We start from the raw sequence: 143,766 nt of genomic DNA on the forward strand, positions 1-143,766 counted from the left end.
AGCTCAGTCATCTGTGAGAGACATGGAGTGGTGCCACGTTCTTTTTCAGAGGGTGCTTGTGGAGTGTTTGAAACCAGGGTCATGTTGAAGATAAATCTCAAACATGATCCTTAACTTCCTCGCGGTGGAAGACAGCATCCTCCTCTGTTTCCCACATGAAGACGCCCAGCCATAATTAGCATTTAAAGAGTCAAAAGAAAGGCCTGATGACGACCAACCATTCCAACTCGACTGAGATTAGATTCCCTCCGGAGCCTTAGCCTGTCACTGAGCCGACAGCTTCTCTACGAGAGGATACTCTCCACTGCTCTCCTCTCCAGCTCTGTGCTGTGGGTGGGCAGCCGCACCTCAGATCTACTCCTCTGTTATAATTAGGATTATTAATTACAGACAAGACAGGCTTATCACTGAAGGTGAGGAAACACTTGTGCAGAGTGAGGGGAAGTGTTTTCACCTTCCAAGACGGAGTGCGTCCTGATATTTTGATTCAGTTCCCGGAGAAATGAATTCCTCTGAGTTTTGAACCTTTTAAGAAAGTCATTTTGTGACAGCGAGGGGGAAGTATCACAATACACATCGCTATGCTTGGGCAATAAAGCATCACGCCATCACAATGTTATTATGATATTCAACACAGTTATAAATAACAGTCAAAATTGAAAGAAAAAAACAAGTTGAAATGACTTTCTTTTGTGCTGAAAGTCAAACGCAGTGATATATACATGCACTTAACTACAACATATTTTAAATCCTATTTGACAAGAGTTTGAATTTTAGTTTAACAAAAATAATGATAAATGATGATGAAAAAAATCTGAAGCTGGAAGCTGAGCTGAAAACCGTTTTATTTTATATTTTAAATAAAAACCATGAGCTTCTGCCATCAACTGATAGTGATGTGCCATAGATCTCAGCCCCAGTATGAGCCGACTTGGGTGTCATCATGACACCTGTGTCGGTGGTTAGAAGTATTGTTACTCAGTACAGTCTTTATTTCAATATGTCTACTCTGAACATACTCAGGGCCAGACCTGCATTTTGTAATCTGTTGTTGCACAACAAGTTACAACAGTAGCCGTTCCCATTGTGTCATAAGAAGTCATGGCCCGGGCAATGTTTTGCATTCAAAGACCAACCTTGTATGAGCTAAAGAACATAGATAATTTCAATAGTTGACCATATACTTTCAGATTCTGAAGTGAATTAGTTTTGTAAGGTTTGTGCAGGAGACCGGGAGGGGTCGGAAGATATGTCCATCACAGGAATAGGTCGCCCATCAATATGGCATCTCTACATAATGCTCTGCACGTCTTGTAACTGGGTTCTAGAATGGAGCTGGTTCTGACCAGTTGACATGTCTCAGGAGTGTTTCTCTCCATTAATCCACTACTTCCCAACTGAACTGATCATGTGCGTCATTCTCAGAGTGAAGGAAACTGGGAAGGTTTCAAACCTTCAATTGGTTGCTCTAAATAGTTGCTATGGTTACCAGCCCGGGTGAGTCAGTCTGACTGATGCTAAGGGAGGAGGAGGCCAGCAAGACTCCGGGGAAACAGATGATCGATTGTATTCCTAATCGATGAGTGTTTTCTTTTGTGTGGCCATTATTTGTAAACTCAATCAAATGTGTCTTTTCCTACGTTCGCTATGGAAAACATCGGCTCGGTCCTTGACTTCTAATATTTTGGGCTACTGTAGCATGCTCTGGTTTAACCTGTGTATTTACCGCCTTTTGAAACACTGAACTAAACTATAGAATTCATGCATATATATATATATATATATATATATATATATATATATATATATATATATATATAGTGCTAAGAAAAGAAAACATAATAAGAAAACAATGGGTGTTCATTTGAACTATGTTTTATTATATATAATAGCTCAGCCAGGTCGTGTTCTGCATTCAAGCCTTGCAAACCTATATTTCCATGGAAGCACTAGAGCTTATTAGCACGTTGCCTCCCGTAGCACATGAGCAAACGGACTCCTGTGAGGCTGAAGATGGATGCTTATGAATTAGATCAGAGGTTTGACACCTCTTCAGATGGGAGGGCCAATCTTGACCTTTCGCTCATGAGCTGGATTAATCCAGCACATATTATCGACCACAAAGTAGTTTCACTCATCGCCTGCATTCTATCCACAATATTGATGTAAAAAAAAAAAAAAGGTAATATGCTTCATTATTCAAACAAAGAGTTTTCCATAAAGCATGTCACTCCCCAAGAAAATTAAAACAACACAGAATATATCTGTAGTCTGTATTAATTATTAATTATTATGTTGTCTTCAGAAATGTAAGCAAAAGTACAATTAAGTGCTGCAAAGTGCTGTCTATATATACATCCACAGTAAGATCAATAAACTAATTCATCAAGAAGCCACATGCAATTTTCCAGAAATAAAAATATATTTGTTCATCCAGCGAATATTTATGCCATCCATTCTTCTATTTTCTTCATCTTATCTCACACAATATGGTGTCAGGTGAGCTCTTGCAAATCCCAAACATGACAGTAATTAAAACATAAATAAAATAATGTATTTTCACGCCACTATTAAAGACAAAAAATAAATAAATGAAACAAGTTAATTAAATAAAGTCAACTTCTGGATTAGAAAAGAAATGGCTAACATTAACCAGGACTCTGACCAATTCTAATGACCCAGTTATTTTTGAAGTGTTCATCCTCAAATTGAGTCTTAGCTTTGTGGGGGTCCAACAAAAGGGCTCCACAAATGGGAGGTTTTCCACACAATCGGTCGTCACGAGGATAGATATGCTTAACGCGCACATACATATACTTGTATCTTTTGCCATGTTGTTTAAGAGGTGCCTCTCACCCTTAACTCAAGCATCTAAAACGTATGGCTAACCTTAACCAGGACTCTGAACTAAGCTTAAACCCAGTTACAATGACCCAATTTATAATGACATTTTCCCCCTCATAACTCTATGTGGACCAGCCAAAATGCCGTCCTCATAAAATCAGTGTCCTGTCAAAGACTGGTCCACACAAGAATAGTACTACATGTACAGACACAGTCATCTAAGTGAATGTCATAGCTCACAGCTTGTGTGACATCCTGTCATCAGCTGGAAGGTCCTTTTATTGATTTTTACCTCTGGTTCATTGCATCGATCTGTCGGGCGTGTGATGATCTTTCTAGCCCTTTCATGATTTTGATAAGTGAGATCTGATGTGAGATTCTTGTCAAAGATGTTTTGGGTCTGTTTTTTAATCACAGCTCTTTTTGTTGCTATCTGTGTTTCCATGAATTTATTTTTATGAAAACTGATAAGACAACAACGCAGGTGTAGCATACTAGGTACAAACCGTGTCAACGCAAATGTATTATACAGTATTAATATCACAATAATGATACTTCACGTATATACTTCAGCTCAAATGTTTGAGAGAAAAGGTTCATCAAATGCCTGTACTAAGAAACAAAATGGTTCCAAAAACCAGAAAAGTTGTATTTATGGCCAGTCAATTGTTAATATTGCTCACATAATTTGTTGTTTGTAGAAGGCTTTTGAAAGAAAAAAAAGTGTGTGCACTATGTTGAATGCAGTTTTTTCATCTAATACTATTCTTGAAGAATTTTGGAAATTGCCAAAGTGAAGAAATGGGTTAGGTTAGATATCTTAGTCTCTCTTAATAAATAAGTAAATAAAAGAAAAAAGAAAGGAAAAAAACGTAAACAACCGTGTATTAAAACAACATTACAGTATATACTTCAAATTGAATTGAATTTGGGAGAAAATAAGGGGAGAAAATTTATGCTACCCTTTCAAAAGTGACGGTGAATATATCAGAATGCACCAGTAGGCTTTACAAATAATGACTTTTAAAATCCCATTTGGCATCATGAATATGATTTATTTAAACCACTAAGTTCAGGGAAGCGTTTCCTCGGGAGATTGGTGGACGATGATGAGTTGGTCTCGGCTGTAATTCGCCCATGAAAAAAGAGGAGGCTTGAGCGGACACTGCACTGACCTCCATGGAGATGTGACCGTCGGAGAAGACACTGGCCGCTCGGACAGAATTTTAAATACAGAGGTTCCTCATGAGACCATCCTGCAAACTTGGATACCATTTTCAAGGCAGCTTATTTCTTTATTAATATACATTCCTGCTGAACAATCACCATTCTTGTAAGTCCCGACTCAGGTTTTTATAAAGAGACTGAGAATGTTTAAGTCTCCTTTTTTTTTTTTGCTCCAGAACCACCTCACGTAGAAAGTCAGTTGTGCACTCATCATTGAGCTCCATACAGAATAGGCAGCAGAATATCTCTCCTCCCTGGATATCACTGCAAAATCCAGCCCGACCCCAGTGATTTTGGAGGCCCATGAGGTTGTGGATAAAGATAAATAATTCAAGTCACGACTTTTGAGATGTTTCTCAAACCTATAAAAGAATCGTGGAATCTATTTTACATGAGCTTAAGCAGGGACCTTAAAACTGTAATTGCTGATTCCTTCTGGCCTGAGTCAGCACTCAGGGTCACTGCAGAAAGTCGAATTAGGCAGAACATTTTGGAAATAAAAAGCAGAACAAGAGCTGTTATTCTTCCAGCACAGGTTTGTCTGTTCCCCCTCAGTGGTGGTGACTGACCGGGTAGTTTAATAGGGAAGTTACAAGTTACTGGTTATTAGTAACTAGTCAACCCCACACTTAAACACGTCCACAACTTATAATATCTTGTAGCTCAGGTGCGCTGTGTGATTTCATCCTCTTGATGATGCAAGAGAGCGTGTTGAATATCAGCCGTTTATATGGTGAGATGAAGCTTCATTACTGAGCCAAGGCTTGTATTTATCATGATAAATGTCATGATATTTAATGTGTTGTTATTCTAATAAAAGCATACTTAAACATCAAAAAGTGTTTAAAGTGGTGTCAAAATTAGCCTTTATGTCATTAAAGCGAGAGATACGCAGCAGACTTGGATGTGGCAAAGGAGGACAAGTGTCAAGGGAGTGACTTGAAAGAAGATGATCATGTTGGACAAAGACTCCTGACTTGTGTTCTCCAGACTTTTTTTTATTGTTGAATTGACTGCAACCTTTTTTAAGTACGTATTTAATAAAAAATGATGATAAAATAAGTACATCTTTTGAATTGTGGTGTTCGTTCAGTAGCTTCACGCACTTGTTTTGTTAGGGAGGTCCTCACAAGGCTGGAGGCTGATGCACGTTTTGGATGGGCGGCGTCTGAGAGGCTGAGAATGTTCTTGTGTGTGTGACCGGACTAGTTCAGTGACTCATTAATGCAGCAAATTAAAACAGTAAAACAGGTTCGGGCCGTAGAGTGTCTGAAATAGCGTGGAGATGGCTCTCGCAGTCAGTAATGTGACGGGTGACGGCGAGATGCACCAGTGAATGGTTAGTTACCGCTGTCTATTCTGCATTTCAATCATGGGAGTTCAGACATTTATGAATGGATTCAGAACCGTTCACATTGGAATCGCGACCCTTGGCGTCACACGTGACAACAAGAGAATATGATGACAGACATGCTGTGCAGCGGGATGGGTGAAACGACAGTCGCTATTAGCAGGAAAATAGCAGCGGCACACAGAACTCCCAGGGATTGATTGAAGTTACATTAGCAGTTGTGATCACGACGCCTTTTCTGACACTGAAGAATGTTTGAAATGGCTAGCAGGACTAGGGAGGATGATAAATTCAGATGGAGGGGGCTGACTTGCAGCGGCAACCTCTTATGGGAAATATCAAAAGATTGAGGTATAAATGCCACCGAAAAAAAATAGATCTTGATATTTAACCTTTATTATTTTAAAAAATAATCATAAATAGTAATACCTTGGGGTGAATGTATAATTTTAAATTCCATCAAGAACATTTCGTCACAGCATCAAAAGAGCATGAAATATCAAAAATCAGAGGTTGCGTTTGCACCAAGTTCAAAGAGTTTTGATGGCATTCAAATCTGAAGGTTACTGTGCCATCTCCTCTGAAAAAATTCAAGAGCAAGGGTTTGAATAACATGTGTTCGGAATTCAAATGTCCTTTTTTCATGCCGTTTTTACTCATCTGTGACTTACCTTCACTGATAACAAGTGGAATTAGATGTAACCTTCTACACCAAAACATCAATCTCTGAGTGTCCGCTGGCATCTTGCCGCTCTAACGGAGACTCATATATCACAGACGGCGCGCTCGATTCTATGGTGCGCACACTGTCAACAAAACAGATAGCAGCAAACTTAAAAGCCTCAGTTTCAATCTTTATTCTGCCTTTAAAAAAACTGTCCTATAAATCTCCACAAAAGCTGTTGTAGAAAACTGTTTCATGTCATGATTCCAATATCATCTTCCTCATTGTCATGCTTCACCAGTAACAAGTTTTGTTAGTTTGAGTGTTTGTTGACTTCTTTCCGGTTTTATTTTAGAGGTTAGTCTGCTCTTCTTGTGTGCACCTCATCTGTCTGCGTCCCCCTCTGATCCCTTCATTGACTGTACCTGGTGTCTTGATATGTTTCCCCTTCATTTACACCCACCGTCACGTCTGCGTGATGGCAGCCAGTGTCTTCTCATTAAGTTGAGTCAAGTCTAAATGTCAATTCAAGAAACTGTTTGTCTCATCCTGTCAAGCCATTTTCTCGTCTTGCCCTGTCAAGTCTCGTCAAGTGTAGTCAAGTCATCGTCTCCTCTTGCCCTGTCAAGTCAAGTCTGCTAATCAAGTCAGGTAATAGTCTGGTCCAGTCCCATTTAATCTAGTCTTACCCTCTCACGTCACCAAGTCAAGTCATCGTCACACCAAGTTAGGACAAGTCTTGTCTCGTCATCCTCCAAGTCATCTTGTGTCAAGTCCTTTGCAGAACTAGTTCTGTTCTCATGTTGTCTAGTTTTGTCCTCACCCTCCTTTTGTGTTGTCCTTTAAGGTTTGGATTGAATACCATAATTAAAGTCAGATACTACCCTGTCTCCTACATCTAGGTCCAAAACCTTGACAGACCTCATGACATACATCATCATCTGTTGTGGGTAACCTGTTGAAAACGCTCATTTTGTATGGTCATGTATAGTTTTTGGCTGAATTTCGATCAGGACTGGGACTTGAACGTGGAATTGGTCTGCAAGACATCATTATATCAAAGGCCTTTTGTTGGTTGGCCTCCAAAGTCTGCCACAGTATAAGTTGAAATATTCTGAGGAGTGGAACAACTGCAATTTCCTACTGTAAAACAAGTATTAAAGGTAAGTATTGCAGAAAATTGTTTTTCATATTGCACATCGCTGACGTCAGCAGGTCTGGATTGCATCACTCCCTCGTCGGCACTATTCGATTGTTTAAGACCCCTTATTCAGCAGTTCTTGTGTAGAATCGAAAAGCTTAATATGCCGACAAGAAATGTATTTTTCACAGCCGAGCAGTGGACTGGTGGCTGTTGATTCAACTGAGATTATCTCTCCTCTGTCATGCCCCTGCACATCCGTCAAAGTGGAAAATGGCGACCAGGTGTATTACAGACGAGAGCCTCCGTGTGAGAGATAGGGAGAGAGGAGGCCCTGCTATCTGAAATTACAATCTCGATCCATTTCTTGACAATCTTCGTGAGGTTAAGATGTAAAAATGGTGGGCGGCAAATGTATATGGACAGAAGGTGAGTAACATGTTCATCGTGTTCTAGAAGATTTAAATGGTTACCAAAACGCGTCCATTTAAATTCATATCTAAATAATGAAAGAGTCCAAACCTCTGACACAAGGATCCTGCAAACTTTTGCTGCTGATCTCACTCTGAATCTCCTCATGTCATTTTTTTTCCACTTCCCCACCTCCTGTCTTGTGCCTCAGAACATTTTTAGTTTCTGTCAGGTCAATGTTTTGGATTTCGACTTTCCTCTTTTTTGTCAAGTGGACTACGTTTTGGATTTACCTTGCCTTTTGGATTGTTACTCATTAAAGACGGAGGTATTATTTCCAGACCAACAGGTCCATCTGTAATCTAGAATTAAACACCAAACTATCCTTACAAATACTTGAAGATTTATTGATTCATTTTTTCCCACTGTTTTAAGCAAGTATGCATCAAATTCACTACCTGCTTTAAAAATTCTAATTTCCATTTTTTGCTGATGGAACACACACTCTTTCACATGTTTCATCTTTCTTCTACTGTAATTACAAACATCTTCTCACTAGATTTGTGACCTTGTTTTACTGCAGCACTACAAAATTAAAGGAATGATGGCCAGTGGGTGTGGGTCAACATATCAGACGAAGTCTGGAGTAAATACCTTTTGTCAATATAGGCTTCCTCTATTAATAGTAAACAGAATGTGGAAATTCTCAGATGCTCAAAACAATCTCTACAGTTCGCCACATCGATCCAAAATGCCTTGACACACGGATTGAGTGTTGACAAAAACCCTGATTATGATGGAATGGAAGTCGTCTTCTGGCTGACTGAAATGGCAGCTGACAAGTGGCTGGAAAAATATGACTCACTAAGTCTCATCTGCTTCTCGACATTGAGTGGTGACCTTTTCTTTTGCCTCCCCCTCCAATAACAACTTGAGGAATAAAATCTAATCATTGTGCAACATCGTATCTGTCATTAGGTTGGCAGCCATATTGTTAATTTTTTTTTTTTTTAATGATAATTTTTGCAGGTTATTCATTTTTGCTTGTTTTTTTTCTCTTTTTTTTTGCAGTTTCTTTTGCCTTCTTTGGTGGTTATGTTTGCACGATCTCTTTTGTGAAAACAATGAATAAAGTCAGTGTTTCTATAAATGAAAAAATAAATGAAAGCTACCACACTGTGGAAGAACCTTTATTATTATTATTATTATTATTATTATTATTATTATTATTATAAAACACAGGCCTGTACTGTTTCCTAGTTCGCTCTCTGACAAACTTCATTACATGCACACATGTAAAGAGCAGCTGTAGGAAGAAAAGGAGAAAAAGAATGGAGTGGACTGATCACAGAGCGATCAGGGAGGCAGAGTCAGTGTTTACAGGGACAAGACACATGTTGGAAAATCAATGTCTCGCAGAGCTCTGTGCCGATGTGTGGGCAAATGACACTCAGATGTGCAACAGACGAAAAACTAGATCAGGTTAACTTCGGCAATACAGCAGAGTGGTTATGTATTTATGTTTCTTTGTGCTGAGTTTTATGTCCATAAATGATACAAGATTCAATGCTTGACATTAGGTGCATGTTTCTCCTCTGTGATTTTTCTGACCTTTTCACATGCAGACTACTTTCATTTTCTCAGTCGTTGAAGACAACAGGAGTTGATCCATGTCGCATTAGATGCCTATTAATGAGCCAATGTTCTGTCGTGACTCCCAGGTGACCTTTTCAATATCCGTCTTCAGGAGGAGCGTAGTCACTTGTGTGGTTGCACCATCGAGTCAGGTTGGAGCACCTCATTTTGTCTTTGTTGACTCCTCTACTTGACCCTTGAAAAGCTGAATCACAACAATGACATCATGAAATGCATTTGTTAACCATATATCCATAGGATCCTTATTTTTATAGGGTGAGTGGGGTGAAGGTTGATGCGGGTTAATAAAAGCCTGACACACCCAGGGATATTCAAGCTTTCACTCTATTAGTGCATATACATTTCTGAACTTTACCTGTGGACAGAAGGTGGTTGGCACTCTGAAGGGTCGGTGCTTTTGGTGGCAGTGTTCATGACTGTTGAGTCATGCCTCTTGATTCCTGGCTGATGTGCCTCCCTCCATACTTCATCTGTGGGACCAGGATCTGGTTTCTGATAATGGCAGAGCTTTATTTATTTTGTGTTTTGCATAATTAATCTAGCTATTTATATTTAATTAACCTGGGTAAATGCAGCAATAAACAAAAAAACAAACAAAATATCTCACTTTTTTTTTTCTTGTTTTACCTTTTGTCAAATCTTGGTTGGACCACACCATCCTTTGATGAGCCATCACTGTATTCAACAATTCCAACATATTTGTTGCAGAATGGAATTTAAAAAAAATGCATACGTGGATTTTTTTTGGGCGGAAATGTTTAGACTTTGTTTTTGATTTCACAAATCATATGTCTTGCTGGTTTCTTTTTCTTATTGCTGAGCGTTCTTTTAAATGCAGATTGTGCTTCTGTCCTCTCAGATCTATAATATTCTATATATTAGATGTAAGCACAGCCCACTGAAGCAGCTGTGTGGGACTTCTTGGCTGGCGATGTCAAGATGTAAATGACTGCATTTGGGGCTGCTCTATCAGCAGTTGATATCTTCCGCAAGGTTATGGGGTGTTGATGGATGCACGTGCTCGTCTTCTTGAGAAATTAATGTCAATTTAATGAAGTGGGTGTGTGAGAGAGAGTGAAGGCGCACGGACGGGAGGGGGCATAAGAGAGAGCAGAGTTTTAGTGCCCTCTTGTGTTTACTGAGGGAAGTCATGGCACCATTTCTGCCTCTTATGAGGCTTGTGTGAAGGAATTTTCAATACTGCAAAAATATTTTCAAGCAGGTTTATGATGCACTGGAGGGTGCTGCATCAAGTATTAGTGGTAGTAGTGATAATAGTTGTAGTAGAAGTGGTAGTAGTATTGCATATAAGTTTTTCTATTTGTGTCCTGCATAATAATCTGTCTCAGTGGAGAAGTATTCTTCGTCATATAATGTTGTCAACTGCAACTGGAAACTTTTTGAAGTTCATCCAAGACGCCAAGCTGACGTCATGATATACATCACTCTTACATGAAGGGTTTGTCAATTTAATGGTGAGATGAAAGGAGCTTTATGAAACAGACAGAGCGCCTATAATTCGCTTGTCGACCCTGACACGTTCGTTTGAAATGTAAGACTGAACGTATCCTGTCCACTTGCAGGCTGTTTTCATGAAGGACAGCTGTGAGTTATGAGTGCGGGGTGTCCGGCGCATCTTCTCAGTGGCCACTGCAGCCCCCGAGCATCGCTGGCACCGCGCCTGCGCAGTGCATCCCGGGGCTCGGCGGCGTTCGGTGCTGAAGTGGGGCGGATGGAAGAAAAACGGCGGCGATGGACTTTACACCGCTGGATGCCCATTCACGATGTCATTAATTAAACACCTGGACATTGCATTGTGACGCCCACCACCCCAGGACGCTGACAACCCGACACAAAGGGGTAAGATGGAGATTATTCCCCGGTGCCGTGACTGGTTAGCTGATGTTAGCACGATGCTAATAGCTGTGTGCCACCGCCTCCTTTTGCTGCTGCGATATAGCGGTACTCTCGGCTCAAAAAAGGCCAGCAGGAATAACGGCAGTTTTGTGTTATCATTCTAAGCCACGCGGGTTCATCTGTTATGTCTCTTTGGAGCTGCAACGACTTCACTGGTTAGCAGTACCGGAGCAAGCCAGTAACCAGCCCCGCAGCTAGCAGCAGAGCTAGTGCATGCTGTGTTCGAGCGACTTCTTATCTAAAAAATATGAGCAGGCCTTGACTTAAACACACTGCGACGGGTGTGCACCGTGTTAATCATTCAGTTCCAGTTCATACATAGTAGGCTTTTTGCCCCGTTAGTGACGGTTGGTGTGAGAGCATGCTACAGCACAGCTGAGGAAGCTCCCACAGGTTCCCATGGGCGTGTGAGTCACACTCGCCAGGTTATGTTGTCCACACACATCATGGAGGAAACACCGATTCTCTTGGCTTTAGATGCAAAACTTCCCGTCCCTTCATAAGTATACGACTCCATCAGCTTGTATCACATACAAGGTGATGTTAGTAGTGCAGTTATTTTGTGGAGTAATAGTACGCGTTTTGATGACTATCCCCCCAAAATTTGTACTGAGTTTGAATACACAAGTCAGCTCCAGATGTGACGTCATGCATGATGAATGCTGAATGAATCAGTATTTTATGAGGTTCGGCAAGTGCAGTTTTCGTTTTAAAGCGTATATGTTTATTTTTAATAACCGGTAGAATACACTTTTAGTGTTTCAAATTTTGTCATATTGAAAAACGGTATCCTACAGAAGATTTTTACAAATCAGAGAAGTGAAATAGTAAAATGTAAACTTGAATTAAATTGCAACAACTAAGGGAAGGAAACTGCATCTGCCAATAAAGTGGTGTGCCTTTTTGATTTGCTTGCATTGCAGAATGAATATAATAATAATAAATACCGAAATACAGAAACTGCTCCTGTTTCATTGTTAAACTACAATAGCGCTTAGTTAATGCAAACCGTAATAGTTAATCCGTTCAAGCACGTATATCAGACTAAAAGTGACTGCCAAAACCTGATCCTGACTTTTTATCTGTTGTGCCACTGGCCCACTGGTGGTGGAGGTTTTGCTATCATAGCAGAGTTTTGTGCTCATTGTGCCATTCTATTAAAAAAAAAAATCTTAGATCCAGTCGGTAGACCGTATCACTCCCAAAATTTAATCATTTGTTTCACACATGGGGGTTTTGATAATGGTGCGAGACCAAGACCAAACTTGGCACAGACCAAACCGTTTGTCCAAGTGAAGCATTTCTGTTCTCCATCTATTTTTGAAAACACCACTCTTTGAAAACGTCACTCTTTTTGCAATTCAGTATGAAACTAAATACAGAAGCATAAACCTGTTAGTCATGTCAGTGCAGACATTTATTTCTAATGGAAACGAAACTTTTTTTTTTAAACCGATAACGAACCCCCCCTCGCTTGGCCTTAGTGTCGACTCGATGTTGGGTGAGGTGGTTTCGACTACAACCCTTAAGTATTCATGATGCATGTGTTGGTGATTGATGTGTCCTGTCTCAAGCTCTACAAAGCTGTCAATTCTGATTGGTGCCTTCAAATGTTTAGTCAACCATAAAAATAATCTTAAGCCTGTGGTGTAGCCTCTGATCTGTGTTGGTGTCATTGTGTTCATGATGAATGTTATGTTTGTAAAGTTGAAAATAACATACGGCTCATTTTCTTAAAAATCAGTCTAATGAATAGTAACTGGTTCAGCTAACCCTTCGAGGTTCACTCCAGTGAACACGAGATACATCGAGAAGTATCAGGGACGAGTGTAAATCCTCCTTCAGCTATTAAGGTCTGCTGTCTTGCTTAAAGGCACATAAAAAGCACACAGAAGGGAAACTCAAACTGCAACCTTGCCTTCTGAAGCAACAAGTTTCTGAACATAATAACATATTTCCTTTGTTAATTAAACTTAACTTTGTGTGCTGCCACTGTTCCAAACTTGTCTAGCGCTAACATACCTTATGTATGAACTGCTGATTCCAATATAGTAATATCATATAATTATTTTTGCACATTTCAAAATACTCCAATGTCAAATGATCTCCAAGCCCAGTGAACTAGAATAAGTGTACGTATTAGATTAGAGGTAGGTTTAAGTTATATTAGATAGACAAGTCAGTACAAATGTGGAGGAGTATGAGGAAGCAGAGTCAGTATTCTGGTGTTTAAAATTTCGCTCTTCCTGACTCTGAGCCACTTTCATATACATCATTTTTAGATGTTGGTTGAAGTTGCTTCGGGCCAGACACAGAAATAATAACCCCTCTTCAACACGAGAACATGTCCCAGCGCCGCCATAAGCACAAGCAACAAGTTTGTGGGGACGCACTGACAGGCATGAAATGGCAAAGGAGCTTTCAGATTCTAATGATGCTCTGCTAGTGACAGTGATCAGATGTTTCCTAGAGGTTCTGATTGCAGACTGCATGATAGTAACAAAATAATAAAGTGCTTGTGAGTATGAATCCCAAACCCAGTGCAAAGACTAGGTGCACAATATTATAATTTTTGGTCAGTTAACCACCACTTAGTCTTGTACAGGTTTGGAGGGAGATCTGGAGCCTATCCCAGCAGTCATTGGGCGAGAGGCAGGAATACACCCTAGACAGGTGGCCAGTCCATCGCAGGACACACAACACATACACACACGCACACCTAGGGCCAATTTTAGAGTGTCCAACTAACAACCTACTTGGCATGCTTTTGGACTGTGGGAGGAAACCGATGTTGTGAAATTGTGATTACTTACACATTGTTTAGTGTGGCTTTAGTGTTTAGTGTTCACTGTTGTTGCTGTCCATTTTTTTCCACTGTGGAACTAATAAAGGATTTCTAATCTAATTTAATTAAAGGTGTTCATGTGTACTCAATAGGGTCTGTTCACCACCCTGAGATGTCCATTTTGCATCGTTGCAGTGGCCATACTAGTGGAATGAAATTGAAAATAGGAGCTGTAACACTATGTGAGATTATGAAAATGCAAAAATGAGCAGTAGAGCTACTGACACCACAAATTCTGATGGTTCATGTCTGTCATTCCTTCATCTTCTCATTTGTGCAAATGTCTTGAAATCATTTGTAAATACCCATCTAGACTGTTCACATGCTGAATACAGCTTGTTGTAGTCGACACTATGGCACTATGCTGCCAAAATAGCAGTGTAAATCAAGACTAAAAATATTTTTCAGCTGAACTGGGTTCGATGTGTTTTCATCGTTTAGTGTCAAGTGTTAAAAAAATGCGTTATATATCCCAGCATCCAGCCGATATTTCAAGAACTCCTTAGTCAAACAGCTCACATGGTACTACTGTACATCCTGCATCGGCAAGATGTCAGGTGGGCACATTATCGCAACCTATAATAAATCTTTATGACAAACACAATGAATGATTTACCCAGCTGCTATGGGACAAAACGGCAGTGATGCCTTACAGCAAATATGTTATTGTTTTGATATGGATCAGTTCAACGGTGACATTAGGTTTGCAAATCATTTTTACATTTTTTACTTCCTGGGGTTTCTTGATGATGGATCAGTTTGTTATCATACTTTCTCGATAGCCACCAGAAAATCAATTGCTTGTTAAGATCATTCGTCACTAATTTTACACAATGTTACTATTACTTCTCTGAAATACCTTTTTTGTCTCCTGCTTATCCTCAGATGCTGTACTCTCAAGTCACCCATTTCTGCTGACATCCGTGGAAGCCTCGAAGGGACTGAAGAGCAAGAAAAGTAATCGATTAAGCCAACTTCGAGGAGGTGGTTACGATTATCACTTCATTTTTTGAGTCCTCATTCCATGCCACTGGGTCAGGGATGGTGAAACCAGCAACTTCTCTTATCCTTGCTGAAAACAAGCTCCCTGCCTTGCTCCACCTCTCCAGCCAGCCAAACAGCCTGTCTCTCAACCAAACAGACGCTCAGACAGTGGCACCGTTTACCAGCCTGCTATCGCCCAGCAACCTATTACCTCACGCCATGACTGCTCTGTCTGACCTGTTTTTAGGAAATCACTAATTCATGGTAAGTATCTTTCATGATGTTGTCTCTGGCTTACATGGCTAGAGTCTTGTTACATGCTTTTTTTCTTGTCAGTACTGAAATCCTGGTAAAAGCCTGCAGTTCACATACACTGTGTTTTTTTCCCCCAATTTTCTCAATTAGAATTACCAAGATAATTTTGCATTACTTTCTTGAAAGTCACAAGCTGACCTACAGTAAGATGTGTCTACAAACAATTTGGTAAAGCACAGATAATGATTTCACATCATTGAAGTGCCTGATAGGTTCACAGAGTTGATTGGGTCGCCCATGGGGCCACTCTCTAGGAGCCAAGAGGTGCAATGTTCATGTGTTCAAACAATGTGCTCCAGTAGAAAACAAGTACAGCCATACTGCAGAAGAATGAGACAGATGAGCGTGTTTTGGTGACACTAAGACAGATTATAGTTCATTATTTTTGGAGACGTATCTTAGAATCTGATGAAACCAAAAAGTGTTGTCAAGTTAAAATAAAACCGTGTGAATCTCATCTCAAGCCATCAGCCAGCAGGTTGTAACTTGGGTGCAAGTTGGTCTTCCAGATGCACGACAGCCCACAACAAACCACAAAGCTGGCTACAATGTCATTTTACGATGACACATGATGCAGTGTTTTTAAATGATTGTCACAAAGCCCTGATCTGACTGAATATTTATGATCAAAAATGAGTTGGTCGCCTATGTGTGCTGTTTAGGTCCCTTTCTGGATTTTCCATCAGTAGCCATCCACTTCTATATACAGAGATAGTAGGGGATGACTTGATCAAGATAATGGACTTGAGAAAATATTTGTTGAAAACCACCCTTGCATTGCATGTGAATATGTTTTTAAAGCAAAGACATGGGACTTGAGATGAGCTCACAACAGCAAAAGCCTCAGATCTCGACACTCAAGATGCTTTTCAGTGTTTGTTGGACTATTTTGAATGCATTTTAAAATATCCGTGTAGAAAATTTTCATTAGTTGGTGTCAACATTTCACCGTCCATAAGTGCTATCTACATCATTTCGACTTTCATCATGTGTGTCACGGAATGAAGACATATGCTGTGTTTTGTAGCCCCGAAGTGTGAGTGGAGTGGAGATGAGAAAAAGGCAGGCGGCACACATCGAGCCCCCACCCCAGGTCCCTGGACAACCCCGACCCAACACCTGCTGCCTCTGTTGGTGTGGCTGCTGCAAATGTCTCTGGTAGGATGATATGAATATGTGTCGCTGTTGGATCCCTGATTATTGGTTCTTTAATTCCAAAGCACTGTATGCTTTGAATGGGACACAAGCAACACTTTCATCTATGTCATCGCTGTTTAACAGACTATAAATATTGTGTTCATTTCCTGTTAAACAAGAGTGTTCCCAGTCACACATGATGGTTGCATTATTGAGTTAGGCTCAGCTCTGATAATTTCATCCCCTGCCCTGAGATTTTCTGTTGTTTCTGTCAGTACGTAGTCAAGTGTGACTCGCAAGTACATTGCTACGTTGTCGTCAGGTATCCTTGTGTTCATGCGACATTCCTCAGCCATGTAAGCATCAAAGCTGACATGAACAATCCAAAATTCTGTACTGGGGGTCGAAGAAAAACATGTCTTTGGGTTAGTCATCTCTGTGGTATATTTTGGTGGGTTGCTCCGCAAATATTGCTTGAAAGGGCAGCATAAAATTCCTGCTCCTTTCCATGGTAAAAATGATGTGCTAACCTCAAAATAATTTTCAACAGACTACTGCTCAAGTTTCCACTCTTATCTGTATACCTGAGCAAGGCATCGGATGGAGAAATTAGTGCTGCCTGCTGCCTGGCTTTGGCCGTAACTCCTGCAGGAAAGAGGAGTGAATGAAACATTGTTCCACGGCAGTGAATGTGCCGCTTCAGTCACACCACTTCATCTCAAGTGGTGGCAGCTTGCAGTCTGGGCCAGTTCTGAGTGGCTCGCTGTGATTTACTAACACCGGGGACTCCTCTGCGGAGGAAACCCGAGACATGTCTTTACTGGTGCTTTCCATTGACTGGTGTTTATGGATTCAGTTGTGCAGTTTTGTCTCAGTCTCTGGCATGTTGTAACACTTTGAATTTCAAAGCGAAAGCATGCAAGCAGTCTCTTTAATATTCTGTAGATGTACTACAAGAGTGCCATGCTGCGGTGCAGGTTCCTGTCTTTTAAACTGGGAAGCCAGGGGTAGGTGCCAATTACCAGGGCTTCAAAGTCTGACGGGGAACTCTGTTCCGTAAAACTGAGCGGAGGATCAGACAGAGAGTTGTGCCCAATAATTGATCCTATTGCTTGCCTCTTTCAACTGGATTTCATGGCCCAGTTGAGGGCTTGTGCCACACTGACAAAGACCTTCTCCCAAAGCTTTTTTTTTCTCCTTTAGAATGAGGCTGGCACACAGTTCCTCTTCATAGCCACAAGTAGGGATGGGCAATATGGACAAAAAAAAGTTATCATGATAAATGATGTCATTTCGGCTATGACGATAATTATCACGATAAATACATTTTCATTGTACTCCCATGTGATGGACACACTACTGTCTCTCTTGAAACTGTTTTATAATGAAACTTATTAGTGGAATTTGTCTCCAACGTCATTACTTAGTCATGTTCATGTGTAATAAGTGTAGAGATGAGAAATTCAATGTTTCACCTCTCTGGTAGAACCCGCTCGTGTCTGACAGACAGCTCTTCCAGCTTTATTTTGGGGTTAAATTCAGTCATCTGTCTGCTGTTTCTCATGTCTCTTAACAGTTTACTTTAACAATGGACCAGTCTGGACACATTTCCTAGATGAATATTAGAAATAATGTGAATAAATGAGCATTGAGTCATGTTCTACTCTCGAAATCATTATACAAACTGTCAGTCCTTTGTCTCGTGTGATGAAAAACCTTCACAATTCTCTCTCCTAAAACGGTTGTTTTCCATTGCCTTATTGAAGATTTCACTAATACTTTGACCGCTTTAGAATTTGCTGATGGTCCCTAACTGATTCCGCGTCGTAGCATTAGCGCATCATGAGAGAGTGTGTCCACGATTAGTGAACCCTAATCGGGCATGCGGAAGAGGACGCCTCCGCCAATACCGGAGTGGAGCTCCGTCCAATAACCAACTATTTTCACCACGTTGTTTCGCGAGGCGCCAGACCGCGTCAGAGACCCTATTCGGACCACTCCATCTAATACAATAAACACCGATCCAGAAACTCAGAGTCGGCCAATGTCATAATCAAAGGTTCCCTGTATTAAAAATACGTTTAAAACTACGATCATGAACCAAAGTCCACCACACTCTCCCCAACAACTGTCACACGCCCGTGTCGGCTGTCAAACACCGCGGAACTGGTCATGTTCATGTGTGCAAGTCCAATGCAGCGAGTGAGCCGCATGTTTATCGAACTTATCGTGAGATGCAGAATCGTCATCGTGGAGATTGTGTTTGGGGGTATATCGCGTAAGATAAGTTATCGCCCATCTCTAGCCACAAGTGTCCTCATCTTTCATGTTGGAGCCTCAGAATTCCTTCAGTGCATCTCAATCCTTAGGTTGTCAGACTGGACATGCTTTGGTCATCAAGTCAGTATGTGTCGCCCTGGCAGTAGATCACCATTAGGACTCCAATTACTGCTATGATGATGTCACTAGTGTCAAATGGAACATCCAATTAAGTGTGGATTCTATGCGAAAAATATTTTGATGAGCAAAACCTTTTACATTCATCCTTCCTCCCTTGACATTCTTTTATCTATGAAACACATCCCACAATACATCATCTATTTTCATTCTCGCATCACATGCAGAGCAGCTGTGAAGAACAGCTTGTGCTTTTAGCAGTATTGTGAGGGCGCCCAGGGGCTGTGGCTAGCTTAGCCCATTACCGCAGCACAATGGACACTTTGAGGAGACACGGCAAGCGGAAGGAAAGATCCTCCGTGGTCAGGACCGAAATAGACCTTGCAGTGTGTGTGTGTAGCATTGTGGAGCCAGCAAGTGTGACCGGGCAACAATAGACAGAGGCTGTTGTGTGTATACAGTGTTGCTGTGAAGCTTAAACTGAAGCGCTTATGTTAATTGACTCGAGTATGTGGCGGTGTTTACTGTAGATTATTTTTGTCATGCTGCGCTCACTGGAGTTCTCCTGGCGCCAGTTCCAATTAATTTCCCCTCGAACTAAACAATATTTACATTACAGTGTAGATGTATGTGTAGAGCTGCAAGGGGATGAATCATTGTGTCATTGTTTCAGTTGTAAAGCTGCGGAATTTGTGACCTACAAATCATGTTTTTGGATAATTATTGATTCTGTTTACATTAAAACAGAATGCAATCTATCGTAAAACACATTTACATGATGGTTCAGTTTGCATCACTCTGTATTTGATGAGTCAAAACGAGTACCGATGTCCTACCAATAGGATATTATTTATTTTATTTATTTATTATTTTCAATGTGAAGGATTATTGTAAAACGATTGCCATTTGTGTCACTACTTCAGGAATGAAGACAGAATGGAGAGAAGTGAACGACAGTCTTGCAAGATGGACAGTATTGAAGCTGTCGACGAACAGTAAGTATTTCTTCCTACTTATATTACCTTACTAACATCTACCTTCTACCTCGGAGTTTATTAGGCAAGTCAAAGTTGCCACATCCAGCTTGTAATAATAATAATAATAATAGAGTACAATGCAATAAAATGGTTTCTTGCCCCTTAATTTGACACTTTGTCCACGTCACTTACTCATGTACTTGTGCACGTCTCACCACAGACACCCAAGCCTGGATGAGGTCCTGTCGTGGGCACGGAGTTTTGAAATGATGCTGCGCTCACTGGAGGGCAGGGAGATCTTCCGGGAGTTCCTGCGGTCAGAGTACAGTGAAGACAACCTGCTTTTCTGGATGGCTTGTGAAGAGCTGAAGAAGGAGACAGATCCCTCTGTGGTGGATGAGAAAGCCAGGATAATATACGAGGACTACGTCTCCATATTGTCTCCAAAAGAGGTAAGAAGCTTCAAATCACAGTGGAACACTAGAATATGGACAGAAGAAAAACCTTCAGTTTAAGGTTCATCCTGAAAGTTTAGAAAGGAATGTCTTCTTTTCTAAAATTCTTCTGAAAGTGTTCACATTTAAACATACAGCTGGCAAAGGTATTTATGGTCTGACTGTGGTTGTTTGAACTTGTTAGGATACTAATGACTGAAACCTCCAAGCCCTTTCTTCCTTCAGGGTAGAGAATGGCTTGCAGCACAAGGCGTAGTATTTCTTTTCTTATGTGATATTCAATATTTTTACCTGCCTTATTTTCATTACTTGCAACATACCCATATCAACTCACTATTCCCTGTGTTTGTGTTGTCAATAAAAAACCTGAAAAATAAATGTCTTTGGTAGTTTTTCTGAGGGTCATGTTACATGAAAAGCAAGTAGATTTTTAATTCTTATAATTTTATTATTGGTCATTAATCTTACAGTTTTGTTGTGAAGTTTAGCTCACTTGTTTTCGTCCTGTGTACAAGTGTCCCGATCTAACCAACCTTCATGCTAACAGCTTCTCCTTCCCTTCCCAGGTAAGTTTAGACTCTCGGGTCAGAGAAGGAATCAACCAGAGCTTGGCAGAGCCCTGTAACCTGATGTACGAGGAGGCACAGCTCCAGATCTACACGCTGATGCACCGCGACTCCTTCCCTCGATTCCTGAACTCCTCCGTTTACAGAGACCTCCTTGCCAACAGGAGGCGCACCTGCCTCGAAACCTAAAACTCTACCATCAGTCTTCACCATCCTCGCCAACAAAAATACTACTTAACACGACAACAGTGGTGCCAGAAGTCGGGTTTGGAAAACAAATTCTCCCTCTTTCTTGATTGAAAAGACTGAATGACATATGAGATTGCTGGTTGCATTTATTTATATTTTTAAAAGAAATTCTACCCAGTTGTTGGCTGGGGTCTGGCCGGCCTTTGCTTGTCAGCGATTGGGCCGTGCCCGCGGTTGATTCCGGCCAGTGATTGTGTTGTGCCATCGGCTCGGTCTGACTGATGTGTCTGTGAAACTGACAGTTGTTGAACCGTTTACTTGAGTCAGTACGAGGAGAGAGAGAGAATTACAACTGTACTGTAATGTTTCAGGCTACTCTTCTTCTGTTTCTGTACTCCTCTCTCTCTCATACCTCCTCAGCCCAAGTCGCTCTCCATATTATGGTACTGCATGAGGCTCTTTCTCTCTCTCTCTCTCTCTCTCTCTCTCTCTCTCTCTCTCTCTCTCTCTCTCTCTCTCTCTCTCTCTCTCTCTCTCACTCACTGTCTCTCTCTCTCACTGTCTCTCTGGTAGCGTGACGATGTTAGCCATCGACTGCAGCCTTCACGTGTTCCACGACTGGAAGCCTGTCTCTCTGTCTGGATGTTTACATCCAGAGAAGGGAAAACTTCTGCCAATTTTTTGATAGTTGTACTTATATCAGCAGCACCCATTCATCCTTGCGCCTGTTCCATCTGTCCGAGCACTTTTTTAGGATTCAGAAACTGGGAGCGGAAAGGGCTAGAATCGTGGTTGGGCAGCTACACGTTCATTTACTCATGAACTAGAAAAAAAAAAAAACATCACAAGGCCTTTACTTGTACAAGAAGGCAGCAGAGTTGTCTGAAAGGTAACTTGTTTGGCTTTGCCCCCTCTTCGACTTAGGCTGCGTGCACACTACTTTGTTTTTCTTTAAAAGCAAACAAAAATGATTAAAGACTATTATTTCTTCAAACAGAGATAAAATAGAATTAGATTTTGTTTGCTTCCTGATTGAATTTTTTTTGGCCAATCTCCGGACATAAGAAAAGCCAGGGATACAAGTCCTTAGACCAACTGCAGAGGGAACAAAAGAATAAAAAAATATCCTCCACTTATTTTGTGGCATGTGGCATCTCAGCATGGCGCCACTGTGTCGCCTCCTTCAGATCTCCTCCCAGAGCTGGGATGAAAGTTTGAGCAGATTGATTCACTAAAGCATGGAATTGTGTCGCTGTCTCTCAGTTAAATGGGTTTGATTCCATTTGTCTTAGAATGGGTACAAAGCCCAGTACATATTAGGAATGACTTCTTTCCCCTTGCAGAGTAGTTTAGTCGTCTCTGGATTCATTCTGCTGTGAACGTATTGTCGCCTGCTGACATGCAGAAGCTGGGACCGTTGGGAAATTGAGCTAAGCTAAATGGGAAATCCTTAATTAACCTGTTGGTCCCTGCTCCCACTGAGCACTAAATTAGTAGACATTGGGAAAAGGAGTCAATTTTTGGATGCAGCCTTGTCAGACTGAGACAATCAATGGAATGTAATCATTTTAAATGGTAAGGAATTGACCAAAGGAAACCTCAGAGTCATGTGGAAAAGCACAGGAAATCCCACACCAGTGGATTCAGTTTTTTGTTTTTTTTATTGGCTATGTACTTAGTCATTCAGATGGCTGAGATTGGTTTAAAAGGGTGTATTGTGACTTCAATGTACCTATAATGTTATGATCTAGATTCCATTAGGTTAGTCTAAAAGTTGGCTGTAACTTCATCTGGGAAGCAATCTGAGTCAAAAAGGTTCAGTAATATGAAATTAAAGTGCAATATTTGTCACTGTTGGGAAACAACAGCAGTCTTGATTTAGTAACAGGGAGCTTTTTAAAGAGAAGCCCAGTAGTGTGAACGCCTCCTGTCCAATGCGCTGTGGGGTCTTTGCTGCCTAAAATAACAACAACCCACGCCGGCATCTAGTTTTGGTATTTCTGGATGGAACGTCTCGGTTGATTATTATGGAAGTACAGCAAACCTTTGTGGGATCTGTTTTTGCCCTTCACAGCTTTAGAGGCTGTAGGCGGGAGGAGGGTCCCTTGTCTTGCTGATGTTTATTGACATGCTGTAGGTTGGAGAACCGGGTGCCAAACATGATGTCAAATAATGCTGTGAAGAGATATTTGGTGAGATTTTGGTCACCACTGCATGTCTGACAAGGTACTGTAGTCCTTCAGTTAGCTACTGCCCATTGACGTTTTCTTATCGGAGCCAGTGAGGACGGCTAGTGCCGTGGTTCGAACATGCTTTTCTAATGGTTCCAGCTTAATGTTAGCATGTTCACCAAGGACCCCACTGCCAGGACTCACAACCTCCGGTTTGTTTTTCTAATCTGACAGCATGCGATGATAATATGTCTGTATGGTACCGTAACAACATTTTTAGAAAAAAAAATGCTTTGGTCGGAGGAGTCTTGCCAAATGTCCCATTAACAATTTTAGTATATAGGAAGGACATTTTCGATGATAATGTGAACATTTCAACATGTTCTGGTCTGTGGATATTCACTAGGACGTGCATGAGTGCAGTATATTTGCTGATTTTTCTTTATGACCGGGCCTCCGATCGATGGTGTCACGTGATGATGCCCTCAATTTTTTTTTTAACGAATCGACATCACCGTTGCCTCCTATAGTTAATGTGCCAAGTTTGAACGTATGTAGTGAAAAAAAAAGTGATAACAGATTGACGTCTCGATAGAGTTGATTTTAATGCTCTTAGCTTTTCTAATTAACATAACCATTTACCATGGTAATATGTTGACGGAAGTAAGACAGAGTATTGTTGACAATGTTTAAGTCTTCACAATGACCTTGGTCAGATTAGTGTGCGACTTCAGTTTTTACATGAGTGTGTTAATGGTTTCAGACTTCACCAAAATAATCTTTTATTTATTTATTTTTTTTGATGAGTTGGTGTTAAACAGAAAGCAGTATTGTAAACACTCCAGGCCAAAAACGCCTCAGATTTAGTGCCACACAAAAGCAACAAGTATTAACTTGCTTGGGAAGTTTGATCCTGTCAAAAGGAATGAGACACGTTTCTTTATAAAGGATGGGGAACTGAACTAATCCTTTCTAGTCATTAAATCTTATCTTTTCCAGGCGTGGGGATTTAATTGACACGCGTGTTTGCAACATTGAACTAGCCATGCTGCTTTTAATACTGTCGAACTCTACTACATTCCGATTCTGTTTCCTCCTGCCTGATTATTTGGGGCGACATTAGGGATGATTCATCAGCAATTACTTGGTTTCACAGAACTAAAACAAAGTTATGCCACCATGATCACACTCCCGACACCTTCTAAGATAAATATGAGCCTGTCATTTGGTGCAAAAAAATCTCATGTGGTGTTGCTTCAAACGGCTTTTGAGTTTGACATATTTTTAGTAGCATCATCCACTTCTTTCGTTTTCATCCGTAGCATGCTAGAAGTGGAGCAGCTGCGTGTCTGTACTCCAGAGGTGAAGTTAGAATTCACACTTCACTGTCCCATCAGGCAGGAGGTCCTCCTTGTTTTTTTTTTTTTTAGCTTTTTCCTTCTAGACAAAGATGTGAATAAGCTTCACCTCAGCATCTGGTGTGCTAGTTTCTTTTTCCTGTGCTAATAGCTGGGCAGCGTTATAGTTGCCCCGTAGCAAGGAGAAGGTAACAAACGCGATTCAAGTCCATGAGCTGAATGAGACTTTGGACGTAAGTCGCATCAACGAAAATCATGTAAACACTGAAGGAACATGGGCAAAGGTTATTGTTGTTGACTTTTTTTATTTTTCCAATTTGATACTGAAAGGCAACATTTGCAATACAGTTCTCAAACTACATTAATATCCATAAAGGGCTTGATCGATATTTACTGAGCTGCTCCGCGTGCGCCCAGTCGGTCCGAAGCATTCTTCACTCAGAATAGTTGCGTTTGAACATTTGACACATTTTGTGATGAAAAACAAAATGTTTCCTCGAAGCAAGCGACCCAGTTGTCGTAATCTACACAAGAATGTTTCCCGATCATGACATAATGGTGCAATTATACCGAGTTTACATTTATAAATATTGAGATGTGTGGGGGTTTTTTTCTTCCTTTTTTTTCTTCTTTGTTAAGGGTCTAGAGTTAGGGGGCGCTATCCATGCCCGCTGTGACCAGCCAAGCCGGGGGGTGGGGGGTTTTACAAAGAGGAGCTGATGGGGTTTTTAAAACTCGCATCTTTTCCCTCTTAATTTATTGTGAGAGCGTTTTTTTTTAACTACCACATTTCAAATGTCATAAGCAATGAGGTGCTGTGATGTCATGGCTTGGTTTCAATTTTTATCGTGGTTTTATTAACATGTGCGACAGGGTGAGGGTGTGTCCTGGCGGGATGGCGGAGGTTTGCGAAGCTTTGGCCTTACTGACATGTTCTTTTGTTTCCTTACGACGAAAAACAAGAAGAAACGTCTCTGTAGGCTTTCCACTACCTCTCATGTTGGTTAATTTATTTCACATCTAGTTGTCTAAATGTACCAGTTGTTTTTTAGATCTACTTGAAGCCTAACACTGTAAACGAAAACTCATGTGCACAGATAAACGACGATGTAAATGAGCAGAGGGGTTCATGAGCGCCCGGCCTAATCCACATAACGTTTTTGTATGTATGTTTGTTTTGTTGAGCTGAACTAGATTTTGCATCTCTATAAATAATTCAGGAATCCACTGTCTAAAGGGCTAATCCCATTTTTGCCTATGCAAATCTGTTACTGTGGGGGAGTCAGGGCAAGCGAGCAGCGCCGGATTAGATGGACCATGGTTTACATTGCCCTTTGATGATATTCTTCAATCTTATTCAGCAGAAATGTACGCTTATTTTTGTTTCTACATAAAAAATTTAATATACGTATATACACACATATATATATATATATGAACTAAGTAATATAACAGAGGAAATAGTACATGCCTTCGTAATGATTTCAAAAAATACTTGCTGAAAAACAAATAAATGTGTTGTTGTCTGACATTTCGTGGCTGTGTGCTCGATGCGAGGAAGCAACTACAAACACCGGTAGCTGTGCGGGATTTTCTCCCAAACTTTATTTATTTAAGAATCGGACACATTTGCGACTTCAGCGTGTTATTCTTGACGGCGGCGTGTGGGCAGCCTGCGGGGGGCGGACCATCAGAGCTGTGAATGTAACGACCAGCGAGGATAATAACCATCAACCATACTTGGTCAGCATCGGTTCATCGGACCATTATTTTCTATTATGTGAATGCAGCAGTGACGTGGAGTATTTCCTACTTCATCTTTTATTCTTACATGTCCTCATATTGTCCCAAGACTTTAAATTCAAGATTCCGGATTAGATCAAACAAGCACTAGTGGTGTTGTCATCTGTCACATGGGAACGAAAGGTACATCTAAGATCAGTGACTCCCCAGTGACTCCTCAGCAATTGTATCAGGAATGTATCACTGCTCTCTTCGCCTTTTCCTTTGGCCAATGAAATTGAATGAGTCAGTCTACCAGAGTTTGTGTGGCATTGCTGAATGTATTTTCTAAGTAGGATATGCTATTGTCATTCTGGCAAAACAACACATCATACGGGTTAGTGAGTAAACCCCCTCTTTTGACCGATGTTCTTCAGTCGACAGGTCGGACAGTGTCCTGCACAGGACGCAAATAGGGCTGCTACAACTGGAGGATGCGGGACCATCGCGACAGCAAACTATTCAAACCACATTTGGGGCAATTCAAATTTGGAACAATTGTTTCGTATTTACAACACTACAGTAAGCTCCGAGTGAAACCAAGCTAGTTTCAATGGCCAAAGTGACTGCCATGAAAATACACTCTGCAAGCTCACACACACTTTACTACCTAGTTCCATCTTTCCCCCTCCCCCAAGTCATTTCGAGTCACGCTATTTCCGCCATGTCTTTGTTGTTTTTGATTTGTGCCTCTACAAATAGACCTCAAAATCCTCCTCCATTTCTTTCACCGCCTCGCGTGCTAAACGCCGTAGAAATCGCCTCATGTTTTATCAAAGAAGAGTCCGCCTCATATTGTCGATTTACTTGAGGTGTTTGTGATATTTTTAGGGGAACGATTGTGGCATTTTGACAAAACAGATTTAGGCGATCAGCTCACTATTTATTGATTTCGATGCCTAAGCCTCATGGCTGTCTGTTGTAGATAGATGTCACAGTCGAGGGGGAAACGCGGGAAGAGAAAACATTTAGTGTCGTGCCAGCGACTGAAAGTGACATTGTTTTTCTATTCAAGCATGCTTTTGCTAAGTAAATGAAATAATTCAGTTATTTGCTATTTGCAACGATACTGTATGAGTATGTATACAAGTACTGCAGTATGCAGACAATTTAGAGGCTGGTCTGAGAGGTTTGTCCAATAAGCCGGCAGTTCTGGGTTCTAATTCTTGGTTCGAGCATCTCATGAACGACTCAATGAGCCTCTTTGTGTTGACGGATGAAGACGGCTGCGGTTATTTCCACACACGTGTTTCGGTCAGTCGAGTTGCTCTTCAGAAAACATCTTGTGTTGAGTGTCGACATGTTGACATGAACTTGAAAGGATCAGACCCAAAAATGTCTTCACCCACTCACAACTTTGAATTTTATCAAAGTAAACTGATTGTCCTGAATTTCTACGCCCAGAGATCCGTCCACTGTAGCACTCAACTCTATTTTCATCTGTCAGCCAAGGTCTTGTTCTGTCCGTGGTACATAAACAGTATGTGAATTATTGCTTACATACCAGGTTTGATTTTGAAGTCCAGCTGATGCAACTTGTTTGTCTTGTGTCAAAGGTTAAATACATATACGCCCCCAAAATAATTGCTGTATTGCAGAAGAGGGTTTGGTGAACAAATTTCACTCACAAAATTCTAACATGTCAGGTGGACTTCAGCGGATTTTGTTTAAGATTTCATCGATAAGGGCTCGCACCACTCCTCTTTAGCTCAGTGGCTAACTAGCTTAGCATGAATGGCATCCGGTCAAAATTAAAGTTCTGTAATTGTTCAAAAAGATCTCAGAATTCATTTAGATGGGTCTTGAACTAGACAACTTTCTCTTGAAGTGGAGTGCAGCTTCTCCTTATCTGCGTTGCCCGTGCTATGCTAAGCTAAGGAGCTACACAAACAAGAGTGGTGGATGTTTCTTTCTTTCCTCTGAAGTCACATGACTGATTAAGAGTCCAAACACTGAAAGCAATACAACCTCTCAGATTCCGTTGAAAACATTTTGGGATGGCAAAAAACAATGTAGCTGAAGATTTGGTGAATAGAATGTGCCAAACTGTATAACCTAGTTTTCAAGTTCCAGTTTTTTCCTCAAACATATGTATATGTTTTTGCATCCATGTATCTATCACGGTGTAAAGCGACATGTTTTGAGTTCTCAGTGTACTGACTTGATTTGTAACAGTTTTGTTTTATTTTTCCGGTGTGTCATTCTCCTCGTGGATCTGCCTTTAACCTGGTACCGTCAGCGGGTGTACAAATGTGCTACGTTACAGTTCACTCCATCTTTGTTTACACAACATCTCGCATTACAAGGAAAACTCGGATGTTTGGTGAACTGCCCTGGAATCTGTCTGTCATTGAACTAGTGCTGCTAGAGAAAGAAATCAACATGTAACAACTTACAATAAATACTTAATAGATTTTTTGCCGAACGTGTTTGTGTCTTTATTTCACTGCTTCAACATTGAATTGCTAATACAGTGTGTTGTCTAAATTTCTCAAACCCATGTAGCGCCACTGCTAAAACCGACAGCTGAGGCTGAAGCCAATACCAAAAATTATTGAATATTCAAATGTGGTTACGTTTTTTTTACTACTTTTTAAAATTATTTTGTAATGTTCCATGAATAGTCGAGAATATACAGTCGTACCTCGGTTTTCAAACGTCCCGGACTTCGAACAAATCGGAGTTTGAACAAACATTTCGAGATTTTTTTGCTTCTGATTTTCGAACGAAAATCCAGAACTCGAACGCCCCCAAAAAAAGCCAGCAAAACATAACGTGCGCGGACCAATCAGCTGACCCACGACGCGCTTTGTTATTGTGTATAACGCAGCCTCTGTATGCAGACGTGTCCCGTTAGCTACATTTACTGACTGTTTGTTCTTCATATTGAGGTGTAAAACCTTTCCTGTCTCTGCACTGGACCGTGGTAGAGTGTCACAGGGGAGGTGCTCGCTCTCCACACCTCCGAGGCTGGAGCTCCACTCCAGGGTTTGATGTCCTGTTGTGGGCTGGAGCTGGGACAGGGATGAGGCGAGTCTGGGACAGAGCGTGACTTGGTTTATGACTTTGTCACAGCCAAACTGCACAGAAGCGCACATTCAGAGCTGGACACGCACCGGGCACCTCTTCACTTCTGGAGAGACGTCACTCACTCGGCAACCCCTCCCACATGCAGCGGCCACACACATAGAGGAACAGCGCACCTGCAGCAGACACTCTACATTCACTCCTACAAAAGCCTCTTTTAAGGCCTGGAACGCATTATTTCTTTTTCCATTCATTGTAGTGGGAAAAATCGATTCAGATTTCGAACAATTCGCTTCTGGGACGGATTGTGGTCGAGAACCGAGGTACCGCTGTATTTTGTTTGTCAAAGAAAGTTAATGTTTAGATGGTCTAATTTTTCTATTTTTTTTTATGTTTCAGACTGCGTTTCATATAATTTTAAAAACAACACAACATAGCATCCCACTATATAACAGGCTGATAATGTAAACAGAAGGCTCCAGATAGTATGGTTGAACACTCATTGCAAACTAAAATTCTATTTTCGCTTTCCAACACTCGGTGTATGCAGACTTTAGATCACACCTGAAGTGTCACCATGATGACAGTCGGCGTTTAATACTTGACGCCTTGGACAACAGAGAAATGTGCAAATAGATAGAGAGTGTGTGATAAATGGGTCGGGAAGTCAAAATCATTCCCACAAGTTGAACCGCTCGTGTTCAGTCACCAGCCGACCGGGCAAAGTTGAGCTGCCTTTGGACACCGTCATTTAAAAACATCATTTATTTCAACAACCAAATCCAGGGTCGTGTTGTAACACTTGTTTACATTCAGACAACAAGGGGAGAGCACATGCAGAGGTGGTTCATGTGCGCGCCGCTCCGTCGCGTTGTGGCACTCTGCATCTGTTTCTCATCATTCCGTCTTCTGATCTCCTGACAGCGCCGAGGGGGAGTCGTCTTCCTCTTGCGTCTTGTCCAGTCCCTGACTGCAGCCGCGGTCACATGTCTGCGTGCCGTCTTTCGCTGCGTACGACGCGTCGATGCTTTCATAGGCTTCTGACGTCCACTGTGAGGGCACAAAAAAGAAGACCAAATGCTGTTGGAGTTCATCTCTGCAGCCGATAAACCGAAAGATGCCAGTGAATTTAATAATCATCTGTGTCCACTATCACGAGTCAAATTACTTCCTGAGGTCACTTCCTGCTAAAAACGGCACCTCATGTTCCTCGTGTATTCCTCTCCGCGGGTTGAGTCATCACCATTACCAGCAGTGACGCCAGAGATGCCTTTTTACCAGAAACTCCTCAATCATCAGAGGAAATGTTCCTTAAAAGGGCCTTGACATTAAAAAAAACGTGAAATGCCTGAAGCTTGTTGGTTGCTTTTGTTCAACCACGTGTGTGAGGATTGCAGGCTTCTCCACTGCCACAAGTCATGAACTAAGCAGAAGAATTTCGTGACTCATTTATTTGTAACTGAACTGATTTGGAAAACTTCATGGGTGAGGTATTGAGATGTTTAGCGACTATGACTGGTCAGATGTAGACTGCCGCTTTCATCTCGAAAAAGGCTCTGGTACCTGCGTGGCCCTGCTGGCGGAGCGGTGCGACGGCCCCATGACGATGTTGACGCTGGACGAGGACTGCGTGTCGGTGGTGTTGCCTCCTTCGGCGGCTGACAGGCCGGAGATGACCAGCCCGCTGGAGAAGCTTCTCTTGCCGAAGAGCAGGCTGAGAGTGGAGGAGGAGGAGGAGACCTGGAGGGGCACCCGGGGCAGGGAGAGTCATCAGTTCCTGCTGCTCATAATGAAACCTTTCATCGATGGACCGTTATCACACGCTTCAGTCATCAGCCAGGAACTGTTTTCCTGGTAGAGTTTACAATGGAAAATTACTTAAGTTACATCCTGATACTTACAAGTATTTGTGATTATCATTCATAATAATCATTAAGAATCCATGTGAAGGAGAAAGCTTTTCCAGTAAGGACCGACATGCTGTAAACAAATTAGTCATGGAGCTAAATAAAGAGTCGAAACATCGGACCTCAGAGAGAGCGATTGAGAAAAGTGTCTCTGAAACGACTGTATAGAGCTGCTGGTGCCGCAGGTCATGCTGCAGTGGAATGCCATCATGTGACATGGAACTGTATCTGAGAGGAAAGTCTAAACGACTGTGACCTCTCATTTCCATTCACAGGGATTTTGTTGCCCGACATCACCGTCCTTGGCGTTTTTTCTTCCGACATAATTCGTGTTCATGCTTGTGACAGCAGGTGGCAGTAGCGTCGCGGACATTCAATATCACACAGATCACAGACACAAAGAAGAGGCCACTGGTTCAAGAGTAACTGAGCAAAACGTCAAAACTTTGGTACGTCCACATTGAAAAAAGATTACATTGAATGAACCAAACGTTTTATTAAGTTAAAACATTTGGTTTATTCAGAGCCAGTCGGTTTGTTTTAGCTAGTGCTCTTGGCTCATTAACAAACAATGGGGAAACTTTAGCTAGAATCTTCAATGTGATCTATTTTTCCCCTCTAATATAGCGTCAAATGATGGTGATTTTCCTCACTATTTATGAAGGCTTTTAGACTTTATCACTGTTCTAGTGCTTGGTCATTACCACTGCCTTTATTAGTCCATAATATATTGACTTCATCTTCGAAGAATCTCAGAAAGCAGTGCTCCACAAGCTTCTCTTGTGAAGGACTTTCTCTAGTAGGACGGTCCAGCTTTGCACCCTTTGTCTACAGGGACACCTGCTGAGGTGCTGTTGAGCAAGTCTTTTTGTCATCATCTATTAACAGCTGTGTGTTACAGTGTGTTCTAACTTCATCCTTTGACTGAACGGGAGTGTTACCTGGCTGGACCTTGGCTGGTGCTGAGCTGCCTGGAGCTGAGAACTGATTCCGCCGGCACCAGACAGTCGAGGAACCTGAGAAGAGACGGACGTTATTTTCTTCTGAATGACATCCATGTTTGTGTGTGTGTGTGTATGTGTGGTTACCTGTGAGAAAATGGAGGCGATGGACGTGTTAAAGGACAGCTGACTATTGGACAATCGCTGGACCAGACCGTGATTGGAACCCGAGTCCAGGATGGGTCCTGATTGGCTGCTGACTGGAGGTCGCTGACCCTGCGGCTGCACTGACCTGCTCCGGTACTCCCTCCTTGCTACACACACACACACACATTTGCACTCTGAATGAACTGCTTGAATCACAACTGAATATTGTGGTATTTCTATTGACATCAATAGTGTGCTTAGCTTGAACCAATGTGTGTGTACCTGAGTTGTGGTGTCTGTGGCTGCGTGTGGTTCTGGTTCTGTGCTGGTAAAGACTCAAGCTGTTGGAGGTGACAGAGGAGGGGCGGTTGTGGCTCAGCGAGGACGAGCCGCCGGCGCCGCAGTCCACATCCTCCATGTTCACTCCACTGTTGCAGGTGGTCAGGTTGTCCTTCCGCACCCTGCTGAACACACACACACACACACACACATGAGTCGTCCGTCCTAATGTGGTTAAACGTGGTCAGCTGTAGCGGCTCGCTCCATCGAGGCTACTTACTCAAATGAAACACCTTAAACTCCAGGCCTACCAAACAGGATTAGCAATCTAATCTAATGGGAAAGCGAAACTCAGATCTTGGAGCGCTTTAGAGCGCGGCAGCAGTGGACCGGGCGGTGTGACCTCAGAGCTCGGAGGAGGTGCAGCGCCACAGATGAGATTTACAGGCAGCAAGATGCTGCTGTGCTGCAGAATCTAACAAGGCTTGGCAGAGCTCCCACACCACACTCCTGCGTAATCTGACAGGGTCAAAACCATTTCATCCACAGACACTATTTTTTTATTCTGTGGATCAACGACTCTCATCAGTACCTGCTTCTTCTCTGTCACGACTGCACCACATGCATTATCCTACCAATGTACTACCACTATTACTACTAGCTTATAGCTTTTCCTATATCCTACAGTATCTTCCACTGCAACTATTACTGCTGCTCCGTATACTGATAGTACTAGTCATGCTGCTGCCACTACTACTGTCTTTTCAAGTAGTTCTAGTTTCTAGTACAACTACTTTGACTTTTTCAACTACAACTTCTCCTTCTACTGCTAATTGGCAACAACTGCTACTGCATTGCATTTTTTCAAGTACTACTGTTTTGCTACTACTCTCACTCACTTCATCATTCCTACTGCAACAACCTTAACTTTGTCATTTCTACTTCTACAACTACTTTGGATTCTTCATTTGAACTATTATTACAGTTCTACTTATTCATTTCCACTAACTAAATCTAGTTTTATTTCCAACTCTTCAACTAGTACTTTTTCATTGATACGACAATAAATACTTCTTCACTACTACTTCATCTATAACTTTTTGTTTTTGCTATCCGATACTCTTCTTCTTTTACTACTGCTATTACGCCTCCCATGCAACACCCACTGCCAGCATGCTTCCACCTTTACAGGCGGCGCTACATCTACTACTACTTCTGATACTACTGGTGTGACCTTTGAATGAAATGCAATGACTGCAGTTCATTTTAAAACTCTCATCAAAACTACTTCTTCCCCTGCTGCTATGACTTCTAGTGTACTAGCCCTGTAGTTTTAGTCCCACTGATACTGAAGATATTGGATGAGTAGTGTAGCGTCTGTGTGACCTTGACCTCTGTGTCATCTTTAATTAAAAGCTGTATTTCTCATTCAAAGCCTCAAGGATCCTCGGAGGACCGCGCCTGCTGGACGGTGTCTATGGAAACATTTCATTGAATCTGACCGTAGCCATTTGGAGCAGAGCCATGAGCGAATGGCGTCCAGACTCAGGGCTCCTCCTCCGATGCTGCGCAGCGTCCGGTGAGTTCCTGCATACGACGTCGTCAGCGGTGACACATACCTGGAAAACAACAGTGCGCACACGTCGGGTAAGCGGCGGCCATGTTCTTTGAACAGCCGTGAGTGAGTCAGCCTGCACGCACATGGGGTACCCCAGAGGCTGGTCGCAGGATGAGTTCACCATGTTCCGCAACGCTTGCTTGGAGTTCTGGATGCTGCCACGCTCTGGGTTTCGGTTGCGTAAGAAGACCAGTTCTTGCTGCTGACCGGCCCACAGACCACGAACACACTCCTTATTGATCTGTGTGGAGGTGGGTGCATTTGTTTACATTAAAATTCACTGTCTTTTAATGGTGTGACTGTCCACAATTCTACATCTAAAAGCGTAACAACCATTGTATAATATTAACAATATAGAAAGGGTTCGACCAGTGAAGTAGCAGGTACCTTGATAACTTTGAAGCTCAAGTGTCTCTTGTACAGCATGATGATCTTGTACTCGTCCGTGCCGTCGTCGATCATGTGTCTGAGCGTCAGCAGCGTGTCCCGGCTGGACAGAACCGCCTTCCTCCAAGCCGGGTCGCTCTCGTGGCAGATGACCAGGCTGCTCCGGTAGTTGGTGATGGCTTCATACAAGATGGATGCCTCCTCCGTCTCCTCCAGACACGTGAAATGATCCTGTTACGGTCAGGAGACATGTGATTGATGAGTGGAGAGGCTCGGTAAATGTCATGAGGAAACCAAATATTAGACTGAGCTGAGAGGGTCTCTGTCGATGAAGGACAACAAAGCATAATGGAGTAATTCATCTCAGGCCTTTGAAAAAGCCAGGATCTGCTTCTATTGGTTCAGTCAGATCTTGTATTACTCATTTTGTTGTCATTGGTGAATTGGTACTGGAAACTTCTCTGGACTTGAGTGGGAATTACTCGGCTATTGTCACACTTGAGGGCGAAGATGGTGTCCCAAAGATGTGCTGGTGGCCACACCGGTTCTCATAAGTGGTTCCGATGAGTCTTGCACAGGACACATAGGAATGGTGCACATGCTGTGGACTGATTTTAAAGCTAATTATTTGAATAGTAATTGGTTAAGACTCCCAGCTATCCAGGGCGAGAGACAGGGGATGTAGAGGAAGGGGGCAGGTCCATCACGGGAGACTTGGAGCCAGCCACACACACACAAAGACCCTCCAAACCTTCACGCTTGATCTCTTCAGTTCATAAATAAAACACACACAGTGGATCCTCTTAGAAATCCCGACCACATTTACCTGATGTAATTTGAGGCTCATCCTGACAGCAGGAGCCACCACCTTCTGTAGCAGATCCAGATCCGCGAACACCCACTCGTCTTTAGTGGCAATCCGGAAGTCCCCTTTAAACAGGGTGTTGAAGCCATACAGGAAGGACTCCAGGCTTCACAGAGGAGAGACGACAGAGTGGAATCAAACAGAAGTCTGTCTTCTTCTGCTCTCTAGTGGATCATCCACATAACTGCAGGTATATGTCTAATATCGATAGATACTGTAACAGCGCTTAGTCCTGTCCAGAGTCGCGGGAGCCTGTCCCAGCGGCCAATAGGCGAGAGGCAGGAATACACCCAACTTAGTATGTCTTAGGCAGCAGATCCCGAACATGCAAACTCCATGCTGAAATGCCACTGGTCCGACCCGGGAATCGAACCGGCGAGAGAGTGCTAACCACTCGGCCGCTGTGTGGTCTTGCAATATATTGATGCTGTATCAAACTTTTTTTTAGGATTCTACATGGATGACTATTTTTATTATAATAATAGTCTAAGTTATTCGCACCTGTTGGACATGTTGTGTGACGCAGTGCCAAGTGATCTCCTCCCCAACACAGAGAGAGCGTAGGAGAGCGTGACCAGCTGAGAGTCTTCATCACAGTCCACAGGCTGGGAGGAGACACGACAAACAGCAAAGTTAGTTTTGTTCTCCATCAGGTGGAAACCAGTGTGCAGAACATAGGAAAAGCATTCGTTTTAAGTTATATTTTCTCTCTCTCTTTCTTCTTTATCTCTTTATTGTTACCGTCTCCATCTTGCCAGCACAATACTGGATCCACTCCAGGTAAACATTGCAGAAGCTGGCCCGGGTCACGCCCTGCAGGCAGTGGACATAGTCTTCATCGATCTTCACGCTGAAGACCTGGGGGTCTCGCTCGATGTGGTGCCACTTGGTGTAGGACTGAAGCGCCTCCTGGACGGACTCGTCCTTCAGCCACGTGGTGAGTTTCGGGGAGTGGACCAGGTAGTAGATGATACTCTGAAGAGAAAGTGAGTCTTAGAAATGTAGGCTTCAATAATATAGCAGCAATGTGGAACCTTTTGGACACCTTCAGGTAGTAGGTGATGAGCAGCTTTCGCAGGTCATAGACCTGCAGCATGGTTGCAGCGTTGTTCTCGCTGATGCTGTAGCCCTCCAGCAGGTACTTGGTGGCCATCACCTCCCAGGCCAGCCAGCGGAGGTTGAAGGCAGCGTTACAGGACAGCATGTGGGGAAGGTGGCCGGGCTCACAGCAGCAGCATCCGTCGTCCTCCTCCACGCCCTCCGTGATGGCCTCCACCTCTCGCTGCTGGCAGTAGGTTCCTGAAAGACCAGCTCATGAAGCTCCGAGGACAGAAACACTTGATGAATGACGAGTGCCAAACCTCTGAACTCCAGTCCCCTCAGCTGGAAAGTCACCAGCCCGTTCCCGATCTCGATGAGGTGCACCAGAGCGTTGAGGTAGTCGGAGGCCAGGATGAAGCAGTCGCCGGCGCTGTAGTTTCCCCAGCGACCCAACATCAGGTCGCCGCAGAGAGAGTCCTGCAGCGAGCGCGTCAGGTACTCGTAGAAGATGGAGTTCAGATTGTTATCATCACATCCTGCAGACGATAGTCACAGGGAAAGCATTCACTATGACATGTGTTAAAATGCATTTTTGTCATTTATAAGCCATTGGAGTATTTATCATAGTACAGTACATGTTCACAATGTGTGGCAATATGTGAGAAAGTACCGTGGAATTATGGCAACACTCCGTCACGGATGCCACGCTGCCACATGCGATACACGCGCGTCACTCTCAGCAAAAGATTCAGTTCACACCCACCTGTCTCCTTGTCCACCTGAGACACCAGTCTGCTGTTGGAGTTGTCAATGCGCTTGGTGCTGCAGGAAACAACATGGAGACAATGAAAAACCGGCACTGAGAAACAAAAACACATCCAGAAAGTAAGGCATGAACCAAATAATGGCGTGGTCCAGTTAAAACATAGATGTAAAAACGTTAATAAAAAATCTTTTTTTTGGAGAATAAACACATTTTTCTGGTGTTGCAGAAACAGCAAGATAAACTATCATTTTACCTACACACTGTGATTTTTTTTACCCACTATCACTGTTCTAAATGACATCTTCTAAACTATTCTACTTTTTAAAATACATTTCGTGTCAAATATTCTTAGTGCAATCAGTCAGCAGCGACACGGAGTTCAGTTCAGTACAGTGATTAGATTGTATTTTATAACTAATATAATCGACATGTCTGCTCACCTGTCCGGATGTGCCGCTTGGCCCATTACAAATCAATGGGTGGGCACTTTTTACACATTTAAGTGAACTCCTTTCCTGCCATCCCTTACAGTTTTACTGGGATATATTGGTCCATTTAGGAGACTTTCTGTTCGCAAACAAATACATAAAAATACATAACTTCTGCTGCAGAACACAGTTAAGTTATTCTTTACTTTTGTCACGGTTTATATTTATAAGTGAATTAATTTATTGAAAAAAACTGCTTTGAAAGATGTAGATGTCCCCCAGTTGACATCAGGAAGTGTAATTTTAGCACAGAAAACGTCCAAAAATAACATACCGTTTTGACATTCATGAAGTTATTTTTGGCTCCCATCATTGATTTTTCTGAGCAACAAAGTGAGGACAGGTGTCACCGGGCGACACCACTGGTATGAACAATCACACCTCCAGAACGGTTTTAAATTAACCAATACTTTTTACACTGCGAGAGCAAACCTGCGGCACCAACCACAGTGTTGCAAGTGCGTTGTGTTCTGCACCACCACTGCTTCTTACTTGTAGTTTCTCTCCCAGAACTTGATGGGTCGCGGATACGAGGAGATGAAGATGGCACTGCCAAGAAACGGTGCTAGCGGCGTGTAGAAGACGGTGGTGAGGAGAGTCTGGAGCAGCAGCATGGCCGAGTCTGGACACAAACCGGTCAGGAGAACGACGGTGACACTTGCTACACACACCGCGCACTGCAGTGAAAGGATACGAGGGACGGCGAACGGCTGAGCGAAGGCATGGAATGCGCTTCCCCAGGCGATCTGCCAGGGTGCAATGTAGACCAGGATGAAGTGGAGCTTCAGCAGCAGCTCACGCATCTGGGTGGAGAGGTGGAGTTAAGTCACACACACGACCATGCATGGAAAAACTACCATAATATTTCTCCCACCATTTCTGGAAAGATACAACATTAAGCTTAATATTTGTTTAACTAGATCTACTAGATCATCTGGTTTTACTAGATTAACAAACAATTAGTTTGATTGAAGAACCACTGCTTAATTCTGAATACAAAATAGTCAGAATTCACCTGAAACGCCTTTTCTTATGGAAAAAAAATTAAGCGATGTGAATGTTCTTGTTAATACGGAGCATTCATATTGTTCACCAGAAGGATCATTTTGGGGAGAATGGTGAACTTGTAATATTACATCATTAGAGAGCCACAACTACAACGTCCATCCAACGAATTGGATTGTCGCGAACTGAATTCTTATTTTTGTTAGATTGCTACATTATTTATTACTGTAACATACTCAAAATGTCAGCTTCAAGCAGAATCTTGCGTGGCATTTGATTTTGCGTTCATTAGTAAGCACAAATATAAATAAATAAAAAATAAAAGATGCCTAACAACAATCTAAATATCCGATATTATTATTAGTGTAATAATAATAATAATAATAATAATAATAATGTTATTATTCTTGTTCTTGTTCTTGTTCTTGTTCTTGTTCTTATTCTTAACTAGCATGTCCATTATAAAGCAGCTCATCCAGAGATGGTTCCTAACACACAAAGGTAGTTTTCTGATGGCCACAATAAGAACACAGCAGTCAGCACAAGAAAAATGCTGCCCTCCAGCGGACATTATACCGTAATATTTCTCACGGTCTTCGTTCATACTTTTTTGCCAAAGCCTTTGTGAAATTTAATACAGTTGAAAAACACAATTTAGGACAAGATGACGCAACAAGTGTAATAGATTCAAAAGAAGGTGATTATGGTCTCAGAAATAAGTCAAAAACCAGGGAAGGTTTTAAACACAGATCAAGCAGAAGCTGGAAATCTGGACCAGCTCCACCCAGGCCATTAAAGTCAATCCGCTGATGAGCTGATGATCTCATAATGTTGAGACCAAGCATGTCTAGTTGAATGTTTTCCGACCTTGTGGAAGAGGATGGACATGACGAAGAAGTCCAGCAGGAAGCTTTCGGAGGCGCGGGGGCAGTCGAAGTGGAAAAACACCAGCGTGAAGAGCAGCGTGAGGAACTGGAAGCTCGGGTCACAGAAGGAGGAGCGCAGGAGTTTTAAACCGGCCACCGTGGTGAGAAGGACGTCACAGCTGGGGGAAGAACGGACAGTGGGCTCAGAAACAGGTCGAGCGTCGTTCTGAGGGTGTGTTCAGGACGCTTACTGGATTCCCAGCTTCTTGCGGTGGCTGAGGGCGAAGGCGTCGTTGGTGAGCGCGCTCAGAACAATGGCTGGATAAACCACGTACTTCTCAAAGCACAGAAGCCCCACATACAGCCGCTCAAACCACATCAGCACCGCATCCTCTGCAGCAAGATGACATGTTAGCCAACAGTCAGAGATGCTGAAGTCAATTCCGTCTGTTGCTGACCTCTGGGTTCAAACTGGTAGTACTCTTTAGTCTTGAGGACAGGGTGGGAGATCCACAGCCAGGGATGGTGCTTCCTCAGCTGGGGGATCAGGTAGTGGGTGACGAACCCAACCGTCCCCGCCAGCGCGTACAAGACGATGGTCACAAACGGCTGAAATGAGGGGAGTGCCATAAATGCTTCCACATTTGAAGGGAGACCGATGCACAAGGGATAAGAGTCTCACCTTCAGGGACAGAAAGACGGTGCTGGCCGTGATGGCAAAGGTCAGGATGTAGGCGACAGAACACACGATCACATCTGACAGCAGAATCTCCTTCTGTGGGAGGACGAGAGGGAAATTCCACTCAAAGACAATCTTACTGTAAATATTAAATAAATATGCTGTATTTTTATCTCAGAATAACTTGGTTATTAGAAAATGTCTGGAACCACCTCCAGACCCGGTCTTGTATGTTCTTGACCCCTTTCACCCCAAAGATCTCGGTATAACCTTATAACTTGATTTTACATCCTTTAAAATCCAAAATTATAGTGTTTAAAAACAGATGTTTTCCCACGTAAACTATTGAAAAAGGGTCACCAACGAAACATTCATATTCACCATTGAGTTCTGCAGCTTCTTGGGCAGGGGATCTTTAATATCTGCGTCTTCTTCCTCCTCTTCATCACTATCGACCAAAGCAGGCATGACCTTTGATTTGATCAGGGATCTATAAAAATAAATAAACAAATCATGTTTCACCCAAATGCAACTGTACGGACACGGGCGTCACTTCACTAAATAATATTAATTTTACAAGCTCTAAATAATGAATTAATTCTGAAAGAGTTTAAAAATAACTGATAATTTAGCACCATTATTTACTGATTTATTTCTTCTTCCTTCCAAACGGGATAACTCAAGTCTCAATTTTATTTATTTCGTTTTTTTTGTTGAATAGTAATTTAAAAAAATAAATAATTTTAAAATATAGTATACATGCAGCAAAGTTGAATTATAAAATAAGAAATAAACCTTTATAGCTCAATGCATTTTATGCAACTGAATAAGTAAAAGCCAATTCATGCAAGGCTTTACAATGAATATGAGAATGAATTTCAGGCTCAGCTCAGGGGTCTTTCCTCTCGGTACCTACAGCAGCACGGAGGGATCACTGCTCTGTCGGCTCAGGTGGTACGAGAAGACCACCAGCAGTCCACAGAAACCAGAGAACAAGGCCGGCGTGTGCTGCTCATCCCAGGGCTCCTGTCGAAAACACAACCACAAGTATTGAGTTTAACATGATACGCTGCTTAGCCTTCATTTCTTCCCCCCGAGGAGCAATATTTTGTATTTTCCTTATCGTCCTGTCCACTGTCAGGCTGAGGGATATCTTTAACTCAGGCAGATGCTTAAATATATCTCGCTGATGGAGACTATTTTTAAACCCCTTATCTACAGCACTTGGTGTGAGGCTTTGTTAGTGTGTAGTTGTTACCTTCAGAGCTCCAAAACAAAAACCGTACAGCAGAGACAGAGCGATCACACTGCGGAGGATGCTGTAGACCGCAGAGAGCAGGCTGGTAGCCGCTGGGACACAGAAAAATACAATGTCAGAACAGCGTTTTGGCAAAAAAAATCTCTGGCTTGTTTTCAAAAACAAACACATTCACAAGCAAACACAGAAATGCTTCTCTTGAGAAGACAGTGTTGACAGATGCTGTGAGTGATTTTAGTGGTAGTTTTTACTGCTTGAATATTTTTGGGACAGAACCAGAAAAGCAGAGCACAGGCTTCCAGCAACTTGTTTTCTCAATTAATTGTTAATATTTGCCAAAGAATCCACTTTTTTCAATTTCAATGAATGTGGTATGTTCGTGAAACTAATGATGGACCCATACAAACACTTAAACAGCAAAATATTGTTTATTTTGCATCAGTTTGACAATCGCACAATAAATCACCATGGTGGTTATATTCATGTTTTTATATCACCTTATTTAAACCAAAGCTCTTTTAATGTCTTGAAAATATTAGCATAAGAATTTCAATTTTATAAGAATTTCAAGTCCATTCAGAGTAGTGGAAACCCTGGCGATTGTGTAGTGAAAAACCTCCCTGAACAAAAGCAAACGGACACTTTTGTTTGCTTTTGTTCAGGGATTCCTCCATGTTTGTTGTTGTTGTTATCATCCTAGCTGCCACGTGTCTTGTGCATCAGTGTGATCAGTGGACCAGGAACTCCTGCACTTACAAAGGTTCCCTGTTGTCTGGAGAGCAAACTGTGAAATTAAATTAAATTAAATACACATGTTAAACATGTTAAAGTCCCACCACTCGTAATTAGATACCTTTTTAAGCATTTAAAATATCACCGATATCATGCTGAATTGAGCAGCAGGTGGCAGTAGTGTTCTGGAACACACTTGAGCAAGTACAGGATCTGATCAAAATTGTCCCTGCCAATTCAAAATTCTCTTTTCTGTATAAGTGGAACTTTTATGACAGGAAATAACGGTCTTAACAAAGTCACACAACACAACAAACATCTCTGTGTTTGTTCCTGGGTGCATGAATGGTCAACTCAGACGAGACTCTCACTCGACGCACCACGTCTATCAGGCTGTCTTCCATCTGCACCAGTTTTCATCCTAGTTCTTGCTGACTAATTTTTTAGGAACTAATTGTGTTTAAGCTCAATATTTAAAACACAATAGTGAACGGTAAATGTCGGTGTCATAACTCTTGATCAGAAATGAAGAAAATATTCTAGGGAAATTGCGATGCTCTGGAATGACAGAGAACAAAGCGACTGCTCACAGCTGTGGGAGAAGTGAGAAGTCACTGAGGAAGGTTCATGAAATCAAATTCTGGGACAGTTAAAATTGTGGGGCAACAACAACCTCACCTGTCCCGCCAAAAAAGTGCATGTCAATCTGCTCCAGCAGGTAGATGGTGAAGGTGTTGATTTGCGGGAAAAGGCCCACGAGGAACGTGATGGGGAAGCAGTGGGTGAAACCTGCAGCATAAAATGAATAAATAAATAAACAATGAATGATGTGCAGACCATGCTTTGGCACGGACAGACATAGTTCCTCACCGACGAGCAGGTTCCGTAAGAAGCTGAGTGCATCGTGGCAAACGATGGTGACCCCATACAAACTGGACACGGGCAGGTCCTTCCTCCTCAGCAGCTGCTCCAGCATCCAGATCAACGTGCAGAAGATGCAGAAGTACGCTGCCCGGCTGTAAGCTACCAGCTGGTTGTGGCCCTGTTGGGACACGCAACATGGCTTCATCGAGATGGTTCAAGGAAACACATTTGGGGACTAACAAGCGTCTCCATCATGAGAGTTTTTGAGAGGAATACTCGTAACGGTGTTAAGATTCTATGAAGCTTATGAACACTAGTGAGCACAGTGCATTGTTGTGTCAACAACTCACGTGTGTCGGTGAAGCCGCGTCGGGTTGAACGCTCTGAAAAACAAACACAACAAATAAAGACAAATATATGTATAAACACGTGACACCTGTAACATGAAGTTACACCAGAAGAGGAACTCCAGTTGGAAGTGAAACCTGTGAAGCTACTTCTACTCTACTGAGGTTATTAGAGTTTATTACCTTTAATAAAGAGTACTGACAACTGGCGATGACAAGGCAGAACTGAAACACCCAGAAGTCCTTGAAGCATCCATCGTTGAGAAGTACGAAGCCCAAAAAGGACACCAGGACGGCCATGAAGATGGCAACAAGGTTCTCAAGAACATCTTGGTTTCTGTGTGGAAAAATAAGTTCATTGAACGGAAATCCAGATATTTTGAGGCGTCACTCAGCTCACAGTTACCTGTCCAGTAAGGCCAGCAGAGTGAGTCGGTCGTATAAAAGGTTGATCCATTTCCCAGGAAAGAGTTTCAGTTTGTAGTAAATCTTTCTTTTTGGTTTCTCTTGAGTTGAGGTTTCTGATGACTCATCTAAGGAGTCTTCCTCCTGGGAAAGTAATGTAAAGACACAGATGTAGCTTCACTATCATCTGCCTTGAAGCAAAGACAATGTACCGTATAATTATTGCCAATATTCATTATTGATACTCGAACCTCACTGAATTTCAAACACACATTTTCGTGATATGGCATGCACTGGAACCTCTAGTGGGCCACGTAAATTGACCTGGCGGCCCAGATTTTGCTCCGGAACCATCAGTTTGGCACATGACCACTTGAAAAGTCCATGTCCAGCAGCAAATGTGTTTTTAAGTTTCCGTCATGTGACTCACCTGGAAGATCTCTGGGTGTGTCCGCCGAGGCCGGAGCCTGTGTGAGGGAATGATGCGGCGTTGGAAGGGGCAGTCGGAGTGACCTCCCACCAGGCCGTCCTGGCACTCCGAGTTAGACGAGGTCGACAACAAGTCACTGAATACACACCATAGAGTTCACATGTAAAACTAGCCTCCATGGGCGCAGCAACAGTGAAATAGCATGTAGGGAGGAAAGAAAATACCACATGTTTCCGGTGATGAGTTCGGCTCCCAGGGGTAGATTCAAGGCTCTTTCTGCGTACAGTTTCCGAGGACGATCTCCTAGTCAGTACACATTAAACAGATCAGAGGGCAGACGGGAAATATTGGATGTAAAATATACATGTAAATAAGGGACAAAACCTAAGTACAATCCTTGAATGTGGAATTTAAGTTGAGGATTCTGGCCCTGTTGTTGCTACAGTAAGACAAATTGTGCACCTGGACGACGAGACTGACTCCTCGGATGATGTTGTGATCTGAGCTTGCTGTCTGTATAGGAAAAGGCAGTTGAACCTCCTCTAAAAAAACACGAAGAGAAACTATTTCGATGCACACTAGGACTGGGCTACAAGGCCGGTTGTGATCCCTGGTCCTATTGCTTCGGATAATTTGTCCTCCACACAACAACTTTTATTATGCTCATCACAAGTCTTTCTAAAACTCAGATCACTGTCTTTCAAGTGTATTTTTAGATGAGGGATCCATCTTTGATGTGTCAAAGGACTCAGTTGAGGTGTTTTGGGCGTCAATCGTATTCCGTTTTTTTATTTTTAAAGCGTCTTCTACACGTTTAAAGTTAGAATTTGCCAACGGAAGGGAAGCAGCTTACTGTGCACAGTGTGAAACGTGTAGGCTTCTTCTTTGTTGGTGGCTTCCGGTCTGCAAATGACCTGCAGCATGGAGCTCTCCGACTGGGAGGTCTGAGAGGGTAGCGAGTCATAGTCCGGATCCTTTTCTCTGTCGGTCTGAGGGCTGTCGGACACAAACACACTTGACAGATTTTTATTGACCTCCATAGATGGATGAGTGTTTAGGCTGCTCACCTGTCAGGGGAGACGATGGGGATGTGTGTCGGTGGAATGGCCTGCAGCGTGTCAGGAACCAGGCTGGTGGGCGGTTTGGGTCTCTCTGCTTTGTGGTCAGGGTTGCACTCTGCTCTCGTCTCCTCTGGTTTGGGAGTTAGATTTTCGGCAGCTGAGGCGATCACAGACACGATTCAGATTTAGAAAGTGACAGCTGGTGCAAAACAGCTTCCCTGAGTGTGACCATGTGATGCACCTAGAACTTGAGGATGAAGATGAATAGACTTATCAGTTTTGTTATTACCAACTGGTATTAGCTATTCACATAAGGTGTGTTGCCTTCTATCTTGTTTAGTTGAGATCACGTTCACAATATCTGGTCGTCCTCACAAGTGAAAGGTGAATCAATCGGTGTGAGTCATGAAATGATTTGGAATTTTAAAAAAAGTATGTGAAATGCGAATGCATTGAACCTTTAGGGGAGCATTCAGCGTCCTCACAAGCGTTGGTCTCTGGTTCCTCCTCGTCCTGGGAAGTGGCCCCTCCCCCTCTGGCACTGAGGGACCCCAACAAGGAGACAAACTCCAAGAAGTTGGATTCGTTTGGAATCTGTCCCTCCTTCGCCTCCAGATCAGACTTGGAGCTGGTCATGGTGGCCTGATAGACACAGAGGAAGTCCACAATAAAAAAAATGGCTTTGATTTATTCATGGCGTATTACTTGTTTGCATTTTTATTGTGAATATCATCATGATTATGAAATAAATGAATAATAATAATAATAACTAACATGATTAAATGTCATGTTAAATTCTACAATGTTTTTTTTCCATCGAAATGTGAATCACTTGTGTTAGAATGAGCATATAATAAGCATAATATGGATCATAATACTGTCAATATTTGAGTCGTGACTGCAAAGGCACTGAGCACTCCTTCACCACAGAGATGACTGGCTCACACTCCCGATATTACTGCCCCGGACACGTTATCGGTCTAATTCGTGTTCATAACACCGAGTTCAGTTAGACAGCAGGTGCCAGTCGTGTCACCACGCTCACAGAAGATGCTTACGTTGGCAGGAAATAGGAGAGCTGAGACTTACCGTGCAATTGGAGCGACTGGACAGCAGCACAGCATCCTTCCCGCTGTCCATGCTCAGACCGCGGATGTGCGTCCTCCCTCCTGGGCCATAGCGACCAAGCGTCGGAGGCAGACGCAGGAAGCCTTGCGGGTCCACGTTCGAGTCGAGAGGGTCCGAGTCGTCTGGGTGGGAGTGGACGTCGATCCCAGACGAGCTGTTGTCGTTGGTGGCCTGCGGGCTCGGTGTGCTGTCGTTGGTCAGCATGTGTCCAGTGTTCTCCTGCTCTGTCTCCGGACACTCCAGCGTGGTGGACTCGGAGCTCACCGACTCTCTACACAGGTGGAACTCTTCGCTCGGACTGGTGGTCGGATGTTGTTTCGGGGTGAGTTCCTCCTCTGAGCGGGCCACTCCTTCTTCCTCCTCCTGTTTCTCCTCCTCAGGCGAGTCGAAGGTGATGACAGGGATTTTGATGTGGCATTCTCCTGCTTCCTTTTGGGCCTTTAATACAAATAAAAACCTCATGAACAGCCTGCTTTTAGAGTGATATATAAATATTAATGCTCCTGCCTGTGCGTTCTTCAGCAGACTCTGCTTGACACTCTCCTCCAGCTGAGCGGCCGTCTGAGCATCACAGCTCATGGTGATGACGATCTTCACTGTGTCACTGTCGTCCAGGTGAGTGGCCGAAGACGCTGGTCCAGAGTTGTCCACCAGAACCACCTCAATTTCATCCGAACAATAATCCTCCTCCTGTTCTTCGTCATCCTCATGAGCAGAAGAGAAAAGGTATTCAAGAGAAGTGTTTTTAAAAAGAGAAAGTGAAGTTGAAAAGGGTTGTTTTGAGGTGAAGGAAGACAGAAAAAGACAGAAAAAAACTGAAACAGAGTTATTTTTGAAGCAGGAATGAAAGAAGAAACATGATGGAAACATGATAACTAAAGACAAAAACAAATGTGCATATTGAGAAAAAGGACTTCAATGCTGAAGAACACTCATTTTAATATGGGAATTAAGGGAAGAAAACATTCCCATAAAAGAAAATGTTTTATTATGTCTGGAAAAAAAAATCTTAAAAAAACTACAGTTCTGAAAATAAAAATATGTACAGAAATAGACATGTATAGTATAGAGATGAAGACAGCCGAATGTGATTGTATAGTTTAGAAATATATGAAATTAGTAAAAAAAAAAACAGAACAAGTATGAAATATTTGGAAGATATTATGATACATTAATGGCCTTTCTCAGGGAACATTTTTCACTGCACCAATTCCAGGTGCACCACATCATACAATGTATTGTCATAACCAAGACATCCATGATGAATGAGTATGAGAGTGCACTACATAAAAGGACAATTCTGAAACAGTACAGGGGAAATCACTCCCAAAGTGATGGCAGAAAACTAACATGGACTGACCTCTGCAGTAGGTTCTGGGATGTCGTCCAGGTCCTCCACCGGGTCCTCCGGGGTCTCCAACGAGTTGTTATTTGCATCCGACGGCTCTTTCCGGCTCTCACTACCTTCCTCACTTTCCTCCTCACTTCCTCTGGAGGGAGGAAGGCCTTCGTCAGCAGCTTCTTTATCAGACGCCTCCTTGTCCAGATGCAGTTCGGTCCCCGCACCCTCTGTCCTCTCCAGCTCTGATTCCTCCTCTGCTATTGAGAGCTGAACGTCCCCGTGTTCCACCTTAGAGCCGATGACCTCTGCATCCGTTTTCACAGTCTCTCCAGAACATCCTGCTTGAGTCTCCTCTGGCTCTGCTCGGGACGGGGGCCTCTGCTGGGCCTGCAGCAGAGGGGCCGCCTGGTCGGGATTGGGGCTCGTGAGGTCATCGGGAGAGGGTTCTGGGCTCGGGTCAACACCTCCCTCGAGTGGCCTCTCCACCGCTCCACCCGCACTCTGACCTAGAGCCGGAGTAAACCAGAAACACATCAGGCACAGAAACACGCTGGAGGACCACAGCCTTAGATTTATGGTTCCTGACCGTCATGCTGCGTTATCACTAGATTTCATAGTTACTGCTTGTGTTCATTTTTCTATGTTTTCTGTTTTATTGTTTTGTCTTCAGAGTCAGCTACATTTTCTGTTCCTCTCCAAACATCTAAGCTTCTTTTATTGATATTTTTCTACTTATATTTTTTTTTTACTAAAGCCATGATTTATTATTATTATTATTATTATTATTATTATTGTAATGTAAGTAACTTTTATCCATATATTTATTTGGCTTAATCTGAAATTAAATTCTTGCATCACATTAGAGTTTAGAGCATTTCTTAACTGTTATTTTTTACTTTCTTCCATTGTTCATTCTCATTATATAGTTTTCATTTGCTTTACAAAATGTACTTTTTGAAACTTCATCTTAAATGCTGAAAAACATTATCTTAAACTGAGTCTTATTCAAAGTGAATGACCCTTTTTTAACTAAAAAAATATTTTTCTCATACAAGACAGAGTAAAAGAAATGTTACTCTGTGAAAAGTGCAATTCATTCTCGACATCTGATGTGTGGTGACGTTTGACCATACACATCAGCTTTATCTAGACCAGCCCCTGTTGCTGCTGTTGAGCTCACACATCAGCGACGTATTCATTCATATTAGACAGAGAACTACATCACCTTCCACTGCCTTCATCTGGTCAGATTTGGAACACTCCTGCAGCAAAAGAGTCACATTAGGAAGCATCATCAATGTAATGGACTTCTGTGGCTGGGTCCGGTTACTCACCACCCCGATCAGTCCTGGGTCCGTTTCCGTTTGTTTCACCGTCACCTGAATCACAGAACTGGGGCGCTTGCGTGCCAACATCGTCATGGCAACACTGTCTGGGACCGTGCTGCTCTTCCTGGGAGACAAGGAGACGGAACAAAGGTCAGAATGAATGATCTCCTGGAAGAGACAGGAATGGAGGAGCCTGAGTCAGCGTCTCTGTGGAGAAGGATCGCTGTCACACCAGGTGAGCAGGTTGGCGCTTGGCATGTTTTTGGGAATTTAAAAATGAGAACATCTGGCTGGAGATGACTGATCACAACTGGAGGGGGCGCGCGCAGAAACACTGTAGTGATGCAGGAGCTGCAGTTGTGTGTCAACTCAATTTTTTTTTTCACCGCTCTCACTGAAAACAGTTTTCAGAGGCAGGTGTTGATTGAAATTAAGGAGCATGAACAATGAATCAGCATCAGAGACAAAAGCTGTGATAAAAAAAAAAGTTCTTCAATATGCTATGCTTCACTTATGTGTATGTAATGTTGATACAAATTTCTGTCAACATACAAGTTCAAGTTCAGATTGTAGTAAGTAAATCTTTTCCCTAAAATCACTGGTCATTTTAGGTAAATTGTTAAATCACTAAGAGAAAAATGACGTTTTCTTCACAGAGAAATGGGTCAGAATAGATCCCTCTTTCACGTTCACTTTGCAGAACCCGAGTGTTTGAGAGAGAGCACGAGTGACTTCCAGTCATCAGCTCACTTGCTGGCTAAGTCTTTCAAATGAGTCAGACCAAATCTCTGCGCCACTCTGAGCCAGACACTTTATCATGAAGCATCTGAGAGGCTCGGCAGCGCAGAAAAGACAAACTAAGAATAGCAGACGTGACTGTGCTTCTTACGCATCTTCACTGATAATTTTCCTCACGCTTGCTGGCAGAGTTCAGAAGAGGGATGGAGCCCTGCACGTCCCTCTCTCTCTCGACAATAAACTCCTCATGAGCTGTTTCAACTTCCTCCACTACTGAACCATCTAGCGTCCCAGTCCTCGCGGCATGATCGGTCCCTGCTACCACCACCACTCTCTCTCACACTTTAACTCCGAGGAGCCACATTCTTTCCTGTGACCAACGTCAGCGGCCTTCAAGTAGAATAAAATAGTATAAAATAGGGACAAGTGTAACAACACATCTGCATTTTTTGTTTCCACTCTGCGTAAAGAACTCAATATGAATTAGAAATCATGAAGGATCTTTTTAAGTGGTGGATATCTTGCTTACAAAATGGAAGTATGAACAGATATTTACATTGTTTTCAATTTTTGAATTTGTATTTTCCAGTATTTTCCTTCATAATTTGATTTCTTCACCAGAAATAGTGTTGAAAAGAGCATTAGTCTTTCATTCAGACGGAAAAATGCATTAAATAATATCATGATTTTGCTTTTGCTCTGACCTCATGAGGGGCGCATGAATACAGGCAAAGGGCCCACCTCACATTTAGCAGCTAATTTTTCATCCCTTTCCCTCTATTTTCTCTCTTTCCCCTCCTTCCTTTCTCCTTGGATCATATTATTGTTTCCCATCAGGCCTCTCCACTATCCTCCCAAGTCTCTCTCCTCATCGCCTCACTGCTTGTCCTTGTCTCTGCTGCCTCCATCTTCCAACATCCAGCCTACCTCTCAGTGTGACTCCCTCCTCTTGATTCTAGAAGTAGATCTTGAACTACATTTTGGTTTTCCGTGTGAATAATTCATTGGTGATCATCTGGGATGTGGCCCTCTGGCCTAGATATTAATAATAATCAGGTTGGGAGCCGTTTGGGGGCAACAGACTGTCAAGTGTGTATATATATAATACTGTATATACAGAGATCATTGTGAAAAGTGAACTGTCTTTCTGAGAGTTACTGAGGGACCTCAGTGATCCACAACTTGGGTTGGTGAGATCTCAGTGTTGGCCAACAGGATGGCCAGTTTATAAAACCAAAACCAACAAGGGAAGTCGCGGGCAAAACCCACCTCGCTTGTGTTCACATCTGAGACGAAAGAGCTTTGTCTCGAGACAGAACCCCTAGTGTGAAAGCACCACGAAAGCCTTGAAGTAGCATCAAGTTTTTCCTCCTCAACAGAATCTCAGCCACTCTTCCCTCCCTGACTGTGTACTAGCCTAGGAGAACCATACACAGGTGAATAAATGACTCATGTTCCTCACGATTCATTAGCTTTGAATAATCCCTTCTAAGTCAGACTTAGTGATGACACAGCAAATGTTGGGTCGACTGTGATGTGGCGTGTCTCAGCTGTGTCACGTTCCACCTGATGTTTGCAGGTAAGCAGGAGTCGGAGGCGTTGCTCTTCTTATCCGGAGCCTTGCTGAGGTCAGACAGGCTGCTGCGGACCACCGCCTCGCCCTCGTCAAACATCAGGTGCAGCCGGTAGTTGGCCAACTTGATGAGGACGAAGAAGACGGTGATGGAGGAGCAGTAGATGCTCAGAGCCATGGCGGTCGGTGGGAGAGCCTGAGGAGGAGGGAACGGATCTCAGCATCAGGATTTCATGTGGAAGATTTGAAAAACTTTTTATCCTATTTTTTACATTTTTGTCTAGAACAGGAACCAATATTGATGATTGAACATGGGATATAAATAAAGATAAGATCGCTTTTGTTTCGATCGTCACAGCAGCTGTGTCGAACACGACCTTCAGAAAACGGCCAGTACACTTGAAATTTGAACTCTGTCTGTGTCTGCCAGCAGGAGCTTGTTGTTATCGGAGAAGGTGTTTTCAAACAGAAGTGGTTAACATTCTCATTGTGGCAAAGTGTGAATGTCTGTATCCTAGTGTTCCCTGTCTGGTTTATTGAACATTAGACAGTCACATGATTATCTTTTATTAGGTGGGGTCCCAAAACAAACTATTGTTTTAAGAAATAAATGAGATGGGATTGTTTATTTTTGTGGAAAAATGGCCTTCATTGGTGTTTTTTTTTTCTGCTCTTGTTTCGTCCCATCACTAGCAAACAAAAATAAGAATAATTGTCACTTCTAAAGATTCCAAAATGAAAGATGACATTTGAGTTATGTAGAATTTCAGGCACAGGAAGTCCAGAGACATATTTTCAATCAGTGGCAAGGTACTGACAGAGAGAAATTTGGAATTGACAGTGACATTTGCCTCATTTGCCTATCGAAGTGTTTTCTTGGTAAGGGATGGAGCTCAGGGTGCATTTATCCTCACAGGCCATGACAATGCTCTTATCACAGTGTCACCCCTCATGTTGCCTGCTGCCTCTTCCAGAAGCAGCCATGCGTTCAGTCCTGCATGCAGAGGAGAAACACTGCGACAGTCATGTTTTCTCCATCCTACACTTTCTCCCTGCGCACCCAGAAGACAATGACTGATACCTGCAGACGTAGAATGCTGAGGACGGCAGACAGACAGGGCTGTGATCACGTCACGTTCGGCGGCCTTGGACGTCATGTTCCAAAATAATCTTGAAAGAGGACTCACCAGATGGAGCGACAGTGGCAGCATCAGGAGGAAGAGCCACAGATAGAGGTGGCAGGAGTTGTTGAATTTGCTCTGGTCCGGGTCGTGGTACCAGCCCCCCGTCAGGGATGCCCAGACTCCCTGACGCAGGGTCTGCACGACCTGGGAGCCCATCTCCCCGTCTCTGTCCTCCTCGTCGCTCAGGTTGGACGGGAGAATGATGCTGCTGCTAGGCTACAATGAGAGGATGGATCATGCTACGCCTCCATGTTGGCGCGACCGAGGCGCGTCTCTCTCATGCCGTCTCCGCGCTTCTCTCGCCTGTCGTCTCCCATCCCGATGTGGATTCGTTCATTTGCGCTGTTGTCGTCCTCATCATGTCCTGTCCTCCTTCCTCCGTCTCCCTCTCCTTTCTGAGTGTACAGATGCGCAGCTCTGACCCCTCCCCTCCCCTCCACTCTCCCTTTCTGCCCCTCCACCCATCCATCCCTCTCATAACAGGCTTCCCACCTCCAGCGTTATTCCAACCTGATCCTCTATTCCCTTCTGTTTCACGCGCATTTCATGTGTTGCCGTTACCATGCATTCAGCCATTGTTTACACGGTGGCAGTGAACGCTATCCTTTTCGAACGCCATTCAAAATACGTGTTTTTTTCCACGTGGTTTTGCGACATGCCAAATGACAATCCTAAATTCTATTCCTATGAATATGGGGTGGGCGCCCCCATGCAACTGTCTGAAACACATGTGTAAAACCCAAGGCTCAGGGGCCAATTCTGGCCCCGGGAAGTCAGTTCAAGTATATTCATATCACATACTTCCTATTTTGTAACATTGTTTTATGTGTTTTCTTGTCAATTTATAGTCAGTATTTATATTTTGGGGGTGCAAGGTAGGGCCGCACTATACCCACCATGTTAACTAGATTTATTTAAATTACCACTGAGTTATATAAAGATTATTTTTAATAGTATATTTTGTAATCCTACGACTCGATCTGAAATCAATGATGTACTTCCTGGTGTAAAAAAAATACATATATGTGCGCGTGATGTCATGGCCCACTATTCCCATAATTTCCCTGAAGACGCGCTCCCCGCACGCATTCCTGCAGCGGCTCCTCCTTCCTCCCCCTGCTGTTGTCGTGGTCACGTGTCGGACAACGAGCCAATCAGATTTCACGATGGCCAGCAGCGAGAGCAGCTCGGTCCAAGTATTCACTCCGTCTCACAGACGCGGTGGAGTCTGAGTGGCGACGCGGATGCGGGAGTTGTTTTGATCCAGCCGGACGGATTCCCCCTCTCTCCGTCGAGTCTACGCGTCGCTGAGGCGCATTCAAACATGCGCCGTGTTATGTTTCCAGCTTGTGTCCGACGGTCATCGCCTCTCCGCAGAAGGAAAGTCACCATGGAGTAACCGGAGGAACTTTTACTAGTTAAAGAATGACCAATGCTAGGCTAACGCGTTAGCAGCAAAAAGTTTTGAAGTGCCACACTAACTGCGTTTGACTCTTTTCCGGGTTCCAGATATTTGCTTTTTGAAAAGGTTTAGCGCGGAGGAAGTGAACGGCTGACTTGTGTCCGAGTAGCCGGTGCAGGTGCACCTCCCGCGGCACCTGCGGTGGAGCTAAGTTAGCCCGTTAGCATCCCTTCGAGACTGTGACTATGTTTTGGGAAAACATAACCATTTATACTTGTTATTGTGCCGCCTGAGCTTTCCTGTCTCGTTTTAACGCGAGTGGGGAAGCTTTAATGTAACTTCTCGTGGGTGATATTGACCTAGAAAACTGGACGAGGATAAAGTTTCCACGGCAGGACATCGGACACGGTTGTCTCGGGCTACGCTGGGAATTCCCCCGTTTCTTGCCAGCGTGTCTCTCCACTGCACGAACATGAGGATTTCAAGAAGTGGTTGCTGGTTGAAAGTTTTCCGTATGCTCTAAACGCCGTGCAGCCTATGGTGCCGCTACGACCACCGAGAAATGGATGTCTCGCAGGCCGCTTTCCCAAACGGTGAAGGGCGGCCGGGCGGTGAAGGGACCGGGGAGCATGCTTGGACGGAGTCTCCCTCGGGGCGGGCGTGGGCGCACTCGGCCCCGTTGTGCCCGACTCGGTCTCTGTGGACCGCCGCGTATGATTACGAGGCTTGCGGGGAGGACGAGCTCAGTCTCAGGAGAGGCGAAGTGGTCGAGGTTCTCTCGAAGGACGCTGCCATCTCCGGGGACGAAGGGTGGTGGACCGGCAAGATCAACCACCGTGTCGGGATTTTCCCTTCCAACTATGTCACCTACCAGCCTGCTATTTACCGTCTCCCCGCCACTAGCGTGGCGACTGGAGTACGAGAGCGAGTCCCGAGGGACCCCATTCAGATCCCCTTTAGTGAACTGGTAATAGAAGAGATCATTGGCGTGGGTGGATTTGGCAAAGTTTACCGGGGCACATGGAAGGACCAGGAGGTTGCAGTGAAGGCGGCTCGACAGGACCCGGACGAAGACATCGCTGCGACTTCCTGCAGTGTCCAGCAAGAGGCCAAACTTTTCTCCATGCTGCAGCACCCCAACATCATCAAACTGGAGGGAGTGTGTCTGGATGAGCCCAACCTGTGTCTGGTCATGGAGTACGCTCGTGGCGGGACCCTGAACCGTGTTTTGACCGGAAGGCGCATCCCTCCTCACATCCTGGTCAACTGGGCCGTGCAGATCGCACGAGGGATGCAGTACCTTCACGAGGAGGCCGGGGTGCCCATCATCCACCGGGACCTGAAGTCAAGCAACAGTAAGTAGCACGTCAGCATGTATGAGTGAAGCCTGTTCTCAAGAAAAAATACAGTATTTAGTCCCTGACATTAACTGTAAATTACTGTAAACACACCCAAGTACACAACATACACACTTGGAGTTTGTTCTTTGTATTTTGCATCAAGCGGTGTTGCAGATTTTCATATATCTTACAAGAAGTGGACATATGAGAACTTAACATTAAAATGTCAATCTAAAGGAACAAAGCACAGTTGCATGTGACTTCTATAAACGGACTTCACTTGCCACCACACTGACTACAATGCAGCCGGACAGCTAGTCTACAACATTAGACCAACTGGTTTTGCGGTTGATCAGATATAATGGGCATGTGCATCTAGTTAAGACAAACTTTATTTAACAAATCTGTTGTGAAGTTCACACTTGTGATATTGTCAGATCCAACAACAGGGCCATTTATCAACCTTTTCAATCTGTTATTGTCGCCCAGCTGGTCATGTCTGGACGCTTCTGTGCTGTTGTTTCTCCGCTCAGTCCAATAGTGATTTAAAAGCCAAAGTGACTCCCGATTAGGTTTTTTTTTTTTTTTTTTTTTTTTTTTTTACCTCATCCAATTTGGGAAAAATAATTGGATCATCACATTCTGGCCTTTCTGACTCATTAGTATGGTTTAGAGAAGAGGACCAGAGGATACCTTCCAACATGCCTTTTGATAGAATTTCTTTGCCATTTGTAGCAAATAAATTCAGTTTGTGTTCATTTTGAAGATTTACAGACTGACTCATCTTTGAGATGGTTTATCAGGATAAAGTGCAATACTATACTATAGTATAATACAACCTTTTCGTTATTTGACGTTGTCCATGTGGCTAAAAGTGATAAATGCCAACATACATTATTGCACAGTATTGTACTACATACATGTGGTGTGATTAAAGTTGAATTATTGCATACTCCATTCAATAATTAAAATTTTGACTTCATGTGAAAACTTTCTGGAAAAACAAATAGTTCATGGAATAATTTGCCTGCGTAATATTTCTATTTATTCATAGCTGAGTTTTGTTGTTAAAATTACTTAAAATGGCATAACCAGTCACTTTTAATGAACTTCCTTTATCATTGTTGGTTGTTCATTTCTGAATCAGCGTAAATGCTGCATTTGTAACCGATAATAATACAAATGTATACCTGCCTCATTTTTCTCCAATGTTAGTTTTAATCTTGTCAAGTGCCCATAAGCTAACAGCATATTCAGCTTTAAATTCACCTGGCACATTGTGTTGCATGTTTCTGTTTAATGCAAACTTTCATATAGTTTGTTGGAGTTCTTCAGTTGACCACAGAAGTCTACACATATTTCACTACATGAAACCGCTGGCCTTTACTCTTGAAGGATTTACAGAGGTGGGAAAGTTCTGTGACGGTATTGAGGCAGTGCAGTATACTATCAAGAGGATGTGAAATTAAAGCCTGAGTTTGCTCAGCTGGGCCACCTCCCTCCCCGTCCTTTAAAACACACATGCATACCAAACCAGCCCCCACAACCCACTCCACCCGTGGCTGAAATGTTGTTCAAATAAAGACAGTGATTTACCAGACACATAACCTGGAAAAAACCTCAGGCCACACTGTCAGGCCATGTGCTTAACCAACCAGAGCCCACTACAGAGGTCATGGGACACAATCAGCCAGGCCAAGTCTTTTCACTTTGGGGTTTCCGGGACCAACGGAATGCTGTTGTAAAGGCTTAAAGTATGTGTCATTATCAGTAGAAAATGTCTTGGGATGTATAGAGAATTCACTGTAGCTCATTAGTGTCATGCTAAACAACAGTGCCCCTTTTCTATAAAAAACTGCAAAGTGACCACTCTGGACTTTGCCTTTTTGACATAAAGCCAGTCAGGAGATGTATATGCACAAATCGAGCCACTTCAGAAGTGTGTTTGTATATGTGCAATCTGACTCTGTCTGTCTTTGTGAACATAGAATGTTATCATCCCTGTGCCATGTGGGCCGGAGCACCAGTGAAAGGCTTTCTATCTCCTGCTGGCAGGGTGATTGTGTGACTGTAGAACACATTGTTCACTGCGCAGACCAGAGTTAAAAACAATGAGGGATTTTTATTGAAGAAACAGGAAAACAGATTTTTACTTTCTCTGATAGTGAATGGTGTGTGAACAAAGGTGTTGCATTGAACTTAAATAATGGCATTTATGTCAATACATGACAAAACCATAGTCAGTATTTGCAATAGTTTGTGAACTCTACTTATAATAAGGTAAGAGTTAAAACAACTACCCTTAGTGAACCTTGGTGTACTGTATATAAGGGCTTAAGTCCTGTTGCTGGGAATATTATAACATTCATACACCAATTAGCCATTCCAATTTATCTTGACGTGGTCCATCCCATTGTTCAGATGCTGTAATGCAGTATCTTGTTTTAGAAATGAGCCTCACAATTCATTTGATGAAACTATTTCCCGATTGTCAAATGGTAAACCAGTACTATAGGCTGATGTTACAGAGGATACCAAATTACCAAAATACCAACCAGTCTTTACTATCTCGCTTTTTTCTCCTCAAGTTTACTCTCTCTCTACTAAAGTTATACATTGAAACTCATGGCTTCATGTAGTATATGTTGATATTGCGGATGTGGCCATTAGATTTTTTTTTTTTTTTTAATCCTGTCCAAAACCAAATGTTTATGTTTTTTGTTAAAACCCCAAGTTAACACTTGAGCAATATTATAAAATCATCTATAATGCATTAGCCAGTACATCTTGGGTTAGGGTTGTTGAAAGCATTTAACTTCTATGTTTAATAGCATCTTAGGTGTTGAGATTAAATCACTCAAGCATATCCGGTGTGAACTCTTTGATATTCAAATAAAATCAAAACACCATGTACTTTTGTGCCTGCTAACTTCATGTCTACTGACTGGGACATTCTTGGAGCACACAATGGTCTCTGCTGAAGAGCAGACGCCTGCTTGAGATAACAGAGTTTGGTGTAGATTATAGCACAGATGGAGAGAAGGGATTCGACTATTTAGATAGTTTGAGCTCATCGGATGTTTGGTGAACATAAACAACCACCCCCCCAACTATACACAGTTCTACCCACAAAGTGTGTCCATATGTTTATTTTGTCACTTGAATGTGACGTAAACACAACGGGAGCAAAGAGACAGGAGTTGAAACTTCAATCACAATTGGTATTTTTGTAGATCGGCCAATTTGTCGTGTAAGGAATGGATATTGACTGACGTTATTTTTGACAAACCTTTTACTTGGTCATTGCTCTCAGTTATGATGCTTTGTTTATAAGACAAGACTCAAAATTCATCACGAAGTTTGGTGTTAATGAGCAAAGATAAAACCTCCACCAAGCTGCTTCTTACATCCGTATTTTGATTTTAAATCTCTATTATTGCCTTGCATTCTTTTTATCTATACCATTACGTGCGTTCTTTAGCATTTCAAACCTCATGGTTATTATAGTAAGTCCAATTTGAATGAGTTCTGTGGGATAGCAAGTGCAGTAGTGATTCAAAACATGCTCGCACAACCAAGTAAAAACCCAGCGAGAAAGTTGACTGAGCTGCCACAGCAGTCGTCGCACTGAGTTTATAGGATCCAGATGGTAACTGTTAACACCTACAAAATGATACAGTTGAATGTTCAGTTGTAAAAAATAAAAACATTGAAAATATAGCTAGTATTAAAGATGAGGAACTAGAACTAAACCGGTAGTTTTTGTATCCATTATGATGTATTTCTTTATTATTGGTTTACCAGATGGCATATCTCATGTAAAGGAACAGTGACGTTGTAATTAAATAAAGCAATTGCCTTCCTCTAAAATAAGTCGAATGAAAACATCAAATGACCTTTGTGCCTGACAACTTTGCCCCGTCCCTCTTGAACACAATGGTCTCTTCAGTGGAGCTGAGAGCTGAAAGAATTCTGAATCATAACAAACTTAACAGTAGTCATAAATAAAAGTTTGACAGAAAATTGGACATTTTATCAAAAGTGTCACTTGGTCTGTGCCTTTCCAGTAACTCTTCATATTAATGACGTTAACTAGGTAGGTGATATGAATGTAGAAATGTCTTAGTTTTGTGTCATCGTCTTCACTCAATACTTGAGCTAAACATAACAAAGCGAGCCAATTGTTGCATGTTTTCCTTTTCCCACCGAACATACAATAACTTTCATTATTCATCAGATTATTGACAGCAAATCTTTGCTGAGTGCTTGTCTGAATATCTAAGGATTGGGTTCAGCACACATTATGATTGGAAATGCATTGAACTTAGTAATGAATTGACAAATTGGTTGAACATGTTTGCAGAAAGATGATTGTATTTTGTAGTGACCGTGAAACATATGGCCTGTTTTGTTCCCCACTTCCTGAAAGTGATGTCAAAATGTTTTGCATTACTTCTTCTTTTCACATGAAACATCTTCGTCTCACAGTTTGAAGTGGCTAGAGAAAACGTCTCCTTGCCTTTCACTTACTCCTCCGGTCACTTATCAACTTCATTATGTGCTCGCTCCAGACTGACAAACATTCATCTGTTTGGTCAATGATTATTCTGTAAAGTAATATGTTGGAAGTCAGCGCGATTTACCCAAACGCCATTGTGTTTTTCAACCTAATCTGTAAAATCCCAGCCCGCAGGGAGGAATGTTGCTAATGAGGGATAAAAGCTTAACATACGTTTGCACAATGGACTGGTCAAGCAGCGGTTGCTAGGCTACTGTGGCCAGAAGAATGGCTAGGACTCGGAGGGTCTCAAAGCCCTCGTTTTGTTTTGTTCCGTTCATATTTAATCTCCCAGAGAGCAGCGGTACTCTTTTATTGCCACAAACTGAGGGGGTTTCACTTCTTGCTTCGTTATTTTTCCCCTCCTACTTTGGCGCTTTGATAGCCAACCTGCTCTGATCTGTGAGATGTGAAGGCTTCTCACAGATTTGTTGAAAACGTTAAACCAATACTTTTGCTTATTCCTCTGGTGAAAACAATGGCATTTGCTAGTTTGATATGAATGTTATTTGAATTATTTTCAGATTGTCTTTATGTCTTGCACGTTTCATGAAAATGCTGTCATAGTGTATGGTTGGGGTTAGTGATCTTCCAATTCCTGCGCAGTGAGGTAGAAATGTTTAATGTTTGATCACAACAGGGGCATCGCGGCGGTAGCTTTACTCAGTGTGTGAAGCACCAGTAGAATTCTAGCCTGCCAGCAGACTCTGCCATTTTTAATTAACTAGCCTTGACACTGGAGTTGGATCACATCAAGCCCAGACGAGAAGGCGTCCTTGACCTTCGATGGGCACATTTCCACCAGTCTTGGCATCCTTTCAGTTTGGTTAACTGTTGGAAATAAATCATTGGTCGTCGATGGTATTCTGTTTTGTTCTTTTAAATGAACACAGCTGCGTAAAAATATGATTACGCCCTTGAACAAATGAAAGAAAGAATAAATGTGCATGTCAATTATTCAATAGATGCAGGCACATTGGTGGTTTCCACTTTATTATGCATGCACATATATTTACCCCTGGGGACATTTTAATTTCCTGCCTCATCTATGGCATCTTCATCGTTTGCAGTTGTTGTGTGCAAAGCGGGGGTGTGGCTTTCTGTACGATTCAGACCAACAGCATTGGATGGCAAATATACACCCTCAACAAGGCAGGGATATTTTAATAGCAGTTGTGCTGTGCGTAACTGGTTCTAACTCTGTTCAGATGATGGTTAATAACTGAAATCAATGTGGGTGTGACTGTAAAGCAAATAACTCAAATAAAAAGAAACACAACTTTGGCTGGGCTGTTGTTGTCAGAGGAACTTCCTCCCCACCCTTAAACACTGTCCTGTTAAGCTACACTTCATAATGGGTCTGTTGTCTTCCTGCTGTAATCAAACTGAAACGTTCTTGTTGTGTATACATTGAGGTGAGGAGCTGTGTTGTTGACTAAACCAGAGGCAGTTAAGAACAAAAAAAAAAAAAAATCACAGCGAAACCTGGCCCTGAGCCAGCACAAATAGCCCAGATAAACGTAGCAGTTTCACATCTTGGTGTGCGCTCATGTATGCCCGGAATGTGTGGTTGAGCGTCGCTGGAAATGGATGGTGTTCAGTTTGGAGCATGTGCAGCAGCATTCTCCTATCAGTCTGAAGCTATTGTTAGACTTCACATCACACCACCCGGGTGTTTCTCCTCACCGAGTCTCTCCCGGTCTCTCCACATGTCCATCATTCTGTAGATCTTCAATGGCCTCGCCAAAGTTAGAAAGCACACTGTTCTGTCCTTGAATACGTAAATAAAAAAAGCTGATGAAGACAAATAATGAGTGAAGACTACCTGTGTTGAAAACCATAACCTTTTTCACTCTCATCAGAATATATTTGTCCTTTAAATTACTGAGGGAGGGAGCAGAGGTTTCAAGGGGAAAGTAAGATGACCTACTTTTACTAATAGACGAATAAAACTACATTTTAAAAAGGTGTGTGCAATATTTTTTGCACTTTGGTTTCTCTGTTCAGATGAGACTGTTAGAAGAGTTGACTGATCTGACAAAGATGCCTCAGCTTTTTCTGACTTTCTGAAAAACCTCGCGTTAAAGAGGTGGTTCAAGTACTGAGACGTATAATCGTCCTTTTCTCCCTTTTGATAGTGACAGATCATGATGAATTGGTTTGGTATTTTCATGAAATATATTTTCCTCATCATTGATCCTGAACAGTGCTAAACTTAATAAATGTCACAATGTACTTATTATGAATTAGTTCTTGAGAGGAAAGTCAATATGTTATACTATATGATGTCTGATCTTTATCAAACATGATTCAACACAAATAAATCGATATGTAGTTGATGTAAAACATATCTGTGATGATGTGTGAACTTTAATATTAAATCTATTTGTTTTGTCAATTGCTTTACAAGGGTATGAAAACTAAATACACTACGTGTAACATGCACCTTGAGTGTAGGCACATTCTATCTGACTTATGAGTCTTAAACAAAATGTGAGTAGATGTTGCAGGGTAACGTCCCCTTGCTTCCCACAATTACCCCCAGTGACACAGTTACTGCCTGGCCACTCCGACCAGAGAACGGGTCGAGAGGAGGAGTTGCAATGCTTTCACTGTTTTTTTTAACGACCTCTCCCTGACTGCACCTATTGTTGCGGCGCAGGGTGAAAAGGGACTACTCTCCCGAAACAACCAATCACCTTTAGAGCAACCGGGCAAATAGATAGCTGGAAGTACATCAAACACTAGTCGCTGTATACCGTTAACTTTTGTTTGGTTTAATTAGCAGAGTGAATTTGAGCTCCTGATAAACCAGAAGAGGAAGGGGACGGACAATGAGCAAGTGGCCCGGAGAGATGTGACCAGGATAGATGGCTTTGGCTGTGATCCTTTTCCAATCCACCAGAATGCCTGGGGGCTCTCATTTTAGAGACAGACCAGTCGGGGAATGTTGAGCAGCGTTTTTTCTGCTTACTACAGGAAGCCCACTTATGCTCACTCTTAATCTGTTGGGAAAATACTGCCAAGTCAGGTTAGACAGTTGCTGTCTGAGTTTTTATGGTAACCAGTTTGTCCTTTTGTAAAGTGCTGTCCTTTTCCAAATGATGTACAAGGAGTCTTACTGGGTCTTCATGGCAATTCTTCTTCTCAAATGACACCATTGTTTTCATCGCAGAGTCATTTTGGTGCCGCTGCATCAGGTTTTAAGTGTAGTGGAATAAAGTACTGCGCATTGTGAAATTTTACAGTGCAATGCATCAGTTGAAGCTTTCATTACAAAAAAAGGGTTTCAGAAAATTACATGAATGTATAAATAGTTACGCCTCCTGTATCAATGTTCCTGTTTCAGCTAATCAAAAATATGACCTGTTCTTGAGGTAACTCAGTAATGACTAACAGTTTGTTAATAAAACACAACTGACGCACGTGCCATCTTGCTAAAACGTTTATGGTCTTTAGTCTAGTCTTATCAACAACTTCCTGCTGAGATGTCCTCCGACATGAACTGGGAGTTTTCTTCTTGGCGATCAAACATAGCTGAAGTGGTGAATGGGTGTAGTTAAAATACTATGAGTAAGCATCCGGATTTGATAAGCTCTCCTTCTACAAACAAAAATTCTTACTTGGCTTTAAACTCTTAACAAATGGGAGGTCAGTGTGCAGGTAACATGTTGTGAAACTGTGAGAATAGTCCAATGCTCTCCTAAAGAAGCTGATCTTTGTTTTCCTTGAGGGTGATCAAGCTATGGGAAGAAGCGTGGGACCTGCTTTGATGGCAGCAGCTCTTCTGATCTTTCCACTCTTTCCACCGTGAAAGATGGTTCTGGCTGAAGATCCACTGTTGGGAAGGGGAATTAAATGGGGTTTGGACTTAGGGTGGGGTCTGCCTGGAGGGTACGTTCATCTCTGGTTGCATTTGGTGTTCTTCTTCAAACCATTGCTTTTCAATGAAGACATTATGGACTGAGGGACTCACTTTAACATCCATGCTTCCGTTTTACCTTTTTTATTGCTCTTAAAAATGATGTCTCGTATCATCTCATCTGGAGAAATAATTTTCAGAACTTAGGTGTAATTTTTGTGCATAAATTATCATTAATTCGGAAAGAAAATGGTGACGTTCAATTCAAGTTCCCAATTTTCTCCCGAGCCACTTGGTCCATTTGTGAGATAGGATAATCTAGACTCAAAAGAGCCATGGAAATACCTGGTCCAGTGTCATGACCCTCTCTAAACTTGACATCTTTAATCTCTAAGAAAAGTTGTTTGTGTTCAAAAATAGCAGAGAAAATATTCACTGCTTCTTTTTAGTCAACTTAAATTGGAGCCACCACACCATCAGAAAAATGATCTCTTTTTTTAAGATGAACTCTCAGGTGATGAAATGTATTAAAACGGCTTGGAATGGAATTTACCTCTCATGATTAAAACCTAGTGTTTTTGCTGTCAGCAATTCAATAAATGACAAAACCTTCCTCTCTGTTTCTCTATCACTTCTTGATGCGTTCTGTTCTGTTGATGGGAGGGAAAGGGTCATGTGCGGCCACTCGCTACATTTTTAAAAAATCCTGGCGGCAACCCTGTTTTACTTAAATTAGTCTTGTAGCAGTTATCTCCTCACTCAAGGGGTTTCTGTCTTATAATGATAGGTCAGGTGCGTTAGGTATATTGAATGTTGTTTGTTAATGCAATTTACAAATCTATAAATGGTGCCTTATATCACAAGTTCTGTGGGCTTTTCAATCAGAGCCTATGGTGGTTTTTCTTCCCTTGTGGTTAGATTCTTTTCCTATCTAATATATTCACTGGAAGCTGTTCTGGCTTAAGAAAAATAATAAATAAAAGCGGTGCTCTATATTTCTGGCATAATGAGATCCTCTTGTTTCTAAAAGGTCGGTTTTGTTTTAACAGCAAATGTTTTTCGTCTAATGATGAAAAAGGCCCATGAGGATGTCTGCATTTACAAAAGCTTTATTCTGCCTCTGTTGGTTAGTGTTGGTAGTGAGGTTGTGTCAAGGAGTGTAAAAGCACAACTTTATTGTGTCAATCCGTAAACCAAAGCAGATGTTTACTGTCCCGATAGCTTGAGTGCAAAGTCCTGTAAACAGGAGTCATGGTCGTCCATCTGACATTTGGCTGACGTTAGACTCACCTTGGTGTTTCTATTCAGCAGGATGTTCTGTTTGCCAGTTTGGTTTCATCCCATACTTATGCTCTTGGAGTGGTAACCCTTGAAATATCTTTGTCACATTCTGTACAGAGGAAATTATCAAATCATTTGGAGATAATCCAGCAGCAGCAGGAGGAGGCACTTTTGGTTCAGTGAAACCTGTTTGTAATGGAATTCCCATTGTTAATATGTGGGCAGAGGATCCCCTCAGTGCCCCAGGCCAGTAATGGCACCAATAGCCACGCAAGAGAGTCAACCTATTTATAATTCCAGAAGAGATGATTTATTCATATACGCGGTAGGGGCTCCATGAATATATTTGGATGGGTAATAAAAGAGTATAATGTAGTACACAATAGGAAATGACTGAAGTATTATAGGATGTGAATCCTATGAATCTTTCACATGCACACAGTAGTCTGTGCTCGCGCCTGAAGTTATGTGCGCAATCTCAAAAAGGTCATAGCACAGATACCAGCTGATTATGAAAAGATAAAGGGGCAGGCGTGAGCGTTTGCATGTGCACTGTTGTTGTCTATTTAGTTTAGTGTGCAGGGGGAAGTCCAAGGTCGGTAAGTGATAGTAGGACACACACACACACACACACACACACACACACACACACACTTACAGACACACACCAAAACAAGTTCATTTGTGTTTGTCACATGAATGTTAAAATAAAGATACCGTGCAGCCAGAAATTTTCACATCACTGGTCTCCAGGTTCCTTGCTTTACACGTCAATGGTTGTATATTTATCGTTGCCGAGCTCTCAGGTCTGGTGTAGCATTTCAAGCAGGTTTGTAGTCTTCCCTCCGACTTTCAAGTGTTAAACAGTTTTAGGACCCGAGGACAGGTGCTTTGTGGCATTGTCACCTCTCTGCTTTTACTGTAATAAATGACCTGCATACCGCTGTTGGCCCTGTTGAATATCACCTATCATTTCCTCACCACGCTGTTGTTTCTTTTCCTGGCTCATTCATTGCTTTAAGAGAATAAATATTCATCACACGTTCTTTTTTTTCTCTTTAGTTTTATTACTTGAAAAAATAGAGAATGATGACATTGGGAGGAAGACGTTGAAGATCACCGATTTTGGCTTGGCCAGAGAGTGGCACAAAACCACGAAAATGTCGGCAGCGGGGACATACTCCTGGATGGCCCCGGAGGTCATCAAGTCTTCGCTCTTCTCCAAAGGCAGTGACGTCTGGAGGTTTGTTCATGAAACTCTCTAAGATAATAGTCTTTGGTTCTGAAAGTGATGTGTTTCTCAGTTATGGTGTCTTACTGTGGGAGCTGCTGACCGGGGAGGTGCCCTACCGCGGCATTGACGGCTTGGCGGTGGCTTACGGCGTGGCGGTCAATAAATTAACGCTACCAATCCCATCTACCTGCCCCGAACCTTTTGCCAAGCTCATGGAAGGTAAATAAAAGTGGTGGTACACCAAATTGTTCTCACGTTTTATGAAATTAATAGATCTGAGTACCCATTGTATTAACCCAACCTTACTTGACTAACTCTCTGTTTTGTTTTTCTGATGTCTGGCTGCTCACCTTTTCCAATCGCTGTACCTTATGTGTCCTTATATGTTCCCATTTTTCTCCTTTCAGTCCTCTAACCTGATCACAGTTTAGGCCTATTCATCTAATAGGTTCATCACTGAGGCAGGTGAAGGTTTTGCCTTGCTAACCATATAATCTGGATTGTGTTTATTCAGAGTGCTGGGACCAGGACCCACATGTGCGTCCCTCTTTCTCCTGCATTCTTGAGCAGCTGTCGGCCATTGAAGAGGCAGTGATGGCCACCATGCCCCAGGACTCCTTCCACAGTATGCAGGACAACTGGCGCGTGGAGATTCAGGAGATGTTTGACGAACTAAGGACCAAAGAGAAGGTAAAGTTGAGTAGTTTTGTGGGAAAAAAAGGGCCTTATAATGCCTACAAAAGTCATATGTAGGTCTGTAGACAGCAGCTACAAGACAGGAAGCAGACTTAGAAATGGTTTAAGATGCTTAGGTTTTTATTGGGACTGACTAGGAGGGACATTATTAGAATATATCAAATATATCAGAAGTTTGGACATAGTTCTGGAGGCCAGATGGTTTGGACATGTGGAGAAAAGAGTGGGAACATGTTGGACAAAGAATGTTAGAAATGGAAGTACCATGCAACAGAAGGAGAGGAAGATAACTCTTGAGGGTCACAGATGTGATAAAGGAGCAAATGAAGAGGAGAGATGTACCATGGCAGCATTATCATGAGATGGGAATGGGTGGGTGGCTGATGGGAAATGCCGAAAGGCAAGTATGGAAAAAACAAAGATGATTCACTAATTCTGTTGTGTAGTCTGGATGGTGGTTGTGTCATTTCTAACCAAAGTTCATGCTGAGTCAAATAACCAAATATCAAGTCAATGTCTCAATGCATTTGCATTTCAAGGGATTGAACAGAACGGTGCTGAATTGCTTAGTCAGTGAACCGGATAACCGCACATGAGGGGTGGTTAATATGCAGAGGTGCTTAAAAGTAATTTCCTTTGTTAAGACGGTAATCTACTTTCTGTACAAGTGGATTACGGTTGGTCCATAATTAGTGTTTTGGGAAGCTGCTGGATCAGCTGAAAGCTGCTGTAATAACTGTAGAGTTGAGTCATACCGACACAGACAGTCTTGCCTTTGATTTTGTTTGTTGTGATGCATTCATGCTGCTGACAGGTTGCTACTGCCTTGAGATTTCTCCTTGCTTCCATTAGTTTCATTTCAGCTGGTGATGAACATCCCTTAATGGACTGCTTCTTAACACCAACATGCAGACATGGTTTCAACGGTCCAAGTCCTGCTGTCATAGCAGCTACTGTGGTACAATGTTGCACACAGTGTGGGAATCAGTTACATTGCAAACATTGAATAAAATACAAAAAACGAGTGGCAGTTTCATAAGATTACTTGCAGAATTGGCTGCTACATCAGCAGATTTCCCCTAAACATCCCATAGTAATCTGCGGCGAGGTGGGTGGCTGCAGTGGTCTGACAGCAAAGCTGCTTTATGGAAGTCATCCAGAACGGATTATTATTACTCAGCCTAGAACAATTAGAGAGAAAACAGAGGGATGGGTGAATGGGTAAGCCATGGGAGGAGACTAGCCTGAAACAGCAGACGCTAATCTGGCCAGTGCAACTTGTTAGTGGGACTATTATTTCTGCAACAGCTCATTGAGCTGAGGAGAGACAGATGGGAATCCTCTGGTTTGACTATTGTCCAGCTGCTTTCTTCATATCTCAGGCTGCATAAGCATTGAAGCTACTAAAAAAATCACATATTTTCAACTTAATGGCAAGGATAGTCGTGGATTAGAGTATTGTCAACATTCTCTGTGTATACAGCAGAACCTTTTTAGGAGTTGATCTTTCAGAATCCAATAGCATCTGCTATATTGTGGTTTATGTATTTTTCCAGGAGCTCCGATCCAGGGAAGAGGAGCTGTCGCGGGCGGCCCTGCAGCAGAAGTCCCAGGAGGAGCTGCTGAAGCGGCGGGAGCAGCAGCTGGCCGAGCGGGAGATCAACGTGCTAGAGAGGGAGCTCAACATTCTAATCTTCCAGCTCAACAAAGACAAGCCTAATGTAAAAAAGAGGAAAGGAAAATTTAAACGTTCACGCCTCAAGCTGAAGGATGGGAACCGCATCAGTCTTCCATCTGGTGAGTGAACAAATGTTCTCCTCACTTAGTTTTCATAGGTTTTTGCAGATCCAATTCAAGCCCAGTTAGGCTCAACAATAGACTACATGAGACAATAGCAGCATAGCTGAGGATATTGGTCGTGCCCATGAAAACTTTCCCATTTGCCAAATTGGCTCTATAGGACGTAAAGTCAAGCTCATCTGCCTCCTCATTGGTGTCTAACATGGCCTCTCTTCGCCGTCTTTATTCCAGACTTTCAGCACAAGATCACCGTTCAGGCATCTCCTTCCATGGACAAGAGGCGGAGCCTTCACAGCACCAGCTCCTCTCCACCCAGCAGTCCCACACTCATCCCACGACTACGAGCTATTCAGCGTAAGTGTGTTACTCCTCCATCTTCCCGTTCTGTAGAACAGTTTTAATACATCAGCCACAAATGGTGGTGGTAGTGTGTCACTGAATTGATTTGACAGCTGCAAAAGTTCTTGAAAAGAAAAACTGATAAACAAAGTGATGCTTGTCCCCCCAACAGTAAAAACTGTTCATGAAAGCACCTGTTGAAGCAGTTTTGAAAATTAATTAGAACATTTTATGGCAATACCTTCATTTACACTTTACAAAAAATGTATAATTTTTTGCCATATTTAGGCATGGTTTTATATCTATTTTATTCAGAATTGTATTCAGTTTTTCCAATTTTCTAACCAGTTTGCGTCAAGTGTATTTTTTTTCTTTAGTAAGTTTGATGAACATGACTTGCACCTGGTTCGACTGTTAGTTGGATTTTCGATAACAAATCAATATATTTGCGATGATCACATGGTTTCATGTCATTTCACAAGGTTTTGGTTTGTTTATGTGTAAGTAGATGAAGTATGGTTATTGATCACAAATGAAATCGAGAGTAATCAGTTCTATTGAATGGGTCCCGTTCAGAACCCCTGCTGTAGATCCAGATTCACTTTTTGACAAATGACCCAGTTAGTCTACTCGGGATAAACGGTGGATAGAAAGTTCCTACATGGGAACGATGTTGGACACGGTGACCAGAATCCTGAGCACAAAAGCAGTGGAGCCACAAGCCACCCCCAGTTGTTTGAACAGTTTGATAATGTTGTTAGTCACGCGTCGACACCCTTAGAATAACCGTTAGGAATTCCACTGGTCCATTTCTGATAGACTGTGACACGCAGACAGAGAGCACAGATGTTCGCTCCCAATGTGTGTTCGTAAAGATTAGCCTTTTTGAGCTTGCTGATGCCAGCAGTCCAGGAAGTTGCTGCAGATTCATTTCAAATTTCTTAATAACTCAACACTGTCATTTGAAATCATTTTACAATATCTAGTTGAATGTAACACAAAGATCAGAGCTGTAAATCTGTGCACATTTGGAAACATAACTGCACGTCAATTATTTTTTTTATTTTTTATTTCATTTCATCGGCTATGATTAAAATAGTCGATTTATTCTGCTTTTGTTTTGACCTTTGGTCCTAAACTTATCCTCTTTGTACAAACAATAATTGACCTTTTGACCCCAAATGAGGCTACGAACTGTCAACAGTAGTCCAACAGTTTCCATTGTGTCCATTGTTTATGTTTCCTCACCTTGAACATCACGTTTTTTCACAATAACCTGTATGTTTCCCTCCTCAGTGACGTCCCATTTCCAGAGAGACAGTTTGTATGTTTACCAGCAGGACGTTGATTTGACCAGCGAGCTCTCAGTCTACTCTGGGAACTCAAAGAAAGGCAAGGCTTGTGTGGACTAATGTCACCAAGTGCTGGGCTTGCTGCTTTGATAAGATCAGCCATGGGGAGGTTTACTGTCCAGTAGCTTGGATTCTGAAGGTTGGCTCTGGCGACCTGAGGCCCAATCCTTTTTGTTTCTTCATTGAAATTAAAAGCTTTCCAATTCTGCCCTTTAACCTCATTTTGGCCAGTGTGTGGCTCTTTGAAAAGCTGCTGTTAACTCACTGGTGATTCTGCGTGCCTTTGTCTGTTGCCTTTGGTGTGTATGGTGAGGGTGTTGACATGCGTGAGAAGTTTTGTTCTGTAAAACAGTGATTATGATGATTTCAGTGACTAATATGCAACATTTCTTTTCTCTGTTCGTGTGTGTGCGCGTGACCTCAAATTTCCTGATGTTCTATTCCATAATGGCGCTGAATAATTGTGTTGCAGTCACTCAAGATGAGAGCAACCGTACGTGGGGCCGCAGCACCCCCTCCAGGGCGGAGGAATTCGATGATATGAAAAAGGGAATCAAGAAGAAAGGACGAACCTGGGGTCCCAGTTCAGTCCAGAGCAAAGAGAGACCTGCAGCAGCAGAGAGGTGAAGCTCCCACAGATTTTGACTTGACAATTTCTACTCCATGTTTTGAATGCTTTTCGAAGCATATTAAAAGAGTTATTCTTATAGTTCCTCATATCGGACATGTTTTTATTCCTAAACGACTAGAAATTAGATTTAAATCATTCTTTTGTCAGATCAATCCATTTGAGTGCATTCAACAGAACAGTCAGTGGCAGCAGGTGCTTTGTCACACAGACCAACAGTGAATGGGGCATGGAGGGTTTTTTTTTAACACTTCCTCTCACTGTTTTTTTTTTCTCCTCAGAGTGAGACCTCTCTCTGACGGAAGCAACCCTTGGTCCACGAGCCTGGTCAAGTCCCAAAAGTCTGTTCCCCTCGCCGCGCTTTTTTCAGAGCAAGGTACGTGAGCGTCATCATTGACCTCGGCTTCAAACTGAACATGTTCCTCTTGCAGTATTTTGATTGGCCTGTCCATTAAATTCTCAGTTACAATTAAATTTTCGTTCGTGTGTATAGATATGTAGACTGTATTTTCTCCTTTTTTTTTTAAATTACTTACTGTAACTATATTATGTTTATTATTAATTCTGCCATCATTATTTAGTATAATTCGTTGATCATATCTGGGAAAACTAAACAGGGAAAAAAGTAAAATGTATGAGCTCCTTTATTATTACATAATGGTGTGAACGCTGTATAATAAGATATTATTGCATGCAGATAGATACATTATTTGATGGAAGGAGTGCCAGTATATAATCTGACGCATAAGCAGGTACAGATGGATGTTTTGTGTCTTAATCTTCAAATAAACCAACAGACTGTTTCTCTGGTTCAAGGGGCATCTGGTAAGGAAGAGGGATTCTCACCGGAATGTTGCGACAGCAGCTCCAAACCAAAGCAGCTCAAGTTCCCCAACCAGGTCTACATCGATCTACCTCTGTGGCGGGACGAGCAACAGCCTCAGAGCCCCGCTGGTCACGGAGGCCTGGGTGACGCCGGGGTCGGGACCGCAGGACAAGGAGGCTCGCCGGAGAGCCCGGAGGACCCTTGCACCACCACGTCCACCTCATCGACTTCCACCACGCCTCAGCTCACCCCCACCAACAGCCTGAAGAGGGCGGCGGCCCGCAGGAAGACGGACTCAGCGCTGTATGGTTGCGGCTCTCTGTTAGCGTCCGTTGTGCTCGGCTACGATATCAGAGAGGCCCTGAAAAACTCTGCCGCTGCCGAAGACTGCGATCCGCAGCGTGAGGAGAAGGAGCAGAAGAAGAAAAAGGAAGGGCTTTTCCAGCGGGCCACCAGGTTCCGCCGCAGCACATCGCCCCCTACTGGTCGCACTCGCAAAGACGACGTGTCCACAAGCCCCAACAGCAACCAGCCTGTCAATCTCATCTCAATGTCGGCCATCGTAGAATGTAACTCTACGAAGTGTCTGTTACAGTCAGAGGCCGAAGTGTCCCAGTCCAGCCCGGAGAAGGCGGAGCTTGTGGTCGCCAGTTATCCTGCTGCCCTAACCAAGGCCACAGCGCCCACCAACAGACCCAATAACAGGTCTGCTGCCAAAACACAGACCTGTGTGAAAACCCAAAGTCAAACACTGGAGCACAGTAACCAGAACACAGGGACACGTCTGCGCAGGAAGAAGTACAACAACAACCACGGTGAGTCCTGGAGGGGCGAGGGAGGTCACATGATTCACTGGCATGACCATGTGCCTGCCCTGCACTGTCTGCCTCTATTTTGCTTTTAGTCTTTGTGTCAAGCTGTTGGACTGAAATACACATTTTAATTCTGATATGTGGCAATGTGAGAAGATGAAATATGTTGTTTTGCCTCCCAAGGGAAGCATTTTTCAGAAAAATAAGTTCAAGATCTTGTCTGCATTTACTTAATAATAAAGATGAAATTTGACTTTTCATCACCATTTCTATTTTGTAAACCACTTTGAGTTTTGTTTAACTGTAATGCTGCATACAGAGTTTTTTTGTTTCATTTCCATCACTCGATAAAGATTTGTTGACCACAATATTATATGATGTCCAACAGCAGAATACTGAATGTAACTCATGATCAAATGCAAAGCATTTCTGGCAGTATGGTTTCAGGATTTGGAGTCTCACACTATCACAGTCTTTGTGTTGGTTCTGCGTTTTCTGTTAGTTTCTGATAATAATTAGATTAGTCACAAATGCAACATAATGATCATGGTGATGAAGATACTCTGACACTAATAAAAACCTTGTGAATGTTTCCAGCCAACTGTGCGGCGGCTCTCCCTCCTCCGGCCATGCAGAGGAAGCAGGAGAAGAACTGTGGTTCAGAGAAGATCTCTGGAGGCGAAGCCTGCACCAGACCCCGACCCGTGTCATTCCGGGCCAAACCAAACGCCTGGGCTCTGCTACGTGGACGCAACAAGAGCTACTCTCTGGGCCACTACTCCGGGGAGAAGGCCGCACAGAACCTCAGCATGGTGCTAACGTCGGAAGTGGGCTGCTCCCTGCTGGACATGGACACGGAGGGACAGAAGCGGGACTGCACCGTGCCGCTCTGCCGCATCCAGAGCTCGCCGGGCCGGCCGTCGCTCTTCGAGCTGGAAAAGGAGTTCCTGTCTTGAAGCCTTGATATGATTTTGTGTCCTACTGGCCAGTGTTCCGGGACATGCAGACAGTTCAGAACCAGGTGACACTCGTCCCGGATCATGAGCTTTGCCTTAGATCTAGAACATGGCGACGTCCAGCGTGACCAAGCCTGTCTCACCGGAACTTGCCGGAGCGACGGCACCAGCTCCACTCTCCTCTCTGCTCGCACCGACTTCCTGTTCTATGCTGTTCGCAGCTTTTGCAACACAGTACCTTCACCTTTTTATTTATATATATATTTTTATAGGTAATTTAAAATGAAGAGACTTGTAGTAAGGACGTACATTCCAATGTCAAAGCTGTGTGATTCTTCTTCTTCGAGAGAGATCGTGAATGTGCCTCCCGGATGACAAAAAAGAGTTTGTATATATTTCTTTTGACTTTGGCGGCCTTTTTTTATGTTCTGTAATGATCGATGCTGCGTTTGCTTCTACAAGCAAGAAGCCTTCTGAGGAAGAAGCGTGAACCTTCCTGCGTCAACCATGACGTGACGTCGGCATTCTTTTTTAACCCAGGTTCAGTGTGAAGCGGGTCGTCGCCACTTCTTCTGGTTTCACTTTGTCTTTCAGTCCAGTCTCTTTAATACGGAATGATTCTCCTGGACGTATTGACTCATTTTAGAACATTGTTTTTTATGATTTTGATGATTTGATTCAAGAAAAAAGAGTGAATTTTGTTCGGTACTTTGAAGCATCATTTTTGGTTTCAGTTTCTACTCTGTGAGGAAACAAGACGTTTCTATGAGTTATTCACAAGTTGAAAAAAAGATGACACTAATTTGATCTCGATATTTTTGAAAAGAAAATTTGAGGCAAATTTGGTGGTCTATTTTGAAAGTCTTGTTTGCACATCTGTGGTTATTTTTCATGAAATTCTTCATGGAAGGAGCCTGAGTGGGAGAACCGTCTGTTCTCCTAACCGCTGTCTTAAACTTAAGACTCTAAAAAGATTATTTTTATACTCAAAAGAACCGACTGACCTCCGCAGGCCTCTGGCTCGAACCCGCTGTTCTCTCGGCCCATTTTTGTATTCAGGCTTCAGCAAGTTCCTCGCATGTTGTAAATACCGTTCATGATGTTTTGTATCTCTATGGCATTTTGTGAAGTGAGAATGTGAATGACCCCACTCCTGTCGTTTGTGAGGTTCTGTCCAGGCCCTAGTACCGATGACGCCTTTGTTTACTAGCAGCAGCGCCACTGAAGGATTCACCATTCCAGTTACAAGTGAACTCTAACCAACCCTGTGCTGCCTGCGGGACCAAATTTCGAAGTCAAAACCAGCACTAGAGACTCGTCTTCAGGACCAAAACCACTAAATGTGACCAGCTGCTAATGTGTGTGTGTGTCTGTGTGTGTGTGTGTTTTTGGGGTTGTGACAAAGAAACGCACCAAACCTTCGAAGGCCTTCTGATCCCATGACGACTTTTCCAAAACTGCCACGCTGTACGTGTCAGCCTTTTTTCTTACTACAGTATTGGTTACAAGCCTGATCGATCAAGAGTTTCAAAATTCTCAATAAAGTCTAAACCAGACAAAAGTCATTCTTGGTTTTTTTTTGTTTTTTTTTTACCTTTTTCTGTCCCCAGTTTTAGCATACTAACTAACTGATCTGTTAACTTTTACAGGTTGGTATCTCCATCGTCCATCAGTGAACCAGGTTCCATTTCACGAGTTTCACTCCTCAGCGGGTGAGTTTCTCTCGCCCCACTTTTCTTGTTACGCATAGTAGAGTACGTTGACTATGAAACAAAGTATTTTTTTAACTTGAGCATCTGACAACTAGTTTCCAGTTATTGTTGATGATTTTTGTGGGTAGCCATTTGTCCTTTAATTCTGAGTCCTTCTCAGTCATTGATGCCTCAGATATGCAAACGGAATTCATGACATTAATACTCCAAAATGTTGTCTTTCTGATCTAGAATAATAGTTGCTTAAAGATTATGTTTAACAGTGTCATCGGAATATTTTTTTAACTCAAAGATTTGGATCATTGTCCTTCATAAACTCAAATGAATCAGCTTCAATGGTATTTAGAAACATTTTAATAGTAAAAACACATGTACAAAAACTGTCCATCAAACAGTGGTTAGTGACTTCATCCAAGTCTTGACTGCACCATGCAGCTAGAACCTCTACATCCGGTCCTGGTTCTCCATAGACTCCACCTGTGTATTGACATCATCATTGGAGGTTTGCTGGCGAGTGTGTGCCAGAGATGAACCAGACTCGGACCAGACGGACAGTTAGACTCTGCTCCAATACAGAATACAGCGATTACATCATGACCAACTGCCTTCAATAGTGAAGCCCCTCTTCTGCTGCCTTAAGTGTTGGGCTCAAAATGTTCAACACAGCCAAGACGAACCTTAAACAAGAACAAATTTCACTTTTATTTAGCATTTGCTAAAGCTAGCTTCAAGTTCATGTCACTCATCCTCCACCTCCTCATAACACAAATGTACTTCTGTTGGAATTCCCTTCCATCCGAATTAAGATTTGAGATGAATCGGTGTCATTCATAATCTGTTTTCTTAAAAGCAGAATTTGGATCCATAAGTGATTTCGGTGGCTCATAAGAGTCCGAGTCCTTCAAGTTAGTATTGAATTTTATTTTCATTTTAAGCATCCTGCTGGCCTCCAAAAATGACTTGGCGGACCTGAATTGCGCCCTGGGCCTTGAGTTTGGACCCTTGAACTGTGAACTGCATGAGTTGGACTCTTGTTTATGTTTTTTTATTCTTTGTTCTTTTTTATTTTTTGCTCATTGTACTTCAAATAAAGCAGTGAAAGGGGTGCAAGTGAAACCCAATGACGGATCATTGAGGGAAACCCCTGTCAGTCCAATCCACGTGTTGGTCCAGGTTTAGAGGTGCAGGAGCCCCTCACAGGCAGCGACAGGCAGGTAGTTGGACACACTTTAGAGAGCGGCTATGGCAAAGTATAGAGGAGGGTTGTAGTGTCGCCCTGGAATCGGAGAGAAACCAGCAGGCTGCTCAGTCACATCGGCTGTCTGGGCTGGAGGTGGTGCACTGGTCAAGCACCGGCGTGCGGCAGGGTCCACCTGCAGCAGTGAAAGACGAATGAGACGTGAACATCCATCACTGGTCCAAAAATAGTCAGCAGGGCGGGTCCCGCGTAATAATAGCCTTCACGGAGCATCTCTCTCTCTCTCTCTGCATCTCCTCCAGCAGTTTCATTTTCCCTCCCTCTTTCCGTCTCGCCGCCTCAGGTGCTGGTTAGGCGTCACCTGATCACCGGCTGCTCATGTTGTAACCCTTTGTTTGGGTCGAGAGGTCACCTTTCACCCGTCAGTGATACGGATCGGCGGGTCCGAGAGCAGCGCGCGTTCTCAGGGTCGCCAGCGAATGGTGTGTCCCTGATGCTGCTGTCTGTTTAATGACCTGTGACCTCACGAGTGTGACCTGCTGTTCACCTTCCGTCACAGCGTGCTGACACATTCCCGCCGGCTGCGTTCGCTGCTCTTGCCGTGCGTGGGGACGAGGGTCTGGGCCTGCACGCAGTACTTGCTCTTGCGCCGCAGCTTCTTCACGACCAGCTTGTGTGAATCCAACTCATACTCCACCTGCAGGACAGAACGGTGAGACACGACCGACGTGGACAACTGCTCATCACTTCTACATTCGGACCGGCTGGAAAGTGTCGCCGATTGTTCGCAGGTTCCGTGTTGCAGTTCTTGTTTTGCTATTTGACTCTTCTTCCTCTTCTGCCGTCTCAACTGTTTCACTCATTCAGTTTTTTATTTCATTTTTTTTTTTTTTTTTTTTTGGACACCCTTTCGGTGAACCCCCTGTGTTGTAAGGACATATGTAGGAAAGCATAATTATCTAGTACTACATTTCCAAATTACCTTTTGTAAATGAGACTATTTTCTATTCAATTATTGTACGGCAGCAAAATAAAAACAGTTTACTAGTTTTGAAAGAACCTGAGGTTCTGTTCTGTTTGAAGAATCATATTTAAGATTTAAAACTGAACTTTCTTATAATCTTCCTAAACAATTTAAAGATGAATTATAAAACACTGCATCTTGCTCAAGCACACCTACGTCGTCACTCTTGATATTCAAATGGTCATTATTCAATTTTCAGCACTAAGATGAGTCACCTGCAGGGGGCGTGCAAACCCACGAGTCTTGACTTCCTAGTCCCATACCTCTTTTCCATCTGTGTTGATGAGGAAGATCCTGTAGGTCAGGTCTAAGCTGATCTTCAGCCGGACCGCCTTCACTCGTACCACGATGCCCTGTCGTGTGCCGTTGAGCTGCAGGTTCGGTGGACTCAGTTGGGCTACAGGAGATGAAGAGAAGCCTTGGGTTCCAAGCTGAAACCGTTTTCATCGTCTTTACCAAGTTTTTCTGTCTCTCTTTTCAATGTTAATAGTATCTGGATCTTTCATTTTTTTATTTTTTTTTTTCAGCCATTAAAAAAGTAAAAATCGCCTTTTATCATGTCATATACAAACTACTATATTAATTATATTTGCAGTATAATGGTCTTTAGATTTTATCATCTCTATTTTTGATATTGCAAATGATTTTTCTATTGCTGATGAAATGTTTCATGAAACTGCAAAAGCTTCATTTGTTTTATTCTTAAATATTTTTTCCCCAATCCTACAATGGGGGCGTGACATCTTCAAATTTTTACTTTTTTTTTCTTCTTCCTCTTGGAGGGGAGCTCAAGTGTGTTTTCACCAAGCGAAGGTCTTACTGTCCCAGCGAGGGCTGAATCTGGGGGAGAGGACCCAAGCTGACTGGCTGGAGGGCGAGGAGGAGGCCTGGACTCGGGCGTAGTACCACTCCCTGAGGTCAGAGGTCACACTGCTGAGGTCACAGTGCTGCTTCTGAATCGCCTGACACCCGTCTGCGTCCAGCCACTCGGGCTCGCCGTAACTGAGGAGCAGAGCAGCTGGTCAGCACCACTGCATCTCAGAGAGTTGCCAGGTGGTTTAACAGTCGCCTATAGTCTCTTATCAATACTTTCAAACCAGAGCTGAGTTGACTGATCTGCGAAGACTTTGATTCTATTTTTAAAATAATACAATTCATTAAAAGTCTTGAAGATTAGTTACTTTTCTATGACAATAGTTCCATAGTTGCACCTAAGAACAAATATATTTTGTAAAATGTAACAAAAAAATCGAAGTTTTTAAGTTTCAAAATACAAGTCCAACCAAATTTCCCATTTTATTTTTATTAAAGATGCCTTATAGTTTTGGTTTACATTACTGTACCCCCATTACATTTGTCTTTTTTTTAATCATCGGAAATCGTGAAAATAAATTATTTTAGTTTTAAAAAAGAGTTAGTAAGATGGCTGAAGTTAACACTAGAGCATTGTATTTAATTTAGTATTTAAATGAAATAAAGATAATAAAGAGATCGCACCACAACGCTTCTGGTCTGTCGACACTATAGTGTTGTAGTTATAAAAAATAAGTTGAAATAATTTCAAAGGATTCTGCTACAATTAATATTTAGAACTGAAATTTGAATAGTCCTTTCAAGGATATCAAATGTGGACCTACACGACCCTAGTTATTTGCCACAACCTCTCATGCGGTAAATATAATAAAATGTGCATGAAATAAAAACTTCACTTCCTAAAATTCTTACGGTTTATAGGCTTCCTTTTCCTTGCTTTTGGCGAACTCATGTGGCCACTCACTGTAACTACAGGTAACCTGAGTGGCGCTACCTGAGAACTAACGGGAATGAAACAAGTGTCCCCGCTGACGTGTTGCCGGCTTCTGATAATGCTGTGTGTGTGTTCGCTCGCTCACATCTTCCACTGGACGCTGTACTTCAGTCCGCTGCTGTTGCCTCCAGGTGACCAGTGGAGGACATTTCTGTAGTCCAGAGACTGGAACCTCACGTGGGCAGGGGGCGTCAGAATCTCTGCACCTGGGTGCGACATGAAAGGTCATCAAGGACCAGAAAAGATTTCAGTGTTCACGGTCTGCAGTGGTCAGTGTCTGCTGAGTTTGTGAGCGCAAGTGGCAATATTAGGGCAGAGCACCAGAAAAAAAAAAAATACATTTCACCAAATGAAAATTCTCTTCTAACAGTATGGTCGTATTTATTGATTTACTTTGTGCAAGCACACAGAAGAATCACTACTGAAACATCACAAGTGGCGGCAGCTAAAAGGTCAGAGGTGATTACCTTGCTCAGAGGCACGCAGGCTCTCCAGCAGCAGGACGGTGAGCAGCAGACGGGTCATGGTGCTGGTGCGGCGGCCGACGACACTGACACAGTGGCAGGCTTCACCTTTAACATGGAGGCAACTTCCCCCTTTCAAATTCCGTGATGCGCATGTTTACGGCGGCAGTGACACACAAGCGCCACTCGACGACCAGCCGTGAATTGGAGTTTTCACTTTCCTCATTTGGTTTTTACTGGTTCTGATGATGAAGGTGATGATGGTGACACAGCAAACATCACCTACCTGCAGACGTCACGGTGCCTTCGAGGCCAGTCTGAGCATAGTGAGTCATAATTGCCAGTCAACCTCTCAATTATCCACTTCAAGGAAAACAACTTCCGTCTTTCTCGGATTCGGGAATTTAAAAAAGTGCCGATGACATTTGAGGTTTTCATTGTCTCCCAAAACGCTGCACGGTTGCCAGACGCCAGCAGGATTCAGACAATGATGACGCGCTTCTCGCCGCCGGAGCTTCACTGTAACTTTCTGAATTGTGCAACGGAATAGTTTCTTCATGAAGCAAATGCTTCATGCTTAAGTCACATGACAGGGATTCATGGCTGTCAACATGCATGTCACCTGCCAGAGACTCTGAGTAGAGCAGCACCTCCAGTGCCTGATGCCAAGGGGCCTCATGTTAGCATGGTGGCTGTAGCACTGCTGATGCCGAGGTCATCTCTGTGACCCTCAATGTGAAAACAGATTTGTCCGTTTGAGTTGGTGAATAAAGTTTGGATTGTTTATTTAGAATATATATATATATATATATATATATATATGTGTGTGTGTGTGTGTGTGTGTGTGTGTGTGTGTGTGTGTGTGTGTGTGTCAATAGGTGGTTTCTGAATATGACCGTTTAGTAAGATTTAAATTTGCAACCTGTTTTATAACTGTTGCTGTGCATTATGGGTCTCAAGTTATTTAAAGTCGCGGAGAAGTTCTTCCAAGTTGACATCGTCTGTTAGGAATGCAGAAATGTTTATTTCTGTGCAGCCAGTGATCAGTTATTAATAATTCTGGGGCCTCAACTGAGGATCTTGGATGTCTCCACTTGTCCTCACCAGACTCTGTATCACACTCTGTTGACGTTCAGAACACTGGAAATGAGCATCATGGACTCCGACTGAAGGACCAGAAATCGTTGCAGTTGTTTGCAGGGTTCCTTTCTCGGGTGGTGATTTCCCACCGACTCAGACTTTCACGTGATCTGCTTCCCCTTACTGGAACGAGCGCCAGTCGTCTTCCTGGAAGTGAAGCGTTGCACAATCTCTGCTTCCTCTATTGTCATTGTTTACAGGAAACATTGCTGCTGTCAAGATCGTGTTTGAGCTCCACGCCATCCCGCCGAGCGCAGCCTCACATTGTATGCTAAAATAAGAGGATGCTGGTAAGAACTGAAAGGTCTTACAACTCTCACCCGACAAAGAGGAAGGAAATGTAACACACAGACTCACATAGAGGGCCGAGGAGGAACTAGATGGACCAACTCAAATGTCACCATCAGCTTCTTTCCTCGCTATCAAGGTCACGTAGGCCACGCTGGAGCTGAGTCATCCTGCAACTGAGAGGAAACGGTGGATTTGTTACCGGAGAGTCGCAACAAAGGACCAGGACGAAGCCAAACACACCGTACTGTCCTCACTGCAAAGCTAGCAAAAGTCTGAATGAAGCAACTTCTACAGACGTTTGACCCGTTTGTTCCTTCGTGAGTATTGACATCAATTGACTTACCTCACGATTCACGTCAAATTCATAAAAAGACAGATGGCATCAACACCAGTGGCCATTGAGAACAGACACCAAATGTTGGATTCATTCAGCTGCGACAGGATTTAACATTGCAATGTATTGACCTCCTTGTTCAGAATACTGACTTATATGTGTAACTGCTTTATGTACATTTGACTGACAGTTTGTGCAAATTAAATGTAAATGTGAAGGCTATTGATTCATCCAACAGATTCAGCATTTAACACCTTGCGTTTCTATTCAATAAATATTCAAGTCGCAAAAAGAGCGACTTCATTTGGTTGATATTCCCACGTCAAGTCTTAACACAAGTTGTTTTCTTTGTTGACGATGCGTTCAAAGTTTGTAAATAATAAATATTTGTGTATTTCATTTAGATTTGGCGCTCAAACGTTTCCATGTGTTGTTGCCACTGACTGTGGTATAGTAAAGCGAGTAGGAGCCTGTGGTCACGCATCCACCACTAGATGGCAGTGTATGACGCAAATGCCAGAGCTCACTGAATTCAGTTCAACACTTATAACGCTTTCAAGTGGAAATGTTCTCCAAACGAGCCGCGTCAGTTTCATGAGAGGTTTACTGTCGCAAGCAAACACAGGTTAAAAAGCGAACTAAAATGCAAAGTTGGTTTGTTTAAGCTACCGGAAGCTCTTGCTTTGACCTGCCAGTATGTCACGTGCCACAGATGAAAAAGTACTGTTCCCTCCGGAGAGATGCGTCATCGCTTCTGTCATTCCACTGCAACTCCATTTGGTCAAATAGACGTATGTGACGTGAGCTTCCCACAGTGTCGGCTTGAGTTCAAACCGACAAGAATCGACACCAAATAGAAGAAGTTAAAAACGTGAAACCCAGAGACACACTGTCCATGTAAATATCGTTTTATTCGTGTTTTCATTCATGACAACAGGAAGCACAATAAGACTTGAAAGTCCCATCCATGTTTGGTGGCCTCTGATTTTTAGATGAAGCTGCAACACTGACATCTATGAGTTACGCCGAGCCGAGGCCTCCGATGGCATGGGCGTGTTTGGACCAGAGAAACTAGCAGGAACCGGACGAGCCAGCCGCGCTAATACTCCCGCAACAGATCGATCACGGCATGAATGGACAACTGCACATGGGACTTTCAAAGCTTACAAGAAGAGATCATCGTGCTACGAATGATGATGAAGAAGAATCACACATAAAGCGATTGGTCAGCACGAGGCAGGACAGACAAAGCCCGAGGACACCTGAGAGTTTCAAATGTAACGGGGTACAATTCCGTTCCAGGACAGATTTCAGGCCTCTTTCCAATTTATTTCACCCCCCCCCAAAAAAACAAAAAAAACAAACACAAAACAAATGAGTTGATCATCTTAAAAAAGGCAAGTCACTTGGTGATTCTTTCAAAAGGATATTTACATCAGTGCTTCCATCTCCATCTAAGGTGCTGGTTGAACCATAAGTGCAAGTTCATGAAACAAGACATGAACAAAAGCTTCAGGACACTCTAATGTGACGCAACAGTGACCTCTGAAGAAAGAAAACCATTTGTAATGAAACAAACAAACAATGGGTCTTTTTCAGTCACAATAAAACCGTAACATTAGGAATCGATTTTAAAAAACAGCCAATGAATTCGCTATATACCAAGCCATTAGTGCAATGGTGCCGCCGTGCTTAAGTGTAGTGTTAGCTGAAGCGCCCTTGCAGTTCTCCTCGCTAACAAATAAAAAGCACCCGAGTACCGTCCGATCACCCATTAAAATACTACACTCCCACAGATCGACAGTAGTGATTCGTAATCTTAGCGTTTAAAAGGTGAATCTTAAGATGATGCTCATTTAACGCTGGGGTTTAAAAACAGGGCAGTAGCAGAGGGAGCCAGAGAGCAAGGACAAAGCACTCAGGTCTTTAAAATGGCTCTTGGATTTGCTTTAAAATTCCTTAACTGGGTTTTCAAGGTGCATTTCAAGCTTTTGGCAACAAACTTTCGCACTCACATGAGTGTGAAACATCCCTCTGCATCACAGCAAGCAACAGGCCGATGGAATAATACCACATGACAAGTCAGTCTTTTTCAGCCAAAGTCTTAAAAATGTTTTTGATCTAGATACTCTACAAAAGAACAAGATTATACAAATGCAAAAACACAATGCTCTCGTCTATAAGATATACATCTATCCCTTTTTAAAGTCTCTTTTTGGTTTCATTTCAGCAGGATTTACTTCTCGACTCCAACATGCCTACGCTGATGTTGTCCCATCCACCAAAACACTGCCGAAAAGTCCAGAGTCGTGGTCGAGTGCGTGTCAAGGCCAGAGTATACAGAGGCCGGGACAAAACTGAATCCAGTAGCATCAGTCTGTTAGTCATATACACAAAGGGTCGACTCAGCATCAACCGTCATGACTGAAGTTTCATGGAATTCATTCACATTTCGAGGAACAGGTGCAATAAACATGTAACTATTCACCCACCCACAGCATGACAAGAGCTTGATCCATGGAATGCATGTCCTGGTGAGCAACAAAAACGCATACTGCCAAACACAACTTGTTCAGTTCCCAATTACACACTGTCTTTGGGATCACGCTTTTCTGTGAGCTAGAAACATCAAATAAGTTTTGCACACGCTGAGGTACAGAGTCTGTCACTGGTTGACTTCACCCCAAGTCACTTCCACCCACAGGTTAGGTTTTAATACAGCGCTTCAGAACGCCCCCTACTGTCCACACAGCCCACCAAACAAACAAATGATTGGAACATTATATTAAAGTAAGTCGTTTTGAAAAAGAAAACATAGGAAATTCAGCGTAAATCAGCATTTTAGTGGTGTGATGACAAGCAGCCAAACTGTTGTTTGGTGTTTGACACTCCATGTTGCATGGTGAAGCTCATCGGCCAGAAGGTGATGAAGCACGATCGTAAATACGGCGACCGCTCCAGCCGCCACAAGCTCTCACAGCCTTGGCGAGTCACTCGCGTCACGGTACGTTTCTACCAACTCGCCTGGTTCCAACTCGTCCAAGCTACCGGCCGCGTTCTTGCAGCCGCTGATGATGGCATCCATGTTTCTCTTCTGTGAGTAAGCTGAAGGGATATCCGGCTGCTCCTGAAGAAGATCATCATCATCACCATCATCATCATCACGCTGACCTCCCTCTTCGCTGACATCAGCGACCGCCACATGATTATCCTGCAATCCGATCGGCAGTCGGCAAATAAAGTGGGAGGAGGAGGGCTCTTCTGCAGCAGGCAACTCTTGAGCGGTCAGCAGAGCTTCTGGGGAGTCCACCTTGACTGCAACATCCATCACCTCTTCTGGAGCGGCCTGCATATACTCCTCATGACTCCCACTTGAAATCCTCTGGAAGATCTGCACAAAACAGGGACTCAATAAATGGCAAAACCAACCCTCAACACACTTCCACTCTTAGTCGAGGACGGCGCTTGTTTCCACAAGTAGGTAAAACACTGATGGATGACCAGGTGAGGACAGAGTAACTTTGACAGCTGATACACTCAGACAATAGACTCATACATTAGCTCCGGAAAACTGTGTGCAATACCAACATCAAGCAGCAGAGGTCAGAAGAAGGGCGTTTGTGGGGACGGACGTAGCAGATTGTGAAACTGATGGATTAAGAGATAAGAGACTCGCAGATGGAGGAAGAGGAAGAAGCATGTTATGACAAATATGAACGGGCACATAATGAATATGGAATCCAAACATCAATTCTTACTTTAGCAATTCAAATGGTTTAAGTTTTGAAAAATTGGACAACATCTTCTAACCAACCTGAAAGAAAACCAAACTCTTACCGTGGGTGGTGTCAAGCTCGAAGGATGGATAAATTTGCGGATCACTATAAAGACTATGGCAGCCACTGCAAAGACAACCAGGGCGGAGACCACGGCGATGATGGTCGTGCCTAGGAAAGAATCGTGTTGCCATCACAAACACAAACCCATCAATAAAGTGGTAATGAAATTCACTGCTTTGACAGCACAAACAACCCACGACAGCTCCTGCGTGAGCGGCTCTTAGTCGTCATATCACACGTAAATTCAAGCAATAAAACTGAAGTATCTGATCAGTTATCGGCCATACTGGGAAAGACACTTCCCCCTGAGACACAGTGGAGGAAAATATATGTGAAGTCTAAAATCTGGGGCTGGGATTTTTACTGGTGAATCAATTGTGGTCAAAAATATTTCACTGATTCAAACAACACAGGTTAAAGCACATATGAACTTCCACCAACTCCTGGTGCAGCACATTACACAGTGTGGTGTCATAACCAAAACATCCATGATGAAGCAGACTAAATGAGATGGAAAATGTACGTTTAAAAAACAAACACCAAACACGCTGCTCTGTGCACTTCATGCTGCAAAGAGTTCTCTCATCACTGGAGCTTTAACAGCATGAGGAATATATGTTGAACCTCATGCACAGGTCGTCAGTTCTACGTCCCCATGTCTTCAATGAGACCACTTGTTCCCATTTGACAGAGTCGCACAAAGCACTCAACTGTTGTCGTGTCTCGATGTCAGTGATACGCAGTACTCTTGAGTCCCTCTGACTTCTATCTTCTCCAGGATCCCCGTTATCTCCAGGCACAGGGTCTTCTCAGAGCTGTTCACCGATAGCTCGCCCGTGCACACTTCCTCTTCACACAGGAAGGGATAGTCACTTCCCTGTGGCAAAGAAAAATATTTGCCATTATGTGGTTGCTGGTTCGAAGATGCTTTTGTTTTCACTTTGCAGTCGTTTTATGAGCAGAAGAAACACGTCACACAGACCGTTGACGTGCGAGACGTATGTTACCAGATGGAGAAAGTAAGAGAAGGAAATTCCTGTCTGTGGGTTAAACACGTGTGTTAGTTTGACCCGCGGAGCTCTGACAATAAAAACCTCACCTGCTTGACAACATTGTAATTGAAGACAGGCCACTCCTCCATCATTTGTTCGACCCGGGACCTAAAACTAGATGGCATCTTTTCTTTGTAGAACAGCCAGGGATGCTGGAAGCCGATAGCCACCTTACTATCCGGCTGTTCAGTCACTTTCACGGGTGGAAGGTCCAGAGTACCTGAACAAGACCAGACAAAGGTTTGGATCAAAAGAGAGTATTGGTCAGCCCTCGGGAGCAGGGACACGGATGTGTGTGGGGAAAAAAAAGGTGAGAGACAACAATATGAGTGCTCAGTGGACTCAATTTACGAAGAAGTAGAGATGAAGAAGGTCCAACACTGCGGACTCTACCAGAAGCAGTAAGCACTACTTGCATTTAATTGAGGCAGCTGAGTTCTGGGAGTAGGTGAAGATGAGCCCATCAGGGGGTGAAGCGTCCGATTGGTCGTTTCCAACCACAGCAGCCACCGTCACATAATAATCATTGATGGGATCGGAGAGGAAGGACACGTCGGCTTGAAGGTCAGGTGGGTCCACCCACAGTGGTCCTGGCACACTGCCAACACACAGACCAATCACATAGATGTGAGTTGACAATTTAAAAAACAGGCTAGTGAAAGCCAAGATGAAGTTATATGACAGTGCATATGTAGTGCACAGCTTCACTGTGACTTGGGTGGGAGACTGGGACCGGTTTTAAGCGTCAAACCTAGCTTCAAGAACTTGTCCGGTACAGCTCACAAGACAGAGACAAATCTAAATCTTGCGTCATTCTATAAATCTATCCAAAAACAGACCTGTTTCTAACATGCTAGCCATGGTGAACTGTCTAACACATTTTATTTAGGAGGCATAGTTAAACAATATTTGGATTGAAGAACCAAGAATGTGAAGTAACAAACCTGGGTGAGCCGAAAATCTGGCCATACTCCACCTTGAATCTGAGGCCTGGAGTTAAATCCTTGTACACCCATTGAACAGTGTTGCGAAAATTGCCACATCGCAAGGTCACGTTGGACGGCGGGGGCACTGAGGACAGACAGAAACAGATGGAGACTAGTATGCTAGCTGAACACGCCTTCATTTGCATGAGATGCACACAACATTCCATTTGATGAACCATAAATTCTTTTTTTTTTTTGAACCCTTAATGCCTAGCATAGCGACTTTTGAAGCTGCCGGCAGACCGAAAAAAATCTTCTAATATACACCAATTACCGGTATCAGGTATTGGCCCGATACTGGGCTTGAGTACTCGTTCTCATGGAATGGCCGCTGGACACCACAAAACCGATACTACTTTATGGCAGCGCAACCTTTTTGAATGTCAGTTGATGACTTTTTTTTTTTTCCCCCATTCTGTTTGTACTGCAGTGAAACTTCAGACCATCACCCATGTACAAGAAAAACGTACAGAGCAATGTCGTTCAAATAACAATATACAGTATATGTATACAAAATAATAATAAAAACAAAAACTCAAAGTAACTTTACTGTATGTGTAATGGTATGGGTGAGTGAGGTGTGCAGCCGGGAGCTGCAGGAAAATTGTGCTCGGGGACGGGAGCGCCGCGCAGCGCAGCGGTCCGGGACTCGCAATGTGTGTGGGTGTTTGATAACTCACGTGTTTTCGACTACATTAGGCTGATAAACACCTGATTTTATTGACTGACAGATTTGCTTAAATGAATAATGCTGCGATCTACAGTAACTGTTTTCACTGGTGTGATGTGGCTGCAGCGCAGCTGTCTACATGAGGAGGACTGTGAAGAGGCGAGACGCTGGTTTTTCCCAAGTTACTGAAGACCACCAGACTATACATTGATGAGTCCTGACGTCTGAATCTGGACTAAAATCTTCACGATCGTCAGGAATCTCTCTCACTGTGTTCAAGGTGTTGTGAAAGCAGCATGGATAAATCAAGACACTCCGTATTATATAGCTTGTTTCCTCTGTAAATATGTAAACACTCCTTCATGTTTAGTTTTGGCTGTGAAATGCCACATTCTGTTACAGCCGTGGCGGAGCTCCGTCATCAGTTCAGTTCTGAAATAGACGACGACTCGCAGTACTAATAATTGACAGAAGTAGGGTGGTCAACCTGATGGTGGTAAATAGGTTGTAGCACTGTGGCTGATGACCACTTCCTTGAGACGTGCTTCGTCGTGGGTCACAATCCAGGTATTTTGCTTAGAGTGCCCCCAGCTGAGGAGAAAAAAAAGGGACATTGCCTGAGCCGCAGAGGTGCAAGGCTGCACAGCAGGGGGTGAATCGAACTGAGGCCACCCGAGACAGAGCCCGCAGTGTGAAAAGCCACCAACTAACTTTAAATCTCTCATCGACTTCTAAAAAAATACCAAACATCCTACAGGGTTCTTTAAAAGACATGAAACATGGAATCACCCATCCCTACCACTGAGTGTCCCATTGGGAGTGACAAGAGAAGTTTATCAGACGGCCAGTCATGAGGACGATCTTTGGAGACAAACAAGGTCAGACTGTTTAAATTCCAGGAGAGCCTAATCGGAAATGCCTTCAGAAGAAGAATGACCAGCAGGATAGTGAAACCCACCCGTGACATTAACAGTCATTGTTCTAGGGGAAACAATGCCTCCAACATGAAATGAATATGCGCCTTATGCTGTAGTCGCCAGGTCTCAAGAGGCATTTTGAAGAAGTGAATAAGCAACAGAAATCCAGTGTGAAAAACTGAGGTCGTTCTGTAGTCTCATATCCTTATGTTGTCAGGCTGAGGTCAGAACTAAAGCAGAAAGAATTCTCCATCTTGAATCATACCTGAACACTTACGAATCGTGGAACAATCCTCACTTCCTTTGATCTATTAACAGGCATCCCGTGCGCCAAAGGTCAGCCTGCAGCAATCAAACGGATGAAGCTGCATTCCCAGGAATGACTTCATCTAAAGCATGACTAGCTCCTGCTCAGACTTCTGCAGCTTTCTCATACAAGTTCCAGAGGGCAGAGGAGCCTGTGCTTTTTGTGCAGGACCACGGAAGGAAAGCTGGCCTATCACATACACAAGTGTTTGGTTGACATAACGCACTCAAGAGATTGTTACGATGACTTGTCAACCACTCATATTTGCTTGCATTTTGACTTCACAGCTAACGTGACAGAAGCCACATCAAGACAGCTCAAACTCACACCGTCACAAAAGTGATCCCCACAAACTCTGCCTTGGCTGCAGAAGGGTGAAATCGCAAGCTTTCAGTGGGCTCCAATTGAAAAAACATTGTGAAACTTGATGGAGAAATAATGTACAAAATTGTCATAAATAAATGAAGACTTCGATAACTTGTGTACAGGCAGCACGGTGGAGCAATGGTTAGCACTGCTGCCTCTCAACAAGAAGGTTCAGTGCTTGAATCCAGTTCTCCCTGTAGTGCATTTCTCCTCGTAATCAGATTTCCTCCCAAAGACATGCTCACTAGGTTAAATTGGTTAGGTTAGGTGTGTGTGTCTGTGTGTGCCCTGCAATAGACTGGTGACCTGTCCAGGACGTATTCCTACCTGTCGCAAAATGACCACTGGGATAGGCTCCAGCTCTCCCCGCTACATGGAACAGGGCTAAGCTGTGGTTAATTTAGGTACAAGTAACATCACATCCAGATTGGACATAAGTCAAATGTCATTCAAAATAGCCGACACAAGGGTTACAGGTACCATACTGTAGTGGTAGATGGCTGTGTGAGAGTGAGATGCTGGGATACTGTGCTGCCGTAACTGTAACTGCGATGCCGGGCTGCTACGTGCTGCAGTGTCAGACATCGAATAAAAAAAAAAGAAAGTCTGCTGGCCATGGTCGTAGGCATGTGTGGATTGTATTTGAATTGTATGAAGGCGTCTGTACTGAGAGAGAGAGAGCGTGTTAACAATGATAATCATTCATTTATTTCATTGCCATAGTCAAAAGTGAGCTACATAGAGGGACTACAGTGGGATGTAAATTGTAAATGACCCCTGTGACTCTCAACTGGGACTTGAAGACATTGTTCACATCAGGAGAATTTTCACCTGAAGCTTCTTCTTGTCACTGTTCATGCAGAAGTAAAACACTGATCCCACAAAGGAGCTTACGTGGACCCGACGCAGAATTTGTGACTGTAGGGGAGACGTTTGTTGTTCGCACTGTCACACATGTTATTGGAGTTTCAGGGAGTTAAAGCAACAATGTGTAACATTTAGACATTAATACATTATTTTCATGTTTCCTGAGATGACAGGTTTCGGTTTGAACAGTCCAAAACCCAGAGTCATACCCTCCAGCTCTCTGTTAAACAATCTCTTGGACTATGTGACTTTCTCTGGGCGAGCTGCCCGGAGGCACTGCCCCAACTCCACACCCACCGCAACACCACAGAGCCACCTTTGTTTACATCATGGCAGAAGAATGGAGTGGCAGAGCAAGATCCTGGACAATCGTCATGCATTTGCAGCCTGGCGAGAACTGAGAGCTACCAAAGGATTTTCTTCTGATTCTGAAGTGGCGATGTACCTACTTGACTTGTGAGTGAATTTTGTGTTCACTGCTGTCTCTGTTGTGTTGCCGAATTATTAAACAAATGTCTATATGCTTGTTGTTTGTATATAAGTGTAGTGTACATATGTTTGCAGCGAAACAGATGAACTGCGGTGCTAAAACAGGTCTACATATACTTTGAACATGGCTTGCAGCAACAGCCTATCGATCCGCCTCTGTCAACCCAGTCTACAAGGAAGTTATGCTGCGATAGACATAGTTAACAAACTAACAAACTTTACTCTGGCCTCTCTCTCAGTGTGCCAATCTACGTCTTAGAGCAAAGTGACCTAATCTAAATGGTAAAGGTTACGTATCACCGGATGTATCAGGGTTTATCAGCAGCACACTGGAACTGCAACCCAAGATGGCAACCACCACAGCTTTCTTCAGATGCACGTTCTAAAGTGTAGGTAGAATGCAGTGTTTCGCAGCTTACGCTCGCCAACCCCCACCCCAGAGGACATCATCAATCTAATGTTGAAGCAATGCGCAACCATAGTGCTACGGTGGCCTCATGTGGACAAAATGTAATTCTCACAGGTGACGGATTCATGAGGTTCATCGATCAGTTTGAGGAAAAAAAAACAATAAGGATAAAATTGTCCTCAAATTGACTGACTTCAATATCAGGATGGAACGGTGTAAGTATTCATGTACGTGAAGCTTCTAGATATATACTTTGAATATAATACATTATCATTAAGTTGAACATATATGAAATATATCTGTACAGTCCAAAGACAACTAAAAGGCTCCTATATCATTTCATAAATATTCCATTCCTCAGAGTGAATTATGGAAATAGCTAAAGTTTTGGAATGTTTATTCACAATTTTTACAACGGTCACCCTAGCCGACATTGACCGATCACTAGGTCCCCTCCAAACACAGAAACCTGGGGGAAACACCGGGAAGCTTGTGCATTGTTTGTTGGGGGGTGTGCCAGGTTTATAAAGGAACTGTTTGTCAGTCTGAGATTACTTCTATCTCAAGAGTACACACGGCGAGATAATGATCTCACCATGTGTATCTGTAATGACGAAGGCTACCGCAGCAGCCGGTGTTGCAACCATTGCTGTTACTGTCAGTTGGCCAACCATGGAGTGCATTTCATGTTCAGGAGGGTGTCAGGCGTGCAGGAAATCAGAATGGTAACATACAGAACACTGTGCAGGACTCGGAAAGCACATGCCCAAGTTGTCTCTATGTTCGAAATGAAATGCGCCGAACACATTTCTAAGGAATACTGACATCAGTACTCAAAGACTAAAGGTTGAAAGTGTCAAAGTGTGTATTGTGGTACTTCTACATTTCATCAACAGCAAATATTCCTGTGGGGGTTTTGAGGAGATTATGCTTCACAACCCATTTCATCACAAGGAATATTCTACATTCACTCTAAACAACTTTCAATTCAGTATACGAATAAGAAACGGTGCCAGTCATAAAAAACAAAAGTGAGACCAAACAAGAATGTGGACTCATCAATTTTCGCTCTGAAATATTCTTTTTAGCATTTTGTTGTCCTCTGTGACTCCAACAGTGGAAGAAATAAAATGATAGATGTTGTATTGGGGTGCATCACCATCTCTCGTTCACGCTTTCACAGCAGCCTTGAACTCATCTGAGCAGACAAATAAACATTGTTGCATTTTGGTAAATGCACAATATCCTTGCATGGGATATTTCTTTCACTCGAAATCTTTTAAATGCCGGCTTTCACATGTCTTTTATATTCAAACACACAGGCACTCCCTTTATCTGTAGTCAAATGTGACGGCCAGGCAACAAAGAAATAGTGAAAGCAGATCAATGTTGCAAAAAGCAGTTGATATCTTGCCACTGTCATCACAAGTGAAACTGTATTAGCACAGCGCCATACAGTGACACGACATGAGCGCAAGATGTTTTGAGGTAAACTACAGCCTGTTGTTCGGTAAATTCTGCAGATTCGAATGACACCACCTGATTAAACCAACAACAACTATTGCCAGACAACGACCAAAAGGGAAGGAACAAGAGCGTCGTCATCAGATGTATTACAAGTTCTTGTTCTGACTCAGCTGCTCTTGTTTATTTTGTCTTGGTATATGCGCCTCCGCCGTCACAATACAGCTGAGTCCGGAGAGAATGTTGTTACCTCAATGATCTGCCTCCAGAAACACAAATATGACCATCCACACACACCACTTTTGTTGGGAGCTAGCAGGCAGGGCTAGCATGAGTCATCCCAAATGGTTTTCGTGGAGAGGACCACATTCATTCGGATGATAATACCACAACATACATTGTGAAATGGTGATAATACGTTAGTTATAGCCATAAAACATGTGTACAAGCGCAGTTAACGCCAGAAATGGACGAGTCCTTACCGGTTGCTGCTTGCACTTGCTGCCACAGGAGAACCGCAGCAAGGACGGCGGCTGTCACGCTCATACCGGACTGTTGATCAGTGCTGTCGAAGTGCGGCAGTCGACAACTGCGCGTGAAAACCACCTCCTGCGACAAACGCGTCTGCACTTGATCCCAACAGTCTCCCGTTCGATCGCCCACCTCAGTACGCACGGATCCACGCCCGTGTGCGGTTCCAAACGACTCAGCTTGTTAAACTCGGAATGAATCGTTTCAACTTCAAATTGCCAGGATCGACACGAAGCAAAAAATGTCATGAAAACGTTGCATAGTTTCTGTTTAAACAATACTATTTAGTGTTTGCAGATCCCAGTTATGTCAGCAACCCTTAGTCGAAATGATTCGAAACCAAACGTTCTGCTCGCTCAAATAGAAGGAACTGCAGACCACATGGTGTGGGATTCACGGAACGTTGGAAAATCGAAATTCAAAGTGAATGACCGGATTTGTTTCACTTACTCCGTTCGAACACTGCGGCATATGGTCAGCCATGGATTCATATATATGTATGTATGTAATAAATATGAAAACCTGATTATATAATACTGACAAAAAAAAAGTCACTTGACCTCCACGGAAACTACCGGTTTTCCCGAGTTCAAACAGACACGCCCATTCACATCCAACCACGGTTTCCTGTAAACGAGTGGGCTTCAGCTCAGTCAGATGGTCAATTGATTTCAAGTGAGCTTTTCGAGATATATATATATATATATATATATATTCACTGTGGTGAAAACTCATTTTGCTCACTTGTGACATTTTCTCAATTTCAGTTACAACTATATATATATATATATATATATATATATATATATATATATATATATATATATATATATATATAGTTGTAACTGAATTTTTTTTTTCCTTGTGACACCAGTGAGTTCATTGCCCTAATCTGCCTTAACAGAAACAGTTAAGAATTAATTATGATCTTTATTCAAGCAGTGCTCTCAATACTCCACTGCATACAACATGAATCTTGAAAAAAAAAAACATTTTTAACAAGCATGTTAGAGCCCTCTCTGAACACCACACAAACCCTTCCAGCTTGAATGTGAGTCACAGCTTTCCCTGTGGAAACATCCCACATCCTGACGTCGACTGGAAATGTGATTTCCCTTCCCATCGCAGCCTCATACTGACACATTCAGCTTTTCAACGCTTACCAGAGGTGAGTTTCCTGCCAGAACTTCTCTCGATTTTCAAACTAAGGATTATAATTCAGCCTCCGTTCCTCGAGCTTATCGTCTTATTGCATTCAAATAGTTTCAGCATTAATGGTTTTTCTGTCTGTTATGTAATAGAAAGACTCTTGTGACCTTGTAATGAACTTTCTGTGGGCTAATGTTTGTATGAGTTCCATAAGTACTCTGTTACTGAATAAATAGTGTTGCATGGTGTTAACTGTTTGTCTAAAATCTTCACAGTGTTTCACCAAAACTATTTTTGATTCGCGCAGTTTAAACATGGCTCCACATTTGCTGTACATATAAATTCTTCCATTTGCTAATCACATGAAAACCTTTGTTATTTTTGTGGACATTATATAACATTCAGGAAGTGGGATTGAAACACTGGCTTGACAGCAATGGAAGAGTAACTAAGCCCACAGATGTTCTTCTGTATGTCTCAAGTCTTCAAGTTGGAATTTTTTGTACTAACAGAGAACTTCCTCTTGATCCTGGACCCAAAAAGTCCATTGACCTTTAACCTTCTGCATTAATGCTCACCTGTTGTTGATGGCTGAATCGATATTTCATATGTTGTGCAATGTATTGTCCAGGGACACCATGCTATTGCGTCACATCTGATGATCACATCTATTGCTGGGAAGTTGGGAACGCCCAAAATAATTTGTTTGCTTTCAGTTCTCACAGTGTATTTTTTATTCAAGGCCAGAAGAGGAATGTAGCGGTCAGCTGTGTCCAGGCAAACCAGAGTGTCTCCTCTACTATTACTGCCAAATCAGGAAGTCTGCAGGCTTTCATGAAAGCTGGGACATAAAACAATGTTTTCCTTGGACTAGAACCGTTTTAGCGAAATTATAGCCCCTTCTTTTGTGTGTTCAGTTCCAGCTGGAAACTTTGAAGGATGCGCTTACATTTGACTGGAAAACGCTTTTGAGTTTTGATGAACTTGTCAGTCTGATTTAGGCCACCCAATAAATGTTTTCATGTTATCATTTACATTAAGAAGAGCTTCCGGGGGATAGATGAACGCCACAGTGGGAGGGGAAAAAGCAGTGATAAGAGATTTGCTTTGAGATGACCATAGTGTACAAGGACACACGAGGACAAAGACTTCCCAAATGTGTTTGTAATACATTCTGATATTTCCAAGTTTGTATTGAAATACTGTAATTGTCTTGCAGTAACTCATTTTGAGTATAAAGATATTTGTATTTTCTACTGTAAAATGTATCATTGCTATGATTTGAGGATCAATCCCCTGCTTTTAATTTGAATTTCACTTTTGGTTTTGAACCTTGAGTTTTCGGTGTTTTTCCTCCACTCATCCTTTTGTCCCAGATATTTATTGACACGTTTTGGAATAATGGAAGGTATGGCATTTACAATACGATATGTTTGCTTTAAAATATTGTGCCTTTTGGCAGCATTAATGAATTCAACACATTTTCCATTGTTGTCCATATCAGATGGATCATTTTTAGCTAATACACAACTTGTTTCTAAACTAACTACATGAATAAACGGTACCTAAAACATACAGTAATCAATATACATTTAATTAGACGTGTGCCTACGTTAAAATTATATTTAAACCACGTCTTTTTTACTTTCTTCAGCACTTACAAATACAAGTTGTGAAGATAGTTGCTAAGATTTAATTGAATTTCCCACCACTGAGCTCGATGTACTGACACACAGCGACTTTTCAGGAGTTGTTTACGTCTCACTGTGTAGCACATTAGACACACCTGCTGACATCTAGTGGTTAAATAGAAGACTGCACTGAAAGCAACGTGCGGGAGAACTGAGAGGAAGTATTACATTCATTTGTGTCGTAATTCATAATTCATAAGACAAATCGTGATCATTTTTTACAACTTGGTTAATTGTTTCAATTGCTTATTCAATTGTGAATTGTTTATTTGAATGCCTGTCTCAGTATCCTGTATATAGAAGCGTGAATAATGAACGCCATCAAATGTTCAACTTCCCCTCTGAGTTTAAGATTAAAAGTAAAGAGCTACAGCAGCTTGAGTTGGTCGGGAAGAGTGTATATATATATATATATATATATATATATATATATATATATATATATATATATATATATATATATATATATATATATATATATATATATATATATATATATATATATATATATATATATATATGATCTTGAATGAAAGTCTAAAGCTGTTCATCTCCTCCTCCCAGGTCTCTAAGACAGAACATGGAGTCCCTCAAACTGCCAACCATGTGACCTCGACTTCAACAGCGATGGCCACCATCAGGCCCCCTGTTCCGCTGCTTTGCATCCTGCTGTGTGTCTGCGTGGCTCTGCAGCGCTCAGACATGCGTTTGACCTACGTGACCCACAACAGTTTCTTCTACTACTCCTGCACTCAGGAACCTCCGCCCTGCAGCATTTCCTCTCTGACCGAGTGCAGATGTAAGGATATCACTCTCTCCATGCTGCAACGTCCACAGTCCCACTCCTCTCCTGTCTTCAGGATGAGGCGCTTGACAGTTTGGTACACGTCGCCTTTGAACGCAGCTCGACTGCTGAACAACTCTGAGGTGAGGCACCTGTCGCTGGTCCACTGTGGTCCACCCAGAGACTCCTACAGATCAGTTGTCCTGGAGGGACACTTTGCTGTGCAGCACTTGGAGAGGCTGAGTGTCCTTCACCTGCAGCTGGAGTCCAAAAAGAACAGAGACTCCGATAACAAGGCTCATCTGGACTCAAACACCTACTTGGAAGTGAATGAAGGAGCGAGCAGACACAGTGGTGATCCATCTGAGGACAGCTCCTCGCCCCAGATCCAAGACATCTACCTGGGCAGAGAGATGGGAGCAGAGCACCAGGAGCAGGCCCGACTGGGAATCATCCACAGCTCAGTGCTGGAGTGTGCTGCTTCCATGAAGGTCTACACTGTCCAGACTCACATAGACAGTGATGGGGTTCTGCCCTTCCCTGACCTTAAACTCCCCAAACTACCACAGACATCAGTCATTTATGTTAGCTTCGTTTATTAAAATGTGAAGTAGCAATGCTGGACTGATGCTGGAACTGAAGAGATAATTTGTTTCTAAAACGGAACCAAGTGAAATTTGCTCGCACTTGTTCATCTGTTTATATTTTATGTGTAGTTCCTCTAGTGTGTGGGTCTTTCATGACTTCATAAACACATAACTAAACGCATTGTGTGTATAGTAAATTAAAACAAAATTATATTTTATTGATGAAAAACGCACAGTGGAATAATCCATAATGTAATAATTTATTAAAACAATTAATAATAATTTTAATGAATTAATAAAATTTGTAATTGTAACTGTATATATGCTCCTTCCAATCTTGCCTGTATTTTTGCCATCGGTACTTGTATGTGAAACGGTTCATGTAATGGCCACAAGATGGTAGTAAAGAACAACATAAAGAGCCGCCCCAGTGTGCGAGACTTCAAGCAGGAGAAGAATGAAGTCCGCTTTCATCCGATTCATTTTTATGACATTATTATGCATTAAAAAAAAACTCATACATGACAATGTTCAGATCACATCTACAGTAATACAGTCAATATTGACTCAATATTGAACTGAGATTTGCCTTACAAACGAAAACGTCAGTGTTGCACCCTTGGTCCATGTAGGTGTAAGAAAAAAAAAACAAAAAACAAAAAAAAAAAAGATGTCCCTCTTGACTTGCAACGTTTAATGTCCCGTAATTGAAGCAAAAGATATCAGACGTGTGTGTGTCATTTCTCACTCTGTCATTTGTGGCAACACAGAGCTGCAAAAGAAACCAAAAGAAACCCAAATTTGGGAGTCATCAAATAGTTATTGTGTTTGTAGTGACTAATCACCACCGCACATTAATTACAGCGGCATAAATCAGCTCTAAACTGGGAGCACATTTGTCATTAACTGCGAGGGTCCAAGTGTATGTGTGTGTCTGTGTTTGCCGACACCTGCTACAGAGCCGCACATTTGCATGATAAACATGAATTCACTCTTGAATACACACTGATGCGGCCTGTTGATCCTGCACCTGACACACACACACACACTATTGAAGGTGAGCACAAGCATAGCTGTGAAAATGGAGGCTTGACCTTTGACCTCTGCTACTACACAAACCGCCGTGACGGAGAACCGGGAATCATTCGGGAGGTCCTCTTCCTCCCTGAGACTTAACCACCCTGCTGCCGTCTCCTCACCGGCAGTCGAGCAGTAAAACATTTTTATAATCAGACGTTATTGTTCGCCGCCTCCTTGTGGGAGATGCGGCCATGTTCATTTTTTAAAAGGGCAAATCAGCCATAATTCAGTTTATAAACTGCAGCGCGCTGGGGAGAAATGCCTGGATGAATATTCATTAGCGCGCGGCTGAACTGCCACGCCGGGTGATTCATTAGGCGTATGTAAATATCACTCACTTTAATTGCCCCTAAACTGACTCAACATAATGTTGTCATTAGCAAATTATTACTTATTTGTGATACTAATGGTACGGTACGGCGCCCGGTGCTGAGGCTCCATATATGATTGTAATGGCTGCTTTTTATCCACTGATGCTGACGGACCGCTGTCGCTGTCTGTGTGATCTGTGTAGTGGGTTTAAGAACAGCAGGTGTTGACCAAAGTGCTGTACAAATAACTTACTGGAAATAAAATGAAGTACTTTACTTGATAAAGGACATTAAAAATGACACTGGGAGTGTCTGTATGTGTCTGTGTTTGTTGGGATCTTAGCATTAACTACACTTTGGTCCTCTACATGTATTAGATTAGATTAGACTACGCTGCCGGTGAAATTTCATTTAATAATGATTTAACAGTTAAAGACATAAGAGGAAAGTGCAGAAATAGAGACAGAAAAACGAGCATCAGAACACAAATGAAATGTACTTAAAAAAAACAACAATAATGTGCAGAAATGTTCAAAATGTTTACATCAGTATGGGGGGAAAAAGCATGTCATAAAAAAAACAGTAAAGTCACATCTAGTGTACACACACACTTTTGCTACACTTAAAACTGTGTTTTTAATTTGCCATTTAACTCATTGATTTTCAATTCAATTTTCAATATTCTGTTTCTTTCTTTCTGGAGAAATTAATCCCCTTTATTTAAGTATTTTTTCCTCTGAACACATTATTTCGCCTTTAATATGTAAAGCAGCTAGTTTTTGTTCCAGACCTATACATGCTTTCTTGTATAGTTTAAATGCGAGATTCTCTTCATTTGAAAAAAAATTAAAAAAACAAAACTTTTCTTGTCGGTTCTTTTGTTGATTTCAACTATTTGTCATGGTGCTTTGTTTATTCCTAATTTAGCACATTTACTCAGACAAATTAGTCCCAGTAAAGCCAGACTGAATCACCATTTGATTTTACGTTCCTTCTAAGGAACATATTGATCCATAATTCCAAACAGAAACGTATGATCCGCAACCGTTATTTGGCTTTTCATCTCAGTTTCTTCCTTAGTGCTTTGAGTCCAGCTGAAACTTTGCAGAGTCGATGTTCCAAAGCAAAATCCCTTGCTGTCAGTCACAGTCTGCCCAGCGTGACGTGGCCTGGAGTTGTTTTATTGAGGCAGCAGCAGTTTGAAACAACAACAATGACAAAACAGCCCCACAAACCGGAGGGAAGGAGGAGATAAATAATGACTGTGTGTGTGTGAGTGTTTGAGCGCAGGCGTGTGTGTGCGCGTGCCAGTGTGTGCATCTGTGAGAGAGTGCGAGGGAGCTAATAAAGTAACGTGATGGATGATCTTCTCTCTCCCAGAGGGACCAGCACCATGTAAATTGGCCCACACAATGCATTATGGATAAGGCAGTTGAGATTATAGCTTGTTAATGTGCTCAGCCCCTCCCCTCTCCTCCACCCTCACCCCACCTCCTCGTCTTGTGATTCACTCGGGCACTTTTTGTCCCTCTGCTCCGGCTCAGGCACCGACATGGTCACCTCATTGTGGAGGCGCGTGGGTCTTCAGGGCGCAGATGGAGCGGAGAGAAAAGGACTGTCTCTTGTATATAACACCCCACGAAAAACTCTGCTGACTCTGAATAGATGAAGCTCTCAACACTCGCTGGTGTCTGAGGACCATTTATCAGCTCCTGACCATCACTAATTACAGTGTCGGAGCTCTGACACGCCGCATGGTTTTGGTTTCATCTCTTCCACTCACATTCATCAAATCTGTGATCCTGACCTGAACAGCAAGTCAACAAAAGACTAGCAGGCTGCTCACACACATCAGTCCTCTGCGCTCTCCCTGTGCATTCACCTCATCTATCCATAACAGAAAATAGTCTCATTCTACACAACTGAACATGTCGGATTCCAGGACTGTGCCCTGAACACCGCCGCCCTCCTCTCCTCCATCACCATCTGGTTATCTGCTGCAGCGCTCTCAGGCTGATAAACCTGCCTCATCTGGTCATCAGGGCAGAACTGCAGTTTCACTTTTCAACTGCTTCCTAACAAACTGATCAGCAGCACAAACTTGTTATTCTTTATGAATGCTCTCCACTCCTTTCTGTTTTCAACTAACAAACCTTCCACCCACATCTGGGTGCTTTTCACCCAATATTAATATCCATTTATTTTATCTATTTAATGAGGTACTTTTTAGGATCTGAAATATCATTGATATCTTTTACATTCAATTAAGTTCGGTCGGACACCAGGTGGCACTAGCGTTCCACATGAAAGTTGACTTCCGCTAAATCCAGAACAGATCAAAACTGCGATGGCCTTCTCCTTGTGCCTTTATGAATATCACCCCCATTTCACTGAAATCTGTTTTTGTTTTGCTTAACACGCTCATCCATTGACAAAACATCAAATGTTTAGACACTGAGATGTTCCACACTACAGTATCATCGTCCAATGTTTGACTGACGGAGAGTTTCAGCCCTATTCAGAGTGTCACCTGTCTATTTTCCAGAATCTTGATCCATCCGGACCCTAACCTACATCTTGAAAATGAAGTATATGAGCTAGCTGAGAAGAATTTCATTCAGTCAGTAGTGCGTTGATACAGTAATTGACAGCATGGAATGCAAGAGAAATCGTGAGAAAAGTTGGTAGTTTCTTTATTATTTTAATTTTGCAGGGTTCAAATGCAAGCTACTCCTAAGGGGCAGTGTTGCATTCTTCTAAAATACCTGGCCCATCTTTTTCACGTTACACTTTAAGTCACACATCATCATTTTAAATGAAAATTACTTCAAATCTGTGTTTTTTAATAGATATCTGGAAGGCGAAATATAGTGAGGCAAGTTGGAATCAGAATTCAGAGCAAAGTCCTCCAGTGTGGCGTAAAGTTTGGTCCATGAGTGACGGACAGCCAAGAGAAGCAGTTTGTCAGCAGCAGCCAGGGCTGTGGACATATGTCTCCTCCCTCCCTCTTCCACACCACGCCACCCCCCTAGTCCTCCTAAGAGGGTGCCAACCCCCTGCCACTTTCCCTTGTCCCCCTTTTAACTCCCTCGTTCTTGCCTCCCTCCATCTCACAGACCTGTCCAGGGACTGGTCAGGCCATCTGTTGACGCCCGATCAGAGTGGCAGCTTCTGCCGCATCACTATGTGGCGAGCCTGGTAACTAACCCGCAGTCTGTGTTCGGCCGATGGTGGGCATCCTCTGACAGACAGCTCCTCAAATATGTGTCCAAGCATTTTGTGTGTGTGTGTGTGGGGAGGGGGGAGTATCCATTGAAGCGCCACATTTGGTCTTAAAGGACTAAAATGCTGATTAAAATGAAGCACACATGTATTTTTAATGAGAATACAGCACATTAAAGCTGCATTAATATTTAAAACACAAAAGAATGTTTACTATGCCACAGAGTTTCTCTGAAATGACTGTAGAGTTATGAAAACTTTAGCCAGGTTGCTCTACTTTGCGTCACCCATTGCTGCGCCACATCCCAACCTCTGGCCCCATCTCATTGGGTCCCAGAGTCAGGTGGGGGGATAGTGGTGATGTGACTCCCAAGACCTCACATAGTGATTCTCTTCAAGTGACTTTTATGACCTACACTGCCCTCCACATTGACGCAGTTTCAGGAGAGGTTGGCACACACATATCGTATAGGCCTTTATGTGGCATTCCTCCTTACGGAAGGTGCCGCCAAAGTGACCGTGACTGAAACGCACGGCAGATTGCGGTGCTTTAGATACATGGTGTCAAGATATGCCATGGAAGTGAGGACATGTGCTTCAGTTAAAAGCCTGATGCATCAATATACAATGCAAAATTCACTTTAAGATAGTTGCAACTTTGCCTTTCAATGTTGTGGTTGCCTTCTGTCTCACATCTGTCAATGGTCCATAAATAGTTCATCTTGTCTGAGCAGTGTTCTAAGTGTTTCGCCACCAAAACCTCACTAAACAAGAACCAGAAACTGAGGACAACAATACTCATGCTAGTTTCTTATCGATTCTTTCATGTTTTCCCATGGTTCTGATGATCACAGCGTGTTTTCTCCACTTGGTGCTTTCACTGGCGATACATAAAAACATTTGGTTTTGAAAAGTGAATTACAGTTTGATTCAATTTTCTATTTCATCCTGACAATCCTAGCGTGGACTTGGATGGTCTGACGGTTGCATTTGCCTGATCAGGGATCTGTGTGTGTGTGCCTGGTTGGTGGGTTGGACCCATTACAACGGGTCATCTCTCTTCCATGGAGAGTTTTCACGGCTGTGAAGCGGATTAGGAGCGAGCGGAGCAGAGAAGGAGAAAAGATTATGACCAAGAGAGGAGGGAGGAAGTCTGACAAACACAAAAAGAGAGAGAACTGGCATCAACACTTTGGTCGGTGGATAGTAGCTGGCACAAGTTACAGTGACGTTGAGCCGGCCGACACACAAGCACATCTGGGTTTTAAGACAGGAGATGTGTAGTAAAGCAGAAGATGAAGCAGGTGAAAGAGAGACCAAGACACATGACAACACACAAGTGTTCGCTACTTAATGTAGGAACACGGCGACTCCTCGTCTCATCGAGAGGCTGAAATGGTTCAGGTGAGTGCTATCTACTGGGGCTCAGCATCAAGGACGATTTTCTACACACGCATTGATAAACAACTGAACTGAATAAACGTACGATCCGTTCGGCGAGCAGGTTGTGTCGCTGGGTCAGAGACAGGAGCGGAGGGCGGTGTGTACGAATAACAAAGGGTGTGCACAAGTCGTGGTCAAATTTGGAATCTCTCCCAAATTAAATTTGAGACTGAATGATTCCACAGTACCTCATGTATACTTCATGTGTACTTCATCTGTACGTTATAGTTTAACCACAGCGTCAACACTTAAGATTAAAAGCTTCATTTCAAAAATAAAGTTTCATGAAGTTTAACTTTCTTCACATTATGGAAAACAGTGGGCCCCAGAATACTGTACTTGTGTTTTTAACATGTTTTGTATACTCAAGCAAGGATTTGGATTTTTGCTTTTAATTTAATTCCACTACCTGTAATCCAATTCAACATCATATCGCAGCCAAGTTTATTCAAATTTCAATGGTACAAATGAATTGAAATGATATTAGAAGGACTCAGAAGGCAATTCACTTTATCCAGTCAAACATGTTACATTTCTATGAGGTCAATTTTGCTGCCACTTTAATAAACTTCTAAAATATAAATAAAATATCTTGGGAAAATATTGTTTTGTAAAATGAATTTGAGTGGTGCCATGTTTTTAGTATTCCTTAAATGTTTAACAATTAAAAAAGTCTGCACAACCATGCCTGATTTTCAGGAAATCTAAACTATTAAAAAAATAATCGCCCAAGCACTGCTGCCTGAGTGGTCACATTTCTATGAATTTCTCTTTCCATCCAATGTAATTTTTTAAATATATAGTCTTAAAATCAAAGACAATATCAAACTACTTAAGTGAGAATGTAGATCAGCTAGCCCCTACTTTTGTCATAAGATTCAGATGTTCATAGCCATGTGCAAATGTGTTTTCACCCCTTATTTTAGGGTCATGATCTTATGTCCAATTTGAAGCACATGCATTTTCACTTGCTCCACATGCAAAACCCATGAAAAGTGAAGCCATAATCTGGTGTAGATACCAAATCTGTCCGCTTACCAATGGTATCCCCGGGGATGATGGCGTCACATCTGGCATGTACGATGAATGAAATTGAAATGAAGGATTTGATGCCACATTCTACCATATGCGTAACATTTATACCCACGAATTAGGAATTTTTCAACTCATCACCAGACAGTTATGCACCTTTGAAGATATTTTATTCATCTGTCGGGGGAAAATGTGCGTCCATGAAGGAACCTCTACTGAATTGGTCCAACACTTCCAGGTTTGCCGAACTGCACCTCGTGATTAGTTGACATGTACAGGGTATTGTTTTCCCTGGCAAATGAATAAAATTATCTTCAGATGTGAACAATAAAAACAATTTACCATCTTCATTACTCTTGGTATTGTTAGCGATCTTTGCAGTTGTGTCGCTGATCTGAGAGCCACCCAGTGTGTCCGCTAATGTCAGAGGGAAATGAACTCTTACCTCTGTATTTAAACAGGTATTGTTCGATGAAGAACTGCGAACCTTTGTCGAATTCTGAGGCTGGTGTGGCAGACAGGGTTTCTGCCAGCCTGTGCACATCTGTAAATCTCTTATTATTTCAGGAGCTGGTGGAGGGACTGTGTGTATTCCTTTGTACCGTTCACTGTAATTCTGTACGTAGAGTCACATGGCAGCGTCTCAAAACAGAGGGGTCTTCTTCAGAGTCAAACTCCAGTCTGTGAGTTGATTCATTTTATTGGCCTTGTTTCGACCTGCACAAGCAAATGAGGAGCTGCCATGGTTCTGAACTTTACTCAGTTTTGTGAAATTCTTCTGCGTTTTTTTTTTTTTTTTTTTTCCAAATGAAGACTTTTTGCTGATGAATGGAATGGCCCCAGTTGAGGTTTCATTTATGCAATTAGTTTGAACTATGGTGCTCACAGTGCAACGGCGCACACACCAAAGAACCAGCCGCCAGTTGGTCTTAAAGAGGCAAAATTCCTCTGCAGCGCTTTCTCTCCATCGTAAAGCGTCTGCCGTTAAAGTAATGTTTTTTCAATCCGTCTGCTCTTCCTGACATTTCCAGATAATGCCAGCGTTAGCTTGATTTGGGGGGATTTGCGCACCATATGCTGCTGAGTTAAACACCTACATTTAGGCTCTGCAGTCACTAATCCCTGCGTTATTGGAGCTTGTTTATCTAATGGGCCTGTTAATGTTATTTATTGTGAGTTTGCCCGCGATCCAGTTCCTCCATGCATGCTAAGGAGACGGACATAAGATATGCAAATGCTAACGTTGACTTAACTTCACAGCAGTAAAACCAGCATTTGCATTTGATGTAGCACATAATAAACTGGTTATTAGCATTTTAAATGCGTCAAACAAACTTGAAAAATGTGTCCTGAGCCGGCACGTTGTTATTATTGCTGTCTGCAGTCAAAACACACATGCCACACATGCATGCGAACACGTACAGCAAAGAGCGAGGCAACATAAATATCAAACCGCTGTTCGCCGAAGTGAACCGGTGTCAGCAGGCGAAGAGTCGCAGGACAGATGATGGGCTTGATGAAGTTCTTTCTTTCCTCCTGCCCCATAATCTCTCTCTCCGTGAGGTGAAATATGCTACAAATTCATTCAGCTAATGATTCATCCCTCAGGCTCCTGAAGTCAAGGTCTGGTTTAAAGGTTTGACAAAGGCGCTGCAGCACATGGCGGAAGTTAAAACTGTGCTGGGGATCAGTGTTCACCTCTGAGACTGATGATGATCCCTTGCCATTCATCATTTCAACTCATGCATTCATTCCTATTCAGTTACGGAAGAACTACTATTTTCTTTAGTAATTTCAACACTGCCTTTTTAGGTGTCAGACAGACAGGCGGCTGGACAGAGGTGGACGGTCGGACAGACAGGTGGCTGAATGGATGGATGGACAGACAGATTCAACCATGGCATTTAAAATTGAACATTTACAGTACTGATACCTAGATAGGACAATAGAAAGACCTCCTATGGTTGTTTACATTAGTTTGAGGCTTGCTTGGAAGCTTTGTTTCACATTTTTAGTGAGAGTTGGACTCAAAATCATATTGTTACAACTGTCCATTATGCAGGGAAGACCACCAAGCTGCTCTCGCCCACCTAGTCTGGCTAAAAACATCCGGGTGTTGCACTTTTTCATTGGCCGAACAGCTGAATAATATGAGTCAAGGAGTCATAGTTTATTACTGTAAATATGTTGAACTGCTAAAATTTCAGATTTAACATCTCAGTTTGTTCATTGATGACATTATGGTTTACACTACCATGTTATGAAGTTGGAAAGAAACACTCACAGTGAAGATCAATGATTCTGGGCTAGAACATTTTCACCCATTCTCCTCCACTGGATTGGAGATGAATATCGTGTCTTAGATTTGTTTTTTATCCCCTGTTCTATATAGTCTAAATTTAATCTTTTTTTGAAGACACAACAATAAAAAGCAAACAACAAATGAATTATTTTGATAGTATTGTTCATTTATTTTTGGGTGCAAAGTGAGCTGAGCATGTCGGGACATATGTGGTGATGCTGGTTGTTTAGTTTGGAAAAATGACCGACTTAACTACACTAAATGAAAGGTGGATATTCCGTGTTAAACAAGTATGTGTACAGTATAAGCTGGAGAACAGAAATATACCTCTATGAGAAGAGCTAGATTTGGTTGTTGCCTTACTTTAACTTTGACCAGCTACAATTCTCACTTGACCGTCTCTAACCATGCGCTGCATCCGTTCCATCGTGCCCTCCCTGCAACATTAAGCGTGTAAAATCTGACAGTAGAGACGTCGGAACGTCATTCATGCTGCATGGCAGCAAATTAAATAAGTGCAGCTTATGTGCCATTTCCCTTGTTACGCAGAGACACTCAGAGCGGGTGAGAACGAGCTCAGAGCGCCGGAGGAGAGCAGTCTGAATTGGTTTTTCATTAGCAGCTAATGATAATCTCTCCAACAGTAACCCTGCAGGCGGAGCTGATTCTGTCGATGGAGAAGGTAAAGCAGACATGCTTGCACTGCTTTGAATCCACGGCCTGAATCTGTGGTTCCACCGTGTCCTCACTGGCCATGAGCGATCAATTAAAGATCCACAGAACGGATCTGGCCACACACATGCAGAACACATCGCTCACGTCTTGCATTTGAATTCCCTCGCTCTCTCTCTCTCAAACACACAAACATACTTGCTTTCATTCTCGGTTTGCTGGGACCCCCACCTCATTTTCTGGTCATGTGCACCCATTGCGAGGGGGCGACACAGACACAAAGTGACACAGGGAGCAGGGCGGCGAGCAGAGGAGGGCGTGCTGGAGCTGCGGCGTGAAAGGAGACGATGGGAGGTGTCTGATTGTCCTGCAATGAAAAGGACAGTTAAAAGGAGAACCATGTTGCAAAAGCTGGTGGGCTGCACTGGTTAACTGGTGTGTGTTTCTGTGTGTGTCTGTGTCTATGTAATGGACTGGAGACGGAGGTAATGGTTCACATTTCAATTGTGAGGATCCACCTAATTAACTGAGGGGTTTCAATCTTCTGCTTTTTTTTTGTTCCAAATAAATACGGTTGAACACAATTTTAACACTGAAGTCAACTCCCCAATACTAAAACAACGTGAAACACTCAACAATCTGCAGTGAAAGTATCACTTTAGTTGACAAGAAGCTTTGCTTGATCATTCTGGTTGATCTTACACGTTTGTAAATGTTTAAGGGTGTGACATTCACCTGGTAGGTTGATGTATCATTTAACACCCCTACCATCCAACTGCATTGATCTGTGCTCGGCAGGTTGGCTTTTTGACCCGAATATCTATCTGAAACCATTTAATAATGAATAATCGATTGTGTTCTTGTTGGATTTCCTCATTAGAGACTTTCAATAAATGATCAGAAACACGTAAAGCGTCACTCGATTGACTTGGACTTCCTGTGACGGTGACATCACAATGTCATCGCAACACTCCAGCAGTAAACACAAGCTGCGAGGAACGAGCAAACCACCCGGTCCAATGTTGGGGAACATTTTTACTTTTGCAAGAACAAGATGCTGATATGTTGCGGTGTGATGGATTTGTAAACACGACCAATCTTTCCAACCGACCGTCACAGCTGTCACCACTTAAATATGAGTGTTCATTTTTAGGAGAGAAGGTTTAACCACCGTTCCCTTAACCTGAAGAAATTTTTATTTTGCTATTTGAATTGTGTCTTTACTTTCGGAAAACATTAACTGGAGTAGTTCTTTTTGTTTTTCTATGTAGAAATATTACAGTTTGCCTAAAAATCAAAGGCGCTAGCTTAATCTGTCCAGGTTGAATTATCATTCACCCTGGTTGATTTATTTTATATGACTTGTGTAGAGGTTGACTTGCTGTGAATTCAATCTCAGGTGTTGTTAGCGCTTTTCTTCCCGAATAAAATGTGAATGCGATTTATATTTGACTTTATTCTGTTCAGGATAAATTTGTACTTGCTGGAAACAGGACGAAACCTGTTCATTATTGTTGCCACGCAAGTTAGAATTTTGGCTGAGAAAGCTCACGAATCGTATCGAGTCGTATCATTGAAAATGAACCAATATTGTCCTTTGATCATATCGGGTCCCTCAAACCATGATGTGAAATGAATCGTTGTTAAAATAAATCCTTACACCCTTATATACATTATTTCCAAAAAGGACAGGGTTATGTTCTGTACTATGTGTTGGGATCTAATATCAAAACATTGTGAAACCTGTAGTACAGTATAGATGAGAGGCTTAATTTAAGAACACCTTTTTAAAAAGGTAAATTAATGTCTGCTTCACAACACACATTTTAATAATAATAGCTGTTATGTAGCAGATCTTTTGGTGTTTCTCATCATTTCGTCATTTCAAACATTTGATTTTGGTGCTTAGTTCACTTTCGTTCATGGGGAATTTTTGCTTGTGCAGTGATATACGAACCACAGCATTAAGTTTTAGCATAAACATCACCAATGCAGTGCCAGAGTTTTCAGTATAACAAACGAAAAGCATTCATTTCAGATGTATCTGAGGAAGCAATGCAGTCATAAGAAAAGTCACATCTCCACTCATTAACAGCATAAACACATCATGATGAGAAAACAGACGCAGGCCACAGTAGAACTGTGGTGAGAACCTGGCAAACTTGTTTGGTAATTTGGGTTGTTGTTGCAGTGTACCGCAGAAGTCATTAAAACTGAATGAAATATGCATAGAATTAATGTATATGATGGTTAAGGGAAACTAAATGATGAATTTGCCTTCATAAAATCATCACTATCACTGAAAGAAAAGTCTGAAAAGCTTAAAAACTGTCGCAACCGTAATAATGAAAACACTTACAGTCATCTCAGGTGTCTGACACTTGAGTTTATAGTCACAAGGTGCACTGTGGATTCCCTCAGCCAGCATTTCACAAGCAAAATAAACAACCCACACCTCGACACACACACACACACACACACACACACGCACACAGCCCTGCAGATAATTAGCAGAAGACAAACGAATCTTCTAAAAAGCAGACAGTTATTTTCCCTGTGAAAAAAACTCACCATCAACAGGCCACATAGTCTTTCAAACACGTCCAGCCTGTGAGCAGTGAAGACATTAAAGAAGTTTTTTTTTTTCCATCTCCCCAAATCTACTTGTTTTCGCCTAATTAAGTCCAATGTCTTACAAGAACAAAAACAGCCCCACAAATATCAATTAGGCCCGGGACATTCATGAGGACGAGCTGTAATGAATGAAATGTGATTCCTTTGATCATCACGTTCATTAAAGGATCGCCGTAATGCCAAGGTTTGTTTATGTGGAAGGGAAGACAGAAATCTTATTGATAATCGCTTTCACCCGGACTTTAACTTCACTTGGGAAGTTCCTCAAACATTTATGGAAAAAGTGTGATCATTAAAAAAATGTGAGGAACAAAGTAACTCGGGGACTTTTTATGTTGAAGGCTTCACTCTGAGTTCTGAATGCACTCGGCCTCCATCTGCTCTTCAAATGCTTTGGCCCTTTAAAAATAGCTTTTTGTACTTCAATCTGTAGTTGGCTGGTGCCAACAACGTGCTGAACGGCTCCTTTTTTTTATAGCGATATGATTTCATTTTCCACTTTGAATAATAATAAAAATAAAAAACTAGGAAAACAAGTCAAATCCAACGCATGTTCCACTTGTGTTGACTATCCATTCAATGTGATGAAGAGTGACCTTGGCAGTCCTGGCTTCGACCTTGACCTCGTGTCGGCCTCCTCGTGTGCATTGTTTGCTGTAAAGCTCCCAAGTGGTTCACAGATGCAGAGATTTTGAGGCAAACCAGGGAAGTTCAGTCCCATCCTGCTTCAGCAACACCCCCATTCACTGTTTACTGCCATGAGCTGATTAGAGACGGGGGCTGGTGGCTGAGCCCACCCAGGAGAGAGACCTGGGCGTCACTCAGACCTCAGCCATCTCCTCCTCTACCTTTTCTACCAACCTCAGCCCAACCATAGTTGAAAATCAAAGTGTTTTCAGCTCCCTTGCGCAATAGGGGGTTCAAATCTTAAAATATTTTCTAGTAATTGTATCTGTCCCCACTTGATACATATATATATATATATATATATATATATATATATATATATATATATATATATATATATATGTATCCTGTCTTCAATGTCTTTAAAATCAGGTGCTGTTTATCACAGTTCTCATCAGGTTTTGCAGTCTGAAGGTTGTCGTGGTGTATTAAAAAAATAATAAAACAAGATTGGATTGAAAATGCTCATGCACTTTTACTTAATATTTTAACCTAACTTCATAATAATATATAAGAATTTAAGTAAAGGTGCCACTTGAACACTACTTTTGACTCATGCACTGCAATCCTTCCTTCTTAAAGTGGGGACGTTCGATAACACTCCTGTTTGCAAAAAATAAAAATATAGGTTTCAACCAAACTTGAACACAAACACAAGCCTCTGCTGTCTGCACTATTGCTGACCACATTTTGGTTTCTGTTAAGCTTGTAGTTGTACTGGCTGTTGCCCCATTATTATTATTATTTTTCCCAATAATCATGAAGTGACAGCCCCAGTCAGAGTGTTTGTTATCCTGATAATGTAACAGCATCATACGGACTTCAGCGCATCATCCAATCATTCATTACCATGAATACATTCCCCTGTTAATGGGAGGCTGAAGTCTGTCCCAGCTACTTAGTACATGAGGCAGTGGACGACCTCGACTCACGAGCACTCACACTGAGTCACAAATTCATCACCGTGTTTTTGAGGGAGGAAACTGGAGTGCTTGTGGTAGGAGCCAGGTCCTGGCTCCAAAGCAGCAGCTGAGGTGACATGGGTTTCACCTGGGCGCTCTGATTTCCTCCACATTGACATGGGTGAATTGAATTCACTGTTGATGGTGAACTATCCAGGGTGTCCTCCATCTCTTGTCCTGTGTAGCTGGGACAGGCAGCAGGATCATGAAACCATTCTGAAGGATTAAGTGGACGAAAGTAGTTTTTTCATTATTTTGCGTAAGACGTTTTCTTTTTTCATATTTTCGTGAGCATTTTCCCAATAAATTGCATGTCTTGGTGAAATATCAGTGAACTGGAAGTCAGCTGCTCAGGTTCCCTCTGAAGTTAAAGAAGAGCCAAAGATAAATAGAGCAGAAAAAAGAAGAAGAATGAGAAAGGCCATTAAAATGAACACATTAAAGGATGAAGAGTGAATGAATAATCACCTCCACTTAGACCAGTGTCCTAGTGGTGCAGAGATGTGGGCCCCAGACAGACACACATTCTCTAAACAGGAGTTGATACCTGACTCTCTCTCTCTCTCTCTCTCTCTCACACACACACACACTGAGCCTCCCTTCATTCACACATCGCTCCACATTGGCAGGATTAGGAACACTTTCTCTTGGGTGTGTGAGGAACCCCACACACAAAGAAACACTTGGGGACAGGATTAGTCGGCTTACAAGCGGATTCACATATGTCCAGTTCAAGCAATTGGTATTCAAAGCTTTACACTTCCAAATGCCACCAAGAGAGAGCAAAGGCGAGCAGCGCTTTTCTCTGCTCTGGCAGCACCTTTATGAGCTGGAGCTCTTTTGCTGGACCAACAATGAGGAACGTGAATACACATTTTTACTGTTGGGCCAGGGGGAGCGCAGGGGAATCTGACACGGACTTTATTAACGTGGGTTTGAAGTGCTGGGTGGCAGATGGAGGGAGGGATGGAGGGATGGACTGATGGATGGATGCAGAGGTGGTGGTCAGAGGAGTTATTGTTGGAGGTTTGGTTCTCCACTTCATCCCAACAAAACAGATCAGAGGAAGACTCTTCAGAGTGATGAAGAGCTCTCGTCTGCTGGGACTGACCTCGGCTACATCCACACGACGATGGTTTTTATTAGGAACACTTTTTTTCTGATTCACCATGCTAAACTATAATCTTAAATTTTTCAAATCTGTTACGAACAAAAATCTCATACTATCAGACAAATTTTTTTTTTGCATTTTTCTTGGATATGCCACATAGACACTAAAAAACAAAAGCTATGGCCAACAAAATCCAAAAAGGTTGTGACAGATTTGGCTGAGTTTTTGTATTGCCCTCTGAACCTTACCACAAACCATTGATCATAATGACAGCAAAAACACACACACACAAAAAATAAAAATAAAAAAGTACAATACAAAATTAAACGTTTTAATATTTTATCAATATGCCTTGCCTAAATAATATTTTAAAAAGAGGAGGAAAGTAAGGGACGAAGGAAGGAGGGCATGAAAGGAGGAAGGTAGAAAGGAATGACATCCACATTACAAACTTAAGTTATGTTTGGATGATCGGAATGCCGTGAAAATGATGAATATTGTTAATTATTGCTTTTTGTGATTGTTTCAATGACGTTTCATTAGTATTGTTAAAGCAAAAGGCAAGACCAGATTAACGAAACGAGACTCATTTGAAAAAATAGAACGACATAGAAAATCGTACTTGATAAATGTGTAAGCATGATTATTATTGTTATTATTATTATTGTTAGTTGCATTTCTACCTGTGGTCACAGGAGGGACCGGGCGCAGGTACAGCTATAATGGCCTGCGTGAGTTCGGTGAAGAGGCCTGTAGTTAACCGGAGGCCACGAATCTTCAAGTGGAGTCGCTTAGTCACTTGCGCTCATTCCCTCCGGCGAAGGGTGAAAGTGATTCTAGCGCGCTCTAACTGGCGTGTCCTCCCATGTGAGCTGCACGAGAGGTATCGTTTTTCTTGGAATTAAACGACGAATCCGTGCGTAAATGCGCGTCGCGCTCAACTGCCGGAGAAATAAACACCAGGGAAAAAATAAATACGAAACGAACCTTTCATGCCGAGGAGAAGAAGAAAGAGAAGGAGGGGGATCAGAGGAGGAGAAGAAGGGCGGCTCGCTGTGGCCCCCAGCATCGTCCTGACAATGGCAGTGAATGGTTGCGCACCGCGGTCAGTGGGACAGTCAAAGCTCCGCGCCCCCTCCTCTAAGTGGCGCGTCATCCTCCTAACTGGCTTCATGAATAGGAAAGGCGCTTTTGTGTGGCTGCGTGTATAAATACCCGCGACCAGGGTCTCCGTCGCCGCAGAGTTCCGAGTGAGAGAGAGAGAGACAGTGACAGACAGCAGGGAGAGAGAGCGAGAGAGAGACCTCCTACCCAAACATCCCTTAAAATGAATTCCGACTCCAGCGCGAGCAGCAGATCTTCCTCCCCGGACATGGACAGCATGTTTCTGCGAGAGCACCTGCACCACCACCACCACCAGGTCGGCTCCTCCGTCTCCTCCTCCACCAGCAGCGAGCAGCGCCAGAAGATGAGCGACCTCCTGCGCGCCTCGGAAGCCAAGTCCTCGTCGGTGGGTAGCAGCAGCAGCAGCAACAAGTACAAACTGAAGAAGCAAGTGACGGAAGAGGAGATGTTCCAGCTGCGGCTCAAGATCAACGGCAGGGAGCGCAAGCGCATGCACGACCTGAACCTGGCCATGGACGGCCTGCGGGAGGTGATGCCCTACGCGCACGGGCCCTCGGTCAGGAAGCTGTCCAAGATCGCCACGCTGCTTCTGGCCCGGAACTACATCCTGATGCTGACCAGCTCTCTGGACGAGATGAAGCGGCTGGTGGGGGAGATTTACGGAGGTCAGCATTCCGCTTTCCACTGCAGCACGGTGCCGGGCTCTCACGCCGGGGGACCTGCCGCCGCCGCCGCGGCAGCGCACCAGGTGCATCCTCTCCTCGGGAGCGCGCTCTCCTCTTCCACTACGTCCACCTTGTCGAGCGCGCTGCCCGGACTTACTTCGATCCGAGGGCCGCACAGCCTGATGAAGGGGTCCCCGGCCGCCCCCGCTCTCCAGCTGGGCACCGGCTTCCAGCACTGGGCCGGACTCCCATGCCCGTGCGCCATCTGCCAGGTCCCGCCGCCTCCCCCTCACATCCCCATCACCTCCGCCGGACTTACAAGACTCACAGCGGAGGGCAAGGACTCCCTGAAATGACGCGTAATCGACTGAAAACGCATGTAAATATGAAAAGAGGAGCTGCTGCATGTCTGTGTGTTTTTCATGTATGAGAAAATGACCATTCCCCTCCTTGTACCAAGGACTTTAACGCTCATGCAGCAGGAACTTTGAGGAGTTTGCATGAACCTTTTTATTCATTTGTAACCATTTTTGTGAAAACGAAGAATGATTTCTGTGCCTTGTACCAAGGATTTTTAAACCCATACTGATTTAAAAGTTACTTTGAGGTTTCCTTTTATGTTGTGGCTCGTGAACATCTGTGCACTGACTTCTGTTCTCTCCTGCATGCTGCTTTCACCGTCACACCACAGCATGACTGTTTTTGGTGAGCCGGACAGAGACCCTCCTGTTTTATTTTTGTACATGGTTGATGACTGACGAAATATTTATTATCGCCCAGAGATCCTGGATGGAATTTCAATAAAAATGAAAATTATAAATCAATCATTTCTCTGTCGAGTACATTTTCCAGCCGTTTCCACACGCAGGCCTGCTGCAGGCCCGACATTTTTCATTGAAATAGTTGGGTAAATTATGATTGTGAAATTTTAAGTAACCGTGTTGACCTTCGAGCGGACAGAATATCAGATTTAAAATTTAAAAAGTCTAATGCGTAAATCGAGATTTCTAAAAAGATACAATTCATTTTAAAATATAAGTATTTTGTCATTTATTAACGATGATAATAATAATAAACATCGCCTGCTAGTAAACCAATAATTAATTGGACATGGTTAAATGGAGTATATTGTTTAAAAAACGTTGTACTACGAAATATCTGTAGTATGGACTCTATACATTTCAAACAGCATTATTTTATTGTGCGATTTCTTGCAGTGTTTGTAAAGGCTAGACACCCAAATACCTAAACAAAACACAATTTTAAACATTAAGAAAGAATAATAAAACAAAACCAATCGATGAAATAATTCATTTGAACAGTCTAAGAAATGACGATAAATTGTTTCACAGCCCACATACAAACAGCTGCAAAACAAAGAGGCAAATGATAGACAACATGCTCTGCAATATTTGCCTTGTCTACCATTCACCCATAACATTATGACCACATACTCCCACAATTTGTGTGGGACTGCCGTTACTCAGCACTTGGATCAGATGATGATACATGGAGCAAGAGAGGGAGTTTTGGTGGCAAACAAAAGTAGTAGCTGGTCATAATGTTACGGTCAGTCAGTGTTACTCACATAGAGGATACCATTAATTTTGATATAAGTGCAAACCAACTAACTTCATCACCATCTGGTGCTTTGCAGCAACCAGATTTGCAGTTTCAGTGACTTTTATTAGCCTGATATATTTTGCCATAATGTGCAACACCTGAACATATAGTTGACAAAGCCAACATTTTGAATCAATTTAACCATAAACAGAGAAGTGAGCTACGTCTGATTTCAAATAGAAGCGGTCCACCTTGGGGGCGCCGTTCGTCCGCCGGGTCCCTCGGGTGCCTCATCTTGGCGGTGACAGAATGTATGTTTGTGCAGATTACAAGTTAATTGTCCATGTGGGACCAAGAGGAGAAAACCACATCACAGACAAGTGTCGGGATTACATCCCAATAAAAGCAGGAGATTATACACCGCCCCCCTCCCTGGACTCGGGGCATGCAAATGAGAGCATGGATTAACAAAAATGAGGGGAGAGGACAGACGGAATAAAAGGGTTTTTTTTTACGGGGGGCAGAGGGAAACACAAGTTGTGAGGCAAAGTTCCGAAGAGCGAAAGAGTTTATTCTATTTTTTTTTTTGTCTTAAGAACGAGGAGGCGGCCTGTCGCTGCCAGATGGGATGTAAATAGCTGGGAAGCTGCAGTGGCCTTTTAACCGCTCAACACTGAGGAGGATGTTGTCAAGGGAAGCCGGCGGTTTGCGAGTTAATCGTCAGGAGTTTGGGGTAATTACTTAAGGTTTATTATTCTCCGCTTTCAAAGGACACAGGCTCTTCAATAGGCCCAGAAATACTTCTTAATTCTGGCTAATTAGGAGGCGAGCAACTGCTGCCGCCGCCGCCGCGATCAACTTCATGAAGGGGATCATTTGTAAATACGCCACATGCACATCACTGACACCAAACAAATGGCCGCTGCATGGTAATGGACGCCTTTTAATGGTGGGTTTCTGCTGTCGATTTGTCGGTATAAATCACGGGAAAACAAACCTGAAGCCACTAGGTGAAGTGAGCAGGAATTAATGGCACATTTAATGATTTGCCAAACTGACAGGGCTTAATGAGCTCTAATTATGTAAATCCGACAATCAGATTTGTCTTATGATTAAAGAGACAAAGGCAAACGGTGTCTGGGAAATCCAAATATTCATCCATATCTGAAGCCGCTTGAAGTGCGGGAGTATTTGTAATGCTTGGTGGGCAGGGAGGCGCGTGCAGCACGGCTCTCTCGGCCATGAGGCGCGCGTTTTTCCTGAGTGGAGCTTGTGCTTGCGAGTGGTTGTCTGTTCCTGTGATGGACTGGCAAACTGCCCAGGGTGTCCCCTGTCTGTCTCTCACCTCGGTACAGTCTCCCAACACTGGCTGGGGTTCAGTCCTCAGACCTAAGGCTTCACTGATCTCTTTGTGACTCACTGAGATGTCAGTCCAGTGGGCAGCAGATTGTCAAAGGGGTTCAGAGTCATGTCCCAAAAACGACTCTGAATTGGAGGCGCAACTGTGACCAGACATTCCATTACACATTGCACATCAGAATTCAATGTCTAAACAATGTTGCTTACCATAACGTTAATATTATCCGGAGAGATAAAGATTCCTGAGAAGGATAATACTCTGCAGGGATCAACTCTCAATAACTTCATTTTCACAAAAGTGCTTTGGCCTTGCAGCGAGAAGGTTGCGGGTACGATTCCTGGGTTGGACCGATTTTCTGCATGGGGTTTTTCATGTTCTTCCTGTGTGTGTGGGGGGGGTTTTCTCCAGGGTCTCCGGTGTCCTCCCACGGTCCAAAGACATGCTCAGTAGGTGGACTCTCTAAAACTGCCCCCAGGTCTGCGTATGTGTGTGTAAGTCGTGTGTGTGCCCTGCGACTGGTGACCTGTCCAGGGTGTGTTCCTGCCTCTCACCTCTCACTGGGTTAGGCTCCCGCAACCCTGAACAGGACAGTGCTGTGTAGTGATAATGTATATAAAAACATGACAATTGCTCAGACCATTTTTTTAACTATAAATTTCCCATTGCGCAGAAATCATACTCTCAGACAAATCTCAACAGAAAAATGATCTCAATAAAATATAAATAAATATCAAATAGAATATAACTATTTTATGAACAATGATCCCTGCGATGGCAATAGCCTTCGACAGATCGATCACAGTAAATCGGCGTCTCGTTGGATAAATGATCACGTGTCAGCCGAGGTCCTGCACGGCTTCTGTTGATGGTTTCTTCAGCAGTGAAAGGGCTTGTGGCCTTCAGCTTCTCCATTCAAGCCTCGGCGTGACAAACGACTGCTCTTTATAGTGTCCACACCTGTTACTGCTGGACACTTGAGCTTTATCACTTAGAGTAGGCACTGCTTTGTTCAGCCTCCACACACACACACACGCGTTTACGAGCACTTTTCAACTCTTGGACATGAATGCTAACAAGAACAACTACGCTGTCATCCTCAATGGGTTGTTGTCGTCATGATGTCGTCAAAAAGCTTTGAGAAGTAAGAGAAATACATGTTTTACCTTGCTTTAATGGATATGATTTACACTTGTAGGTAAAATATTCAGGCAAAAGCTCAACTGTTATATTTGACAATGCTAAAAAGCAACACTGCGCTAATGGCTACGCTTGAGCCACAGAAAAAAAATGCAACTCAATAAATGTTATAAAACCAAATGGATATATGATTATTGAAACCTTGTTAAATAAGGAAAAGTAAAAACATATAGATAGCATATATTAATAAATATGAATATTGAAAATGATTTAACTGAAATTGCAGTAATATATGGACTCAATGACCCTTCATTTTCTATAGCCTGCCATACAAACACAAACAGTGTTTGTATTTTTTAAGCCAACGGTGCATTTTAGTGGGTTTAGCATCTGTGACTTGAGTGCTCTCGGGTGCGTCGTCTTTGTGTTGACGCGGTCAGCTGGTTTGTCGGGAAGTCATCGAGCAGGTTTGGGGTCTGGTGCAGCCGGAGGGCAGCAATTGAAAATAAATTTCTCTTGAATAAGAGGCTGCGTCCGTGTCACAGCGCTGCGGCGGCTAGAACAATAGCAGTTGAGGGGATAAGTTATAGAGGGGGTTGACAGGCTGATTATCACCGCCTGGTCGTCTTCTGTGTTGTGCGACTCCATAAAGTGAAGCAGGTGCAGAGGCCGGCTACCTCTCCTGGCCCTCAGGGAGGCCCCGGGGCCCTCTGCCCTTCGTCCTCAGCTGATTCCGCTAATGTTTAACACATACTGCCAAAGCAGAAAGCATATTTCCATCATAAGAGCTCCTGCCATCGCCATTAGCCACACAGCTCATTTGCATGTTAATTGTGTAGTTAGAGAGTCGCGTTGACACGTCCCTTTGTCCGCGCAGGGTCGCCGAAAGTGAGGGGAGCACAGACTACATCCGAGAGGGCCATTGTTTCCAGGACGGTTGGATCATCTGCCGACATACATCACAGCACAACGAGCAGTCAGGTCAACTGGGAGTCGACACCAGACCTGCCCCACCCTCAAAATAAGCAAAAGGCTGTTGTCGAACATTAAACCCAACCGCTGCCTGAGCTTTCCAGTCAAATGCAAGTCCACTGAATGAAGCACTTCTACATGACAGCTGAACTTTGAGGATTCATTTTACACACAATTATTGTTGCAAGAACATATAAAATGTTCATCAAATACACTTTAAATGTGCTCATAAAAGTCCAGATATGATCCTGTACTTATCCGACACATCTGGCACACTAAAATTCAATGAATCATTCCTGGACATTTTATTTAATTTCATGCCAGAAATATAAAAAAAAATAATAATGACAATAAAAATATCATAATAACAAAGGCATCCTTATGAAATATACCATATTCTTAAACCAGATGATAAATGCAGTACCATAAAATGATTAGTTAGAAGTAAGTGATTAGAAGTAATATGGCATTTAATGTGTCATGTCATCGCCGCGATTCAAGCACGTTGACTTGAACAGAAACTATAGATGAGTTGCTGCTGTCGTCTAGAATAGATGAATGTGGTGAGTCATGTGTTTAATGAAGTGGGACAAAAAAAACTTCATGTCATTAATTTGAAGTTTTGATCACAATTAATCACATTTCAATTGCACGTTAAAATAGTTGATAGATACTTATATATTACATATAAGTACATTACTTATATTACTTATACGTAATACTTATACTAAAAAATATAAGTAATTTTATTTTGTGTGCGTATACTTCCTCTTGAGGTGATCCTTTAGAAATCGCAGTTTAGTTTCTAAAACGTGAAAAATGTTAGAAAGGACGTGGTTCATTCGTCTTCAGGCAACATAATTTGGTAACAGCAAAGGAGGAAAGTGAAGGAATATTATTTTTAATGGTCAGCACCTGCCCTAACACATGATGGGCATGAAGGATGCTGTGATGAGACCTTCTCAAAGTGTCAGGTGAGCTGAGTAAAAGCAGGCGCTGAGCTACAGGAGCCAGACGTCCAGCCAATGTAAATAGGTGAGGTTATGAACGTCTGTTATGCAATGTGAGCTGTGAACTTAGGTGACAGAGAGGCCTTATTAAACTAGACCAATGAGCAAAAATAAAAGCTGACAAACAAAGTTCCTGAAAGACACAACCGTGCTGGGTTTGCACACATGCTAAAAATATGCACAACATATCTGGTCCTGGTGTGATTTTTGTAGAATGAAAACAAGGCAGTGCGTGTACACGCATCAGCAGTGTCGTCCTCCTGCGGTGACGGACAGATGGTGTTCAGTGTTTGCTCATAAATGTTCTCTCTGAGTGTTTGTCCGTGTGCCAGTGGCCTGGAGTTTAGAGAGACTCCCCGCCAGCGTCCCGCCGTCCTGTTTCAAACCAACTGTCCTTGATTCTCTAACGTCGCGGGTAAATAATCAACAATGTATCAGGAAATGTCTGTAGCTGAGATGTGTTTAATGTTCCTCTAAAAACTGCCGTTCTTTCCGAGCAGAACAAGAGACACACACTTGTTTCTGGTCCCATGTAGATGGGTTCGACTGACTGCATGCATGCTTGTGTTTTTCTTCGTTTTTGCATCTTATGTAGTGTAGCTTTTGAAATAAACAGTGTTTATTATTGTGTTAATAGCCCTTTGTGTTCATGTAGCATTGTGTTTGTGAGTACTTGTACAGCTATCCTTGTGGGATCTAATTCTTGGAAACACACTTATTTGTGTGGACATTTTGATTTTTGGGGACCCCACAAATCTGAGCCTCAATTTGAGGGTTAATACTTCAAAATAACTGAGTCATTATAGTTGTGTTTAAGTTTGGTTCAGAGTCCTGGCTAAGGTTAGCCATTTGTTTTGGATGTTTTTGGCAAGTAGAGGTCCTCACAATTCTAGAGATACAAACATATGCCGACACACACTATCTTCCTAACCATCCAAAACAAATGGCTCACCTTAACCAGGACTCTGAACCAAACTTAAACACAACTATACAGACCCACTCATTGACATTTACACCCTCTAAACGCTACGTGGACCAGCCAGAATGTCTGCATGAAGCAAAATGTCCTCATAAGATGAGTGTCATGTTACAGATCGGTCCACATAACAATATTAATATTAACATATATAAATATATAATGTTAATATGTGTGCGCTTGTGTGTGCGTGCATTGTTTATCCTTATTTGTGGGCACCAATTCTTGACAAAACACTGTCCTTGTGAGGACTGCATGACTCGTAGGGACATTTGGCTGGAAGCCTCAATTTGACGATGAAGTCTTCAAAATAAGTGGGTGATTATGACTGGGTGTAAGTTTTGTTAAGGTTAGCCATTTAGATGGTTCGGATTAGGGGAAGAAGCTGGAGAAAGCATTATGTCAACACAATGTCCCCACAAGGATAGAAATACAAGTGTGTGAGTCTGTGCGTGTGTGTTCTTATGTTCTGGACCTGGCAGAGTTTTTGGGTGACAGGCTCCTCTCAGCAGGCAGAGTCAGGCAACAAAGTGAAACATGCTTGTAAGGGAAAGTGACTGAAGCCAAGAACAAACATAAATAAAGAGATCAGACCTCCTCTTTGTCAAATACACACAAATAAACATGTTTGAGGGCGATTCAGAGTGAATGATGCAGTGACAAATAATTCAGAGCGAGGGCAGACTGAACGTGGACCGAGTTTGTTTTGGCTGTGGTGGCCACATGAAGGCTTTTCGATAAAGAAACACATCTGAAACTTTGTCGTTTTCAAAGCCATAATCCACTATGGGAAACTGACTTTGTAGACAGAGTCTCATGGAAGTGAAGTTAAAATTCAATTAGATACATCAACGACAGACACGGATGTCTGTCAGTATGTTTTCATACAGAAGTTTAAGGGTGAATCAAAAAAAATATTTCCCTCAACTTTGGCTTTTTAACACAAAAATGACTAAACATCAAATTATTAATATAGAAAACCATAAAATACTCAAAATTCAGTCCAAAATAACCCAGAAGACCAAATGAAATAATGACCAGAGATAGCCAAAAACTGCACTCAAGTAAAAGGACTAGTAGTTTAAATGAACTGAAGTAGAAGTAAACAAAAACAAAGTATTAGTTGACAAGCCTACTGAAGTTTGTTTCACTTGAGGTGTAGACAGCAACAATTACTTAAAATATTAAGGACGAAAGCAGAAATTAAGAAAGTTTAACATGTCTGTGCAGCTCTGTAACACCAGTTTAATAAGTGAAGACAAGGTCCAAATGTGCTGTCTATCGCCAGCGATCACTAACCAGTAACAATGTTGGAGCTGTCACACCGAAAGTTGATCTAAGGAAGATAAGAGTAAAAATATATTTTGGGCAAAATATCCTCAAATAAGTGTTGGTCTCAAAATGTACTCTCAGAAGTCTATTCAAAAAGTTACTCAAGAACTTGAAATAGAATAAAGGCATCCAATTATTACTCTCTGATGGTAACACATTTTGTGACAGTAAAAATGACATTTATGCTGAGTCTTCAAGTCAATGCGTTTATTCATCTCAGCGAAGTCATCAAGTTCTTTGCTGCCATTTTTATTGCCACTGAACTCACCACACCAGCCGTTGGGAATGAAAATAACAACTCTGCTGGCAGAGGCCTAAAAGAAGACATTTCACCCTGCTGACTGGAGCTACGTGGTTTGGCATCAGGACTCCCTCACACTGTAAAGCAGCTCAAACGTTACTGTCTCTGGTTGGCACAAGATGTAATAGCTCCATCGCCAGTTCACCTGCCAGCTGACCACATCGTCCAACAAAACATTTAACCACCTATAACAACACAATATAGACATCAATGCTGCAGACCCTTGTGGCTAACTCAGACGTGACCAGCTTTTCGGACTGAGGCTCTCACGATGGTCGGTGCAATATGGCCGACGTGAGCTTCCTCCCGCTGGCCTGGATTCAGCTGGCAGTCTGCGCTCAGTGGTGCCGCTGCCAGGCTGACTCTGTCACCGTTGGTGATTCTGATCAATATCAACGGTAACAACACCCAGACAGCTTGTTGGAACACAAGCAAACGTAAATAATGCTGAAGCACGTTCTGACATTTGGACATGGCGGCTATCGCCGGTCAGGGGAAAGAGCAGCAGACGACGGTCTGACCCCAGCAATGAGCGTGTGTGAAGGAAGTGTGTGCAGTTTGGTTTCTTCATCATCTTCATCATCTTCACCATCTTCAGCGGTTATTGGTCCGCAGAGCACCTCACTAGTTTCTCTCAGTAGACAGGAAGAGTCTCAACAGGAGGACGTAATTGATCTGACTTCTGGATCAGCTTTTTTGGGTACACTTTATGTTTAAGTCTATTAAATCTATGATGCATTACTAGTTCATTTGCAAGGCATTGAAATGTCTTGTATGACAACTTATGACTATGGCTATGACTAGCCATGTTTGGTAAGTATTATAAGAGTTAGAGGTTCTTCGCTCTTTAAAGCAGATTAAGTTAAGTCCATGACTTATAATACGGGGTAGGTTCTATAAACCTTTATAAATACACAAGGACATCTTATAAATGTATTAATAATGCATACTTGAGCGCTACCACGTTTTCTTATCATGACTCTTATGATTCTCATCATGCTGCTTCACTGGTGCATCAACTGATGCCTTCCCTCAGACTTGAGTCTTGAACTTATCTTGAACAGAACTCCCATTATCCGCAAAAGGTTTTTTTTATTCATAAGCGATGTGGTTTCATGAGGTGCAAGTATTGACAAGTGTAAACAAATTTTTTTTTTTTGGTTTAAAAAAAGGTTTTCTAAAAATAACCAAAGATCTTGTTTGAAGATCACTACCACAAAGTCCAAGAAATACTTGAAACCTCAACAATAAGAAAGCCATAACAGAAGAAATACATAATAAAAAAAATAATTCATGCTATGAGAAAACATAGAACACAATTTCATCAAGTCTGGGAAAGTAAAACAAACACATTTACACACATACACCCCGTAAATGACAAACTCTTCATGTGCAAGGCACTGCGTCCAAATTACAAATAGAACTATAAATACCAAAAGCATGCTTTTTGTTCCATAATATTTGTTCATGTGCATAAATACTTCATAGTACTTCAGTTTCATTTTTAATTTCTTGTTAGTTAGACAACATCTTGAGCTGTGCTGCTAGAGGGAGTGAAATAAACTTGTCTGTTCCCCTTTCTTTGGGATGGGAATCTGGACGCTAAAAAGCTTAAATGAGTCTTGCACATTGAAAAAGGTCCAGGCGTCCGTCCTGTCCACTTGGCACAGTGCGCTGGTGTGAACGCAGCACCAGCGCTTTGATGGGGAAACGCACACGGAGAGCACCTAATTATAAACAGGCATTATCAGGGGTGTGAAACCAGAAGTGACAACAGCAGTGGAGAGCGAGCCACACACATGAAGGCACACACACAGGCCAGAGTCATCATATGGGCGAATCACAACAGCTCTGGCTCGGTAATGTCTGGCAGATGTTAACGCTTTGTACTTAATGACTCCCAGGAGTCTTCATCCAGTCAGACAGGACACGGTGATAGCTGGCGTGTCAACTGTGTGTGTGACAATGATGTTTGGATTTACAACGCATTAAATTGGTGGGGCAGAATATCTTTAATGTTCAGTTTATTTAAGTCATATTTGTGTCTTTGGTTGTCAGTAGCTGTGTTGAGGATGCTTCTGTCCCGAGCAAGATTATTTCCAGCTTTAATGCCATCGGTTGAGCAGCATCTTCAGCAGAATATGAAAAAGAACCAAAACTATTTGATTCTAACAGCCCATTGGTCTGTTATGCATCTGATGTTTTTCCGACCGTGTTGGTTCGAACAAAAACCTTTGAGGATCAACTTGCAGACCTCTTTTGCTGTCTAGTTAAGGTGGACTTTTTGTTTCATTGTTCTTGTGTCCACCTATCTTGTCTTGTCTTGTCATGTTCTGACTGCTTTTGACTTTCCTTTCCTCTTCGAGTTTAATATCTTGGGTTGGTTGTTCCAAACTGCCTCATTTTGAGTAGTGTTTGACTGTCTGATCAGACATGTTTAGTTTCACTTGCAGAGTAAGCAACAACTTTGAATCTGATTTCTGATCTGCTTGTTCATTCTGTTTCTTTTTAGAAAATCTGGTTCCAACCTGCCACACTGAAAATGTAATACTTCTTTCTGCCTGTTATGTTTGTTACTTCGCCCGTTCTCAAATCCCAGATTTTTTTGCCCTGCCATCCACTTGGGTTCAACTGATTGAACTTTAAGCAGAAATCTGGTTCAGTTTCAGAACGTTTCTGTGGTTAATGGCGCTAAAACACTTGATAGCGTTAACACACATTCATCGTCAACAACGGATATTTGTGTGTTTTTCGCTCAGTTTCCTGTGTCACGGTTTCATCAATGCAGCATCATTGATAATGTCAGCTGCAGCAGATGCAGAGCTAATAGCCATTGGATGCTGCTCTGGAATCCAGCAGCTGGTCGCCATGACTAAATACCTCCAGGGAGGATGGAAAAGCAACGCACCGCCCTGTCGGCACACCTAGTCACAGGTTCACAAGTCACAGTGATAATAGCTGATGCGTTTTTATCAACTCTGCCTCCACTTCCATTCAATTTCAGTATTGATGCACAAATGTATTCAAAAGTTTGTTGCAAACAAACAATACCACCATACCATTGAACCGTACTTGTGACTGAAGTTGTTATTGGTTCAATACAGATCAAGGAGTCATATACACATTTGAAGGCTGGTAAGAAAAATGGTCTAGTAATAATAATAATAATAATAATAATAATAAAGTCTAATGTTTTACAGATTCGTGTCCCATTCAACTACTTTTCATGACATGGAATAACAGGGTCAGATGATCAGTACGAGAAGGAGATTCACAATGCCTCATCTGAGAAATATCAGCAATTATAAGAGAAGATTTATAAAGTCCAAAGGATGTGGGATTGTTGAGAGACAGCAAGTATTTTGATATAGGACACTTAAGGATGGGAGTTGTATTTATGTGTTTTTAAAAAAAATGGTTGTTGTTTTTGGTCACACAATATTATTATTTTAATAAGTGGATCAGCCATTTGCACAACCTTTACTTTGATAAGTCCACTAGTGGGTCAGAGAATACATCATCAGGTTGGTTTCAGGGGGTGAAAACACAGTTGGCTGTGCTAATGTGTTTTAAAATGTATTTCTGATCAAAAATAAATCCAAAAATGTTTATGCGATTTTAAAATTGTTGGGATTTATTGACGCAACTGTACAGTAGGATCAGATGTAAGTGAAGAATATACGAGGACTTCCTGTCTACAAAGATGAAGAACTATGTTTGTGAGAGGATGTGAGCTCACACAGACTTGTATGGTCTCTCATCATGTATGCCCTCCGTCACTAAAGATGTCAAGGTTTAAAAAGTCGCTCATGGTTTTCATTCAACTTTTGCTTTCCATCAGAAGTTCTCCCCCTTGTGTCTCGTTCACTTCCACCTTTCCCCATCTGTCCGTCAATCAGGAAAGCGCCGTTTCCCCCTTCCATCTGTTATCATCTCCCCTTCTCCACGAGTGCTGGGGGGTCGGCAGGGGCCGTCCACAGGCTGGTCATCCCGTTAGAGGCCCATTAACAGTCCCCGGGCTCTCTGCTGGGGCCTACTGCAGTGAAATCCATATCAATACCTGTCTGTTATGCCTCCCGCCGCTCGACAGAGGCTTGCCGCCGGCCTGGCACAGACAGGGCTGCATGGGCCTCCTGTTGAGTCAGAGAGAGGACGGGGTCTCAATGGAAGTGTGGCACTTGAGTGTGGACCTCCTGTCAGTCCTGCTATTGCACTGATGAACCAGAAAAGACAAAGCAGAGTTTGAAGAGGCACACTTCCTACTTCTGTTGCGGCCTTAACACCATCCGTTGTTTCCTCGGATCACATCTGGCCTGTGGAGCTACAGCATGCCACTTCCTGCATCCACAGGCAGAAGGGACACGGCAGGGATGCAGGGAGAGAGATGCAGGGACGAGGACTGTCAATTTATTGGTGTGATGTGTGTTATACTCTCCATACAACACACATTACCGATCCATTATGATTAGTTACCAACTTCATTTATGGTTTTAAAAACAGCCATGAAGATCGATGGTCTTCAGCAACGCTGTCTAGGCCACGTACAGTAAACCATGGACATGCCTTCATGAGGACTGCATTATATGTGCCGACATTTATAGTAAAGGTATAGAACAGTGAAAGGAATCCAATTGACTTTTAAGCTCTGTCGGCGACCACACCATGAAACTGGATTGTGATCTTAGGTTCATGCAGCAGTATTGATTATTCACTTAGAGGCTAATTGATGACAGAGATTGAGAGACAACTTGATCAGATTTGAACCAGAGTCTGTGTTCTCCGTGCAGGCGAGGAAAGTGGTGTTCCACCGGAGAGCTGCTTGGACCAGCTGAAGAAATTCCACCCCTGAATAAGGCTGTAAAGTCTCTGAAGTCATGGGGTCTGAGTTGAAGGTGAAGCCCATCACAGATTATTGGGATTATTATTTTTAAAGTGTATCACTATGTGGCCTTTCATTCGGCATGGTTTATTCAGCTTGCAGCTCTGTGTCAAACCAGCCTATGTTCATTCAAGTTTTAGTGGAATGTGATGAGTGTTGAGGATGAGGCGCTATAGAAAATAGCGTCTGTAACAAGTGAGTGTGTATTGGACCAGGGCTTCTTAACCTTTATGATCTCGGGGCCCACCTTTTCCAGAACAAATGGACCCAGGGCCCATTCAAGGAATAGAACTGATTTATTACTCTTGATTTCATTTCAGTTCAATTACCATATTTAATCTATTTACACGTAAACAAACCAAAACACTGTCAAATGACATGAAACCATGTGATCATCGCAAAGATTTATTTGTCATCAAAAAGTCCAACCTGCAGCTGAACAAGGGGCAAGTCATATTTAGCAAATTTACTTGAGAAAAAAAAAAGAAAAAAATTGTTGAGAAAATTGATAAAACCATACGTCATGAATAAAATTCTGAATAAAATTAATATAATAAAACAATGTCAACATATAAAATTAAATGATGCCTTTTATTTTCTAAATAAATTCTAAAGAGGATATAAGTAAAGCATAAATGAATCAATCAAATTAATTTTATAAACTGCTTCGACTGTTGCTTTCATGAACAGTTTTTATTCTTGTGGAGGTGGCATCACTTTCCTTTTTTTTTTTCTTTTAAAAACTTCGCCATAGTTAACTATTACTATTACAAATTTGCAGCTGTCAAGTAAATATAATACACATATACACATATAAGACACACTACTCCCACCATATGTGGCAACTGTATTAAAGGTCAGCATCTTGCGGCCCTCACGACCCAGAGGTGTAAAACAAAAAACTTTTAGGGGCCCTCTCGGAGGCGCTCGTGGCCCAACCATGGACCCCGGCCCTATGGTTGAGAATCACTGTATTGGACGGTGGATTTTGACGTGAGTGTCAAATGTGACACGCCCACTGATGATGGATGACACGGCTGGCGAGCTCAGAACTGGATCAGCACTGGTGTGAAAGGTCTCTGTGTATCAAAGGCGTCACTCTTTTTTCATTGTAACATTTTCAACTAATGTTGTGGCCCTGATCAGCACTACATTTGGGTCAGGAGTACCAGTAAGGGGACCAGGGCTTCTCCTAAATCTGTAGCTTGATGGTGGAATGATGCAGGACGGTTAAATCATTGAACCAGCGTGAAGCAAAAACAGAGTCAATACGGTGTCAAACATCCAAGATTGTCTCTCCACCTGGACAGCAGTTGATCAGCAATCTGCCATTATTTTAATTTCATATTAACTCTTCACAGAGCACCTGACTAGCAAGACGTTCATATATTTGTGTTCATAAGATTGGCAGACAGTTATGCTGACATGTTTCAGTTTTCGTCTGGTACATTTGTTCAGCATTCTTTGCCACTAACTCACTAGCTTGCTCAATAAAAACGCTACACTAAAGCTCACACTCTTAAGTCTAATTTGCTCCCGTCAATTGTTATAAGCAACGTCTGAATAACAAATGTGTAATGACATGTATGTTACAGTCAGTGACACAGCTCATGTCAGGACTATCAAAACCATTTTCCCTCGTAATCCGTCATCCTGGTAGGAAGTTTAAAACAAACATGTCGTGTGTGTCCATCTGTCTTGATGCAAGCAGAGAATAGAGGTCTGTTTCCTCATTAGCAGCTTATTAACGGCCTCTGCCCAGCAGAGAGCTCTCTCCCCAGAGGAGCGCAGTCCGGGGGGAGGGCTTTCATATGGGAGAGAGTGCTTTGTCTGTGGGCCTGGCCTCCGAGACCGGCCTCCTGTCCCGGCCTGCCCAGGAGGCGCTGTGTTATGCATGTCGAGGATGAGATGGGCCGGAGGAGAGGGACGGACGGGGAGAGGTGACTGGAGGTCATCCATCAAACCTGCTGTCAGTTTACTCACCTCCTGCTGGCCGAGAGATTAACTGTCGCATTGATAGGCTTTATCAATTAAACAAGAAAAGACTTGCTGTAATGAAAATGTAAAACATCTGTTCACTGGGAGTTCGTGCCAACGCCGACATGTGTTGACCTCAGCTCGGAGTTGGACTGGACCGCCACAGCATTCGGTTTGGACATCAGTCTGTTTGTGTGCTTTCACTCCACCAGTTGACAAATAAAAACTTTGCAAAGTATGAGAACTCACAAGCTGCATTCACTTTTCATCACAAAGACTTTCTTTTCTCCCTTTTACAATACATGTCTGTACATGTTATTAATGATGGACTTGATGGGAAGACTTCTTGACTGAGTCTTTTGTTCTTGGTGAAAGATAACGGATGTATTTATCTTTCCGAAAGATCCTGCTCCAAAGTCTTTAAACTACATCCAGGTTCGACCCAGCCCTCCGTCTTCATCAAACTTTTCCCAGACCCGCTACTTTGCTGCTATTATTGACTATATTGTCGCTTTTATTTAAAATACACTCCAAGGCACCTGTAGTTTGAACAGTAAGACATTTATACGGAAAAGTCAAAACAAGTTGTTTATGCTACGTTAATTACAATCAGACACAAACATGCTGTAGAGAACAGAACAGTAGTAATAAACTGTAATTATAGCCACGTTACATCACAGTCTTGATCTTCGTCATCATCGTTGTATTTTTTTACATTTAGTACCACACAACTTCTTATGCTGTTAATACTTGAAATCCTAATGTGAAAGAGGAGTATTTGGATTAGTTTTGCGAGGTTGTTATGTTGTTATAATAAGGTGCATACATTTTCATGACTTCGTCCATGACACCACAAAGTTGTCTTGGTTGTCAAAGAGTCCTCCAGGTCCATTTAGCTCACTGCACATGTCATTGCACAGGTCATCTGACCACTTGACCATCCAGGATGGATCCATATTGCAGCAGTCCTTATGGTGGGTTAACATCTTGACAATGGAATGCATCTGCAGTGACCATCAGGTTCTCATTCTCCTCCCACGAAGACCTTTTTCCTGCTTGACAGTGGAGGCTCTGTGGGGCCTTTAAAGCCCCAGATCCTTTGCTGATTTACCCCTAGAGACAATCCAGTCTTTGAAGGTCCACAGCCAATTCCGTTGACATCATGGCGAGCTGCTGCTTTTGTGCAGAAATACAAGACAAGATAACAGTGCGTAGAACAGAAATACAACCATTTTCATGCCCTTATAAATGTTGAAATTTCCCGATGGAACTTGTACCGAACACAGCAGCATAATCGGTCCAGAATAGTTACCATCGAGACACGAGCAGGTGGAAGCACATCCACCACATATGTTCATACATGGCCGCCGTCCAGTTTCTCATTTAGCAAGGTAAACAGCATCTTCCTACGAGTGAACCGTGCAATTAGACTGTTATTCACGATACAGACCATACAAGCTGGCAGTTTTTCGAGATGCTCAAGAGAGTTCTGTGAGGCAGCTGGTGAGCAGAGCAGCGCCCCAGCAACAGATGTCGGTGTGAAGACAGAAAGTTTTCCAGTGGTGTGATGTTCTTAATTGTCCAGCGAACAGACTAATGAACGTGGGATAGTTCGTCTGATTCCTGGAACAGAATCACTATATTGTGTTTTTCATGCTTATTTTTTGTTAAGTCAAAACCCATTCATGAGGAACTCAGGGTTGCTCTTCTAGTCACACAACTTTCTGTTCAATTTTTATGAAACACGTTCTTGGTCGAGAATAACTTTTTGGATCTATGATCATGGTTCGCAGGTTGAGGGAGGAGGCAGTTGAATTGGGGGCGGGCCCAAGTTAGACAGAGTGATGCTAAAAAGCAACATTGGGTTTAAAATATTTAATAAAATGCTGTTCTACATGACGGATGCTTTTACTCTGTTAACTTTGTCATGTTCTAATCTGCAAAGTCAACATGTAACCACGTGCACACTTGGAGTCATCTTTCCAGTCAGCTGTCATGAGCAGTTAGGATCACTTTATCCCTGATCAGACAACCATGAATTTAACATATAATGCCAAAAGTAGAGCGACAAACGGAAAGAAAAGTACTGGGAGCAACAAACTACGCAGAAACTGAACACATATATTGCTTATTGCAGGGATCCAATCCTGCCAACTCTGTCACGACAATCATGGAGCCAGGGAGATGTGTAAAATTGCTACGCTATTGCAGTGTGTATGTCTGCTGTAAACTGTTCACATGCCTGTGATTGTAATTCCCAGCAGCCTAGAAGGTCATAGTCTCAGTTGGGTCACATCTTGTGGGGCAGTATGTCAGTGATGACAATGTGGAGCTTTTTGGGGTTTTATTTTTGGGGTTTTGATCTCTTCCAGTGCTGCTCAGAAATTGCTGCAGGATCAGTTTTACAGTTTAATTCTTTGGACTTTATGTGAAGTACACTGGATAACATGATTCAGAGAAGGACTCAAAGAACTCTGAAATCCTTCGGTTTTGGAATAGCCCTCCTGGTCACCCTCACAAGATCAGAACCAGGAGGACCATGGTTGACATGAAAAAAATTCACACATCTTAAAGTCATCCACGTTCTGAAAGTAAGTTTTGGTTATGAATTTATCAATTTCATCACACGAACAAGGTGTTCACTAGGACTGAATTAGACACATCTGTGATCCATATTTTATATTTTTAAGTTTGATATGTTTTGTTGAGTAGGAATGAGTGGTTAAACAAGGTCAGCATCTTTTTAAAGTATTGCTCTTTCTTCAGACTCCAACCACCCTCCCCTTCTTCCCAGTCCCACCGACCTCCCCCACTATTCTTCTGGTTCAACCCTTCCCAGCTTGCTTTGCGGTCCTGGAGGCGCCAGCCGCATCCTGTCCCGTGCAGCCTCCCGCCGGCCCGTTGAAGACCGTGAAATCGCCATGATTAATAATTATAATTATTGGCAAACGTGCCAGCTGCTCTGTGGCAATGGGCACCGCTGATTTATGGTTCTGTAAACGCAAACAGTCATTGTCCATATTCAGAGAAGAAAAGAAGAGAAGGCGGGAGGGGCGGCGCGGCATTCTGGACGCCTGCCTTCCAAATATGATTTTATCTTCGGAAGTCGGCGGCCCTGTCCCACAGGCATTGTCCTCGGTCCCTCCCTGGGTCCAACCATTTGTCTCCTGTCTTGCTCACACTCTTCACCTAGTCTGTGCTCCGTGGAGCGTTTCGTTTTGATCTCAGTCGGCTTCAAAGGAGTCAGGGGCCACTGGGTTTCCAGCTTTGTGCATGTAGACCGCTGAATGTCGTTCGCATTTTATTACCAAAGTTGTTTTCTGTACCGGCCTGTAAAACTGCACGCGGAGAAACTTCATCTTCATGTCATGTTGCAAACTGAGTGAACTTCACATATTTGCATTAACAGAGCCACACGAAGAGTTCTGTGCGTGTTCAGAGCGACCAGTCTCTTTTTGGATCACATTTGCATCATGTTCAAAAGTTAAAAAAAAACACAGATAATTATTCATTTGAAAATAATAAAGGTGTATGCTATGATACTAAGAAAAAAATCCAAAACATCAGCAATAATATTGTCAGTGTTGTCAAGAGTAAGTGTCCATTTCATGTATTAAAGAGGACACTTTTTTCTTTTGTTTTTTTTTAAAATATAATATAAGTTTCTTATTTTCTAGTTACACTCTCTGAACAAATTGAGAAAAAACAAACAACAACAAAAACCTAACAATGCCACAATCCTTTGCAAATTTGTGGTGGCTGCATATCATAATAAGTGTTCCTGGTAAATTATAAAAACTATTAGTTGCATTTAGAGTAGCTTAGCCTCTGCTATGTTTGGATTCTGTACTAATAATAAGTAATAATGCTAGTTTTCTTTGTTGCCTATTTACATTTTCTTTTCTTATCACGTGTCCAGACCAATAGGCAATAACCATGTTTCTATGCAACAGTTAAACTGAGGACTTAAATTATAAAATTGTGAGGTGTGATGTGAGATGTCACTTCTGTGATAGGAGTGGCGCTATAACTGCCTGTGTCCTTAGGGTCAATGGGAACACACTGCATCAGCGAGCAAGGAAACTGAGACCGTCAAATTGGAGCTGTTACACCACGACCATTCTGAATGGTCAACTTGTTTAACTGAAGAGGTTCAGAATCAGTGACTCTGCATCCGGGAGCAGTCAAAATATTGTTTTTGGGTCAGCAATAATTTGGTTTTCTGGGCGGTCATGTGACCATGGGAACTGAAAAGCATAAATGGTCCAGTTTAAGTTGAACTTTGCGTAGCTTGTCACTCCCCCTTGTTGTTCAGTTGGCTTAAATCTAAAACTCTTTCACTTAAAACTCTCAATAGATTGAAATTCTGAATCCTGTTTAACCGCACAGCAGAGAAACTCCTGTTGTCATTTGTGATAACAAATCACACTTTTTAATGTAACATAAAGGAAGGCTTTATCAATGCAAGAGTAGAACTTTGAGATTTATGCTGAGTTAACTCTGCTTCAGTGCAACTACACAAGATTAAAACAGCCCTACTTTCAGGTGCTCCTACGAACATGTTGTCTACCATTAGTTGCCGCGTGTTTCCACCAACGCTCTGGTCCAGTCACGCCACGTTGCTGTTGTTGATCATCTCTGTTTGTGTTGCGTTTACTTCACTCTCGCATCAGAGCAACACAGTCTGTTGGTCGGACTCTGGAGGTCTGGCACCAGCAGAACCAGGCTATGGATAACCTGGCTCATTAATCTCCATCAACGTGGCAGCTCCGCCAGCACACGGACCCATAAACACACAGCAAAGTCTCTTCACATGCAGGCAGAGTGGTTGTGACAGCTACTGGCCGCCAACCTGTCCGCAGCCTAATCTCATTAGGCTTCTCCTGGCATCTGGGCCTGTTTGGCTGAGCGATGGCCAATGATGGAGCGAAGAAGACAAGGCGTTCATGCGTATAATGGATGTCTAAATTATCTGGCCTCCGCCAGCAGGTCCTCTTCCTTTTCCTCTCTGAAAGAACGCAGATGCAACTGAATGATTGGCAGTTGTTCTGCATGCTAGTGAAGTTAAAGAACCATGTCAAGTTCTGCACTGCAGCTCAGTACAGTCGGATCCAGTTTGACAGTCAAGGCTGTCTTTTCTGTCTTAAAACTGTTCTGCAGAGGAGGAACTCCAGACAAGTCGGCCGCAAGCTGATAGCAAAGTGAGCGACAAAAACAATTAGAGGTTAGAATAACACACAATAACACTGCACAAGGCATTCTGTGTGTTTATTTCTCAATTCATTTACAGTGTCATACGTATCCATCATGTTTCTCTGTCTTTGAGTTTGAGATAATACCCCATGGATTAATAATGCAGGTGGATGATACTATATTCTTTGAGGTAAAAAACTGTTAACTTTGCTAAAAAATAAGATGTAACACAAGAATTAATTTTATCTTAAAATATCGAGTGAAACTAATTTTACATCAGTGGCAGTAAAAATCTGTATATTTTTCCAAACTAAAATGTGACATGATCCACTGAATTTTATGGAGTTTCATATACAATGGATTCTGAAGTAAGACTGTGCAAGAGCTCGGCTAATATTTGGGGGGGAAATAATAACTTTAAAGCATGAAAATTCATCTGTAACACCAGAAATCTTCAAACTCAGATACAAAAATAGCAGGAAACCAGCACAGATATGGTTCAGCTTTAAACATCTAACCATTTCTAATGTTGAGGTATGACATGATTTTTTTTTGTAGGTTTTTGATTTCCTTGACTCAAGCATAGTCCCCAAACAAGTTTAAATTACATTTAAAAAACAGTCATGCAGTCCATGTAGATTCTTCTTAAGGCTTAAGTTGCTCACATATATGAAGTGAGTTTGGATATTTCATCATGAGACAGATGGAAACAATGCTTGCGAAGATTTAAGATTGTGATATAAATCGTGTTTCTGATGCCGATAGACGCTCAAGAGTGTGGCGCTCCAGGCAGCGGCCACTCTGTCCTGTCTGGTCCTGCAGAGCAGTGTTGTACCTGTCAGTGTTGTGCAGATGGGCTCCGGCTCTCCCAGGTATCCGGGCTAAATACCCGTCATTAATCACCACATAAAGCCTCCCCAGCGGGAGTTGCCCCAGGTTCGACCACATCAAGAAATAAATTGGCTGAAAATGGCTCTGGACGAAAGCTCGGTCCCCAGAGAAGCGGAGGAAGAGGAGAAGAAGCGTCCCTCACCAGCCGAGTCATCTGTCAGCCAGCTAAGCGACATCATCGTTCACCGCTGTTTTCCCGCGATGCTGACAATCTCGGCTGTTTGCTTTCAGATTTGCACACATTCATCTTCTTTATTTGCCAAAGTAGCTTTGCGAGGACGCGAGGCCGGGGTCCACGCTCGGTCGCCTTCACCTCCATCTGACGGTGAATAAACAGCCTGAGAGGAGCAACCAACAGAGAACCCCAAATAATTGACTCAAGTGTGAGCTCTAGAGGAGTCTTGAAATTTGGTTTATAGAATAGTGATGCCTCAGCAATTCTTAAAACTCGGCGTACAAGCTAAGCTATAAAGACACTCACAAATACCAATGAAGGAGGGGCAAGACAGCTGCATGAACACAGAGATTCCAGAGCTCTGATTTATTAAATACGAAAGACTAAGTCATGGCAAGTACTAAATTAACTTCATATTTATTTATTTATTTATTTTTGTTGGTATTATTTTATTCTTAACACACATCCAGTTCTATTTATATCAGTAAAATTCAACATTACAACTGCCACTAACGCAATATATTTGCATGTAATGTAAACTGTCTTCAGACAAATAAAAACACGTTTAAAACAAAGTCAGATTTAAATATTGTGGTGGAAAATGCAGGAATCCCACGAACAAAAGCAAACAAAAGCAATCCGTTTGCTTTTGTTCAGGGATGTTTTTCGCAACACAATGGCCAGGGTTTCCACTACTCTGAAGGTACTTGAAATTCTTATAAAATTGAAATTCTTATACAATGACATTGAAGACATTAAAAGAGCTTTAGTTTAAAAAAGGTGATATACAAACTTGAATATAGACACCATCGTGATTATGGTGCTATTGTCAAACTGATGCAAAATAAAAATTTTTTTTTGTTATTTAAATGTATGTATGGGTCCATCATTTGATTCAGTAATATACCAAATTCATTCAAATTGAAAAATATGGTTTCTCGTGGCAAATATTCTTATACCAATTTAACTGCGATTTTGAATCAAACCACATCCCTAATTTATACATACACTTACACAAGATGTTATTTAAAAAATCCAAATGCGTTTTCTGTCTTAAATATTTGCCTTTTTCCAATATCTAAGTCAATAAGGAATTAGCAGATTAGATTCTCCATTAATAACTGTCTCTGTTAATATTTATTTTATACATTAAAGCCAAATTCTTTTGTCGATCTTCTTCGACTTCCACGAAAGTGTGGCTCCAGGTTCCTGTACCTCTGATGTAATCCATATTAATCTTTCTTTGACAGGTCATGACTCAATCTCCACCATGGCTCCAGGGCTCTCTCACTGATTTTGGGCCCAATGACAAGTGTAGCACTAAATTGGGACACTGACCTCCAGGTCCTATCAGAGTCAAGCTTTGTCTTCTGTGAACAGGTAATCGATCAATCAATCCGAGTTGCAGCGCTGGAAGATGCAAGTGAGCATGACACACGCAACAAAACAATGCTGTCATTGAGATATTTGGCCAAATATCACGGAAATGGAGGAAGAAGCAGGAGGGTCAAGGACGTGTTGCAGTCCTGTAGCTGAGATCTGTCCACCTCTGAGCCGCTTGTCTCCAGCTGTCCAGTTGTATGATTAATGACCAGTGGGATTCCCCCGGTCAGCATGTGAACCCATGGCCCGCTGACACTGGTCCTCCCATCATATTGAGCAACACCTCAGGACCTAACTGGACACTCAACATCAGACATTTAAAACTCACTAATTGATTTTTGTGTGGATGATGTGAGACAGTGAAAATAGTGTCTGCTTCACAACACAGATTTCATTTGCTTTATGTTCTCATATTTCAAATTGCAATATTGGCTCTGACTCGCTGACTGCATCTAGTCCTCATTTGGCAAAATTGGGGCCCGTGCACATCCATTTTTATGTATTTATATTTCAAATATTAAAATGTTTTTCTTCGATTATGTCCGAACATAGACAACATCGCATCACTTTGATGCTTATTATTCTTCTTTCCTTACGTATTTCACAATTAGCAATCTCAAAAAAAAAAAAAACTTTTTATTTCATCCTGCACTTGCACAACGGCAAAATAATATAGAACAAAATGGATTTAAAAATGTTTTGTGTTTGTACATATGTAATGTTTCAGAAATTGTTTGCAAATACATACATTTTCTTATGGCTTATTCCCTTTCACAAATATTTTCTTCCAATTGATTATTAAGTCATTTTTTTCTTTCATTCTTTTTGTATGTACAAAGATTTATTGCTAACAAAACATGGTGCTAGATTACATAAATAGGTTATTCAATAATTGTTTCATTTATTTTTCTCTCTGATAATATTTTGATTTTTGCATGTCATTTTTAAAATTCCATTAATCTTTATTTGTAGATGAATAAAGCCGGTCTCTCTAAATGTTACTTCATTTTTTCTCTATTTGTTTTTTCTCGAAGAGCGCAGACACCATGCATGCCCCCAGCAAGCAACAATGAATTTATATAAACAGAGTAGAATCAAGTCACAAAAACAAATAACATGATTTCCTGAGAAGGACTCGAACCACTTCAATGTCAGTGACACCAGCTTGGTAGCATTTTGTGCTAAACCGATGATGCCTGGATGCTTGAAAAACATGTTGATAACTAGAATTTTTGACACCACTGCCGCATACAAGTTGATTTATTTTACTGATTCAGTTGTATGCATCTTTTTTAAGTCAGGGTTTCTTAGCCAGCGCTGAACCAAGCATTAGCATCCATACAGGTGCATGGAGAACCGTCTAAAACCCTCTAAAATCCAGCCCACCAACATGTCCTGGTCTCCTCCTCGTCCCACTATAAACACTGAAGTTGTTGGATCAATTAGATTTGGGGCTTTAGGTTTGACCAAAATAGTCCACTGAGCCAAAGAACACTGATGAATCACATATAAACCTCATTTTTCGTTCAGTGCGCCGATCCCAGGTGCACCGTATTATAAAGTGTGATGTCATCATTGAAATATACAGAGTGAAGTAGACAATATAAGACTGCAGAGGAAAGTTTCAGTTTAAGAAATATCAGGACACAAGCATAGAAATGTGATTAATTCCTTATGAAACCTAACTTTTTTTAATCCCATTACCAGAGACAATTATCCCTCAGATAGGAACCCACCTTCACAACGTCTTGTGGACATATCTAACTAAACTGTGACCATAAATCTCTGTCCAGCACCTTCACAGTGCTGTGAGGATAAACCCAATAGGTAACAAAACAAATCCTCACATTTCCTTTTGATTTCATTAACGTGAAGTTTGATAAAAGTAAATGCTGCCCAGGCAGTTATGTAATTTCACGAAGAGGGGGATGGTGAGCTGGCAGGTCAAGCTTCTCTATTTATCTTGTTTGTCCATCAGCAAAACGGTGGGTGTCATTAGGAGAAGGCGACACAATGGAGGTGATCTCTCTGATCTCAGCGGTGCTTTTGTGGTCCGCCATATTATTAATGTTCATCTCAGAGAAAAGCCACAGCCTCTGCCTCTCCGCCGCCGCGTTGCTCTGTCGTTTGCTCTCTGCTGGACTTCTGTTGGTTTGTACTTCATCCTGGCACATGACCAAGCCGCATCACCTCTGCAAGGAGTGTTGGTTTATACTTCATTTAAAATGCTTCCTTCTTTCAGGTCTTTTTTTAGCGTGATGTTTTGACTGATGCTCTCAATCTGACACATTCCCGACAGAGCTTTTGCACCAGGAATTTGCCCAAAAAGGCTTTTGTGTTCCGGACCGCGAGGACTTTGAAGGTGTGGTGCCCACACTCCATTCATAGCACACAAACGAGAGAATCCACGGTGGCCGTCGTTCATTTATCAGCAGCGCTTGGAGCTCCTCATTCCTTGCTGTGTCGTGTTTGGGGTCAGGCTTCCTTCCCAGTGGACTCTGGGTAATTATTAACCGACAGAATAGTTGGTCATCTGGGACTGCTGGGTGTCAATCAGCAAAGGTCAAGACAAGTCAACACTGGGATGCAGATAATACGTTGGAAAAGAAAGCGACATATTGACACCTTGAAATGCGTTCTACTTCAAACACATTCAGTGGGGCATTATATGGTATTTTTAACTGAAAACAAGCAGAGTAGAGGAGCGACTTTTATTTAGATTGAACTGGAAACTGGAAAATGCGCAAATGTTACTGGACAGATTGGAATGATGCTGCATTCTTTTGCGAGGTTCTAATCGAGCTGAATTGGCAAGATTCATTTCAGAAATTAAATAGAATTATGTGACAAAACAGGGTTGATTCTCAGGTTTCAAAAATATGACGTGAAATGCGAGGTTTCCTGATCAGTGCAGCTTTTATTTATTCATTTATGCTTGTGCTTATTTTACTAATTACCCACAGAAACTTCAACAAAATACAACAGAAAAATACAACAAACCCATTGAAGACTAGCAAACTTTTTGAGGCCAAATTGTCACACATTTCATCTCCCCACTGTGATGATCCCATGGAGACGCTGGTGTAAAAGCAGTTCTGATGATGGCCAAACATTGCATCACGGCTATTTCATCTCACTCTCCGGATCACTCCAGTGTCTTTACCACTTAGGTCACTTATGAACCTCATTGTCTCTCTCTGTCTCACAGACCTCATCCTTCTTCCTCACATCATTCAATGTGTGTTCGTGTCGTGTTGTTCGTGGTTGACACACACAAGCTGAGGACAACCTGCCCAGGGCGATGTGGGTCTGTTTTGCAAACTAAGGTTGAACTTTTTTAGACCTTTTCTGGTCTACTGTGGTGTGTTTTTGTTTAAATTCTTAGTCAGGGTGGAATGAAGGCCGACTTGTGTGTTCAAGTCTGCTTGGTACAAATGTTTAAATTGCTCCTGCTTAAAGAAAAAAAAGTTCCAATATTGTTCAGTAGCTGTAGCTGCGACTACACTGAACAATAACACTCACAGTGTAGATATATTAACTTATTGAGTCGGTATATTTAAGTAACTTTTTTTGTAAAATTATACATTGAAATAGTTGTTAACATTTTTGGTTTAACATCACTCCCAGTTTCATGAACACAAACTCCACTCAGAAACCCTTAACCACCGGGCGAGGGAGCGAAGGGACCACAGGCTTTAGCCTCTCTAACCTTTACTGTACAAACCATCCAGCCCCGGCAGCAGATGATAACATTTTGATTTCAAAGCCTGCTGTTGACATTCTACTCGTCTGTTCATATGCTGAGGAGTTCTTCTCAGTGTGGTAAGATTTTGCAGCATCTACTGTGTCGTGTTTAGTTCAGTTGCTTCCTATCCCTCTGTCCACTTGTTAGCTTCATTATTTCCTCTTCTGTCTCCTTCTCACACGCTTTCTCAACAGCTGGTCACCAATATAATGAATGGCTCCAACACCATTAAGTCGTGCAAATAGGACACTTCTATACTGTGTGGATGAAGACAGGATACACATAGTGTGTCATTACTCCACCTCCAACCCAGCTCAGATGCTACCTGCCCTGTGGCGGTACACGAGTCCAGTCCTCGCAGCTCATCAGTGTACTTTCAGTTTGTTGAGAGATCTTGTAACATAGGACGCGATGGTTAACTGCCTGTTGAATCGGTTGTGAGAGTGGCGGGGAGCTGAAATATACATACATCATCTGCAGTGTACCGATAAATCACAGGGCACAAGGCTCTTCTGACCACTTCAGACACTAGACAGTTGCAACACTTTGAAGCCTCCACATCTCCCTTCAATGTGATCGACCATCCTGTTCCACAGTCATTGGTGGTGTTCATGGGGAGCCTGAAGTCCCGTTCATCTACGTCTATCTCATGGGTCCTAAGTTAAGAAAAATATGAATGGGAGTTCATGGAGAGATCAAAGTTCTTTTCTGATCTAGCTTGAAATATGCCATAAATCTCACTTATGATGCCTCTGAATTTGAAAGACACATTCTGACTTTTTGGCCAGCATTATAGTCTCTCGGTTTTGTGTGATATGTAGTAGTGAACTACAATGCTTGTCGCTGGCTCTCACTCGAAAGTCGGTAGCCAGCATGCAGGTCAAGCCCTACAGTTCTACGGTAAGTGTTAATGTCAGCTAAGGTTTGCTAGCTTTGACCTTTGCCAGTTTAGTACCATTAGCATCTGCCGTAGCACTGTAGCAGTCGGATTCTGCTGTGAAGTCAAATATGAGACTTTTCATTTGTAGTCCTCATAATTCCATATTTTCACAAGAAACTAAATGATAAATTACACGACAAACATAGTCCAAACTCACACCATTATTGATCATTTAAATTGATGCGTGTGCACCAGAAAATACCAATGATCTCCCCATTGACTTCCCTTCATTTTTTTTCTCCAATCTAGATCGGGCAGAGACCCTTTACATTTTTCCTGAAGTGCTACTACAACTGAAGAGATTGCAAAATGATGCCAAAATTTTCAGGAGTAATGACACCTGAAATGAACAGAACAGGTATCAATCTGACAATCGGAATACGCTTGGTTCAAAGCTGCTGTGTCACATAAAAAAGCGGCTCTCTATCTGTACCTATCTGATGTCTTATAAATTACAGAATGCATACATTTTTGTTGTTGTGTAAACAATTAACCGTTGACGTTTCTCTCCACAGTTTTCTCCTTTTTTTATGACTAAGCAGTTCCATTTCCAACTAGTAAAAACCCTTTTGCTAGGTTTATAACCAACATCTAATAATAATAATAATAGAATCTCCTGCGTGTCTGAATCCTCCCCCCGCCTGTGGCATAATCTGGGAAAAAGAGTGTTCTAGTCCTGGGAAGAACAGGGTCTCACCATTCTCTTCGTAAACCCCACTACCCCAATGA

The 143,766-nt window shown here is 42.5% G+C and overlaps 7 protein-coding genes across 14 annotated transcripts; 4 read left to right on the forward strand and 3 right to left on the reverse strand.

Moving 5' to 3' along the window:
* Positions 1-10,867: 10,867 nt before the first annotated feature.
* On the forward strand, positions 10,868-21,607 carry rgs17 (regulator of G protein signaling 17). The gene is made up of 6 exons (XM_053875361.1): positions 10,868-11,154; positions 14,942-15,304; positions 16,383-16,513; positions 19,813-19,884; positions 20,087-20,318; positions 20,888-21,607. The coding sequence occupies exons 2-6, from the start codon at positions 15,302-15,304 to the stop codon at positions 21,074-21,076; spliced, it is 627 nt and encodes a 208-aa protein (XP_053731336.1). The 5' UTR covers positions 10,868-11,154; positions 14,942-15,301; the 3' UTR covers positions 21,077-21,607.
* Positions 21,608-30,164: 8,557 nt separating this feature from the next.
* pcnx2 (pecanex 2) lies at positions 30,165-53,209 on the reverse strand. Of its 7 annotated transcripts, none has more exons than XM_053875487.1 (40): positions 52,797-53,209; positions 51,603-51,805; positions 49,305-49,422; positions 49,196-49,232; positions 47,989-48,476; positions 47,136-47,318; positions 46,590-47,066; positions 45,959-46,142; positions 45,507-45,657; positions 45,293-45,435; positions 44,664-44,742; positions 44,440-44,575; positions 44,011-44,153; positions 43,788-43,941; positions 43,608-43,640; positions 43,264-43,435; positions 43,072-43,182; positions 41,662-41,753; positions 41,320-41,429; positions 40,785-40,893; positions 40,407-40,499; positions 40,183-40,333; positions 39,976-40,117; positions 39,726-39,903; positions 38,548-38,656; positions 38,346-38,475; positions 37,363-37,421; positions 36,920-37,135; positions 36,604-36,857; positions 36,300-36,533; positions 36,060-36,163; positions 35,520-35,664; positions 34,694-34,924; positions 34,390-34,547; positions 34,191-34,307; positions 32,692-32,870; positions 32,410-32,576; positions 32,263-32,337; positions 30,978-31,154; positions 30,165-30,464 (listed from the first exon to the last, which is right to left on the reverse strand). In XM_053875487.1, the coding sequence occupies exons 1-40, from the start codon at positions 52,947-52,949 to the stop codon at positions 30,312-30,314; spliced, it is 6,348 nt and encodes a 2,115-aa protein (XP_053731462.1). In that variant the 5' UTR covers positions 52,950-53,209; the 3' UTR covers positions 30,165-30,311. The 7 variants fall into 7 exon arrangements, with proteins under 7 accessions (XP_053731462.1, XP_053731459.1, XP_053731461.1 ...); XM_053875484.1 differs by having other exon boundaries at positions 32,692-32,873; positions 45,293-45,453; XM_053875486.1 differs by having other exon boundaries at positions 47,136-47,333.
* Positions 53,210-53,997: 788 nt separating this feature from the next.
* On the forward strand, positions 53,998-77,226 carry map3k21 (mitogen-activated protein kinase kinase kinase 21). Of its 2 annotated transcripts, XM_053875227.1 has the most exons (12): positions 53,998-55,550; positions 66,299-66,479; positions 66,541-66,689; positions 66,985-67,160; positions 68,723-68,963; positions 69,198-69,320; positions 70,602-70,697; positions 71,130-71,280; positions 71,567-71,661; positions 72,102-72,926; positions 73,521-75,591; positions 77,133-77,226. In XM_053875227.1, the coding sequence occupies exons 1-11, from the start codon at positions 54,758-54,760 to the stop codon at positions 73,877-73,879; spliced, it is 3,189 nt and encodes a 1,062-aa protein (XP_053731202.1). In that variant the 5' UTR covers positions 53,998-54,757; the 3' UTR covers positions 73,880-75,591; positions 77,133-77,226. The 2 variants fall into 2 exon arrangements, with proteins under 2 accessions (XP_053731202.1, XP_053731203.1); XM_053875228.1 differs by lacking the exon at positions 70,602-70,697 and having other exon boundaries at positions 77,133-77,224.
* Positions 75,916-80,419, reverse strand: il22ra2 (interleukin 22 receptor, alpha 2). The gene is made up of 7 exons (XM_053874505.1): positions 80,371-80,419; positions 80,088-80,192; positions 79,706-79,826; positions 78,634-78,815; positions 78,077-78,210; positions 77,337-77,486; positions 75,916-76,964 (listed from the first exon to the last, which is right to left on the reverse strand). The coding sequence occupies exons 1-6, from the start codon at positions 80,417-80,419 to the stop codon at positions 77,343-77,345; spliced, it is 735 nt and encodes a 244-aa protein (XP_053730480.1). The 3' UTR covers positions 75,916-76,964; positions 77,337-77,342.
* Positions 80,420-82,746: 2,327 nt separating this feature from the next.
* ifngr1l (interferon gamma receptor 1-like) lies at positions 82,747-94,229 on the reverse strand. Its single transcript, XM_053874506.1, has 9 exons — positions 94,208-94,229; positions 93,698-93,767; positions 88,884-88,987; positions 87,685-87,811; positions 87,157-87,338; positions 86,788-86,960; positions 86,400-86,565; positions 85,687-85,796; positions 82,747-85,240 (listed from the first exon to the last, which is right to left on the reverse strand). Exons 1-9 carry the CDS (start codon positions 94,227-94,229, stop codon positions 84,824-84,826), a joined length of 1,371 nt encoding a protein of 456 aa, XP_053730481.1. The 3' UTR covers positions 82,747-84,823.
* Positions 94,230-94,877: 648 nt separating this feature from the next.
* Positions 94,878-99,898, forward strand: si:ch73-52p7.1 (uncharacterized protein LOC100321084 homolog). The gene is made up of 2 exons (XM_053875413.1): positions 94,878-94,914; positions 97,151-99,898. Exon 2 carries the CDS (start codon positions 97,214-97,216, stop codon positions 97,970-97,972), a length of 759 nt encoding a protein of 252 aa, XP_053731388.1. The 5' UTR covers positions 94,878-94,914; positions 97,151-97,213; the 3' UTR covers positions 97,973-99,898.
* Positions 99,899-114,687: 14,789 nt separating this feature from the next.
* olig3 (oligodendrocyte transcription factor 3) lies at positions 114,688-115,559 on the forward strand. The gene has a single exon (XM_053875597.1). The coding sequence runs from the start codon at positions 114,741-114,743 to the stop codon at positions 115,557-115,559; it is 819 nt and encodes a 272-aa protein (XP_053731572.1). The 5' UTR covers positions 114,688-114,740.
* The last annotated feature ends 28,207 nt before the right edge of the window (positions 115,560-143,766 follow it).

The sequence above is a fragment of the Synchiropus splendidus genome, chromosome 9 (genome assembly GCF_027744825.2).
Source record: "Synchiropus splendidus isolate RoL2022-P1 chromosome 9, RoL_Sspl_1.0, whole genome shotgun sequence".
NCBI lineage: Eukaryota > Metazoa > Chordata > Actinopteri > Syngnathiformes > Callionymidae > Synchiropus > Synchiropus splendidus.

Excerpts from the sequence above, each read along its gene's own strand:
- olig3 (XM_053875597.1), top strand. The coding sequence starts at position 114,741 with ATGAATTCCGACTCCAGCGCGAGCAGCAGATCTTCCTCCCCGGACATG.
- ifngr1l (XM_053874506.1), bottom strand. The coding sequence starts at position 94,229 with ATGGCTGACCATATGCCGCAGT. Across the intron at positions 86,961-87,156 it reads CTCAGCTGCCTCAATTAAAT|GTACTCTGGACCTTCCACCC; the intron begins GCAAGTAGTGCT and ends GGTCTTGTTCAG. Across the intron at positions 85,241-85,686 it reads CGAGCTTGACACCACCCACG|ATCTTCCAGAGGATTTCAAG; the intron begins GTAAGAGTTTGG and ends TGTTTTGTGCAG.
- il22ra2 (XM_053874505.1), bottom strand. The coding sequence starts at position 80,419 with ATGACTCACTATGCTCAGACTGGCCTCGAAGGCACCGTGACGTCTGCA. Across the intron at positions 79,827-80,087 it reads CCTGCGTGCCTCTGAGCAAG|GTGCAGAGATTCTGACGCCC; the intron begins GTAATCACCTCT and ends TGTCGCACCCAG. Across the intron at positions 78,211-78,633 it reads ATTCAGCCCTCGCTGGGACA|CCCAACTGAGTCCACCGAAC; the intron begins GTAAGACCTTCG and ends CATCTCCTGTAG.
- si:ch73-52p7.1 (XM_053875413.1), top strand. The coding sequence starts at position 97,214 with ATGGCCACCATCAGGCCCCCTGTTCCGCTGCTTTGCATCCTGCTGTGT.
- rgs17 (XM_053875361.1), top strand. Across the intron at positions 19,885-20,086 it reads ATTGAAGCTGTCGACGAACA|ACACCCAAGCCTGGATGAGG; the intron begins GTAAGTATTTCT and ends GTCTCACCACAG. Across the intron at positions 20,319-20,887 it reads CCATATTGTCTCCAAAAGAG|GTAAGTTTAGACTCTCGGGT; the intron begins GTAAGAAGCTTC and ends TTCCCTTCCCAG.
- pcnx2 (XM_053875481.1), bottom strand. The coding sequence starts at position 52,949 with ATGGGCTCCCAGGTCGTGCAGACCCTGCGTCAGGGAGTCTGGGCATCC. Across the intron at positions 36,858-36,919 it reads GAGGGGACTGGAGTTCAGAG|GAACCTACTGCCAGCAGCGA; the intron begins GTTTGGCACTCG and ends CTGGTCTTTCAG. Across the intron at positions 32,338-32,409 it reads TCGCCTCCATTTTCTCACAG|GTTCCTCGACTGTCTGGTGC; the intron begins GTAACCACACAT and ends GTCTCTTCTCAG.
- map3k21 (XM_053875227.1), top strand. The coding sequence starts at position 54,758 with ATGGATGTCTCGCAGGCCGCTTTCCCAAACGGTGAAGGGCGGCCGGGC. Across the intron at positions 71,281-71,566 it reads AGACCTGCAGCAGCAGAGAG|AGTGAGACCTCTCTCTGACG; the intron begins GTGAAGCTCCCA and ends TTTTCTCCTCAG. Across the intron at positions 72,927-73,520 it reads GAAGTACAACAACAACCACG|CCAACTGTGCGGCGGCTCTC; the intron begins GTGAGTCCTGGA and ends GAATGTTTCCAG.